Source organism: Schistocerca piceifrons, chromosome 3 (assembly GCF_021461385.2).
Source record: "Schistocerca piceifrons isolate TAMUIC-IGC-003096 chromosome 3, iqSchPice1.1, whole genome shotgun sequence".
Taxonomy (NCBI): Eukaryota; Metazoa; Arthropoda; class Insecta; order Orthoptera; family Acrididae; genus Schistocerca; species Schistocerca piceifrons.
Genome location: NC_060140.1, coordinates 901,277,146 through 901,421,324, shown reverse-complemented (window position 1 = coordinate 901,421,324; position 144,179 = coordinate 901,277,146). Strand labels below are relative to the sequence as shown.

The 144,179-nt window shown below is 38.6% G+C and overlaps 1 protein-coding gene across 1 annotated transcript; it reads left to right on the top strand.

The window, feature by feature from the left end:
* Positions 1–22,837: 22,837 nt before the first annotated feature.
* LOC124789176 (zinc finger protein 16-like) lies at positions 22,838–123,819 on the top strand. The gene is made up of 4 exons (XM_047256469.1): positions 22,838–22,858; positions 23,677–23,775; positions 23,873–23,927; positions 122,850–123,819. The coding sequence occupies exons 1-4, from the start codon at positions 22,838–22,840 to the stop codon at positions 123,227–123,229; spliced, it is 555 nt and encodes a 184-aa protein (XP_047112425.1). The 3' UTR covers positions 123,230–123,819.
* The last annotated feature ends 20,360 nt before the right edge of the window (positions 123,820–144,179 follow it).

Here is a 144,179-nt window from a genome sequence, read left to right as displayed (position 1 = left end):
ATAATAAGTTACATTTGATGCCATTACATAGGGTAGAGTTACTAGTTCTTTTAAGACCACTACGTTAGTAAACCTCAATGTGTGCTCACGTTGTAGCTCGGAGAATGTCAAGGCGGTATTCTATTTCCCACCAGGTGTTTTGTAAAGTGTTCTGTCACAGTACCCACACAGCTTGTATCCTATCCTTCAGTTCATTGATGTCAGCAACTGGTGTGACGAAGATTCTGTCCTTGATATAGCCCCAGAAAAAAATGTCAAGGGGCATAATGTCTGGAGAACGGGGTGGCCAGGGTGTTGGACCGTTCCTTCCAATCCACCAACCTGGACATTACTCCCCTCTCCAATTGTTACATCCCTAGACTTTTTTTTCTGGGGCTATATCAAGGATAGAATCTTCGTCACACCATTTGCTGACATTGACGAACTGAAGGCTAGGATACAAGCTGCTGTGGGTACTGTGACAGAAGACATGTTACGAAACACCTGGTGGGAACTGGAGTATCGTCTCGACATTCTCCAAGCTACCAAGTGAGCACACGTTGAGGTTTACTAACGTAAGTTGTCTTAAAAGAACTAGTAACTCTAACCTATGTAACGGCATCAAATGTAAATTATTATGTCAAACGGTTATTCTGTAATAAATTGTTATAATTAGGGCAAGACTTTGTGCTCACCCTGTATTATAGTTAATATATAAAGGACTACACTATAAGTGAATAGTGCTTTAAATAACAATGAAGTGGAACACCATCATTGCAGGCTTAGGGGTACAATTACTCACTGGATCTGAAAGATATAAAATAACGGTAATGAAGTGATAGCTTCATAACTGTTTTAAAATAGATAGGGTACCTTGAAACCTGGATTGATCATTAATAAATTGTAATTCGCAAATGAGACATTATATTATGTATCGTTTTAACTTTATCTCAGCTGGACCCTAAGCAATTGTATCCAAGGTGTTTCTTTACTAACAGATCATTTTTTCTTGTTTAAAATTGCATAATATGACTGTTTATCAGATTAAGACTTAAAAAATATCAGTTGTGTACCATTTGTAAACCTGTTTAGTTATCACCTGAGTGGTGTTTGAATTGTCCTAATAACTTCATCTCAGTCGCTGAAATGATGTCAAATAGAAAGACTTAAGCACATGGGTGAACAACCCTAAAAGGGATCTCCTGGCCAGTAAGGCCATACAGTCATTTTATTTTAAGTCATTGAAAGATTGTTTATTTGGGTTAAAAACAAGAGTGACCCTTGTGCAACCCCACATGTTATGATCCTCCATCCTTAGCTTCATGTTTGTGACACAGTCTGTCAATGAGACCTTCTGCTCTATGTTCTGAAGAAAGGAATAAAGCTCTGTATAGGGAAAGTATAATCATCGTTTTCCCTTCCACTTGCTGCTGTCTATTGTTTTTGATTGGCTAAAGTTGCATCACATGACATTTACAGTCACATTGGGCCCTTCTGCTACACGTGTGTTGTAGCTGTGCTTTTGGCTGCACTTTACAAAGGCAGAAGGGAAGGAATCTTTATAGCGTTCCTGCTGAATTGAGAGATGCAACAATAAAAATGTTTGTGCATTAACATAACCATCTTAAGATTTAAGATACGAGGGCAGTTCAATAAGTAATGCAACACATTTTTTTTCTCGGCCAATTTTGGTTGAAAAAACCGGGAATTTCTTGTGGAATATTTTCAAACATTCCCGCTTCATCTCGTATAGTTTCATTGACTTCTGACAGGTGGCAGCACTGTACGGAGCTGTTAAAATGGTGTCTGTAACAGATGTGCGTTGCAAACAACGGGCAGTGATCAAGTTTCTTTTGGCGGAAAACCAGGGCATCTCAGATATTCATAGGCGCTTGCAGAATGTCTACGGTGATCTGGCAGTGGACAAAAGCACGGTGAGTCGTTGGGCAAAGCGTGTGTCATCATCGCCGCAAGGTCAAGCAAGACTGTCTGATCTCCCGCGTGTGGGCCGGCCGTGCACAGCTGTGACTCCTGCAATGGCGGAGCGTGCGAACACACTCGTTTGAGATGATCGACGGATCACCATCAAACAACTCAGTGCTCAACTTGACATCTCTGTTGGTAGTGCTGTCACAATTGTTCACCAATTGGGATATTCAAAGGTTTGTTCCCGCTGGGTCCCTCGTTGTCTAACCGAACACCATAAAGAGCAAAGGAGAACCATCTGTGCGGAATTGCTTGCTCGTCATGAGGCTGAGGGTGACAATTTCTTGTCAAAGATTGTTACAGGCGATGAAACATGGGTTCATCACTTCGAACCTGAAACAAAACGGCAATCAATGGAGTGGCGCCACACCCACTCCCCTACCAAGAAAAAGTTTAAAGCCATACCCTCAGCCGGTAAAGTCATGGTTACAGTCTTCTGGGGCGCTGAAGGGGTTATTCTGTTCGATGTCCTTCCCCATGGTCAAACGATCAACTCTGAAGTGTATTGTGCTACTCTTCAGAAATTGAAGAAACGACTTCAGTGTGTTCGTAGGCACAAAAATCAGAACGAACTTCTCCTTCTTCATGACAACGCAAGACCTCACACAAGTCTTCGCACCCGAGAGGAGCTCACAAAACTTCAGTGGACTGTTCTTCCTCATGCACCCTACAGCCCCGATCTCGCACCGTCGGATTTTCATATGTTTGGCCCAATGAAGGACGCAATCCGTGGGACGCACTACGTGGATGATGAAGAAGTTATTGATGCAGTACGACGTTGGCTCCGACATCGACCAGTGGAATGGTACCGTGCAGGCATACAGGCCCTCACTTCAAGGTGGCGTAAGGCCGTAGCATTGAATGGAGATTACGTTGAAAAATAGTGTTGTGTAGCTAAAAGATTGGGGAATAACCTGGTGTATTTCAAGGCTGAATAAAACAACCCCTGTTTCAGAAAAAAAATGTGTTGCATTACTTATTGAACTGCCCTCGTATATCAGCAAGTGTATCATGCTAGAAAGAGCTGCAGTGTTTTTACTTGCACAAACTTCTTGACCAGAATTGCTGCATAATGATGTGAGCTTAGATTATAGGTGCAGTGCTGCTGATGGTTGAAATACTCAAGTAAAGAAGATTATATATAACTAGGTAACATATCCGATTATTGTTTCATTTCAAAATAAATTTAAATTGTTGAAGAGTGTTTGATGCTTTTCTCATTTGTTTACTTGTGTTTAGTGAACTGTTACAGCAAACAGTGAAATGAAACAAGCTACAATGAACAATTTCAAATGCAAACAGTATGAAGCAGTGTTTGTGAAACTAATGAAAATTAAATGTTACTATGTTCAAGTAGGTGCGTCCTTTGTGAACAGTACGTTTTCTGACATTATAAATGTGATGGTAATTTCTGTGAAAAAATATGGATCTTTTGCAACATAAATGGTTCAATTAAAATTTAACTGGAATAATGTAGATGGTTGAAATCAACAATACAGACAGTCTGCAAAAATCAGCAGAGTCCTCTTACTGGGGAGATAATAAAGAATGGTGTTCCACATGGTTCAGTCTTGTGTCCCTTATTGTTCTTAATATGTATTAATGACATGCCACTCAAAATTCATGAAGAAATCACTTCCAACAGACAAGAATTAGCTGAGGAAATTGTAAATAATGTCTTTCAGAAAATTATTAACTGGTTCTCTGCAAATGGACTGTCACCAAATTGTGAGGAAACCCAATATATGCAGTTGTGTACAGTAAATTGCATAATACCATTGATAAATATAGACTTTAAATAGAAGTCTGTTGCTAAGGCATAATATTCAAAATTTCTGGGTGTGTGTATTGATGAGAAACTGAATTGGAAGAAACACGTTGATGACCTGCTGAAACGTTCGAGTTTAGCTACTTATGCTATTGGGGTTATTGCAAATTTTGGCAATAAAGATATCAGTAAATTAGCCCACTGTTTTCATTCACTGCTTTCATATGGTATCATATTTTGAGATTACTCATCATTAAGAGAAAAAGTATTCATTGCACAAAAGCATGTAATCAGAATAATGGCTGGAGCTCGCCCAAGATCACTTTGCAGACATTTAAATAAGGAACTAGGGATTTTACAGTACCTTCAGAATATGTAATTTCACTTATGATATTTGTTATTAATAACCCATCCCAGTTAAAAAAATAATATCAAAGTGCATAGCTAGAACACCTGAAGAAAGGATGATCTTCACTATTCTGGGTTAAATCCGCCTTTGGCACAGAAACAGGTGAATTATGTCAGCGCAAAAACCTCTGGTTACTTACCAAATAACATTAACAAGTCTGGCAGATAGCCAATCTGCATCTAAAAACAAATTAAAAGAATTTCTGAAGGACAACTCCTCCTACTCAGTAGATGAATTTAAATATGAAGGAGTAATTTAAAAAATGAAGAATAAGAAGAAAGGAAGATAATTGCACCACGTAAAGAAAGCTTATGTTAAACTGACACTTACCACATCATTACGAAATTGAACCATGGACCTTGCCGTTGGTGGGGAGGCTTGCGTGCCTCAACAATACAGATAACCGTACCGTAGGTGCAACCACAACGGAGGGGTATCTGTTGAGAGGCCAGACAAACGTGTGGTTTCTGAAGAGGGGCAGCAGCCTTTTCAGTAGTTGCAGGGGCAACAGTCTGGATGATTGACTGATCTGGCCCTGTAACACTAACCAAAACGGCCTTGCTGTTTTGGTACTGCGAACGGCTGAAAGCAAGGGGAAACTACAACCGTAATTTTTCCCGAGGGCATGCAGCTTTACTGTATGGTTAAATGATGATGGCGTCCTCTTAGGTAAAATATTCCGGAGGTAAAATAGTCCCCAATCGGATCTCCGGGCGGGGACTACTCAAGAGGACGTCGTCATCAGGAGAAAGAAAACTGGCGTTCTACGGATTGGAGCGTGGAATGTCAGATCCCTCAATCGGGCAGGTAGGTTAGAAAATTTAAAAAGGGAAATGGATAGGTTAAAGTTAGATATAGTGGGAATTAGTGAAGTTCGGTGGCAGCAGGAACAAGACTTTTGGTCAGGCGAATACAGGGTCATAAATACAAAATCAAATAGGGGTAATGCAGGAGTAGCTTTAATAATGAATAGGAAAATAGGAGTGCGAGTAAGCTACTACAAACAGCATAGTGAACGCATTGTTGTGGCCAAGATAGACACGAAGCCCACGCCTACTACAGTAGTGCAAGTTTATATGCCAACTAGCTCTGCAGATGATGATGAAATTGAGGAAATGTATGATGAGATATCAGAAATTATTCAGGTAGTAAAGGGAGACGAAAATTTAATACTCATGGGTGACTGGAATTCGACAGTAGGAAAAGGAAGAGAAGGAAACATAGTAGGTGAATATGGATTGGGGCTAAGAAATGAAAGAGAAAGCCGCCTGGTAGAATTTTGCACAGAGCATAACTTAATCATATCTAACACTTGGTTCAAGAATCATGAAAGAAGGTTGTATACATGGAAGAACCCTGGAGATTCTAAAAGGTTTCAGATAGATTATATAATGGTCAGACAGAGATTTAGGAACCAGATTTTAAATTGTAAGACATTTCCAGGGGCAGATGTGGACTCTGACCACAATCTATTGGTTATGAACTGTAGATTAAAACTAAAGAAACTGCAAAAAGGTGGGAATTTAAGGAGATGGGACCTGGATAAACTGAAAGAACCACAGGTTGTACAGAGTTTCAGGAAGAGCATAAGGGAACAATTGACTGGAATGAGGGAAAGAAATACAGTAGAAGAAGAATGGGTAGCTTTGAGGAATGAAATAGTGAAGGCAGCAGAGGATCAAGTAGGTAAAAAGACAAGGGCTAGTAGAAATCCTTGGGTAACAGAAGAGATACTGAATTTACTTGATGAAAGGAGAAAATACAAAAATGCAGTAAGTGAAGCAGGCAAAAAGGAATACAAACGTCACAAAAATGAGATCGACAGGAAGTGCAAAATGGCTAAGCAGGCATGGCTAGAGGACAAATGTAAGGATGTAGAGGCTTATCTCACTAGGGGTAAGATAGATACAGCCTACAAGAGACCTTTGGAGAAAAGAGAGCCACTTGTATGAATATCAAGAGCTCAGATGGAAACCCAGTTCTAAGCAAAGAGGGGAAAGCAGAAAGGTGGAAGGAGTATATAGAGAGTCTATACAAGGGTGATGTACTTGAAGACAATATTATGGAAATGGAAGAGGATGTAGATGAAGATGAAATGGGAGATACGATACTGCATGAATTGTTGGACAGAGCACCGAAAGACCTGAGTCGAAACAAGGCTCCGGGAGTAGACAACATTTCATTATAACTACTGACGGCCTTGGGAGAGCCAGTCCTGACATAACTCTACCATCTGGTGAGCAAGATGTACAAGACAGGCGAAATGCCCTCAGACTTCAAGAAGAATATAATAATTCCAATCCCAAAGAAAGCAGGCGTTGACCGATGTGAAAATTACCGAACTATCAGTTTAATAAGTCACGGCTGCAAAATACTAACGCGAATTCTTTACAGATGAATGGAAAAACTGGTAGAAGCAGACTTCGGGGAAGATCAGTTTGGATTCCGTAGAAATGTTGGAACACGTGAGGCCATACTGACCTTACGACTTACCTTAGAAGAAAGATTAAGGAAAGGCAAACCTACGTTTCTAGCATTTGTAGACTTAGAGAAAGCTTTTGACAGAGTTGACTGGAATACTCTCTTTCAAATTCTGAACGTGGCAGGGGTAAGATACAGGGAGCGAAAGGCTATTTGCAATTTGTACAAAAACCAGATGGCAGTTATAAGAGTCGAGGGACATGAAAGGGAAGCAGTGGTTGGGAAGGGAGTGAGACAGGGTTGTAGCCTCTCCCCCATGCTATTCAATCTGTATATTGAGCAAGCAGTAAAGGAAACAAAATAAAAGTTCGGAGTAGGTATTAAAATCCATGGAGAAGAAATAAAAACTTTGAGGTTTGCCGATGACATTGTAATTCTGTCAGAGACAGCAAAGGACTTGGAAGAACAGTTGAATGGAATGGACAGTATCCTGAAAGGTGGGTATAAGATGAACATCAACAATAGCAAAATGAGGATAATGGCATGTAGTCGAATTAAGTCGGGTGATGCTGAGGGAATTAGATTAGGAAATGAGACACTAAAGTAGTAAAGGAGTTTTGCTATTTGGGGAGCAAAATAACTGATGATGGTCGAAGTAGAGAGGATATAAAATGTAGACTGGCAATGGCAAGGCAAGCGTTTCTGAAGAAGAGAAATTTGTTAACATCGAGTATTGATTTAAGTGTCAGGAAATCGTTTCTGAAAGTATTTGTATGGAGTGTAGCCATGTATGGAAGTGAAGCATGGACAATAAATAGTTTAGACAAGAAGAGAATAGGAGCTTTCGTAATGTGGTGCTACAGAAGAATGCTGAAGATTACCAGATGGGTAGATCACATAACTAATGAGGAGGTATTGAATAGAATTGGGGAGAAGAGGAGTTTGTGGCACAACTTGACTAGAAGAAGGGATCGGTTGGTAGGACATGTTCTGAGACATCAAGGAATCACCAATTTGGTACTGGAGGGCAGCGTGGAGGGTAAAAATCGTAGAGGGAGACCAAGAGGTGAATACACTAAGCAGATTCAGAAGGATGTAGGCTGCAGTAGGTACTGGGAGATGAAGAAACTTGCACAGGATAGAGTAGCATGGAGAGCTGCATCAAACCAGTCTCAGGACTGAAGACCACAACAACAACAACAACAACAACAATGATGCGTTATACTCAAGCGACAAAGAACAAAATTTACATGCTTTATGGACAGTTTTGTCACTACTTTCTTTCCTACCCTCCTCTTTAATTTATCTGTTGCAACATTTTCTTCAAAAATTTCAGAACCTAAGTACAGTGATCTGAACATGACATAATGTCTTAGTTACACTGTACTTGAGATATGCATATGTGAAATGTCAGACAGTAGGTAAGAATGGTGTGAATGCTTGGGTGATACATCTGTATGTTACTGGTCATTGTATGCCCATTATCCTTAAGATATTTATATTTTTCACAGTAATTCTTTCAGTAAAAATCCCTTGACAAAAATACAATATTACTGTACACTCAGTATATAATGTGCTGTGATTCTGTCTCTGCAGTAAATGAGAGCTTATAAAAGCAGTATAATAAGAAACTTTACAGGAGAAATACTTTTAATCTGGTCTCTTTGTATAAGTGTGGCTGCAGAAGAACTATGGTTTCTGTACCAGTAAAAGGTTTGACAGAAGTAATTTATTTTAATATTTATTAAAGAAAAGTGCTGTAGAACTCTGATGTTAGTCCTTCCACCTCTGATTTTCCCTCATAAAAAGATGTTGAGGATTTTAGATTATCAGTTTGAAATTATTTAAAGCACCACTTGGTCTATGAGTGTGCTGCTGTAACAGGCCTTCTGAATCTATCACCGTCACTGTTAATAGGTGGCAACAGCATGGAAATGGGTGCGTCCCCTCCAGTAAACACATTGTGCTACATGTTCTGCTTACATTTTTTGTTGGTGAGTATTTGAGATGTTCTTTTGAAGCTTGTACTTTACCTTAGCAACACATGAGATTGTGGAGCATGCTGCTCTAGTAAAGATGACTAAACATACTGTAGCAACCAGTGCATGAGCAGCAGCACATTGGTCTCAAAATGTTGGCCACTGGAAGGTTGGCCATATTTTCCCTATACAGAGCCTTAGCTAAGACTCCATCCATGCAAAACAAAAGGAAGGCCATTAATTCTGTAACATTTTGTTTGGCATATAGAATTTTGTGATCCACACAACTGAAGGCTTTAGTAAGTTCAAAAAATATAATTTTCATTGTTTAACTGTGCCACGACTTTATCTGTGAAGTAATGAAATGAGTGTATGGCATTGTTGGCCAGGAGGCCCCATTCGGGGAAGTTCGGCCTCTGAGTGCGAGTCTTATTTCAGTTGACGCCATATTGGGTGACTGTGTGCCGGTGATGAGGATGAAATGATATCTTTTATTGCTTTCTCTTGGTATAATTCTTCACAAAAGCTAAAGTGATAGTTAACAATGTCTGCTCGGTTAAGTGAGTTAGTATTTTATTGTAGGTTACTTTCTCAAACACTTTTAAAAGATTTGGAAGGAGTGAAATACATCTGTGACTAGAATTGGTTTGTTTATCTCTAGTTCTATATATGGACGTTACTATAACATATTTAAGTCTGTTGGGAAATATACCCAGAGTCATTGACTATTGACTGGTTACAGAGATAATTTGAGGGTAATCCTATCAAAATCTTAGTATTCATTGCCAGAAGAATTACTACATTTTAGTGACCTGGTGAATTTTGTAATCGGCTTTGGGGTCGCATTTTTGAAACTAATGTATCTTGGTCGTGCATCAAGTGTCTGCACCAGTAAATATAATGCATCTGCGTTTGATTGTTTGTTAAAGTGTGTAACATTTGCTGCCACTGTTAAGAAGTAATCATTGAATTTTATGGCCAATGATATGGAAGTGTCACTATTATTGCGAGAGAGATTTTCTGGGGACTCCATTTCATCTGGATCACTATTTAATTTTATTTCTTGTTTAATGTTCCAAATTATTCCTTCCTTATTCTGGGAGTGTCTTACTTTTTAGCATGTACATTAGTTTCATTTTTATAATAACAGAATGGATGATTGAACAAGTCTGGTGACAGTGGAGTTTCAACTGTAGGCTGTAGCTTGTCCTCTGAACTAGGTAGAGCTCCCTCCCTCCCTCTCTCTCTCTCTCTCTCTCTCTCTCTCTCTCTCTCTCTCTCTCTCTCTCTTCTCTTTGTAGCCTAAAATACTACAATCCTGAGAGCTTTGCATCTCTCATCTTTGTATCCATTCAATTTTACCATTGTTTATTTTAGAAGAAAACAAGATTCAGAGTGCTGTAGGAATATGTATAAGAAGAGTTCAATTTATGTCTGTTTCATAAAACTATCCTCAGCTTATTCTCTTAAATGCTCTTGTGATCGAGTCATTGCTTGAAACTACGTAATACAATTCTTTTATTTTGTGATCTGTACCTATGTGCTTAGTATATTCTAAGTGTGATTTTAGCATATATCCATCAAGATTAATCTGTTCAGTTTTAATTATTTCCATGTCAAGTCCTCATATCAAAGCATTCAGATGGAAACTATGCCTTGTATGATCAACCGAGCAAGGGGGCAATCCATCAATCACACCCATTCATCGGCATCATTCTTGCCTGTGTGATTTTCAAAGCTCTTCATTAAAATGTTCCACAGAACACTTTGTTCACAACTTGCCCTGCCCGATGAGTGATATAATCCTCACACTAGTGTGTCTTTTATAGGTTTTACTTTTGCTGTCTCCCAACTTGTATGCTAAAGGTAATTGAAAACAACGGCTCACATGATCTAGCCTCTCCTTGTTAATTGTCGTGTACTCATATGTTATTGGTGTACATTTCAGCATAATACCAATGTTTCAGGTGGAACTGTCAAGTGATCTGATGTGCTCCTTGTATGTTGAGACTTAGACTGTTTGCTGTGCTGCATAAGACTTCTAGTGTTGTGAAACAATATGGCTCCCAAGCAGACAAAAAGTACTTGAGGATGAGGATGTGTTGCACAAGTGTCCTGTTAACTTTGCCCTTTTTTTATATTGGAACCCTCTTAATGAATCCCAGTGAGGTATTTACCTTTCTCACTAATTCAGTTTTACATAACCAGAAACAATCTTACCGAGATGTTTAAGTAATGACACTGACCTAGTCATTTTTCCCTTTTGCCATACTGAGATTCTTTAGATGCCTTTCATGTATTTATATGCACTGCCTTAAATTTACTCATGTTTAAATAGTGTTACCAGTTCTCATATGACATGCTGAAGTTTTACAAATCTTCTTTAATGCTGTAACAGATCTTAAGAGATTACCTATCTATAAATGAAAGTACACTCTACAAACTATCTTAGAAACATGTCAGCAAAATTGACGTGAGCCTACTATGAATGGTCAAGTACACTCAGTGTTCAGTGTGGTTCCAGTAATCAGTTCCTTTCTAGAACTATATATTAAATTGTTCTGTAGAGTAATTGCTCAGTCTATTGATTTCCCACATCAATTATTCTGAAAGTGCATAACATACTGTTTAACAAGTAGTACGAAAATGTATCAGAAAAAGGCTTGGAAAACTCAAGAAATGCGACATCTGCTTGACTACCCTTACATATAAAATATATAGTTGCATCATATTTTATGATATCTGAAACACGTATGTCCATGTTTGATAGCAATGTCATTAGTCAGTAATTTCTCTACCACATGTGTGGTTTCTCAGTCTCTCTGATCACAAGTTAATTCTTATCTTGTATGCCAGTGTATCTGTTGTTTCCCTGTAATCCCCACTGTGCAGTTTTCTGCTGGTAAATTTTTTCTTTTGGTTGGCACATATTTATCCAATATCCTTACATGTACTGCTTTCTTGTATCTCCATTTTTTGCACTACTGTTATTTAAATATGTCTCTTGTGTGTTTGTTGCCATTTTCCAAGGTTTTTCCCCTCTGTTGTTGTTGGTGATGTCTCCACCCCGACCACCCACTCTTGCTCCTAATAGACCATCAGCTGGTTACTACCCAGCAGTGTTGAATGTCATGTAAACCTCTCAGGTATTTGAATCTCATATGTTTTATTTCCTTTTATGCTTTATGTCCTGTCTTAAGGATCTTATGTTATTCTTAATTATCTGTACTTTCTGTACCACTGCTGTCTTCATTCTTATTTTACAATTTTTCCTTTCTTACTAAAGGATCATTCATTTCACATACTTCATATTATACATCTACAACTACGTAGATACTCTGTAAGCAACTGTACAGTGCATGTGGAGGGCACTCAATACCACTAATTATCATTTCCTTTCCTGTTCCATTCCCAAATAGAGCGAAGGAAGAATGACTGTCTGTATGATCCGTACGAGGTCTAATTTCTCACATTATATCTTTGTGGTGCTTACGCACAGTGTAAATTGGCGTCAGTATAATCATTCAGCAGTCAGCTTCAGCATGCTGATTCTCTAAATTTTCTCAATAGTATTCCTTGAAGAGAACATTGCATTCCCTCCAGAGATTTCTGTTTGAGTTTACAAGCATTTCCGTAACACATATGTGCTGCTTGAAACTACCTGTAAGAAGTCTAGCAGCCTGCTTGTGAATTGTTTCGATGTCTTCCATTAATCTGACCTAGTATGGATCTCAAACACTCAAGCAATACTCTAGAACAGATCGCACCAGCATCCTATATGTGTCTCCTTTGACACACTTTCCTAAAATTCTCCCAATAAACTGAAGTTGACCATTCGCCTTTCCTTTCGCAGTCCTCACCTGCTCATTCCGTTTCACATGGCTTTGCAATGCTAGGTCCAGATATTTAAACGATGTGGCTGTGTCAAGCAGAGCACTACTAATGCCATATCTGAATATTATGGATTTGTTTTTCTTACTCATCCATATTTACTTATATTTTTCTACATTTAGAGCTAGCTGCCATTCAAAACACCAACTAAAAATTTTATCAAAGCCATCTTGTATCCTCCTACAGTCACTGAACATCGACACCTTACTATACCCCATAGCATCGTCAGCAAACAACTACAGATTGCCACCCACCCTGTCTGCCTAATAATTTATGTATATAGGGAACATCAGCAGTCCTATCACACTTCCTTGGGGCACTGCTGACAATACCTTTTTCTCTGATGAACACACACCATCAAGGACAACATACTGGTTACCATAACTTAAAAAGTCTTCAAGCCACTCACATTTATGTGAACTTATTCCATACACTTGTACCGTCATTAACAGCCTGCAATCGGGCACTGTTTCAAATGCTTTTCGAAAATCTAGAAATGTGGAATCTGCCTGGTGCCCTTCATACATAGTTCGCAGTATATCATGTCAGAAAAGGGCAAGCTGAGTTTAACACAAGCAATGCTTTCTAAAACCATGTTGATTTGTGGACATAACCATGTTATAACTTGTGTATAATGTTAGACGACTGTTCATCAACTACAAGAGATAGAGTACAGTGGTCAGTCATTTAAGCAGGTCTACAATTTGCTTAGTTTCTGGACAAAGTCGTTCCTCAGAATTAATAAATCCACAAACAAGTTGTTGTGCTGTAGCTCAGTAGGACCTTGTTTGATAGCTTCTCAGTTTCCAGAATGAATCTTTAGTTCTGTAGCAGTGTGTATGGTGTTTTCCAAACTTCCTGGCAGATTAAAACTATGCGCTGGACCCGGACTTGAACCCAAAATCAATCCTTTTGTGAGCAGGCTCTTAGCAACTGACCTATAAAGGCACAAATTGTGTCCTACCCTCACAACTTCATTTCTTATGGTGCCTCTCTTCTGCTCTCCAATTATAACAGAGGCTCCACTGAGAGTCAAATATGCATTCTGGAGGCAACCCTTGGGCTGCGGCTTAGCTGTTTCAAGACATATCCTTCCTTCTAGGAGTGCTAGTCCAACAAGGTACACAAGCAATCTGCTAAATTTGAAAAATAGGCGAGGGTCACTGGTAGACTGTAGCTGTGATGGTAGGTTGACAGTCATGGCTAGATGGCTCAGTTGATCACAGCATCACCTGCAAGGTTCTGAGTTCAAGTTCCAGCCTAGCAAACAGTTTTTATTCTTCTAGGAAGTTTTCCTTAGTCGTTTGTTTGTACATCCTATGTTCCTGTTCATTGCTCAGCACCTTTTATATTTTGCAAGCTGTAATCTGTCCTCATACACTAATTATATTCCATCCTTAATTTTCCATTGCTGATACTTTAATTTTTTTGGTTGCTATTAGTCCTCCTGTGTCACATACATTTGTTTCAAATTTTCATCCCATCATAATGTTGTAGATAGCTTTCAGCTTTCACAGTTTTCGATTTCTTGTTTAATGAGCGTTTGTGTTATAGATTTGTTGTGAACATCCTGAAGATAGCAACAATTGCTTTGTTCAGCAGAGAGAGTCCTGCCAGTAAGTAATTTTTAACAACATGTTTGCCTCCTAACAGTTAAGAAGCATCACGCGGTGGACAGAGTCTGTGTAGCTAAATCTGTTACAATTTAACAGATAAAATACATCCCAGCTTTTGTTCCACAATGACTAAGAGACTGTGAGATTATATGTGACAAGTGATTCATGGAACTAACTATTGTAACTGATTATCAAAAATAAATGGAATGCTTTAAAAACTACAATGGGAATTCTTTTGTATGTTGTTCCCTACAACCCAGATATTATCAACCAATGCTTTAGGTTAGAGGGAGTAACTTGTCACTACATGCTAGGAATATGTCGTAGAAAAAAGAACCTATGACAAAGGCGTCATAAGTAATGAGAGGAAAAGTGAAGGAACTTATAAGAGAGAAATACACTATGTGATCAAAAGTATCTGGACATCCCCAAAACCATATGTTTTTCATATTAGGTGCATTGTGCTGCCACCTACCGCCAGGTACTCCATATCAGTGACCTCAGCAGTCATTGGACATCATGAGAGAGCAGAATGGGGCACTCCGTGGAACTCACGGACTTCGAATGTGGTCAGGTGATTGGGTGTCACTTGTGTCATATGTCTGTACATGAGATTTCTACACTCCTAAACATACCTGGGTCCACTGTTTCCGATGTGATAGTGAAGTGGAAATGTGAAGAGACTCATACAGCGCAAAAGCATACAGGCTAACCTTGCCTCTTGACTGAGAGAGACCGCCGACATTTGAAGATGGTCATAATGTGTAATAGGCAGACATCTATCCAGACCATCACGCAGGAATTCCAAACTGCATCAGGGTCCACTGCAAGTACTATGACAGTTAGGCAGGAGGTGAGAAAACTTGGATTTCGTGGTCAGCTGCTGCTCATAAGCCACACATCAGACCGGTAAATTCCAAATGACACCTCGCTTGCTGTAAGGAGCATAAACATTGGACAATTGAACATTGGAAAAACGTTGTGTGGAGTGGAGAATCATGTTGCACAATGTGGCGATCCAATGGCAGGGTGTGGGTATGGCAAATACCTGATGAACGCCATCTGCCAGCATGTGTAGTGCCAACAGTAAAATTCGGAGGCAGTGGTGTTATGGTGTGGTCATGTTTATCATGGAGGGGCTCGCACACCTTGTTGTATTGTGTGGCACTATCACAGCATAGCCCTACATTGATGTTTTAAGCATCTTCTTGCCTCCCACTGTTGAAGAGCAATTCGGGGATGGCAACTGCATTTTTCAACACGATCGAGCAGGTGCTCTGTTTGTAATGCACGACCTGTTTCCAGCACCTGATTGAACGTATGCCTATGAGAGTGAAAGCTGTCATCAAGGCTGAGGGTGGACCAGCACCATATTGAATTCCAGCATTACTGATGGAGGGTGCCATGAACATGTAAGTCATTTTCAGCCAGGTGTTCAGATACTTTTGATAACATAGTGTATGATGCACTGTTGATAATACATATATTCAGTTTCAGAAGGATGATGGTGGTGTTGATAAATAAATGGTAGAGATCTCACAACTAAAGTACTGCCATTGAACAAAGAATGACATAAGCCCATGTGAACATACACTACACACTATGAGAGTGGCACTGACTTTTTTGAAACGTGTTACTTATGAAAACTTTGTAACATTCAGAATGCAGATGATAGTGATTTGAGTTGCAGATGATAGTGATTGAGTATTGAGAAGTATTTTTCAGTGCAAACAGTTGTTAAAATTATGGTGATAACTGAACTGATCACCTGTGTCTAATTCTTATGAATGAAATTCATGTTGCATTGCTCTAAGATTTCCTGGATCCATTAAATCAACACATAGTGGAAAAGTTAAAAAGTGACATGTATATCTTTAACTGTTCTTCATAGCTGCATTACATTATAATAATTATTACCCTTAAACACTTGTGATGTTGACGTTTCATTCCATTTTTGTGTTAAAACAGTGTGTTTGATACATTTGTGCCAGATGTCTCATCTTAGTTGCATAATTGAGCATTTGATGCATGAAGACATTTCTGGCAATAACTTGATCTTTTGACATAATGAATTGTACCATCTTATACTAAATATTTGCGACAGACAAATATTGACTTTTGATTGTTTATTTTTATTTGTTCTCATAAACTGAATTTTTCTAACTTAAAAAAAAAAAAAAAAAAAAAAAAAAAACTAAAAATGTACTCAATGTCACTACAGTAAACGAACTGATAATTTAGAAAAATTGTACAACTGTTTTATTTTTCTGTTGTAAGTCTGAAATCATTATACCAAAGACTGACTACAGAGCTCGTTAAAAAAAATTAATAATAATAATGCTGTTTGTTTTAGTTCCTAAGCATTTGAAAATACTGATTAATGAAAAGTTTTACACTTACCTTCTTTTTTTTACAAATTATTCTTATCCAATTTTGACTATCCCCATGCCTAGAGGTTTTCTGATATTACAAACTTTTTTTAAGTTGTAAATCTAGTTAAGACTGTGTAAGATTTACTTCTCTAAATTTGGAATGGGAGTACAAAGATAGCAACACGAATAGGAAGGTTGTTGTAGAATGCTTGAAATTGAATGCTGCTTTTGTGACAACTAAATGGAAATGGTGAAACACGAAAATATGTTTTTTTAACTGGATAAGTAGCATTTCCGGGTTAAGGAGCATGAGAATTACCATCTTTTTTTCAAGTTCCTGACATTTAACTGTGAGGTTCTGAGCTTTACTGTTTACCGTTTTTCATCTCTTGTGGGCATAATGTTATATTGATTACATACAGTTGAGAACCACAGGCTCAATAAATTCTCAGAAACATAACAACATGTCCCCAAAGGCTTTTCAGTGAGAGTAAATATTTTTATTTTAGGCTGCACCGCCAAACAGTTTCATTTGTGCCATTGACAAGCAAACACAAATTAGAATATTCTTACATTAGTTTCAATCAAAAATAAGAGCACAAACTGTTTCTGCATGGTCTGCATGAGTAAAAAGCATTTTTACAGACATGCTAATATTTGAGTGACATATATTTATCACCACTGTGCACAGGAATGTGATGATAAACACATCACTCAAGATTACTGTCTGATGATAAATTAAATTGAGAGACGATACCACAGAACTGATGAAGTACCTAAAGAAATCCTTATTTCCAATGCAAATCTTATTAGATGCAGATGATACAAAAACACAAAGGTTACCAAACTTTATTAACTTGCATTCCATAATGGCACAAGTGATCATTTTTTGGAATAATTAATCAAGTCATGCTAAAGTTTCCAAGCCTGTAATACGAATTATATGAATTATTTGTGATGTTGTCTTAAGAATATCATGTAGAAACCAGTCCAAGGAACTGTGGTATATCACCTGCTTTCCTATATATTAATTCCTTAATAAAATTTGTTGTAAGTAGTACGAGTGCTTTACATTTATCAAACCAACAACTCAGTTCATGGAATGTATACTAAAACTTAATACTTAACTCGAAGTGAAGTTCTAAACTGAACACATAAAGCTGCTCAGTATTACAGTCAGGTAAAGTGCCTCCTTTGGGACAGCCATATACCAAACAAGATAAAATTAACTATCTTCAGTGCCTAAATAGATAAATAAGAACAATCTACATAAACATTTAAAGTCAGTTTATTTGGTTTAAAAAAGTGCCCCTTGTTCAACAACACACATTTTCATTGAATTGCCAGCAGCCATAAAAGGTTTAGCTACTTACAGAGTTCAGTTTAAGGGGAACCTAAAAGTTTTATTGTTGGGCAACCACTTCTACTGCATTGATGGATTTCTTCATAGAACCAATTGATGTATTCGTTAATTTTATCAGTATACGGAACAGTTTGGTCTCAAAGTCAGTGAATCAAGAACTGTAGCCATAAAGGTAAGCAGACAAGGAAGACAAACTAAGCTACACCTGAATGAAACACCCCTGGAGAATGTGTAACATTTCCCATGTTGGACAGTTTGATAGACTGTAAAAACTTAACTCAAAGTGAAGTTCTAAACCGAACATGTAAAGCTGCCCAGTATTACAGTCAGCTAAAGTGTTTTCTTTGGGACAGCCACATACCAAGCAAGGTAAAATTAACTATCGTCAGTGCCCGCTATATTCCCAGTTCGTCCTACTCACCGAGACCTGTGCTCTGACAGAGAGAGAGAGAGAGAGAAGCTTGTTAGATCTATACTGAGATGAACAAGAAAGGAACAAGTGTAAAACTCAGTATACCAGAAAAACTACAGCAATCTACATTAAGATGATGTGATGTGTGAAACGGGTAGAAAAAAAAACAGGATATGAGTGGGAAAAGTCAAGTTGGGTAGTGAAGGAGAAGATGGATCAACATAGGAAGGAGGTCGTTGCTGAAAGAGGTCTTCTTTGAGGAAAGATCTTCTTTGAGGTAGGGTCCATGAGAAAGAGCTGTACAAGGATAGAAAAAGTTGGAAGAGGCTCATTGCCCGCCTCTGAGAAACTGGAGTTGCGACCTGAGGATGATGATGACGATGAAATAATGTGTGGTTTAAAATCTCACTTCTGAAAATCTTCAGTGTAGTAATGCAATATAATCAATGTAAGTAAGTGTTGTAAACAGATTTTCAGATCTATGGTGTGTGGATACAATAGCCTAAGAATGATGTTATACAGCTTAATTTAGTGTATGTTTATATGTATTCTTGTGTGAAACAAGTTTGACATTATCTCTTATATGAAAATATCTTTTAAGTTGTTTTTCCACATCAATCATGACCATTTTACTTGTAATCTATGAAAGAAACATCAACATTCCTCTTTTATGTACATAGGTGATGCATCCTGACACAATAAGGTGTAGTCAGTTTGGTTATGGGGTAAAAACTATAGAGGGAGTTCAAGGGTTGACTATAAATAGTAGTTTCAGAGGGATGGAGAGCTACATGACAGAAATCTTCAGACTAAAATTCATAGCAAGAACATTCTTGTTTTTCTGACTTGGTCTCTGTCCTTAAGGATCTCTCGCAATGGGTCTGTGGAACAAAAAATTTATGTGACCCACGAGCACATATACACTACCTGATCAAAAGTATCTGGACATCTATCAGTGACCATTAATATGGTGTGTATCGTGCCTTTGCTTTTGTGACTACTTGAACTCTGCTAGGGACATTCTCAGTGAGGTGTCTGGATGTCTGTAGAGGAATTGCAGCCCATATTCCTTCTAGTGTTGAAACCAGAGAAGATAGTGAAGCTGGGATCTGGAACTAAATCAGCATTCTAACTCATCCCAGAGGTGTTTCATTTGGTTCTGGCCAGGATTCTGAGCAGGCCAGTCCATTTCAGGAACGTTAGTATCCATAAACCATTGCCTCATAGACGTTGCTTTATGACAGAGTACATTGTCGTGCTGATACATACAGTAGTCTCCGAACTGTTGCTCTACTGTACGCAGTGCACAACGCTGTAAAATATGTTCGTGTCATTCCACATTTAGCATTTTCATAAGCACAATAAGGAAATTCATTCTAACAATGAAAAACACCACCACACTGTTGCACCACCACCTCCATACTTCACCGCTGGCAGTACGCATAAAGACTGGTAATGCTCTGTAGGCATTCGCCAAGCCCAAACTCTTCCATTGGATTGTCGTAGGGTATAACATGATCCATCATTCCGAATCACTCATTTCCGGTCTTCACTGCTCCAGTGGCATTGCTTTTACTACCACCTGAGGCGTCCCTTAGCATTGACTACAGAAATTTGTGGCTTATGAAGAGTTTCTCTATCATTGTACCGTATTCTTTTATATTTCATATGCACAGTCGTTGTACTAGCTGGACTGCTGGTAGCACTTCATAATTCGAAAGTGATTCTTTCCATTGATTTCATGCGGTTTTTTAAAACCACGCTGTGCAATGCTCGGTGGTCCCTGTCCATCAGTATGTTACATCTATCTGGTCCTAATCACATTACCAACAGTCAACTTGGGCAGCATTAGAAGGGTTGAAAAGTCAGTGATGGCTTTATACTCAGGTGACATCTAATGACTAGTCCATGTTTGAAGTCACAGAGCTTTCCTGACCCATCCATTCTGTTGTTACTACTTCTCTACTAACAACACAATATTTCCCATTCATTTTACATTGTTAGGTCTGCCTTTCAAGACATCTAGTGGTCAATTCTGCACTACATAGTGATACCGGGATACTTCGGATTACATAGTGTATATACATACGTTTCATTGGTCAAGCAGACTTATGTACAACAATTTAAGATTTTATTTTTTATGTGCACCTTGTGTAAGGATGTTTCAAACCATGTGACAATAATGCCAATGCCAATATCAGTCAGTAGTGAATTATAAAATAAAAATGTTTGTTCGTACTCAACAGCCTTTGCTGAAAGTGACTTGTTTCAGCTACTACCATCATTGTATCTGTAGTTGTGAAGAATCAGAGGTTTAGTGTATACATTAGCCGTTTACAAAAGTAAAAATTCACCCAACAATACATAGAAATCATCTAACACAGTTCAGTGGTATTTGCAGTAAGCTGCCACACTGCTCAAATGTTTACGGAAAGAAAAGTACTAGCTGAGAGTTGACACTGATGAGGAATATGTTGCCTCTGCTTTTTAGGTCATATGCATGTGAAATGACGGATAGCATTTAAAATGGCGAAGTTAAATTATAGAATATGTATCAGAGGATACAATCCCAATTGGGCAGATGATCTTTAGATCTTGTTTTGAACGTGTTTTTCACAGTCTTATGAATGAGCCTCATAGTGTGTTGACAGTGAGATAAGTGAAAGCATGGAAGTGTTGTACAGAATGCCAGCAGAATATATGTAAAACATACTGGAAACTTTGAAATTGTTTCCTGTAGAAACAAAGATCCTGAAATAGTGTTAAATGAACAGAGTGATTTTGGTCTAACTTGCTGTTTAAATTTTTCTGGTTTTGCTAGTTGGATGGCATCTTCTGTTGTCTGAGACACTTAAAGTTATTAAACAGGAACAATTTTTTATAATCACAGCAGAAAATTAACCCAAATTGTGTTAAAAAAGTTTTATGCGAATGATGGACCCATGATTTAAAATACATTATGAGTACTTGCTGTTGTTGTAGCTATTGTTGTTATATTTAGGTATGTATTGGTGCCAACTGAAATGCTAATTTTATGGTTGTGGAATCACACTCATTGGAATCATGTTTCATAATTTAACTCGTAATGTTTGTAGTTTCAAATGTTTGCTGTCATTTTATATGTGTATAACATGAAAAACAAAAGCAGCATATTCACTGCTAGCACCACCTTTTGCCTTGCACTTGTATTTCTGAAACCTTTTGGGCAAAGTTGGCAGTTGACCCCCACTTTGGTATAGTTTTTTTGTGAGTTTTAAATATTAATAGGTTAGTTTTTCGTTCTGTCTCATGGTATTGTATATGTAACACTTCCCATTCTTATGTTACTTTGATCTTAATAATGTGACGGTAGTAGCAGAAACGTATCACTAATGCAGTAAATAAAAAAATACCTGAAGCAATCAGCATTGAATTTAAATAAAAAAAAAAAAAAAAAAAAAAAAAAAAAAACCAGTCGTGATGCCCACAGACTTGGGGTTAAGCCAGGGAACTTGTCTTCATAAGGAGTTGAGGGTATCAGTCATGTTTGACAATGCTGATTAGAAAACCACAACTGATGCCATTATCTTTCTCAGATAGATTTATTACTTACAGTCTAATAGCCTTTATGCCATCAAGATATTCATTTGAGCTTTAAAATGTCCAATATATGTTATTTCTGTCTAGCATCTGCAGAGTTGTTAATTATACTAGGCTGAATGGAAGCAATTTGTACCACCTTTCAGAGTTTTTTGATTTGATACTATAGAACACCAGGAAAGGTGGGATTGATCATTGTCGGTGCTTTTATTTCATGAGCAGCAAGTGAACGTGCTGTAGACTGAACGTAAAACTGTCGCAAGACTGTGAAAGAGGTGAATGAGAAAAATATTTGTCAAAAGCTATGTTTAAAGCACAGGTCTCAATGAGTGCATAATATGGACATTGGAAAAGACAGAAATGAAGCCATTAGAGGCTTTTGAAATTTGGAGCTACAAGAAACTATTCAAGAGAATGTGGATTGATCGAGTAAGAACTGAAGAATTCTTGTCACTAGTCAATGTGGGGGATGGGGGCAAGGGGTCGGGGGCACAACACAACATGGTGCAGGACATAATGAATGAAAGAAAGAGAATGGTTAGACATTTATTATGGCATATTGATATGTGACTCGTGGAGAGCAGTTTTAAAACACTGCCCTCTTCATAAGAGTCCACCTTTTTGTTACTGCATCACTAATAAACATTGAGATAGCAATTGGGAAAAAAGGAAATCAAGTTAACAAAGTCAAATGTCTACAAGTAAAAGTTCCCTAGCTCACCAGAAAAGAAGCTGGAAATAGAGAATATAGGTGTTTACTTTTGGGTTAGATTTCCTCAATAACCTGTGGCTTAAAAACATTATATTACAGAATACATTAACTTTAAGAGAAAGTGTTTAGCTATTATTATAATTTTTATAATTTGTCTGCACTTTTTTTCTTTGTTTTTGACTGTCTTGTATCCAAACTATAAACACTTCTATCCATGTGGTCTCATTGAATGGTTGTAAGTAACCTTCCAATGTTTTCTTCTTGATTTTTCATCTCTTCTGGAACAACATACAACTTTCGATGATTTGTAATACTGCAGCTGCTTTTCAGTTCAGTCTGGTTTCGAGCTAATGGGTTCTTGCTTAATGCGAGTAAAACTCAAAAGATTGTATTTAGTTTAAGAGATCTGCCTGTAGCAGACTTCATGGATAGTGTTAAGTTCTTAGGTATTGTTAGAAATAGTAAATTGACTTGGGAGCCACATATTAAATACATTAGCGCAAGGCTGTCTAGAGTGGTGTATTTGTTAAGGAATTTAAAAAACCATGTACCTGCAGCCTATGTAACATCAGCCTACTTCACTTTTTTACAAAGCATTATAACTTATGGGCTTTTAATATGGGGCAATAGCTCATACCTTCAGGACATTTTGGTACTTCAGAAGAAAGTAATTCGAGTTATAACAAACAGTGATAAACTGGCCCACTGCAAACCACTGTTTATCAACTTAAAAATATTAACTGTTATAAACATGTATATTTACACTGCCCTACTGCATATAAAGAGCAACTTATCAGAATACCAGTGTAGAAGAGATGTACACTCTCATGGAACCAGAAATAGTAGCCATCTTGACGTACCTTACTACAGATTATCCAAGTCACTGAACAGCTATGAAGCGGTGGGCTGCCACTAGAATGGGAAGACAAATTATTCAGTTGGTTAGCTGCAAATCCTTGCCACTCACTTCAGGAATTTTGTAACTGTAAAATATCATAGGGGTACCGGTTTAGAGAGTTCAACATAATTTCTTTAACTGAGTAATTTATAATGCAATGCTTTTCATATTATTTGATTTTAAATATTGTATTATATGGAAAACCAATGGTGATATATTGATCTTCAACCCATGCATATATGCTGTATAACTTGTTTTTATGTAACTTGACTTTGTCAATTGCTGTAATAGCTAAATGACAATAAAATTTCATTCAATTCAGTAAATTGTAGCTTACTAATTGGTGAAATGTATTTTGAAGGAAATTTCGTGTGTTTGTCAGCACTTGTTGTATGATATTTTCAATGATTAACATGCATTTCAATTTGTACTAGATGTGATATAATGCAATTATCTCACAGAAACTTATGTTCTAATTTCATTTTAGGTGCATGGTTCAGTAACACAGGAAGCACAGCAGTGTGGCACAGTTCTGCATCAAGGTCAGCCGTCACAATTAATAGTGCTATAACAGATAACAGAAATCAAGGCTTTTCTTGTTTAATTTGTGGTAAAAACTATGTTTGGAGGGCCAATATGCAACGCCATATGCGTCACGAATGTGGAAAGCAGCCAACTTTACCGTGTCCTATGTGTCCATACCAATCCAAGTACAAGTACCACCTCTTGCGTCACATAAACCTCCGGCACAAGGACACAAATGTATTTCCATATAACCTTTTTGATTCCTCTCTTATGAATGGCCTTAAACGTGAATAAAGCATTAAATTGTATTTCATGATTCCAATCTATAAGTGGAATAAATGAAGGAAAATTACATTATTTTAATTGTTTAGGTACATTATCATTCAGATTATTAGTATTTTGATTGACCTGCTATCTTACAATACATCCTTGTTCTGCACTGTAAAAAACCACTAGAAAATAACTTTTCTCACTGTTTTCGTAGTGTAGCTCTGTTTAAAGTCTCTGTTTGTAGTTTGCAAATTTTTCTAATTTAGAATACCTACATCTTACATTTGATTTATGTATCCTTAAATGCGAACATTTAAAGAGTTACCAAACTCCTTCATATGTTGCGTAACATGAAAATATCTCGTGGATTTTTAAATGAAACTAAGCAATGAAAATATTGTTGGATTTTCTACACTTTTGTGTTTTAAAACATACATTTTTATTAATCATACCCTGAAAACAATTAAAATAATTGTTCGGATTTGGTGGTATAGTGAGAGAGTGGAGTTTATTTCATTTAGATATTAATATGCCTTAAAATGGGTAGCTGAAAAAGTTTTACACTTGTAGGCATTATCATAAATAGTAAGTGCCTGGAATTGTTACTAAAAATGCTTTTGAATGTGTTTGGTAATACCAGGCTCCGTTTACTATTTTGAATGGCACTACCTCTTTCACTTGCCAAAGTTGTTTGTTCCTGTATGAATAGAAAGTAAATGAGAAGTAAATTTTATCAGAAATATCAGTGTGTCTAATTTTTTTAATGTGATAGTTTTGTTTCATTCTTGTGTAAGAAATGTGGATGGAATGTGATCACAAAGGAGTATTTGTAAATATTGGTGTTAAAACTATATTGATTGTGAACTTGTTTACATGTCCCTAAAAACGTTTCCCCCAGAAATGCTATTATCATTGAATCATGGAAAGAACTGATATAATAACTAAAGAAGATTATTGATGATGGTTCTTTATAGCTTTATCGGGACAGTGTCAGTGACAAGTGAATCTGACTGTCTATAATATAGATGTCTTGAAGAACCTTCAAGTTTTTGCAGATGTTTCAGTAGTCTCATTTGCTGTTATATTCTTAGAGAACTGACATTTATATGTTGTCTTGTGCGCATTTTATTCACAATTTTTTAATGTCTGGCAGCTTGTGTCTCAAAATGTTTCTGAAATGTAACTTTCTCCAATAAAGAACCATTCATGTTCATGCAGTTTGTCCTTTGTGAATTATCTTATTCCCATTACATTACATCAAACTATTGCAGCTGAAAGTGTTACGGTTGGATGTTCTTTCTTTCTAATATTTGTACATTCACAGTTGCTGAGCATGATACTGCAATTGTTGTAAGAAAGCCAAATCAATTTCTAAGAAAAGTAAATTTTTTTACAAGGAAACTGAAAGAATATTGGAATATAGATGAAAACAACTTTTTTATGTTAATAGAAGCGAATGTACTTAAAGATAGATATTGAATCTTCATATTTTTCGTTCACTATGCCTGCTTGACGTTTGCATCTGTTTTCAGCTTCTGCTTCCTTGATGGCTCTTTGATTGCTTAGTTATAGATTGTTAGACAATGACTTACTATTATTATTTGAATAGTTAGGTAACTAATAGTAATTGTGTTATTAAAAAAAGAATAAAGATGTTTTGTTTGACTTTTTTAAAATTAATTTATATGTTTTTCATGATCATTAATAATATGCACATTTTTAAATGTTTTATACAGCTGCCCATGACATATATTGAAATGTATTTGCAATGTTGATTTTCAATTTTTGACCTTTCTGTACTAAAAGTTTAACTTACTGCATTACTCATTATGAAATTTAATCATGTACTATAGTGAAATAGACTTGTGTGGAGCAGTTACACATTCCTAACCATAATTTAAAATATTTCATTGTTTATATGGCATTGGGACAGTTTAATCATTTCCTGTTGTTTCAGATACAGTATAAAGAAGTGTGTCCTCATGTTTCAAATACAGTACAAAGACATTTTAAAAAAACCTCAACGCACCATCAGAATATTTGAAATGTTCAGAAATGCTTTATTGAGCTGTTCCAGTAGAACAAGCAATACACATGAAGGTTTTCTTCTGTGCTTGCTTGCTTTTCAGGAGTTGACTGGATGGGTTCCTAAAATATAAAAAACTGATTTGTTGCTTGTGTGTATGTCTTTGTTGGCTTGGCATGTGCATGTGGAATTTAGGGTTATTTGGTTAGAATCTGTTTTCCTTCTTAAAATTCTTTATTCTTTCATTTATTGTCTTCACTATGCTATTTTTTCTCAGTATGCTTGCTTTTTAGGTATTGTATTGAATGTTCACAGGTTAGTTATATGTGACATGCATGATAATGTCCTGTAATACTTTTCACTTAAATTGTGCCCTCTGTTAGAAATTCATTTTCCTGTTATATATTCACATGACTTGAATTGTATGAAAATTTGATTTTAACTGGGTGTGCCAATGTGAAACTAGCATCAATTTATATAACCAAAGAAAAATAAGTACTATCCATAAAATCCCAATAATTCAGAAATGACTTGGTTATACATAACTGCAAGAAACAGATGTGTTTATTCATGCAACTACTTTGAATATGGAGTAATTATTGTGAGCATTTTTGATTACAACTTCAATCATTACACAGGATTTGTAAATGCTTGCTTGTGTACTATGTGATGACGAAGGGTCGGGTTTCTAACTGCCTGCAGCTACTGTAATTTCATGAAAATGAGGTCCTTGCTGTAAAAGAAAGTAATCTCATTGCATTTCTCATCTCTCAACTTAAAATTAGTTGAAATTATTTTTCTGTAATGAACATAAAATAATTTTGTTCCACTGCTTGTTTTCATAAAGAGATTCAGTTGTCAACTGACTAAGACAAAGGCCACTACTAGGTAAACAAAGAAAATGTAGCAGCAACGAAATCAGCTGACTTAGGTGACCCACGTTTCGTTGATATTCTCCTCCACTCCACCTCCCCTTCCACTCCTCCCTTTGATGTGTACAAGAGAAGATGAAGCACTGGACAGATTTTTTAGGGATTTAAGTGTGAAATCATTGCTGATGTTGTGTTCATTGTTTCACAGTATGATAATAGCAAATTGAATGCATTGTGTGTGTGTCGTGTACATCATGGTACTAGTAAGCCACTTTTTCATTTTTGTGCACTTTTTCTCATTATCCTTTTCTTGCTAGACTGCTTATTGTACTGCAGCTGTGACTTGGATCATAATCTCTTTTGCTCTTGCCATGACCTTGGACATGACGGTATTTTTTTCCTATTTTAGCTCACGTTCAGTTTCTTCAATCACTCTTTCTATGTCAATCCCTTCTCACCTGCATTAGTTATTTCTCACATAGCTATCAAGGACATAAACAAGTATATTCTCACAACTTCTTCTTCCAACTGCCCTATTGTCCCTTCGATAGTTTCATCTTCTCTTATCCCCTTTGAATTTTTTTAATTTTATATTTAAAGAGGGAAGACTACCTTTGTCATCTCTCTGTTAATTCTTGACAAGACAGTAAAGGAAAGTTATTTACTAGTATAGAATCTTGCCCTCTATTATTATATAACATTCTTTTCTTCTTCTTCTTCTCAGATGGATCGCGTAGGACCACACGCAATCAACATTTGTTGGCCTTCATTTTCGCCCAGTATTCCTTCATAAGCAACGGATGGGCTAGCTTTCATTGCATAGACCACATATGTCGGTTAGTTTGTCTCTCTTCTTCCTCAAAACCCCGTGTGTTTGTGATTTTTCTGATTTTATTTCTGTCATGTAGATTTGGGGACCCTAATTCTCTCAGGTCTTTTTCCGTCTGTTTGTACCAGTTCAGTCTTGTAGTTTTGTTCTTTAAAAATGTATGGATTTTGTGTGTTAACCTGTTTGAGTCCATTCTTTCTAAATGCCCCATGAATTGGATTCTTCTCGTGCGGATTGTGTCTGTTATTTTGGAGATATTTTTATATATTTCTGCATTGGGTTTTGGATAATGCACACCATCTTTAGTTCTTGGTCCTAGGATTTTCCTCATTATTTTACGTTCTTTCACTTCTAATTACCCTTTTGGTGTTCTGTGTTGAGGGTTTAGTGTCTCAGATGCATAGAGAGCTTCGGGTTTAATTACTGTTGTGTAGTGTCGTATTTTGCAGTTCCACGAGAGACTCTTTTGGTTGTACATGTTTTTTGTTAACTGAGACGCCGTCTCCATTTTCTGGACTCTTGATCTGACAGATTTCTTTTCATTACAATTTTATGCAATCCATTCACCTAAATATTTAAATTCTTTTACTCCAGAGATGTAGTTATTACCAATTTTGAGATCAGAAGGTGCATCTTTGATGTCAGTCATAAATTTTGTTTTTTCAAATGAAATTTTTAATCCTATTTTTGCTGCCTGCTCTTGTAATAATTCTAGCTGTTTCTGTGCATCGGTAATGTCTTGTGCGATCAGTGCCATGTCATCAGCAAATGCTAAACAGTCTGAATTATATGCCCTTACGTCTTGGGCACAGTCTGTGTGCTGGTGCACCTGCACCTGCTTTTCTCCATTCTCCAACAACTTTTTCAAGAGCACAATTGAAGAGCACTGGGTACAGTACATCTCCTTGACGTACTCCTGTGTCTATTTCAAATTCTGTGCTCAATTCTCCCGTAAATTTTACTTTGGATTTGGTCTCCGTGAGTGTTTCTTTTATGATATTTGTTGTCTTTTGATCTAGTCCAAATTCTGCTAATACCTTAAAAAGCAATTCTCGGTCTATAACATTCTTTTATTCCTTTTCATTTTCAATATATTTTGGTTTTGTGGGCTTTTGGGGTCGAATGCACACTTCTCTTTCTTACGTTTGCATTTTCATTTTAGAGGTCGCTCTCTCATGTTTTTTCTGTAATACTCTCTTCTGTTTTTCATAATACTCTTTTCTGTTTTTGCATTAGCACTAGGTTCAATATTTGAGATACTTGCTTCACATGCAGGATGATAGAAAGTTCAAATCCCTGTTAGGCCTTCCAATATTCAGGCTTTCTGTGATATCCCCAAAATCAGTTAACATGAATGTCAGAGCAATTACCAAAATGCCAAAGCCTATGTCCTCACTCGTTTTGTCCTGTACAACTTTGTGCTCCATTTCTAAAAATAAGAAAATAAAACTTTTTTCCTGGCAATATGTATTTGGTACAAATAATTAAGTTTTGACTTCATATTAGCTACATAACTACAACAACAAACAGAGAGAGAGAGAGACTGAAAATATTGTTAAGCTTTCAGATGTTGTGGTTCAGACATGTTTGCTGCATTAGTTAGGTAAAAAAAAGGACATTGTCCAAAAGCTTGATTACATTTTATGTAAATCACAACCACTCAAGGTCTCTACTATGTTGTGACTTGTTATATTTACTCCTATAATTATTCTTAATGATGTATTATTAAATACAAGTGCTTATTTATTGTTGCTTTTTGCTTTACTCAGAAATGGACAAAATTTTATTTTTTGGTAGAATTTGTGCATTAAACGTGAGGCTGTATTCTTTACACGGAACTGTTGTTTTATGAACATTAGTTGCATATTGTCCAGTAATCACTTACTGAAATTAAATGCATTATTTTTAGCAAATTTGTGATCACCACAGATGTTAATAATCAAGCCATTAATGTAGTGGAAAACTAACCAGGTGCTTAATGTTCTTGAGCTTGCTTACCAACTAACGTAGCATAGTGCATTCTACCTGTCAAGAAATCTTTTTGTTAGTTGTACTGTACCAAAGAAATGCTTTTGTATAAGACTTATATGCAATACTAACTGTGTTGAGCTGAAAAACAGCTACTCTCCTTTAGCACAATATGGTGAATGGCTAAATTATATGCAAATGGTAGAGGTGAATGCTTAGGTTTCTGACGTCTCCATGGTATAGATAGTAGAAAGTTTGAACATGTAAATATAAACAGGTTTCTCATGCTGTGGGTTTCCAGTACTGAGTTTTCATCATTTCTTATTTTCATGCTTATCCTACTTTTCCGTCCTTAATATCGAAGGTGAGTGACAGTCTGTCCACTGAATTATGAATTTTATGTGAAGTATGAGATGGAAAACTAGTCAGAGAAACAGTTTTTGTCATATGGGTAACTCGCTTTTTACAAACTGTTTTTTATAAATGTGTGGGGTACAGCAAGAGCACTTATCTTTACTCAAGTATGTAAACAAAAAAGTTGTGAATTTCAGAAAAAAAAATTATGTGTAATAGTGTATTGAAGGTCATACAGGAAATGCCTATTTTGTTGTTAACAGATATTGTTTATCAATACCACTACTACCATTTCTGAGGAACCTGGTGAAATGCAAAATCATTGATAGTGAGTGAACAACATGAAATCCTTTAATTAACATTAAATAATTACCATTTTTATGACTAATGTAAATATCCAGTTGTGTAACATCTGTTTCCACTTTAAATTTTGATGTTCTGTATTTTTTTATTTTTGATAAGTGGTAGAATGAGTTGTATTTTTATGCTATTATTTCTTTTTCTCTTCCTTTTTTCACATACAGCTTACACACTTCCATCATCTACTGGCAGCTACAGCTTTTTCAGAGACAGAAGTGTGCCTGCAAATACTTTCGTCCCTGGCCAGCTAGAAGCATTTGAGTGTCCCAAGTGCAAGAAACTATACAAATACAGAAGAAATATGCAGTCACATTTGAAGATGGAGTGTGGAAAAGACCCACAGTTTCAGTGTCCATTGTGCTTTAAATTATATCGACAGAAATCTAAATTGAATATCCATTTTCGAATTAAGCATAGTGATATGCAGCTATGAAAATATGTTCTTTCTGATTTCTTTTCCCCCTTTGTGTACTAACTGCTTCATATAGTGTTAGTGAAATGAAGATGAAATCATTCATACTCTGAAACTTGAAATGGTTGACTTTCACTTTCAGCAGAACATTTGATGGTCAGATGCTCTTTTATTTAAGCTTTGAAGCTTCTAGAAAATAGGGTCCTTTTGCCTTCCCCTGGCTTAATATTTTTACTTCTGCACTTCCTTTAATTAAATATTGTTCATTACCCTTACATATAATAATATTATTCTCGATACCTAGAAACTACTGGATGTTTCTTTACTTCCAGCGCTACATGTTTTTAATCTATTCAATTACTTGTATAATAACCTCTGCCAATTATAGCTTTCCGATATTTCAGCTAAGCTCCTTCTAAATATTAGGAGAAAATATTGAGTGCATCTCAGTTGTCACATATGATGCAGTATTGTGAATACAGGATAAACAGAAATATGAGTAAAAACATACAGACTGAATGTCATACTACATTAAGTTCCATATAAAGGTACAACCTATTTCCCTATTTTGATTCCCTTCTTCGTATGCCTGATTTTATGTTCTACATCATTCCAACACATTCTTCTTATTCCTAACCCTGAAAAATGAAATGCATGCTGTCAAAGTTTGAGTTTTTCCCCACTGGTCATGCTATAGAATTTAGTTCAGCATCTTGTTTTGGTCAATAATAAGTTTGATATAGTCTTGCAGTGCGTGAAGTTGCAGTTTTTATCATCGTTTCTGAATCTGTATTCTCATCCCTCAAGAGAAATATTTGTAAGGTTGCAGTGCTGAACAAATATGGTAACTTAAATCTACAGTATAGATTGTAGCAGATTGTAAAATAACATCATGGACAGTGCTAGCAGCTTATGATACAGTCTTTAATGTGCTTGAGACTCACCGGAGATTTTATCTTGAGGCATAGTCATTCCGACAACATAATTTAGTGAATCAGAGAAGATTTTGATGTAGTTCTCTTTACATATTTCCAATATCTTTGTTGATAAATAACATTACAGAGATCACAATTACATAGCACAGATTATAAAAACAAACTGGAAGCAACATTTTCATTCCATTCATTTGTTGTCAGTTGAATTTGTATGAGGTTTCCTTTTACGCATTTGGTTTTTTATTATCACAGCAAAAAGTAGCCTGCGATTTAGCTAATAATAAGAATTATTGTTAATGATACTCACCTCCACAGCTTGTGCTTGTGTGGAGCCAGTAACTCAAGAGGTAGCCATTTTGTTCCTGTTCATCACCAGCCTTTGGCTGACGAGGATATACCAGTGAACACTGCCATATGACTGTGTCTTTTACTGTTACTGAACTGGTCATCTAAAACTTACATTTCTGTAAGATCTCAAATTTCTTTACTGAATGCTTGTTACAAAAGTAACCAAAAAATCAGGAACCCTGAGCTTCTCAATTACTGGACCATTTTTGATGTAGTAGTTGTTGTTAGTTCTGTGCAGATTGAGGAAGTATTAAATACGAAGCATGTACTCTTCTACATTAGAAGTCACTGTCACCGTAGAAGCTGCATTGCAATGTGACAGTCAACAATGCCATCATTTCTTATAGTGTCAGTGTAGCTACTCTTTCCTTTCTTTGTAGCTATGGTACTAAACATCTTTTCAAATCAGTGGTGACAAGGTTATAACCTAGACAAATACAGTTTTAGGCACTTCTTCACACACTTTTAATATTTATGAACAGCACTATGAGAACCATTGTATGTCAATTATCTTTGTACACATCACATTGCATTTTTACTCTATTTAGTTATAGATGATGGTGCTATTATGGTTTGTTTTTGGTTTTCCCACTGATGATTCCATTTACACACAGTATTTCAATAGTGATACTACTCTTTTCAGTTTTATTATAAGAATGTGTTTTATTACTTGGCACTGACAGAACATTGTATGCTAGGTACGTTCCTTTGCCCGATATTCCATTGATTGCAGGCCATAAGTGAGAGGGCAAGAGCTTAGATTTAATATGAATGAGAAATGAAACTTTGTCAAAATCTTGGTTTAAATTGCCCATAAAAATGAATGTATGCTTTATTCCCCATGTGAGCCACAGCAGAGAAAGAGAGAGAACTGCACGCATTTAATGACAGTGACTGACAATTACATGAAAATATATGTTTGTAAATAACTAACAATACTAGAAAATTGAAATCTGAAAACCACAGTGAGAGAGAGAGAAAGAGAGATTCTAATCCTCCTGTAAAGAGAAACAATGTGGCGATATAGTATGCAAATAAAAGTGAATACAGTTAGTTGGTTGAAGCTGTTGAGTGAGATACACTTACCAGAAACTAACAGATGGGTGTGCCTTGTGAAATTAACCTAAAGAATACATGGAGATTTGTCCAGCCGGTAAGTTGAGTGTCAAAAGGGCAGTCAAATGTTGTCTGCAACAGTGCTAGCTATTATCTAAGGGGCATTTAAAAAGAAACGAGCTGGAGGCATAATTACAGAAAGCAGTGTCTGTATGTTAGAAGTATTGACCCTGGCTGTTGAGACACCTGTCCCACTGTGACACAAGGTGGTGAATGACTGTCTCATAAAATTCCTGGGGCTGCGATGTTAACCAGTTCCGCACGTACAGCTGGATGCCATGTCGGAGGTGAATCGTTTGCCCCTCAGAGCCTTTTTAAGGGGACCAAAAATGGTGTGATCACAGGGAGAGAAGTCTGGACTGTATGGAGGGTAGCTGAGAACCTCCCATTTGCATTTCTGCAGGAGTGCCGTGACTGTGTTGTCTGAGTGAGACTTTGCATTGTCGTGGAGCAGAATGATCCCGTGGGTGAGACTGCCTGGTCGTTTTGATTTGATCGCTCGGTGAAGGGTGGTCTAGGCTTGTGAGTAACGCTTGGGCATTCACTATTGTCCTGTGCTGGAGGAATTGAATCAGAAGGGGCCATCTACATCAAAGAAGAACGTCAGCACAACCTTTCCTGCGCTGGTGTGGATGGCCTTGGCTTTTTTTTGGTGGTAGTGACCCTGGATGCTTCCACTGGAGACTTTATCATTTTGATTCTGGTTCGAAGTGATGACACCGTGACTCATCTCCAGCCACCATTCGTCCCAGGAACGCATTCCCTTCCTGAGCATAGTGCTGCACATGAGCAAGACAGTGGGCCATTCGACACGCTTCTGGTGTGTTTGAAGACTGTGGGGCACACACTTTGCGCATATGCAGTCGTTCCTTCATGATGGTGTGAAGACTTTCCAATGCTCAATCCGACCACAGCGGCTAAGGCTTTCACTGTCACTCTGTGGTCCTGGGTAATGAGTGCATCTACCAGCTGGACGATGTCATCAGTAATGCAGTGTAGTGCTCCAGACTGTGCATCATCGGCTAATGACACTCGTCCTTCCCTGAAGCGCTTGTGTCACGCCTTGACTCTTGCAAGGGACATGCAGTGTTCATCGTACACTTGTGACATTCTTCGATGGATATCTGTTCCTCCTACTCCTTCTGCTGCCAGAAAACAAACGACACCTCTTTGCTCTTCTTTTGACTCCTCCATGTCACTGTTTGTGGTGTGACAGGCAGTATTGGACAATTGATGCATGCTGCTGCTAGCTCTGAATAGTCACGTGACATGCACGCATGCCCTCTAGCAACGGGCTGTGAACTTCCACGCTCTGGTCAGAACTACACCTTGTTGCACATGCCACAATATTACCCTCTTGTCACCAGTTTGTGCATTCCAGATTCTGGTTTGTTTCTTTTTGAATGCCCCTTATACTTACAAAAGTTAGAAAAATACGAAACAAGTGGTCTAGGTAATCAGCTGGTATGGAATTAAAGTTTTGGAAACTGCCGTTTCTGACGTGAAGTATGCACAAGGAGGAGGAGAAAGACGATGAGGATGAGAATGAGGTGATGCACAGTAGCAAGGAGCAGTGTACTACATGAAGTTCCTGCCAATAGTATCATTCTGCTCCATCTGTCTGTAGTTTGCACTTAAGACAGAGCACAGAATTGTTAGTGTTGATTTTCGTGTTAGCAAGGGAATGCTGAGACTGTTCAAGCTATTGTAGTTTTCATTAGTAGTAATGCGAAACAATTGCAACAAGTTTTACATTTGTAATCAATGGCAGCAGTTTTCAGAGTATACAAATTTTTTGAGAGAGAGTCAGAAGCAGAACATTTTCCACATGTTGTCCATGCCCCATTGATGCCAGTTGCCAGAGGAGAAAACAGATCGGTGTGTATGTTGTGCGACAGTGACACAGTGCAGACGGGATATGGCACAAAGTATTCTCTCTCTCTCTCTCTCTCTCTCTCTCTCTCTCTCTCTCTCTCTCTCCCCCTCCCTCCCTCCCTCTGTCATCCTTCCTTCCTCCACTCTCTTTCGCTCTGCAGAACATATCATTCCCCCGACTTTTAACTTGCACACCACTCTAGCTGAGAGACATGCCTAGTGACTAGATCTGTCATATCAATTAATCATGTGCCTCCTGCATTTTCGTGAATTGACAGGAACAGGCACAGTGAGAAACTTGCCCAGCTCAAGTGTGTACACCATTCCATGTATTGTGTACTTAAGACCATTAGTGACATTACAATCAAAGCAGATAGTTACATACACTTTTAAAGCAATGATCTGACAACTGTATGATGAAGGAAGACTCATAATTACTACGAGTGAAGTCAGGAATATTTCCTGTTTAAATCCTTAGATTCTTTTGGTTGTGTTGCCTATCTTTGGATGTATCTCCTTTCCTGCAAAAACGTTGGAAAGGCCACATATAAATATTCAGATCATTGATCTTTGAACTGAAGTATGCAATACCATAGTTTACCCGTAACCATGTGAACAATAATGTGATTGAAACTTGTGCAGATATCGCTCCTCATAAAATAATTGTTTATTCTCATTTGGTTTTTGTATTCATGCACGCACCAAGAGAATCTAGTTTTCATGCTAGGTTTGCCAAAGATTCCCTCATCGTGAATGTTTGTAAGAACTTCCCAAAATTTGTAAAATCATTTCTCCATTTTTATTAACGGATTTGCATTAATTGTAATGCTTAAAATTAACAGCAGATATTGGATGATTATGTCGTCTCTTTTTTTAAGAATTTACATAAGTTAATGGCATTCATAACGGACAAGATCGTTTATTTTGAGATATGTCTACACTCCCATAATAGAAGTGCGAAACCAGTGGATTGTCAATACAGACAAGTTACCTACATGACCTAGATGTTGAAAATGCAGTCTTAATATGTAGCATAAATCATTATTTACAGCCAGTAAGCATCTGATTTTGAAATAGCGTTACTTGTAGCAATACTGATTTCGTTGTAGCTTAACATGCCTTACGGCTGGTAGTTTGGCCCAGTTTGCAAGCCTAAAACCTGAGTACAGAGCAGCATCCAGCAGTACTACTATTTTTAACTCCTCCCACATCCTTTACATGGGACGTTCATTTCATTTATCATTATCATGTGCATAAGCCATTTTAAATCTACTATTCCATGCACTACAGCCTTCAGTTATATTAATCAGTGTTGCTCCTGCATGTCATTTACTCACTGTTTATTCATGTCAGTCTCTTCTCATCTCTTGGAATCCAGCAAACTACTTTGTTGGTCCATCTACAATCCATTCACAAAGCTACATGTCCGGCCCAACTCCATTTGATTTTCATCACAGTCATAATTATGACTTCCATTCCCATTTGCTTCCATATGCTGCAATAATTATTTACACTGCTGCCAGTTTCCCAAATCATTTTTATTCCTACTCTTGCTCTACTGTTACTTGACCTAATACGTTTAATTCTATTATGCCCATATTGTTTTCTGGTTTCATATGCTATGTTAGTGTCCTGACAATCCACATGCCCACCCTAATTAGCATTCTCTTTTTCTGTGATATCTGCTTCCAAGGACACCAGCAGTTCAGAAATTTTGCACCTTAAGACCATAATTGTCATCACGATAGCTCCTCCCAAGTAATCCTTACCTGGAGATCCAAATGAAGGTCTATTTTCATATGAAATATTTCACCCAGGAGGAAGCCATTATTACAGTTACAGCAGAAAACGAATCTAGCAGAGGTGGATAATCTGGTTGTTTTTCATTGCCTTCAGCACCAAAGTACTCCAGCCATTAAAGCAAGCTAAGTCACACTTACTGATAGTGTTACAGTGCCATAGCAATCCTGTTGATTTCTGTAAACTGGAGAAACTGTCACTTTCCTCTAGGGTGAAGCCCCTCTGTGTACCTTCCTCAACCTGCTTGGATATGTTTGTGTGTAAATCTGAAAATGATGGTCAAGAAATGTCTTGATGTATTTACAGTTTGTGCATTTTACATATACAGTTATTTATGCCCACTGCTATGCCACTCTGTGATCATCCCCACTCATTGTCTTGCATAACTACCTTGCATTATCCTACTGTTGACAACTAACCATGGACTACAGTCATTGACAACCTGTCAAAAGCAAACCTAAATATCTTTATGTTATTCCTAGACCTTGCATGATGTTTCTTCGAAAGATATGACCAACAATCCCAAAAAGGCTCAAGCAAGGGAGAAGTCGAATTCCTGGTAACCCGAAGTAACAAAACAGTAATTGATGACCTGGGTCATAGTCTGAATGCTTATTGTTTCACTAGGTACATTCAGTTTTCAGTTTATTAGCGTCCTTGTAGTACATCATCAAAATGACGTAGGACTTGTCAATAAACATTACAATTTAAACTACATGTACATGAAAATTTATAATTGAATTTACTTGTCACTTAAACATTACAATTTTAATAGAACTATAAGAACATTAACATAAAAATATACAAGTAGGATAACAACATACAAAAAAATAAAAGCTAGTGATTCTCACATCAAAGATTACTTCCATTCTTACATTAACACTGTTTCACACTTTCATAGAAACAGCAAGTATTTAAATGTGAGCAATTACACATATTTACTATGTCAGGGAAATATTAACTGCGCTTTTATTGTCAATGATTCATAAACTCTTCAGTACTGTAAAAACTATTGCTCAATAACATGTTTTTTAATTTTCTTTTAAATATGTGCAGTTTTGGTATTATTTTTAGTTCTTTGGGGAGAGCACTGTAGAGGATTTTGGGTTGGTATAGTACACATTTGTGATACATAGCTGTTTTATGAATTTCTCTGTGGAAATCATTTCTATTCTTCATTTCGTAGTTGTGAAATTCACTGTTTAATGTAGAAAATTCCTCATTATCTTTTAAGAAACATGTGCTTACATATATGTATAAGGATGGTAGTGTCATGATTTTTAATTCTTTGAATGCATGCCTACAAGAGTCTCTACATCCTATACCTCTTATAATTCTGACTGCCTTCTTTTGTAGCCTAAATGAATGTTTTGTTAGACTGTTGTTCCCCCAAAACTGTACACCATATCTTAATAAACTTAGAGGAAAAAGTGACATTAGCAAGAGACGAAGCAGACAGCAGATGAAAACAGACTCATTGTGAATGCCAAAAAAACAACATGGATCAACTTCAGACCACAAAGGTGCAGATCAAAGTTACCTGCAGGTGTTCGATATATACGTAATATTATGAAGGATTTTTTGTGAAATTCTACTTCCATATGCTGCTCTAGGCAAAATTTATGAATGTCTATGCTCTTAACACCTCCCAACTGCCCCCCCCCCCCCCCCCGCCCCCCCATGAACCATGGACCTTGCTGTTGGTAGGGAGGCTTGTGTGCCTCAGCGATACAGACAGCCGTACAGCAGGTGCAACCACAACGGAGGTGTATCTGTTGAGATGCCAAACGTGTGGTTCCTAATAGCATTTGTGAGACCACAACTGAAAAAAGTTTAATATTGTAAATAATATACAATTAGATAATTGCAAGATCAAATACAAATATTTTGTCATGCAATAGTGTCAATGTCAGTTGTGTAAATCTAAATGTACACATTCAAATATGTAACACAAGGACAATTCAATTTAAGGACTGTAAAATTACTAAGAGACACAATGTATATCCCATACCTACCTTCAGGCACATTTAAAAGTGAAAATCAAGTGGCATTGTTATGATGGATTGATGATTTATTGCACATTTTGATCTAATACCTGCTGCAGGAAGTTAAAATTTTGAAAGGAGATCTGTGACAAATTTTTTTTCCCGTTGTAATTGTGTATTTTGTTTTATATTTATGAAATTTATGAAATCATGTATTGTACTAGTAAACTCATGATCATCTTGAATAGTGGTGGCCATTTTTGTATTCAAAACTGAAGGCAATGGCATACCCAGGATCTGAACTGGAGGGGGGGGGGGGGGGGGGGGGCAGTTCATACTAGTCTCAGGAAACAAGGACTTGAGACAACATACAGCACTTCTTATTAAATAAAACAGTAAACCAGTGAAAAACTGCTTTTAATAAACATTTTAAATACAGGAATGCACTTTTACAATCTGAGAAAACATGCAGCATTTCTTATTAAATAAAACAGTAAACTAGTGAAAAACTGCGAATATCTTGAAGATGCAAAATTTAATTAAGGCTGTAACTGTTCGGTCGGTAGACAGAAGGCAGACATTTATTTTTATTAGTTGACTGTGGAATGGCAGTATGTGTACAGCGTGTATTACAGGTAGTCTATGACACAGACTGCAAAGTCATAGTGAATACAAGACCCAACAGAATCAGATCCCTCACACCAGTCACACTGAGAATCGCGACTTTTGACACTAGAGAAGAATTATGTCATCATCTCTTAACATCCATTTGATCATGGTAGCTACATTATCTGCCACTTTTGGGTACTTGTTTTTCATACTCGCATTGTTTAATACATTTTCTGTCAGTCCTTAGTCACCAACTAGATAATTTCTATCACCTTAGTAAATACTGCAACTAAATAAAAGATAGTTTGTCTGCCATAATTACTTTACTCCTTTTATTCTTTAAACATTTTCATTGGTGATTTTGTGTGGTGCTTTCTTCCTGTCAGTGGTGTGGTAGAATTGTATGTTGCTATCTTATACAGTCGTTCAAGCTCCATTATTGACATTTTCATGTACTTTTCACGGTATTGCCCATATGTCCTAAAGAACATGCTGTTTCCATATGCTAAAATTACTGTTCAGGATAATTGAATGTTGTGTTATCTCAGGTTGTCTTGGTGTGATTGATTAATGGTGTGCTTCCGTGTTTTCTGATGAGTTATTATTTCCAGTTTCTGCACAATATTTTGATGACTGACCCAACCATCTTCTTCAAGTGCTACAAGTTTTGCTGTTACATGTACCCACTATCTGGACTCGAACCAGACTATGAATCGTTGTTGGTCTCATGCTGCTATTTATAGCAGAGTTGGGTTCCTGAAGCCTAGTATGCCCTTTGTTACTCTTTTATTTTTTGGAGCTCACACTGATACTGTGGGAAACACCTAATTCTCTTAGGATTTCCCAACTGTGGTTGATGTGATGGTTGGCGATGTTTTAATAAATTGAGTGCCATACCCCAAGTGTATTTAAATTGAAACATCTGCCCCTGTTTATGAGGTTTTCTGAAAGTTTTGTTTTGATAGACTCCTTAATTATCCTGGATCAGAAACTTGCTGTTTGGAGCACGATACTTGTCTCACCATATTTCATTTCATGATTATAGTAGAGGCAGTTCTCAGTGACAGCTGAAATGCTTGGTTTTTTAATCAAGTGTGTTGCTGATGTTCTTTGCATCTCTCCTTGACTGCTCTGACAGTCTGCCCCACATAAGACATGCTACATTCACATGGAATGCTGTACTCACTTGGCTTTCAGAGAGCTGGGCCTTCTTTAACATTACAAAACATACTTTTTATCTTAGTTGGAGGGAGCAAAATACATTGAGTGCCAAGTTTCCATAGGAGTCTACTGATCTTTTCGGATATTGGGATAGCATAAGATAGATGGGAAAACCTATGCACATTGACTCAGTCTCCATGCCTCTAGCCATCACCATCTGTCACAAAGAAATTCAGTGCTGAAGACTGCTCCATATAGCTCAATCAATTTCAGACAATTGCAGTCTTGCAGAAAAATTAAAACACCAACGAATAGCGTTCCGAAGGAATGGATACTTAGATCATCAAATTGAATGGGCGATACAGTGAAAATCAAGAGAGAAAAAGATTCAGACTGAGACTGGGCAAGATAAGCTAAAAATCACGTGATATATTTATGCTGTCTCAATATCTGGAAAGATCGGTAGACTCCTACAGAAATGTGGGATCCAGTGTATTTCATTCTCTCCAACTGAGATTAAAATTATTCTTTGTCATGTTAAAGAGAATATAGGTCCCCGAAAACTGAGTGTGTGTCACATTCCATGCAGCATGTCTTGTATGGTGCAGATTTTGATCAATCAAGGAGGAATGCAAGGAACATCAGCGACACACATGACTCAAACAACCAAGCAAATCAGCTGTCGCTGAGCACTGTCTTGAAATGACATCTGATGGACCAGTATTGAGGTGCAGATACTAATTTTTTGGGACAGTGCAATTAAGGAGTATATCACAACAAAGAGGTCAGAAAACCTCATATACTAGGATGGAGGTTTCATTTTAAATAATTCTTGGGACCTGGCACTCAGTTAATTGAAGTCTCATGGCTATCACATCCACCAGCATTGGAAAACACTAAGAGAACTTGCATTTCACAGAATATTGGTATGAGCTCTGAGAAACAAAAGGGTATCAAAGAGCATAGAGGGCATCAAGAGTCAATCAAATCTATGAATAGCAGCTTGAAAACAGTAGTATTTCACCATCTGGCTGGAGCCCAGATAGCAAGTACATATAACAAAAGAGCAAAAGTTGTCCAGACAGCAAGTACACGTAACAGCAAAAATTGCAGCACCTAAAGAGAACAGCTGGGTCAGTGTTAAAAATATTATGCAGAAGATATTAACAACAACTGAGCAGAACACCCAGAAGTGCACTATTAACTGAATATTGTTTCACCATAGCACAGATGGGAAGAAAGTACCATATAAAATTGGCACTGGGGATGCTTCAAAAATAAAAGAAGTGAAACATTTATGGCTAACAAACTGCCGTTTATTTATTTGCAGAGACAGACATTATATACCAAGAAAATATTAATTAAAAAAGCGTACATTGCATGGGAGGGAGGGGTTAGGGACGTAATGGAAGTCATGGTAAACCTGGACAGATGTGGCTGTCAACAGAATAAGGAAAATGAGGTCACAGTATTTGAGGAAGGAGTTGAAAGTACAAGATCTGAAGAGGAAAATTGAGAGAGAGACTCAGATGATGGGGAGGAGACTAATTGTGGTTTATGCCAGGTGGAATGGAGAGATGGATGCTATGCAGGGTAGACAGGTACCACCTATTTAGTACAGAGGAACCTCAATTTCTTGGGTGTCATTCATGGTGGTAGATGGCGTGTTAATAAGTCTCTCTGACCTCTGCACAGCTAGTATATAACCCAGCAACTTTCCAATATATGGCTGTTTTTCACAGGACGGGAAATATGAGTGACTGGATAACAGAAGTACACTAGACACTCACTAATCTGGCCATTTCTTGCATGTATGTGTGCCAGATTATTGAGTGTATCTGAAATTTGTTTTAAAAACATAAGGGATATAATTTATTAAACCTAAAGACCTGCTTAAGGTTTAGCATAAAGAGTTTCCTGTTAGAAGACATGATACTGAACTGCAAAGAATGCCACAGTACTGGATATTTATAACATTGTTTAACATTGTAATTCACTAACAAGATTGTTGCACATGATAGTTCATTGTTGTGCACCATTTGGATATGGGCTGGATTACTGATAGCCGGATTAGCGAGAGTTTAGTGTAGTTAATAAGCAAGTGTGCAGGATAGATCTTGCATTTCGAATATCAACAGGGGAATGACCCTTTTGGAGCAAAGGTAACTGAGTTGCAGTAGGGCTGGACCAGAATATTTGGATGTTTGTATAAGCAATGAAGTACTGCTTTGGGTAAGGAGGATAAGATTTTGAGTACATCTTATCCCTCACCACATATCAATCAGTCATATAGGTATGATTGCTTCATTTTTGTTTATTGTTTTACATTTATCTTTGCCATTGAAGCCTATACTGCACTTTCCCCCCCCCCCCCCTCCCCCCCAACCAGATCTTGCTATCTGCCGTTTAAGATTAACTGCAGTACTACTGTTGATAACAGGAAGTTTGTTTCAAGTTTTGAACTTATATAGAATGAGAAGCCAATCACACAGGACACATGGCTGCATTCAGATGAACTCACCAAATGTTTTTAGACAATTTACAAAAATTTTCTCTCAGTTTCACCCTGCTTTCTCAATTTTATCCAGTTACAGCATGTAGTATAGTTTGCACACTGCTTAGCTTAAACTTGACTCACAAAATCATGAATGTCATTACAGTACCATATTTTTGTGAATTATATCATTGTTGAAATTTCCTCGTGGTTCAAATCTGTGTGCTGGACTGAGACCCAAAATCGGTATATTTGCGTTTTGCAAGCAACTGCTCTACCAACTGTGGTACTCGAGCACAACTCACAACCAGTCCTCATGAATTTACTTCTGCCAGTACCTCATCTCCTGCCTTCATTCAGGAAACATCTCCCAGGTTGTGGCTAAGCCTGTCTCCACAGTGTCCTTTCTTCTAGGAGTGCTAGACATACAAGTTTCACAGAACTTCTATGAAGTTTCGAGGGTAGTAGATCCAGAAATACAGCTTTGAGTACATGTTGAGTCGTGCTTTGGTAACTCAGTCAGTAGAGTTAGTTTCTTAGTTAGTTAGTTACATGTTCCATAGTCAACTGAACGAGTCTTTTATTGGGAAGATGTGGAACAAATCAGTTAACAAGATATGTATTGATGATTGGTGTTAATGTTAATCAACACATAATTTAGTCCATCCACTCATGCAACTACATTTAAAAATAAGTTATTTCATATTTATTTACAACTGGCTACCAGTTTTTAAGTAGAATTTTGTTAACAGAATAGAGGCAGTTGTCCAGGGGAAATGATTTTAAGGTAGATATAAAACTTGCATTGCAGCCTGGCAAACATTTTATGTTATTGGGAAAAGATCAAAATCTTTTGCTGCTGCTTATTAAACTCCTTTTTGAGCCATTGATGGCATTAATAATAGGCAATAAATGTCATTTTTCCCTCTGTTTTTGTAGGTAAGGACATCACTGTTTGTCTCAATCTGTGATGAATTATTTATGATGAATTTCATTAGTGAATATATGTATTGTGATGGTGCAGTTAAAATGCTCAGCTCCTTGATGAGGTACCTACATGACTTCTGTAGGTAAACACCGTATATTATGCTTATTGCTCACTTTTCTGCAATCAATACTTTTTTTCGAAGTGATGAGTCACTCCAGAAAATTATTCCGTAAGACATTGTTGAGTGGAAATAAGCAAAATATTTAGGAGGTTGATTCTTTTGTCTCCAAGATTAGCAATTATCTGAAGATCAAAAGTAGCTGAAAGTAACTGTTTGAGAAGCTCAGTAATATGCTTCTTCCCGGTTCAAGTTTTCGTCAATATGTACACGCAAAAATTTGGAGCATTCTACCCTATTTATTGACTCCTGCTTATATGCTACTTCAGTTGTTGGTATTATTCTGTTTGTTGTACGGAACTGAATATAGGTGTTTTTGTTTCAATATTTAGGGAGAGTCCATGTTATGAGAACCACTTTATAATCCTTAAGAAAATATTATTTACCATCTCTTCTTGTTACTTTTTCTAATGGGATTTATTATAACACTAGTATTGTCAGGGAAAAGCAACAATTCTGCTTGTCGAATGTTGAGTGGAACTCATTCACATATACAGGGTGGTCCATTGATAGTGACCCGGCCAAATATCTCACGAAATAAGCGTCAAACAAAAAACTACAAAGAATGAAACTTATTACATATTCATGTAGTATGTAATGAAATATGAATGTTTTAGTTGAACCACTTTTTTCGCTTTGTGATAGATGGCGCTCTAATAATCAGAAACGTATAAATATGTGGTATCATGTAACATTCCACCAGTGCGGGTGGTATTTGCTTCATGATGCATTACCCATGTTAAAATAGACCGTTTACCAATTTCAGGAAAGGTCGATATCATGTTGATTTATGGCTATTGTGATCAAAATGCCCAACGGGCGTGTGCTATGTATGCTGCTCGGTATCCTGGACAACATCATCCAAGTGTCCTGACCGTTTGCCGAATAGTTACGTTATTTAAGGAAACAGGAAGTGTTCAGCCACATGTGAAACATCAGCCACAACCTGCAACGATGCCCAAGTAGGTGTTTTAGCTGTTGTCGCGGCTAATCTGCACATCAGTTGCAGAAAAATAGGGTGAGAATCAGGGATCTCAAAAACGTCGGTGTTGAGAATGCTACATCAACATCGATTGCACCCATACCATATTTCTATGCACCAGAAATTGCATGGCAACGACTTTGAATGTCATGTACAGTTCTGCCACTGGGCACAAGAGAAATTACGAGACGATGACAGATTTTTTGCATACGTTCTATTTAGCGACGAAGCGTCATTCAACAACAGCGGTAACATAAACCGGCATAATATGCACTATTGGGCAACAGAAAATCAATGATGGTTGTGACAAGTGGAACATCAGCGACCTTGGCGGGTTAATGTATGGTGCGGCATTATGGAAGGAAGGATAATTGGCCCCCATTTTATTTATGGCAATCTAAATGGTGCAATGTATGCTGATTTCCTACATAATGTTCTACCGATGTTACTACAAGATGTTTCACTGCATGACAGAATGGCGATGTACTTCCAACATGATGGATGTCCAGCACATAGCTCGCATGCATTTGAAGCAGTATTGAATGGCATATTTCATGACAGGTGGATTGGTCATCGAAGCACCATACCATGGCCCGCATGTTCACCGGATCTGACACCCCTGGATTTCTTCCTGTGTGGAAAGTTGAAGGATTTGCTATTGTGATCCACCGACAACGCCTGACAACATGCGTCAGCGCATTGTCAGTGCATGTGCGAACATTACGGAAGGGGAAATACTCGCTGTTGAGTGGAATGTCGTTACACATATTGCCAAATGCATTGAGGTTGACGTACATAATTTTGAGCATTTATTGCATTAATGTGGTATTTACAGGTAATCATGCTGTAACAGCATGTGTTCTCAGAAATGCTAAGTTCACAGAGGTACATGTATCACATTGGAACAACCGAAATAAAATGTTCAAACGTACCTACGTTCTGTATTTTAATTTAAAAAACCTACCTGTTACCAACTGTTTGTCTAAAATTGTGAGCCATATGTTTTTGACTATTACAGCGCCATCTATCACAAGGCGAAAAAAGTGGTCCAACTAAAACAGTCATATTTCTTTACATACTACACAAATGTGTAATAAAAAATTGGGGTTCCTATTTAAAAAAAAACACAGTTGATATCCGTTTGACCTATGGCAGCATCATCTAGCGGGCCAACCATAGTGCCATCTGGTTTCCCCCTTCAAGCTAGACAAATTTCGTTCTTTGTAGTTTTTTCATTTGACGCTTATTTCGTGAGATATTTGGCCCGGTCACGATCAATGGACCACCCTGTGTAAGGAATAGGAATGAACCCAAAATTAAACCCTTGGTACTCCCTTTGTGATTTCTCCCCAGTCACTAAAATTTTGTATCCTTGTTTGAATTCCATTTCTTGATGAAGAAATGCATCCAAATTGTTTGAATTATTCTGCACTACCTTCCGCATTCTGTCTGTTAAGTATGCTTCAAACCAGCTGTGCATCAGTTCCATAAAACTTCATTTTTCCTAAGAAAGTAATACAGCCTGCATAATCAAAAGCCTTGAAAGGTAAAAAAAAATACCAACTGATGACCTTTTAGTATTTAAAGCTTGCACTCTTTTATGAGTGAATTAACAAATAGCATTCTCAGTCGCGCAACTCTTCTGTAATCTGAACTTTGATATTTGAAGTAAATTGTTTCCACTTAAGTGTGCAACTACTCTTGAGTACATTATTGTTTTGAATATCTTGGAAAAACTTGTCATTAAGGAAATTGGATGATAATTGTTTGTGTGTGTCTTGCCACATTTCTCATGAAGTGATTTAACAATTGCACATTTATACCTGTCTGGAAAAAATTTGTGGGCCAGTGATGCATTACATATGTTACGAAGGACATTACTTATTAAGCTGGAACAAGTTTTTGGGGTTCTGTAATTGCTTAAAGTTCTGTGGACTGACATTTTTAATATACTCTATTGATTTTTCAACTGAGCCATTTAATCCTATTTTTGCTGCTGCATTTAGAAGGTGACTGTTAAAACTACTTCCTGCTTGTGAATTATCAGTCACAACATTATCATTTAGTTTAATTGTTATAGTGTCTTGTACACTGACTGGCTGTCCTTTGTCCGTTTTGACAACATCCCAAGTTGTTTTAATTATATTATGTGCATTATTTATTTCTGCCAGGGCATGCATATGTCTGGACATTTTAATGGCTTTCCTTAAAATACTAAAGTGTTTTATGTAGTACGCAAGTAAAGTCAGATCCTGACTTAGTATGGCCTTCATTTAAACTTCCATCTTCCTCTTAAATGAGATTTTAATTTCCATTGTTATCTACGGCTTATTTGATATTTAAATGGATCTTCTGAAATGACTTTCTGATATTGACACAAATAGACTACAGAATTAATTTATTTCGACATTTTCATCTCATAAGTCTCATCCCATACTACCCCTTTTAGCCATTAACTGTGCATAGTCCATTTGTGATTGGGTACACATTAATTGTTTCAATCTGAGTACTGTACATAAAAATATTATCACTCTATGACCTGCTATTTTGCTGCACAAGAACTGGAAAATTGACTACTGAAATTAGATTGATGCACCCCAATAATAATTCTAGTTTATTTTTCCTATTCGTATCTTTTAAGGCCTCTACATTGTAATCTCCAGAAAGTGCTGTTTCTTCTTGTCTGACAAGTATCTCAATAATGCATCTAGATTCCTCATAACTGAAGGCTTCCTAGAGGGCACAGGTAGACTGTTACAATTATCATAAAAGGATTCTGCAGTAACAAGCACATGCTTCTAGGTTCTGATTAAGACAAAAACTATTTGTCTCAATATTTTTGACTTTGTGTCCAACTTTTACATATTTTGTAGCTCCTCCCTTTTCCGTGTTAACTCTAGACGAAAATGTCTGTAATCCCTGATATTTAGCTTCTTCGTCCCTGTGGTTATATTGCATTCAGACAGGCACAGAATATCTGTCACTTCAGAATTTTCCACATCTTCTAGGGATGCAATAAACTCATCTACCTTAGTTTTCAACCCTCCAATGTTCTGATGAAACAAATTATTTTTATTTTTCTGGTAATTGTCACAGGTATTATGGTCTTCCAATGCTCCAATTTCTCTTGGTACTCCCTGTCTGCAACCCGACTCTAACCTAAAAATGTGCTCCTTTGATTCCAGTTGTCACAGGGATTTTGTCTTGTGTACTTGTGGCTCCCATTACACTTTCTGCAAGGTGCTCGGCTAATTTTCACTTCCCCTGTTATTCAGTTGCATGATTATTGTATTCCCATCTCCCGATCACAGGAACAGGCAGGGCACAGACATGAGACTTTGTTTCAGTGTAAAGCAATTTACTCAGCTCTTTGTTCAATGGCTAACAGCTATGTTAGCCAAGTACTGGTCATTTCACTGCAAAATGACTACAGACACTATACAAGTGTTCGCTGTTGTTGCTCCTATTTCCTCCAGGTCACCTTTAATATGTATTCTAAATTGCTAGCCAGGCAGATTCCTGCTCCTCCTACTATAAGTACCTTACCCTCTCTATTGAAATCACTGCACAATGCCCCTATGTTCATCATCACCTAGCTAAGCTTGGCACTAGGTGTTAAGATGCTTATGATCTCTGTACAATGCCCCTATATTCATCATCACCTAGCTAAGCTTGGCACTAGGTGTTAAGATGCTTGTGACCTGGTATTCTACTCCTAGCCTGTAACAGTTGACCTACAACTCTCCCATGACTACTCCCAAGCAGCAAGACTCTTTTCTTTCTATGTGTCTATTCTACTGACTTAGCCTTTATGTCATTCCTTCAAACCTGTTGCACCTAACTAAGCACAAGAACTGGTTGAGGCTGTTCTCCTATTTCAGGTAACAAGTCAAAATGATTGCTAACTGGAATTTGAAATGTGATTTCCAGGGTTTACTCCATTTACCTGTTACTTATCACCATCTCCCATTGTCTTTTTTTGCCTTCAACCTGTATAATCCAAAATATGCCATTTCTAATCCTATCTAGAGGGCACAAATATTTATTCCCTGTTCCACTATTTTCTTGTCTCAACTTGTAACCTACAATTTCTTGGAAGAGCCTCGTCTGACACTTCCTTAGCTGCATTCTTCCCAGTGAAACACCAACCCACAATCCTGACATGTTCCCCCATACCAATTAAGTGACTACAAAACCCTATTTGTCACACATAATATCTTGCAGTGAATTATGCAACTGACTTCTAGACATCAGGAAGACACAGAATTACTTGACAGATGTTCATTGAACATGGGTAGTACAAGACACAAAATGAATGAAAATTAAAAAGCACAATATTTTCTAACAATAACCTTAGACCAACACTACCAGGATATTATGTAAAGTACTGTAATGAACCCAAAACAACATTTAAAAATTAAACAGCAGTCAGACGTTAACACTAGCTCATAAACACGCCACCTATATTCACTGAACATAGGTTTCAAATCACGAAAGAAGTGAAATGAATGAAAACTCTAAAAAGCAGCTGCCCGAGTAAGGCAAAGATCCTGAATTCAAATCTTGATCTGGTACACATTTTCAATCTGGCAGGAAGTTTCATATCAGGGCACACTCTGCTGCAGAATCAAAATTTCATTTTGAGAACATCCCCCAGGCTATGTCTAAGCAAGGTCTCTGCAGTATTGTTTCTTCCAGGAATGCTAGTTCCCTAAGTTTTGCAAGAGAACATCTGCCAAATCTGTGAGGACATGTTATGAGTTGTGTTTGGATAGCTCAGTTGGTACAGCATTTGCCTAAGAATGGCAAAAGTCGTGAGTTTGAGTCCCAGTCTGACACACAATTTTAATCTGCCAGGATGTTTCATATCAGTACATGTTCTACTGCAGAGTGAAAAAATCCATTTTAATGGTTGTTTTTCAAATCAATTGCTTTGAAAAACTATTCATAATATGTCCAAACTTTAGTAGAGTGCAGTCAAGAAAATGGGCACCATTTCAATATAAAATATTGCATTTTCAATGAAAATATATCATTAATGTTAAATAAGATTCTTCAAATAACAATCACATCACTATATTAGATAGTAGTTAATTGTCACATTTTAGTTTCTTCCTTTGTTACTGATTGTGGACATATTTAATAAGTCTGCATAGGGACTGAGGTTTTAAACAAGATCTCATGCTGTTATTAATGAACTCAATACATCTAGTGACAGATGCATCATGTAAGAAATGACTGCAAAGAAAATTTCCATAATTGCTATCAAAGAACAGAACAGTTTGTGCTTACCAAGCAGACACACAGACAATCATCAAAGAATCTAGGTTTCTGTCCAAGATGTTTCCAAGCTAGCCCAAGCTGTTGTCAGGGATGTGATTATCTGTTCCTTCGGTGTCAGCTTTTTTTATAAGAACGATATAATTTTATTTCTGTTTCTATCTGGGAAGATATCCTCCTGTTTCCCTGGGAAGCTAGATCGTGTTCTCTTTTTGTTATAATGTTTGTCAGTCCTTTTCACTATGTGAAATATAAATGATTGCAAAAACATACTTGACCTCTTAACAACAAATAACCATGATCAAATAAGGAACATCATGACAGATCAGGGATTGGTGACCATAAGGTTGTTGTAGCTAGACTGAATTCTGTAACATTCAAAACCACCAAAAATAAATGCAGAATATGTCTATTAAAAAAAGCCGATCTAAGTTCGCTTGGCACCTTCCTAAGAAACAGTGTCCACCCCTTCCAATCTGGCTATGTAAGTGTAGATCAGATGTAGTTTAAATTCAAAGAAACAGCATTGCCATCAGTTGAGAGAGATATACCAAATAAATTAATAAGAGGTGGTACTGATCCCTCATGGTACAAAAAACAGGTCAGAAAACTACTGCAGAAGTAACGAAGAAAGCATGCCAAATTTAAAAGAATGCAAAATCCCCAAGATTGGCAAAGTTTTACAAAAGCTAAAAATTTAGCTTGAACTTCAGTGTGAGACGCTTTTAATAGTTTCCACAATGAATCTCTGCCTCAAAATCTGGCAGCAAATGGAGAGAGATTCTGGTTGTATGTAAAGTACACCTGTTTCAAGATGCAATCAATACCTTTACTGCATGATAGCAGTGGTGATGTTATTGATGACACCACCACTGAAGCAGAGTTACAAACACAGTGTTCCAAAATTCCTTCACAAAAGAAAATGAAGTAAATATTCCAGATTCGAATCAAGAACTACTGCCAACATGAGGAACTTAGATATTTTTGGTTTAGCAAAGCAGCTTAAAACTTTTAAGAAATACGAGGCTTCCGGTCCAGATTTATGTCAGTCAGGTTCCTTTTAGAGTATGCTGACCCAATAGCTCCGTACTTAGGAATCGTATTCAAACGCTCGCTTGTAGAAAGATGTGTACCCAAAGACTGGAAAGTTGCACAAGTCACACCAATACCCAAGAAAGGAAAATGGTGTAATCTGCTGAATTACAGTCTCATGTCACTAATGTTGATTTGCAGCAGGGTTTCGGAACATATACCATGCTCAAACATTATGAACTGCCTTGAAGAAAATGATTTATTGACAAATAGCTAACACAGATTCAGAAAATATCATTCTTGTGAATCACAACTAGCTCTTTATTCTCATGAAGTAATGACTGCTAGTGGGTTGTCAAATTGGTCTCATATTTTTAGATTTCCAGAAGGCTTTTGGTATCGTTGCTCAAAAGTGACTTCTGCTTAAATTGCATGCCTATAGAGTATCATATCAGTTATGTGACTGTATTCGTGTTTTCCTTTCAGAAAGGTCACAATTCATAATAATTGATGTAAAGTCGTCAAGTAAAACATAAGTAATAGCGGGCATTCGTCGTGACCTATATAAACAATTAAGAGACAATCTGAGCATTCCCTAAGAGTATTTGCAAATGATAATGTCATTTACTATCATGTAAAGTCATCAGGTGATCAAAATGAATTGAAAAATGATTTAGACAAGACATCTACATGGTAAAAAAAGTGGAAATTAACTCTAAATCATGAGAAGTGTGAAGTCATCCACATGAGGACTAAAAAGAACACCCTAATTTTCAATTACACGATAAATCACACAAATCTAAAGGCTGTAAACTCAACTAAATACTTAGGGTTTACAGTTTTTTGAATGGTCACATAGGTAATGTTGTGGGGAAAGCAAACCAAAGACTGTGATTTATTAGCAGAACATGTAGAAGATGTAACATGTTTACTAAAGGAACTGCTTACACCACATTTGTCTGCCCTCATCTGGAGTACTGCTGTATGGTGTGGGATCTGCAGCACATGGGATTGATGGAGAACATAGAAAAAGTTCAAAGAAGGGCAGCTCTTTTTGTAGTATCACGAAATAGGGGAGAGAGTGTGACAGGTATGATATATGATTTGGGGTGGCAGTGAATAAAACAAAGATGTTTTTGCTGAGGCAGGACCTTGTCATGAAATTTCAATCACTAACTTTCTCCTCAGAGTGTCAAAACATTTTGTTGAGGTCCACTTACAAAGGGTGAAATGATCATCATAAGAAAATAAGAGAAATCAGAACTTGAGTGGAAAGATTTAAGTGTTCATTTGACCTGTGAGCTGTTCGAGAGGGGAACGGAAGAGAATTAGCTTAAAGATGGTTCAATGAACCCTCTGCCAGGCACTTAATTTCAGAGTAATCTTGTAGAGCTAGATGTAGAATTACAGTAGATAGTTGATTTTATTCCATTTGAAGACTAATGGTGACCTTTCCTCTACTTTCTACAACACTGAGTAACATTGTCCTCTGGAAGCAGACATTATTAATTACTCATCATTTCTTTAGTTCCCCCTGTGAATCAAAGGAAGTAATGACGAATCACAGGCCTTCTTTACAACTCTTTTATATCCTTGGCAAATCTTGAATACTCTACACAGGATCAATGCTGCACCCTGCAAGACAGCTCCTTTCACTTGGTAACATTAATACAACTTATATTTTGAATGATGTAGCACATTGGTCTTGGATTGTGGTCACTGTAATTTAGATTTTCTGTACATTCCCTAAATGACTTCACTTGATTATTGGCATGGTTCCTGAATCAAACCCTCAGGCATTTATCATCATCATCCTCGTCCAATTTGAGCTTCTGCTATGCTATAGTGATCTCAGCAGTGATACAATAAATAACCTGTTGCTTTGTGTTTTGTTGTCTTTTGTTTGAAAGATCGATATTTCAGTGACAATGGAGACTTCTGTGATAGATAAAATTCTTTTTGAAATGCTTTGTTATCTGGTAATAATCACATAAAATTTAACTCTTGAGCAGGTCCCCATTTTCGTAATACAAGCGGGTACACGGTGTACTTTGTTCACATGTAAATAATAGCTGTCTTTATGTTACCAAGATAAACACGTATGAGCAAAATCATAGTTTAATCTTAGTTTGAGTCCACAGCCATAAAATAAACTTACGTATATGAGCTAATGCACTGTTTAAACAAACATTAACGAAATAAACTCTCATTTTATCATTCCGTTGCCACGGACAGGTGTTATTCCACAATAATGATCCACATGAAGCATTAAACAGTGCAGTTGCATCAGACACCAGCCATATAGTTATTCAATTATTAGCTGGAAATTTGACAACCAGATTTGTCACCGTGTTAGCTGAAGCAATAATGAAGGCATAGGTATGGGCTTGCAATTGTGAAACAACAATGGAACAGTGCAAAACAATTTCATTTGTGGTTGGCGCACTTTATACAAGGCATACTTTTTCTAGGATTACAGTGGATATTACATTTTGCTCTCATCTTTCATCTTTAGATCATGAAAAGAAAGCATAGTTCACTCACAGGCATATCGAGAAAACCACATGTAAGAGCTCTATATTTGCATAAATTTCTAAGTGTGATGCTCCCTACTTATCTCCATTGACAATCTGATGCTTATAAATTGACGATTGCTTTCTCTTATGGTCTGAAGATGGCGTTGATAGCCAGAACTCTGCCTGAAACTTTATGTGTTTGTGCCAGACCATAAAAACTTTTAAAAAGAGTACTGATATCTGATTTCTTTTGTATTTGTGTTTTAATGAAGTGTTGTTTTGAGTTCCTAATTGTGGCTAGTTACCATTCTTGAAGAGTCTTTGTTATTTTGTAACAAGTAATCATCTAAATAGTGGCATGAAAGAACTATTTCTTAGCACAATGATACTTCTTTGCAGGTCACATTTTCTCATTGAACATTCCATGCTGTGATTCTGTGGCACCATTGAGAGCAATATCCTACCAGCAGAGCTCACAGTGGAAAAACACGTGGAAAACAGTTCCAAAGTCTAGGCAGCCAGGGGAATTTGTGTGTCGTATGTGTGGCAAAGTGTACAGGTATCAGCGGAATTTGGCAAGTCACATCAAACATGAATGTGGAAAGGAACCTCAATTTCGCTGTCCATATTGTACATTACGTTACACTCAGAATGGTGCATTAAGGAGTCACATTAGAAGATACCATCAAGCAGATTGCAACATAAGATGATAGTGTACTGCTGGACGTGATGGTTGCAATGCCATGGACAGATGCTGATATACTGCAACACACCATTTTACTCTTTGCAAACCAAATCTAGTATCTTTGTCATCTAATTTGTGTGCCACATTTTGTTCAGAGACTTCTTAGTACTCTCATATCTTCTTTCTGTGTACTCATAAATGTTGTGAGCAATAAATTCTTTTCTTGCCGTGTGGCTTATTAGACGTCCAACAATTTTCACATTCAGTGCTGACATTCACAATTTTTTTGTTACCTGTTCTAGCCAGTGTCAAGTGATAGAGCCTAATCAACATTAAATCTATATTTCACTAATTTTTCTATTTCCAATACATAATGGATATCTTTTGCAAGGATGCTTCATTTGGCTGCACCTAACTTTTATGAATTTAGAACCAGTTCGGTTACATTTTTTTTTGTATTTCTTCTGTTGTTTTTCTCTGTCAGATGCATTATCTTATTCTAAATTATCATTTTTTTTGTATGATGTTCACTTAGATCCTTATAAGTAATTTATGTTGGGGAAACTTCACTTTATTTGAAGCAATTTGTTCTAATTCTGTTAAGTGGCTCATCACTTCAGGTTTCCACTTTCTTATTGATATTCTATGTGCTATGTTGTGATCTTATTCCCTGTGTACCTTAATCATTCTGAGCTCTCAATTACGTTTCTAAATTAGTTATCAGGTGGCATTTAAAGTATCTTCATAATGTTTTAAAATTTTGCATGTTGTTCAGTAATTAAGTGAGACTAAATGAAATTTCAGAAATTTGAAGCATGTACTGAAAGAGCAATTCAATAATGTCCAATATTTTTTTATATCCCATTCTACAATACAATATTTTGAGTGAACAATTCTTATCTGCTTCTTTTCTATTATCTTATAATTGTGATGTCTGCATGAAAGAACAATTAACAATGGTAGTAGTATGTCCACCCCTTGTACCTGTTGTCATTTTGTGTTACGTACATTGGCAGCATTCTGTCACGTTATATGTAGTTTATGTTGTATGTAAATAAATACTGCTGTGCCTATAACTAAGTGCCATACTTTTCTTCTGATATACCAATCTGATCACTGACGTCACACAACGTAATTGCCCATCATCCATATTTTGCACTTTGTTGGTATTTTTACCTGTATGCGCAGTCTTGCAGCCATGTTCACTTTGCAGAAATTTAGAGAAGTGTGGCTGTATTTGGAATTAGCTACCCAATTCCTAAGTGTTGCAAATGAGGGTGCAATTTCTTATAAATCTTCAACAAGCTTGAATTCATTTATTTTTGCAGTATACCACCCAACCAAAGATTTTTCTGAATGGACAGTATTGTGCTTTATCAATTTGAACAACACACACACACACACACACACACACACACACACACACACACAACTCAACTACTGTAAAATGCTGTACTTATTATAATATTTCATAGATCAATTTGACATTTCAATTACATTACTGTGCAGTGTCTATCATACAACTAAAACAAATCTTAATTCATTTCAATGCTGTCCCTGTGCCAGACGAAGACTGTACCTATTGCACTCGTGTATCTTAAGTAAAATGTCATATCACACAATGCCTGCTCACATACTTCTAACTTGATTTGTTGTTCAAGTGTCCATAGTTGATGTAAGTTACTGATCATCAACAGAAATAGAAATATAACTAATATTACTACACAGGAGATGATAATTCTGCTGTGTCCATGAGCTACTATCATTGAGATCCTTTCATAAATTCTGAACTAATCTTCACTAAATTTGACATATTTACTTTTTTAACTGTGTGAAAATAAGTTCTACAACTTGTAGAATGTGTATTTTGGCAGAGGTGCTGTAAAAACAGGTAAATTGTGAGATAAATTTTATCTAAGAAGTTACACCAGTTTTCATACACTTGGATCCACAGCCATCCAACAGATTAAAATAATTCATGGTTTTACTGACATTTTATATTATCTGAACAACATACTATATGCTTGACTATTGGCTAATTTTAACTTATGGTCATTTTGAAGTGTAAATTTTTATATATGAGTCTGCAAGGCCTTCATGGCCACTGTCATTAACGACAGAATCTTTCAAGGTGTTAGGCCACGTCACACCCATCTTCAGCTTCTTCACTACTTGATGTTTGGATTCCTCTGCTGCAATCTTCTTCCAGATTTCAGTGATGTCCCTGGATGGCTGAACACTCAGTAGAGGGATCACAACATGGAGTAGTGAAGTCAAGGAGGATTGACGAAGCCTAATGACTCAGAAGATTTTTATCATCAGTAAATGTTAATGTTTTTGTTGTTTGTTGTTGTGGACTTCAGTTCAGTGACTAGTATGATGTAATTCTACTTGCTAGTCTATCCTGTGCAAACCTCTTCATTTCTGCATGACTACTATAACCTACATGCCATTTGACCCTGCTTACTGTATTCAAATCTTGGTCTCCCTGAACTATTTTTACCCCCACATTTCCCTTCTTTACCAAAAGGACAATTTTTTTTCATGTCTCAGAATGTGTCCTACCAATCATTTTCTTCTTTTATTTAGGTTGTGCCATAAATTTCGTTTTTCCCTCTTTCTTTGTAGTATTTCCTCATTATTTATTTAGTCTCCCCTTGTAATCTTCAGCATTCTTCTGTAGAACCTCATTTCAAAAGTTTATAGTCTCTTCTTATCTGAACTGTTGATCACCCACATTTCACTTCCGCACAAGACTATATTCCAGACAGATAATTTCAGAAAATACTTCCTAACACTTAAATTTATTTGTATGGGCTCCACTCTAAACTGATGAAGATGTGAGAAGGGAGACTTGCAGGGTCCTCGATAGAGCCACAATGATGAAGAAAAATGCCTCGATGGCAGAATGCAGGGCTATATATGCCCTGATTAGGACAATGATAGTCGTCCTAGCAGTAGAAAAACTTCTAGTGTCAGAGGATTTAGATGCTACTACAATACCAAAACATAAAACGAACTGAAGAAGGATGCTATGCCAGCTGTGACAAGGAAGATCATCTCACTCCTCGTCAACTCAAGATAGGTCAGAGATATGGTCAGAATACTGTTCCCAATAATACTGGTACCACTATGACCTTATAGCCATCTGAAAATACACAAAGAGGGAATTTCACAACATCTGATAGTGAAAACTATAAATTCGCTATTGTATGGCATAGCCAAACACCTGGCACAGGTATTAAAACCTCTCATGGGCCACTATCTACACTGTCTACACCATATCAAGAACTCAGTGGAGTACGTGATAGTGTTTCAAGAGAGACGTCAGAGGAAGGTGATCTCCTAGGCAGCTTCAACATCACATTTCTCTTCAGATGGGTATTATTAGAACATTCCGAGGTATTATAGTTGATAATATGTAGGAAGAGCTGTGAGCTGCATGTCAGGGGAAGGCAACAGCTGTGTGTAGGAAGCCACTTGCAGGAATGACAGTGCACGCTACTGCTACTATCCATCAGATGATAGGTATCTCCAATGTAGGCCTACAGTGGCCAGATTCAGCTTATGTTTGTGTCACTGCTACTGCTGGCTGCAGTGTCAGTTTTGTCTCTGTCACCTCTTTCACTGTTGCTGGTACCATTTTCAGTGTTATTACTACTATTATCATGTAAATTAATACCAAATTGTTCTGTCATCTTGTCAAGAATTGAGACCACCCTTCATATTTACATGTGTGAGTGCAATGTGAAGTCCAGAAAAAGTCTACTGTAGCCCATTTGAATTCAAATGCATTTAAGTCTGGGTGCTAAAGAGGTAATCTAATCACTGAATGTCCATGTTTGGTGAGCAGAGTATCAGTTTTAAACATTTGAAATCTTTCATGTTCTGATTAGTACATATCATCATGAAATGGAAAACTTCTTCATGAAATCCAATTAATCATCTCCTCTTTCCATAAAGAAGAGGTTTGAGATGGATTTAGTTGAATATCATAATAAGAAGCAGTATCAATCACCAACACAAAGTTTGGTGAGAGATTGCGGATTAATGTGCTTCTGATCCATTTAGCAAAATTTTTGAAATTCAATTATTGTGATAATCAGATGAACTTAATTAATTAATTGTTTTTGGTAAGAATACTTTATCGCCACCAGCATGCACAATGATATCTCACATTCCCTTGGAAGCTGTAAACCTTCATTTTTATCATCAATCCAAGGGTGGTGTAAGTAAGCTTTTGTTTTATCATCACTCTAAGAACGATGATTATTATGTGATGATTGTATTCAAGTCTCATCCACATTTACTATATAGTAATTGCTCCACTGTTTTTTAAATTCTTTATAGCCTGTAAATACTGTAATAATTTTTGTGAATGTCTAACTTTTCAGTTAATAATTTTCACTTATTTGATGTTTTTTTTTTTTTCATCTAAATCCTAAACCAGTGACAATCTTTTGTGGGTTTGAGTTACTGCCCGAGTAATTTACATTACACAACTGCACAGCTCTGACTATGTAGGATTTTTCTACCACTGTTATTTTTCATCACCAAATAATGCACTGAATCACTGAATAAAATGTACACTACTGACTCATTTTTTTCTGAATGGAGTGCAACATGTGATGTGAACGGTACATCAGTCACTACATTGCTGAACCTGCTCCGTCTCCCACCACACAAAACCAGCATGTGGCTACTGCACAATCTGATATCAAAGCTCATGCTGCATTTCACCAACTATACTCAAGTGTCACTGACAGCAACACGATGAAACTGTTTAGACATGTGTCACCACCACCTGCTTCCAGTGTGGTGGAAAATTCAATGAAAAGCAGCAGTCATCACTTATCTATATATGGAACACTTCAAGGAAACAGCTCTCAAACTGTGCACTTGGTACCAAAGGCATTAAGATATACGTGGACAACACACTTGTAGTTTGACGTCATAGTAAGAAAATCATACAAAAATTCCTGTGCCACTATAACAACATAGACAACTGTGTCAGGGGGAAGAAAATGGATGCCTGCTGTTCCTAGACCCTAGACTGCCTGATAGAAAGGAACCCTGATGACACGCTGGTACATTTTGCCCCCCCCCCCCCCCCCCCCCCCCACACACACACACACACACATAGACCTGTAGACAACCACCAATAGCTGCCACCATTCAGCAGAATACAAATTTGTGCTCACCACTCTGGTAAACACAGCACGCTGTTCTGGCACGCAGGGCATAAACTGTATGCAACAAGGAAGGTTTGCATATCAAGTTACGGCATTTGCATGAAACCTTTCACACAAATGGCTATTCAGAGACACACATAAGTGTGTTGTCCACCTAAGCAAGAAGAAGAAAGAAAATAATCCAGTACAAGAAACCAAGCACTTTATTCCTTCTGTATACAGGCCTGCCTCAGCCAAGATTCCCAGCGTAATGGAGAAGCACAACATAAAAACCATTTTCTGCTGAACAGTTAAACTCAATAATATTCTTGAGTCAATCAAAGACCAGATAGGGCATTTATGAGTGTGGCATACAGTACAACAGCCAGACACAGCGTGGCATTTTGCAGTGCTGTATAGAGCATTTGAGGAGCATTCATCTCAGTCAAACTGACAAGTTCGCAGTGGCAGAGCACAGCATCAATGAATGCCATACGTTTGTTTTTGAACATTAAAGGTATTGTGCCACTCCAAATGGGTTCCAGGATTCAGTCATCAAAGGGGCAGTAGAAATAAGTGTACTTCACAATCTTGTTAATTGGAATGGCGGTTTCCAACTGAGCTCTGCATAAGATATGGTGTTAGTAAAAGCATATCAGGAATGCTCTGATATGAAATCAGCAGAGGCAGCAGGCAGAATAGACAAGGAGCACCAGAATTCTATGCCCAGGCATCCCTTCATCCTGCTTGGAGCCCCATTGTGTTCAGCTGTGACATCCCTTCCAGAGGCCAGTGACTGGCCCACCCGTCAGGCCGTCAGCAAAGGAGTCTGTCATCCAGCAGCTGTAAAGGAATGAAGTGCACTTTAACCTAGCACTTTGGCTGAAGATGATGAATAAGAAACTCCCCGCAACTTGACTGATAACCTGACAATATTTCATCTGTGAAATTTGCCAAGAATGCCTGGATTTCCGTTTATATTCTATGTTAACAAATTTTGGTTTTTCGGAAATGGTTTTCTTCCTGTTGACAGTCTGCATTTTATATCCTCTCTAATTCAGCCATAATCATTTATTTTGCTACCCAAATATCAAATACTCATCTACTGATTTTAATATCTTATTTTCTAATCTAATTCCCTTACCATAGCCTGATTTAATTTGACTACATTCTGTTACACATGTTGTACATTTGTTGATGTTCATGTTCTAACCTCTTTTCAAGGCACTGTCCATTCCATTCAGGTGTTCTTCCAAATCCTTTTCCATCCCTGGATGAATTACCATGTCATTGGAAAGCCTCAAAGTTTATATTTCTTCTCTCTGATCTTTCATCCCCTTTTCAAATTTTTCATTGGTTTCCTTTACTGTATGCTCAGTGTTGAGATGAATAACACCGGGAAAAAGCTGCAACCCTATCTTACTCCCTTCTCAACTACTGCATCTCTTTCATGTCCTTCAGCTCTTGTAACTGAAACTAGGTTACTGTACAAATTCTAGATAGCCTTTTGCTCCCCATATTTTATTCCTGCTACCTTCATAATTTCAAAGAATGAGTTAAAGTCTACAATGTGTAAGGCTTTTCCTGGCTCTACAAATTCTATAAAGAGATGTATGTCATAGAGTTGCTATTGCCTCGCATGTTCCTAAATTTTACAAAAGTGAATATTACTTACCAAAATACTGTGTAGGTACTGTGGAGGACAGAATAATGGTGGGACAGATTACTTATCCATTCTACAAGAGGTGTTCAAGAAGTCTTCCACGTATCTTAAAGCACTTCTCAGTGTGTTGGAGTCTGTGTTGTTCTGCACGTTGTTGTTGTTGTTGTTGTTGTGGTCTTCAGTCCTGAGACTGGTTTGATGCAGCTCTCCATGCTACTTTATCCTGTGCAAGCTTCCTCATCTCCCAGTACCTACAGCAACCTACATCCTTCTGAATCTGCTTAGTGTATACATCTCTTGGTCTCACTCTACGATTTTTACCCTCCTTGCCCACCAATAATAAATTGGTGATCCTTTGATGCCTCAGAATATGTCCTACCAACCGATCCTTTCTTCTAGTCAAGTTGTGCCACAAACTCCACTTCTCCCCAATTCTAATCAGCAGCTCCTCATTAGTTATGTGATCTACCCATTTAATCTTCAGCATTCTTCTGTAACTCCATGTTTCGAAAGCTCCTATTCTCTTCTTGTCTAAACTATTTACTGTCCGTGCTTCACTTCCATACATGGCTACACTCCATACAGATACTTTCAGAAATGACTTCGTGACACTTAAATCTGTACTCAATATTAACAAATTTCTCTTCCTCAGAAACGCTTTCCTTGCCATTGCCAGTCTACATTTTATAACCTCTCTACGTCAACCATCATCAGTTATTTTGCTCCCCAAATAGCAAAACTCCTTTACTACTTTAAGTGTCTCATTTCCTAATCTAATTCCCTCAGCATCACCCGACTTAATTCGACTACATTCCGTTATCCTCGTTTTGCTTTTGTTGATGTTCATCTTATAACCTCCTTTCAAGACACTGACCGTTCCGTTCAACTGCTCTTCCAAGTCTTTGCTGTCTCTGACAGAATTACGATGTCATCAGCGAACCTCAAAGTTTTTATTTCTTCTCCGTGGAACTTAATACCTACTCAGAATTTTTCTTTTGTTTCCTTTACTGTTTGCTCAATATGCAGATTGAATAACATCGGGGAGAGGCTACAACCCTGTCTCCCTCCCTTTCCAATCACTACTTCCCTTTCATGCCCCTCGACTCTTATAACTGCAATCTGGTTTCTGTACGAATTGTAAATAGCCTTTTGCTCCCTGTATTTTACTCCTGCCACCTTTAGAATTTGAAAGAAAGTATTCCAGTCAACATTGTCGAAAGCTTTCTCTGAATCTACAAATGCTAGAAACGTAGGTTTGCCTTTCCTTAGTCTTTCTTCTAAGATAAGTCGTAAGGTCAGTATTGCCTCACGTGTTTCAACATTTCTACGCAATCCAAACTGATCCTCCCCCAGGTCGGCTTCTACCAGTTTTTCCATTCGTCTGTAAAAAATTCACGTTAGAATTTTGCAGCTGTGACTTATTAAACTGGTAGCTCGTGTTTTGCACATTGGACATCATCTTGGCGGGCTTTAATGCTGGCAACAGCATCGGTAATGTGAGCGGCACGTTCTTCACATGAGTCCACATCCGTAGAATATGCATCCTTCTTTAACCAGCCCCACAAACAGAAATCTAATGTGGTTGGATCAGGTGAAGTAGCAGGCCAGTTAATGGGTCTGCCATGACCAGTGCATCATTGAGGAAATGTCTTGTTGAGATACTTATCTGGTCAGTGAATCGGTGGTCCATCACGTTGTAGGTACATTTGCCATCATTGCTCTAATGTCATGTCATCCAGAAGCGCAGGTAGGTCTTCCGTCAGAAAATGTGCCTATGCTGCGGCTGTCATGCGATTTGGTAGGAACACAGACCCTAACACCAGTTCATGAGTCATACCACACCAGACATTCACTGAGAACCTAGCTTGGAATCTTATTTCCCTATGCCATATGGGCTCTCCATCACCCTTTTATGATAAATATGGTTGTTCATGATATCACTGCATGTAAATGTAGCCTCATCTGTAAATAAAATATTTACACTATGTCTCTGCCAACCAATCACAAAATTGTTGTCTACTTACTGAGTCACCTGTATGGAGATGTTGCATATCCTGCACGTGGATTGAGTACAAGTCCTCAGAATGTAATGTACGCCACACTCGCGTTTGTGGAGTATTGAGGTGATGGCTAATGTGCCGTGTACTGGTGGTGAGACTCCATTGTACCATTGCAATAATGTCGTCCCTTTCCTCAACTGACAGGACAGCCTCATTTTTTGATGTTACATGTACACTGGGTCGTGTTCCAGATTCACCTAATGTTTGAAAAACCCTGGGAACTTCCCTGGCACAGGGGTTTGTTGATCAGAGAAATGTGTCTGCCATTCTGTCACAGGCGCAGGGACACTGCTGTTACAGTACCTGTACACAAACAACATTTCTCTGTATTGTGCATGGATGAACGTAAGAGGTATGTTGGTATTCATGGACACAATGGACTCACTCAATTAAACTACACCCAAGCGCGATACACACATGACTCTATGACTGCTAACTAGTATGACTGCTAACTAGTCCATCCAATGATTGCACACTGGGTATGCTTGCAGCAGTTGCCTCAGTGCGACATCACACTGTTGCCATCTGTTGGACAACCCTTACACCACTCTTAGGGTGGATCAGTCATCTGTCACACCAATCTGTACACCATAGTGTTTACACAGCATTTTAGTAGGTGATATTCACAATTGTCTTCATAATCATTCTTAGATGGTGTAGTCTCCAACCCACTCCACTTCCGTAATGATTGAAAATTGGACACATGTTCACAGGATTTTCTTGATTTATTGTCACATGTAGTATCACCTCACAAATTATGTGACATTCCTCCTGAATCACATTGTGTATATACTACATATACAGTGTGAGTCACATAAGGTGTAACACCCCTTTTACACTGAAGTGCCAGAGAAACTGGTATAGGCACACTTATTCAAATACAGAGATATGTAAACAGACAGAATATGGTGCTGCAGTCAGCGATGCCGATATAAGACAACAAGTGTCTGGTGCAGTAGTTAGATCAGTTACTGCTGCTAGAATGGCAGGTTATCAATATTTAAGTGAGTTTGAACGTGGTGTTATAGTCAGCGCACGAGTGATGGTTGGTTGGTTTGGGGGATTCAAGGGACCAGACTGTGACGGTCATCGGTCCCTACGAGTGATGGGACACAGCATTTGTGAGGTAGCGATGAAGTGGGGATTTTCCCATATGACCATTTCATGAGTGTACCGTGAATATCAGGAATCTGATAAAACATCAAATCTCTGACATCGCTGCAGCTGGAAAAAGATCCTGCAAGCGCGGGAACAACGATGACTGAAGAAAATTGTTCAACATGACAGAAATGCATCCCTTCTGCAAATTGCTGTGGATTTCAATGGTGGGCCATCAACAAATGTCAGCGTGCAAACCGTTCAACGAAATATCCTCAATATGGGCTTTTGGAGCCTAGGGGCCATTCATATACCCTTGATGACAGCATGACACAAAGCTTTACATCTCATCTGGGCCCGTCAACACCAACATTGGACTGTTGATGACTGGAAACATGTTTCCTGGTTGGACAAGTCTCGTTTCTAATTGTATCGAGCGGATGGGTGTGTACGGGTATGGAGACAACCTCAAGAGTCCATGGATGCTGCATGTCAACAAAGGACTGTTCAAGCTGGTGGAGGCTCTGTAAAGGTGTGGGGCATGTGCAGCTGGAGTGACGTGGAACCCATGATAAGTCTAGATACCACTCTGACAGTTGACACTTATGTAAGCATTCTTTCTGATCACCTGCATCCATTCATATCCATTGTGCAGTCCGACAGACTTGAGCAATTCCAGCAGGACAATGCGACACCCCACACATCCAGAATTGCTACAGAGTGGCTCCACGTACAGTCTTCTGAGTTTAAACACTTCCGCTGGCTACCAAATTCCCCGGACATGAACATTATTGAGCATATCTGGGATGCCTTGCAACGTGCTGTTCACAAGATATCTCCACCCACACATACTCTTACTGATTTGTGGACAGACCTGCAGAATTCATGGTGTCAATTCCCTCCAGCACTACTTCAGACATTAGTTGAGTCCACGCCATGTCATTAGGCAGGTGTATCAGTTTCTGTGGCTCTTCCATGTGCTTCTTTAATGGTTGCACATATTGAATTGGCAATTTTCAGCAAATGTTGGAGTGTCGAGGGTCATGTATTTTGTTTTGTTAATATTTTTATTGCTGGTATCAATGGCGATATTGAAGCAAGTACTTTTCTTAAATGGAACCGTATACTTTTTATAACTATATTCAACAGATTTTGAGAAGACAATGACAATGATGTAGCATTTATTAATATTGATGTTGAAACCTGTCGTAAAAATTTCAAGAACTGTTGTTGAATTAGAGAGTATGGTGGCCAGAGTCAACATTATCAATGCAAACACCACCAAGCAGAGCTCTTGTGCTACGCTGTGTCAGAATGTCAACACATTAGCCTGTTTACTTGTCTACACTGCAGGCTGCTCATTTCTCCTTCAGCATACACTGCTTGCGCTCATGTACACCAGTGAGGATAAGTCATATACTACTTTTTTATGGTGAATGTAAAATAAATGCTGTAGGAAAGTACAGCGGTGTAGTGCTATCTATCAGTATCACTAGTGTCCGATGCACCAGACAACTGCACAAACTATTAAGACACTAGTGTTGTCAGCCTGTTTGAATTTCAAAAAGAGAACAAGAAAGAAGAGTGCAACAGACAGAGAACACGAAGAAGATGTTCTGGCTACGAAGCTAACGAGTCCGCACAGTGGTATGAGATATATTGCCAAGGAATGTGGAATCAGCCAGGTGACTGTCATTCACATCCTGCATCAACAGAATTTACCTCCCTATCATCTGTCACCACATCAGGCACTCAACAACCATGATTCTGAATGTCCTACAGAATTTTGTCAGTTTGCCCTTCAGAAACTGAGAGATGACCCTGTGTTTTTCCAACACTTGAGCTTTACCAACAAAATAACATTTACTAACCATGTTCAATGTAAATTTGCATAACATTCACTACTGAGCAGCCGAAAATCCACACTGACTTTGTCAGATGCAACATCACCAGCAGTAAATGTATGGTGTGGCATAGTAGGAAATTACATTGTGGGACATTACTTCATCTCAGACATTCTAAATGGACATATGTACACACAATTTCTGACTAACATTCTGCCAATTCTTCTAGAAGAGGCAGCACCAGATATTCAGCAGTGTATGTGAGTGTAACAGGACTGTTGTCCAGCTAACTAGTCCCATGTTGCATCGCAAATACTGAATGGTAACTTCCATGGACATTGCATAGGACAAAATTCTGTTGTCAAACGGCCTGCGATGTCCCCCGATTTGACTCCTCTTGATTTCTTTCTTTGGAGAGCAGTCTTTTATGAATTCCAACTACACCAGTGCGTGCTCTACCATATCATCCACTGTAATTGCATCTGTTCATCATTCTTTCGAATGGTGATTGCAAATGTGCCTTTCAGTCCATGGTCAACAGTTTGAACACATGCTTAAATAAAGGATAAAGTTATTTTTTTGGGAGACAAAATTTGTGTTATGTGATTTGGATGGTTACCAAATCATTATTAGTAAACGGTTTATTTCATTTAGATGTGTATGAAATTGCATTACAATGTCAAATAAGTTGACAGCATTTGTTGCCCGTAGCTGGTAACACTCTCATTGCATGCTTATGTTTAGCACGAATTGACATTTCATTAAGAATATTATTTATTTTGCAGTGTACAGGTGCTCACAAAAGTATTTTTAATAAAATGTGTAGTTCAACGAATGTATCCCATGTGATATGATTTAGAGCATTGTTGGTAGAGACAGTGTCTGACAGCATGTATTTTAATTCCAAGAAGCGCACGGCCTCGTACAGGAAAAGAGAGGTCAAATCTTGCTTCTAACTGTTGGATATTTAATACAGTAGTTGCTTTTTGCAACGTATAAGACCACTTTATTTTTGAAGAATGAACAATTGATTTCTCTGTCTGAGGCCATGTAAATCTGGGATACACAAATGTGAAATAGTTTTCCTAAGCTCTTTGTGATATGCTAGATTCTAGCCTATGTTATATTTCCAAATACAACATTCGCAGGTGAACCTGGATCTAGGTTGTAAGTTGGTTCAAGGGGAAGTAAAGCTTTATTCTTATATCACAGGCTTACCTTATGGTATACAATTACGCAGTCTGGTCCAAGATGCCTACTTGACAGTGTTTGCACTGCAAATGCTGTTTCCAGCCACCATACTCTCACATTCTAGGATTTTTCGATTTTCTTGTGACAGGTTTCAACATCAACATTAACAAATGCTATATCACTGTAATTGCACTCTCAGGAGCTATCGAATGCAGTTATAAAAAGTATGCAGTTCCATTAAAAACAAATATGCTTATTTTCACATCTCAGTTCATACCAGCATTAAAAACATAAACCAAACAAAAACATATGTGTCCCTCAATGCTCTAACATCTGCCGAAAACTGTGTTTCAGTATGTGTAACCGTTCATGAAATAAAAGGGGTGTTAGTCTTGTGTGTGTGTGTGTGGGGGGGGGGGGGGGGGGTGTTATTAGCAGATTGTATCTGAGTATGATCTACTAATACCATGTTCAACATGTTTTGTCATTTCTGTTAAATTTTATGCTTTTTGGACAATCATATGATCATATGTACATTTACTTTTGTTAATGACCATTAGTTTTAATTGGCCTGTAGTTATGAAAAAAGCATCTTTTTCAAATAATATACTGCCTCAGCAGACCCATAATGTCTTTAGAGTTTATACTGTACACTGAAGCAAGATTTGAAACTAGATACATGCCCTTCACAAGCAATATCCATCAATTGAGCCTTTCCCGCACACTTTACAGAATATCTGAATTCCACACAGGCTGTTATGCAGTAGTGAGGCTGCAGTGATACTTGATTAGCCGGTAGTTGTCATACATGCTCATCAGAATGTATATTCCAAAGGGAGCAGAAGATGTCAGCCTCATTAGCAACACTGAACACTCCGCTGTATCCTTTCTCTAAGTGGTTCTTGTTTTCTGAGAGAGTTCATTGATGTTTGAAGGAAATGGGGAGAAGCAGGTGGCAAGTTCAACCTTTGAGTGAGACAACATGGCATACTCACATAAAGTGCGTGCAAATACCAGATATCTGAGTACAAGTACCAATATGGCACATATTGTTAAGCTGTCACATGTAATTACCACAATATGACTCCTCATAATTCATTACAGAGATGCTCTAAATTGGTTACACGAACTATTGTATTCATAAAAATCGTGTTAACTTGAAGGCTGATATTACTGTGAATTAAAAGAAGCCAACTGAAATGAGTTGATGCATTGTCATAATACTTGTAAACTGGTATTCTGTATCATTCAGGTGTCAGACTGTTACATTGCAGAAATTACACTCACATATTTTGCAAGTTTAGCTTCTTTACTGCTTCGTGTAGCCCTAATTATTAAACTTTTTCAAAATAACTTCAACTCACTTCATAAATCCCTCCTACTTTAAAACCATTCAGAAACATAATTTGCAAGTTTTCCTTGAGTGAGGGGGAGGAGACATTTCAGGATTTATTCATCCAGAAAAATTTCTCACCATCCCATATCACACACCTTTAAAAAAAGTGATTACTAGTTTTGCGCCATTCATCTCATATTTGGAGCCACTAAAAACTACGTGAGACAGTAAAACTACTGAAGTCATCTGTAGAGGAACTATCAACTTGCTCTGACTCCCAACGGGCAGCACTAAGTATCTACAGCTGGACGATTTGTCTGGCATAGTGGTAACTTTGTTTACAGACCACTATGTAGAATTATGAGTAAAATTCAGATATAAATGTTAAGTGAGTGAAATGTTGTCCCTTTCATACAACTTAAACTGTTAAAAAGCACACACCAGGGAAGTTCTCAGGAGGCACGAATGTTATCTGTATCATATTTAATTGGTATTTAGAGTAATGATCGAGCTGCGAGCTACTGTGCTGCCCATTCCACCTGACTGTAGTGCCAGTTTAGCGCAAGCTGCAGCCAGTTGCTTCCTCAAACATTATCTCTATACCAAAAAATGTGTTCATATCAGCACAATATCAGATACATCCAGCTTTGCAGGTCATTAGGAAGTCGGTGGTAGTGTGCACCATCCCTCCTGGTAGCAACTGATTGTACTGGCCTTCCAGTAGCAGTGGCCCATGCTGTCTCCTGTTAGCAGTAACATGTGCCAGCCTCCTGGTAGCTGTAGCTCCCACTGGCCTCTCGGCAACAGTAGCTTGCCTTGGCCTGGCTTTGCAAGCAGGTAGCCTAATTCCTATCACTGGTGGATGGCAGTGGCGTGGTTTTTACAGTGGTGAAAGACTTTAATTCATCCACAAAATATTTATACATTATATATACAAACCTTAAGGCTGACTTACAACTCTCCACCCATCGACTGCCTACTACCATACTCCTGAAATTCGGTGAACTATTTCGGTACATAATAGACATGTAGACAGTGTTCTCCAACCCATGAAAACAATTCCTTAAGTACTGACCCACTACCCACCCTTGAGCTGTACTGAATGGTTAAAATGCTGGACACATAATTACAGGAATTGGGTTTTGAATCCTCGTACAATCAACCTGATTAAGGTTTTCCGTGTCCAGTCTGTATCTCTTCAGGTAGATTCCAATATAGTTATTCTTTAAGAAGGTTGTAGTCAAGTTTGTGTTCACTATGGTCCATAAGAATTACTAAGACATCTGTAATAAGTTGTAATGATACAATACTGACTCATAACCAAGTGTTTTATTATGTCATTGTGTATATACACAAATATTTGGTTTGATTCACAGCAGGTTGCAAACATAAATAATATAATTGAGAAACATATGTAGTGTTAGAAATTGCAATTAATCTTAATTTGCAGCCAACAGTAGAAGTTTATCTAATCAATCTCTGAAAATAGATCTGTCGTCATTTAAAAATTCTGTAACTGAAGGACATCATTTTTGTACAAGGAGGGCATGTAAGTTCTTTTTAAGGAATCTAGTTTCATGTTGTCGAAGTTATACCGTTTTAATCTGTTAGAAATTTTCATGGGCTCTTATTATGGAGTTTCAATCCATGAGAAGAAAACATGAAATTTTGATAATAATTCAGGGTGAAGGAGACCACTCACCGAATAGCAGAAGCTTTGAGTCATCAACAGCAACACAAAAAAGAGAGAGAAAAGTTGTCAACTTCCAGAATAAATCCTTTGGCGAGCTAGAACCTTTTGTCGAGCTAGAATACAAAAGAATACACGTGAGCGCATGCACACACACACACACACACACACTCACACAGAAACATTCCTCTCACATAGTACTGACTGAACACACAATCAGGACACACTCTGATTGTGTGTCTAGCCAGCATAATGCAAGGGCACAGATGTGTGTGCTTGTGTAAGTGTGTGTGTGTGTGTGTGTGTGTGTGTGTGTGTGCGCATGCGCGTGCATGCATGCATGTGTGTGGGTGCGTGGGTACATGAGTGCGTGCGTGCGTGGGCACATGCGTGCACATCCCCTATGCGTACGCACCCTACCTCAACAAAGTATTTATCCCAATAGCTAGCAAGTTTTCTTTCTCTTTTGTGCGTGCCTGTCGATGACTCTGCTTCTGATATTTGTTGAGAGGTCTTCTTTACTCCTAAATTATTTACATTCTGCCAGAACTTTCGATCTATATTTGAACATGAATTTTTCTTTGTTTCTAGTCTCATAACCATGTTAAAAGTGGTTTCCTATAAATAATTCTGGACCGTTATATATGAAATTATATAGTTCATACATGTAAATGCAGGAGATAGTTTAAGTATTTGGATCCCTAACTAGTGGCTGGCGTGAGTGCTTTGACTTCATGTTACACATATTTCAGGTAACAGTTTTTTGTAGTATGAATATTCTGTTTAAACTACTTGGCTTCTACCAAACAGTAAGTCTATATCTTACAGCATACCCAACATAAAAGTGTTAAACAACTTTAATTGTGGCCAATGCAGACTGTTTACTTATTAGCAAATTAGGTTATGTGTGAAGACTAGAATAATTTTTTTTTTTTTTTCCAGGGATTTCATGAATTTTCCTCCCAAAGATCCTGATTTATATGTGTAATTTGAAAATTATTTGATTTTGGCTGTGTGGTTTTAAACTTTGTTGCGTCTTTTTCAAGTTTAATTTTAATTTATTGAAATTAAACCAGTGCTGTAAGTTGTTTAGAGTATTGGTGAATTTTTGTGGAATTTGTTCTGTGGTTTCATTTTCAGTGAGTGCAGATGTGACATCTGCCAATAAAATTGAATGGGAAGTTATATTTAGGAGTGAATCATGTACATGATATAAAACAGGATTAGATCTAAAGTGGAACTTTCTGGCCTGTGAAATAATTGTCTGGTCCGAGAAATAATTCCCTGTACCTCTGTACCTGGTGTTACAACTTTCCCATTGTTAAAAACAGATTGAACAGTTTCAAAGCATTTCATATCTGCCTAATTTACAGAGCAGTGGGAAGTGATTTAAACAACCAAATGGCTTCTTAAAGGCATGGGTAATTGCTGTGACATTTTGGGATTTGCCCAAAGGTAGTAAATTTTTCTCTAAAGAAATTGTTATTGACATATGTTGTACTAATCGATGATGAAACTAGCGTTGCCGAGTATTCATTTTGCTTTTATATTAGAAAAAAGTAATAATAAAAAAACTATGGAAAATCCAGGATCAAATGTAACAATATTATGAAAAAGATAGTAGCTACTCATCAGATAGCGGAGATGCTGAGTCGCACATAGCCACAACAGAAAGACTGTCAGAAAATGAGAGATTTTTTTTTTCATTTTATGCTCAGTTTTATAATGCTTGTTTCATTTGTTTTTGGCAGTTAGAATAACAATGCGGGATTGTCATAAATTCCTAAAATCAAAGCAAAATGTTCTTGTATTGTCAAATGCAAAGTTGTAAGCCCTGGGTAGAATACAAGAAAAGGAAGGAGTAAAAGTGACAGTCCACTGTACTGTTTAGACATCGAGTGGTTGAGAGACATGTAAAAAAGACTAAGCTTTTAGTCTTCGTCTGTTCTCAAAGCTAACTATCAAAAAAACAAATATGTATGTACACATGACAGCACAAGAAATGGTTGTTGCTGAAATATAAATTACGCGCCATGTTACACAGAAGACAGTCACATTATCAGGTATTTAGATCTGATCGTAAAAGTAAAGAACACTTGTAGTCATGGGTACAGTAAAAGGGTTAACACCTTTTTTTGACACTAGCATGAGGACACAACCTCTAAGATCATGCAAGAAAACTGTGCCATGTCATTCACAGCATTGTAGATCTAGTAAGGGCACTTCATTTCATGATGTGGAGTCAAAAGCTCTAAGACGTATCTAAATATCGGCAGCTGTTGCGTAATGCATTCGTAGCTCAATGGCACAGTCAATGGTCCAGGAGGCAACTGCCTGGTGACATGTTGTGGTTCATATCTGGCTTAGTGCAAATTTTTTTGTTACTCCTTTAATTTGTTTCATAAGTAGAAATCATTACATTAATCGAACAAACAGTTCACTGTTCTTATTAAGGTAGTTTCAGCCCTCAAAAGGGCACAGCATGTAGCTTCTTTATTATGTAATAGCTAATCTGACTGCCTTCAACATCAGTAACCGTCTACAATCTGCAAGGGAGTTTATGAGGTTGGCAATAAATCTCTCATTTTCTTCCACCTCCTCCCAGGTGCCTATGATGACTTTCCAAAGTTCATTATAGCTTCTTGGTGCAGGGTCAGGTCAGTTTTCTCACATGGTCTGTTTTGTCTCTGCTTGTATTGGGGGGTTTTCAATAGGGTTTAGGTCGGTGCAGAAGGAAGCCTGTCAGAAAATCTCACTCTTTTCTGCAAACCACTCCTGCACCATCACTGATCTGTATGTATAGGAGACTGGTGCTGCTGGAAACATTACTCCCTCATGATATTGTCGTTGCACTGATGAGACCATAATATTACTCATAGTATGGGTATATTAGGCAGCATCAAGTCGACCATCTATTCTGAAAAGTATTCCAAGTCCATGGTAACGTCCAGGCCCAAACTGCCAGAGACCCAGGGCCACTGTGGGATACCCCATGGATGTATTTGGGGTCAAAACAAGCACATTGTGACCTGTATGCTTTTATGCACCATCATTTGTTCAAGACAGTATAATTAGTCAGAAAATATTGCATTCTGCCAATCTTAATGGATATTGTCCTTGGCAGATGCTAATCATTAGGGGTGATGATCATCACAGTCTCTCCTTGATGGTCACATATTTTCTAAAATAGACCAGCCTCCTGAAACCAGTGCCGAACTGTATGCACCAACCTGGGAAATTCAATACTATGTTTGAACTGCACAGCATTTAAAAAAAGATTTCCATGATGTGTTGACAAGCTAATTATCTTGGACAGATGTTACATACCAAAGTCTAGGTCCGACAAATCTTCTGGATCCTTCAGTATCGTCTTCTTCAGTAACATCTTATGCAGGGCACTCAGAAATGCCATACCGCAGCCCAGCCTCTAACACCATCGAATTCCCTTCCTCCACAAGAGCGAAGACATTTCCACAAATAGCTTTTTAACAAAGAAGCATGTGCATTAATAAGATGACTTGATGGAATGCAATGTGGTGCAGATATCTGATCTTTCTTGTATACTGTCATTGGCTATTATAGAGTGAATCATGCACTTGCAGATCTGACTCACCACAACAGACTGTCAGTCTATTACTGTCTAATATCAATTCTCATATACAATGCCAAATAGAATAATAAACTTAATTTTCTGGCTTCAGGGAGGTCATTCTCCAACAGAGGTGACTGTCATTGATAAATAGCCAAAAGTCTGTCTAGTCTTCTGTGGGAAAGTAGCTGCACATCATCAAAATGTATTTTGTGCGATACAATGGATTATTTTGTAGACAACAGATTGTTGAACCAAAATAATGTGTCTCTTATGGCAGGAGGAAAAAAATTCATATGGATTAAAAAATGAAGCACTTTAAATACAAAGTCTGCACATTGTTTATTCAGCTGCAGTGACCATTAATGAACTTATATATATTCAGTTAATGTGCACTATAGATATAGGTAATACTAGCATATTCTATATGCAGAAAAGCTTTTTGTCCCTTCTTGTAACAGATCTGGAATAGTGGCAAGGTCAGCTTCCTGTGATTTTGTAAGTAATATTTCCTCATGTGTGTTCCCAAGATTAACAGAAAATTATTGCATGTCAGTACTTTATCAGACTTTAACTCTGGCTGCAATTTCTACTCTCCAATTTTTGTGCTGTCAACATGTGTACATGAAGACACAGCTATTCATGCCTCCCTCCCTTGCCTGCGTGCACACACACACACACACACACACACACACACACACACACAGTCCTGGCAGCCTCTCCCTCCCAGGCCTCAGCCATTCTTCCCTTCACTGTCTACTTCCTCATCTCAGCTGTCTGTGTCTGGTGTGTGTGTGTGTGTGTGTGTGTGTGTGTGTGTGTGTGTGTGTGTGTGGGCGCGCGCGCGGCGCAGGGTGGGAATAAGCAAACACGCCCGCCCATGGTATGGTATTCCATCTTTTCTGAAGTAGCTATGAACTGAAATAAAAGCTGCTGTAAACCGTTACTGTGAACCAGTTACTTGACACATTTCTGAAGTTTTGCCTTAATGGTTGTTTGACAAAGCCCACAAGTCATTGGTACTAGCTGGTAGTGATAATGCCTCATTTACCAAGTCACTGTAAGCCACATGTCTTCAGTAAATGGATAGTGCTGTGAGGAAGGAAGCAAGGTCATGGTTTGGTGTCCAGTCAATATTGTGGTTCTAAAGTATCAATAAGTGAAGAGATACGTCCAATTTTCATTGGGGTGTAGTGTTGTGGTGTATTGATAGAGAGATATGTCTTTGTTCTGCTGTGACACCCTCTAAAGTAGTGGTTCCTATTAGCAATGTACACAATTCATATTTATCTTTTATGTAAGTATTTTTATTTAACTGGATCCCTCTGTCTGTGACACAAGATCATGGAACATATCATAAAAGATAATAACTTTTAGAGAGCCTAAAATATAGATGGAGTTTACTGTGAATTGCAATTTGCAGTGGCGAAACCTTTGTTTCCCAGCATAAGCCTGTAATCTTGCTTTAATACACTTCGAAATGCCTGCTAAATTATGACCATTAACCTTTGATGCCTCATGCTATGATATGTTCAGGAGAACAGGCGATAATGTACATTTACACGATGGAGTGTGCTCTTACTTTTGCTTCCCTATACTATTCGAGACATGAGTGTTGCACTGGGAGGACAGCTGCCTCTAGGCAAATGGATAACCCCAAATACTGAGGTTAGGTCCCTCACTTTTCTTCAGTGTGGTGTGCGTGTCAAGAATAAATTTTTGTAGTGTAAATAACTATGATGAGTACATGTGTAATGTATTGTTGATTTCTGTTGTCATGAATAATTGTGGAAGTGAAATGATAGGAAGGCAGTGGCTGTGATTGATTGTTGAGAGTTTGCAGTTTTAACCCACAACATCTGAAGAAAAAGAAGTTGTTCTAGTCTCTTAGATAAAATAATGAACAATAGTTGCAGTGTTTTTAGAACGTTCTATTGAGACATATGGATTAATATGTAACTAGTTAATGAATTGTTTCTCTTGTAGTTCCATGCCTCTTCTTCAGTGTTCCACGGATCATTGTCATTGTCAACCATTTCATATAGGTAAAGGCCACCCTTAGACTTCTCAGTCTATTATTTCTTCATTTATGTGTATTGAAATTGCTCCTGCATCTGTCTAAAGACATTTATCCATCTTCTATTAGCTCATCTTTTCGTCTTTATTTGAATCCAGTAAAGTATTTCCTTAGTTCATCAACCACACACTTGCCGAGCTACACGTCCCCCCCCCCACCTCCATTTCATTTACTACAATGAAAATTAAATAGAGGTTCCTTTAAATAACTGTCAATATATGCAGCCCCAACTCATCAGTTTCATAATAATTATTAGTAAATTGCCATTTCAAAATTTGTTTTCTGTTGTCTTCTGCATTTTTTCATATACCACAAAGAAGTAAGTAAAGTGTTTTCTAATTTGTCTTCACATTGTGGATTTGATATCCTGGCTTGTGTTTAAATGACCACACCAAAGATCAGGAGGATGCAATGGAAACTAGAAAAAATATTTTAGGACTGATTTTCATTGTGAGTTTAAGACATTATAGGTTTTAATATATGAAGGATGACAGTTGAACATCTAAGGAATGACAGTAAAATTTAGAACTCATGTTTGTTCATTACCACACTCCGTACCAGAGACTGTCATATTTAGATCATAATCAAACAAAACGAGCTGTGACTCAAACACTGAATTGTTTGTATCAGATTTCAAGATGTGTTCCACAGTACATTATCATGCTGCCGTAGAAGTAAAAGAAATGCACATCGTTTAAGAGAAGCATTGGGATAATTGTGCTTGTGTGTATACCTTATTAAGGCCCTTGTATGATAGATCAGTAGTTTCAGGGAAATGAGTTACTGCAACGAAGAGGAGAGGATGTAATAATACGAGATTCAGCGAAGAGTGTAAGATTTCAATTACCAAAATAATGTTGAACACAAGATATTTTTGCTTATGTTCAACATTATTAAGCTCTGTACTGAGTAAGTCAGAACCAGAAGGTTATGATCACTCCTGATGATCATCACTAGGAAAAGAAATAAAGAAATAAGCTGACACATTCAGTGAGAACAGGCAGTACAATTAAGAGTGGCTTAGAAGGAACTGTGATTGCCAAAAGAGCCGTTATAGAGGACATCAGGAGCAAAAATAAATATTTTTAATCTGTCTCATTTCATTTTTCCATTCATCTGTTTTTATTGGTGTCAAATTTACATGCAGTGAAACCTGGCTTTTACACTTATTAAGGGAATTTTTAAAAAATGGTATTAAAGCTAGGAAAATGTAAAATGTAGGAAATCACTTTTTAAGCAATAAGTTGTGCATATACAACCCCCCCCCCCCCCCCCTCCAATTACACACAAACACACACACACACACACACACACACACACACACGCATTTTCATTGTTTATATAGGATGTATATACATAATATGCATCAAAATACCTGTTAGAGTTTTGTTTATTATCTAATAAAGATTTCTGTTGAATGGGCCATAATAAATATGGAGACAAACTGCTTCAGTTGTAAAAGGCTTTCATTTTTCAAATATCACAACCAGTTCTGATTAGCAAATGCTCATCATTAGGTGTAATGTAACTGAAAATGAGCAAGAGTTAATGCTATGGAAAAATCGTTTACAAATGCTTGGAAGCAAAAGGCAATGGGTAATATGAAGGGCTGTTAGTTAAATTATACTTGCAGCTTGGACTAGTTGCAGTGAAAAGTATAAAAAATGTTGCAGAACAGCGGTGACTGGGAAACCAAGAGCAGAAACGGTCTATACAAGGTGACAAGCATAACACAGTATAACAGGTTGAAACTTACATCACGTGTTGCGACACTGGGTGCTACAGCAGAGGTTACCACCACAAGAACAGCAGGGCATGGATTACCACACATGGAGAAGGAAAACAAATAGGTAAGCTACTAAATAGGTGGGGTGGTGCTATAAACATCTATTAGGGTGCCAAGAAAGTGTCGCGAAAGTGACTACACTGGCCGTTCACATCAAACTGACAATCTTAGGTATAAGCTGAGAAACTATACTATTAAATGATGTAAAATCAAACAATGGAATAATGACAATTTTAAAAAAGGGATAGGTTGCAACTCACCGTATAACGGAAATGTTGAATCACAGATGGGCACAACAAAAAGAGTTTGAAACAAGTAAGCTTTTGGCCATAAAGGCCTTATCTGATTAGACACTTCACTCATGCCGACACAACTCAACAACTCATATGCACATGATCACAGTCTCTGGCTGCCAAGGCTTGACTGTCGTCATATGTATGTGATTTGTGTTTGCGTGTGTGTGTGTGTGTGTGTGTGTGTGTGTGTGTGTGTGTGTGTGTGTGTGTGTGTGGGTGTGTGGGTGTGTGTCGTCTGACTCAGATGAAGGCCTGTTTAGCTAAAAGCTTACTTGCTGGAGTCTTTTTGTTGTGCCTATCTGCTACACAACAGCTCTGCTGGATGGCAAGTAGCAATCTATCATTTTCATTATATTGTCACAAAATGATGTAACTAACACCAAGGCACATAAAATGTAAAAAGTTATGATTAAACAAATAATGAAATGACCATTTAAAAAAAAATACAAAGTTGAAAAAGTATACTTTAAAGTAACATGAATGATGTTGAAGACACATAAAATGTAGAAGTTGTTATGTAATTGGATAGATAAAAAATCTACTCACCAAGCAGTGGCAGAACACACACATAAAAGAACATTATAATTAGGCAAGCTTTCAGAGCCAGTTGCTCCTTCTTCACACAGAAGGGTTGAAGGGGTGGGAAGATGGGTGGAGGAAAAGGACATGAGAGATCTAGGAAAAAGGGTAGATTTTTGGAAAGTCACCAAGAACCACAGGTCAGGGGAGGCTTACCAGACAGGATGAGAAGGAAGGACTAGTTGTTGGGGACTGCACTGGATGAGATTTGAAAACCTGAGAGCTTAAAGGTGGAATACAGGGTAATATGCAAGATAGAGATTACTGCTCAAACATCATGCACGAGTTAATAAGAGTGAAAAGCTAAGTGCATTGTATGTAACAGAGGTGAGAGGGGAGCAGCGAAAAATGAAAGATAAGGAAAACTAAAATGAGTGGTGAGAGTAATAGTTACCGTGAAGAAATGCTGAGACAGAAGAAAGTAACGTATATTAAGGCCAGGTTGGTGGTGAGAACCAAGGACCCTAACTCACAAGACGTATACTGTAAAAGGGAGAGCCACCTCTGAAACGACATGTTATATACAAGCTGTTATGTAAACACTGTTTGGCCTTTTACACCAGCATGACTACTCCCAAATTATCAGTTAGGATGAATGGGCATAGACAGAGGGTGTATATTGACAACAAGCAATATCCTGTTGCAGAGCATACTCTGCAACATGACAATCATGACTATGGTGCCTGTTTCACCACACGCACCATCTGGGTTCTTCATTCAGACACCAGTTTTCTCAGAACTCCACAGATGGGAACATTGTTGTTGTTGTTGTGGTCTTCAGTCCTGAGACTGGTTTGATGCAGCTCTCCAAGCTACTCTACCCTGTGCAAGCTTTTTCATCTCCCAGTACCTACTGCAACCTACATCCTTCTGTATCTGTTTAGTGTATTCATCTCTTGGTCTCCCTCTACAATTTTTACCCTCCACGCTGCCCTCCAATACTAAATTGGTGATCCCTTGATGCCTCAGAACATGTCCTACCAACCGATCCCTTCTTCTGGTCAAGTTGTGCCACAAACTTCTCTTCTCCCCAATCCTATTCAATACTTCCTCATTAGTTATGTGATCTACCCATCTAATCTTCAGCATTCTTCTGTAGCACCACATTTCGAAAGCTTCTATTATCTTCTTGTCCAAACTATTTATCGTCCATGTTTCACTTCCATACATGGATACACTCCATACAAATACTTTCAGAAATGACTTCCTGACACTTAAATCAATACTGGATGTTAACAAATTTCTCTTCTTCAGAAACGCTTTCCTTGCCATTGCCAGCCTACATTTTATATCCTCTCTACTTCGACCATCATCAATTATTTTGCTCCCCAAATAGCAAAACTCCTTTACTACTTTAAGTGCCTCATTTCCTAATCTAATTCCCTCAGCATCACCCGACTTAATTAGACTACATTCCATTATCCTTGTTTTGCTTTTGTTGATGTTCATCTTATATCCTCCTTTCAAGACACTGTCCATTCCATTCAACTGCTCTTCCAAGTCCTTTGCTGTCTCTGACAGAATTACAATGTCATCGGTGAACCTCAAAGTTTTTATTTCTTCTCCATGAATTTTAATACCTACTCCGAATTTTTCTTTTGTTTCTTTTACTGCTTGCTCAATATACAGATTGAACAACATCGGGGAGAGGCTACAACCCTGTCTTACTCCCTTCCCAACCACTGCTTCCCTTTCATGTCCCTCGACTCTTATAACTGCCATCTGGTTTCTGTACAAATTCTAAATAGCCTTTCGCTCCCTGTATTTTACCCCTGCCACCTTTAGAATTTGAAAGAGAGTATTCCAGTCAACATTGTCAATAGCTTTCTCTAAGTCTACAAATGCTAGAAACGTAGGTTTGCCTTTCCTTAATCTTTCTTCTAAGATAAGTCGTAAGGTCAGTATTGCCTCACGTGTTCCAGTGTTTCTACGGAATCCAAACTGATCTTCCCCAAGGTTGGCTTCTACTAGTTTTTCCATTCGTCTGTAAAGAATTCGTGTTAGTATTTTGCAGCTGTGACTTATTAAGCTGATAGTTCGGTAATTTTCACATCTGTCAACACCTGCTTTCTTTGGGATTGGAATTATTATATTCTTCTTGAAGTCTGAGGGTATTTCGCCTGTTTCATACATCTTGCTCACCAGATGGTAGAGTTTTGTCAGGACTGGCTCTCCCACGGCCGTCAGTAGTTCCAATGGAATATTGTCTACTCCGGGGGCCTTGTTTCGACTCAGGTCTTTCAGTGCTCTGTCAAATTCTTCACGCAGTATCATATCTCCCATTTCATCTTCATCTACATCCTCTTCAATTTCCATAACATTGTCCTCAAGTACATCGCCCTTGTATAGACCCTCTATATACTCCTTCCACCTTTCTGCTTTCCCTTCTTTGCTTAGAACTGGGTTTCCATCTGAGCTCTTGATATTCATACAAGTCGTTCTCTTATCTCCAAAGGTCTCTTTAATTTTCCTGTAGGCGGTATCTATCTTACCCCTAGTGAGATAGGCCTCTACATCCTTACATTTGTCCTCTAGCCATCCCTGCTTAGCCATTTTGCACTTCCTGTCGATCTCATTTTTGAGACGTTTGTATTCCTTTTTGCCTGTTTCACTTACTGCATTTTTATATTTTCTCCTTTCATCAATTAAATTCAATATTTCTTCTGTTACCCAAGGATTTCTACTAGCCCTCGTCTTTTTACCTACTTGATCCTCTGCTGCCTTCACTACTTCATCCCTCAAAGCTACCCATTCTTCTTCTACTGTATTTATTTCCCCCATTCCTGTCAATTGCTCCCTTATGCTCTCCCTGAATCTCTGTACAACCTCTGGTTCTTTTAGTTTATCCAGGTCCCATCTCCTTAAATTCCCACCTTTTTGCAGTTTCTTCAGTTTTAATCTACAGGTCATAACCAATAGATTGTGGTCAGAGTCCACATCTGCCCCTGGAAATGTCTTACAATTTAAAACCTGGTTCCTAAATCTCTGTCTTACCATTATATAATCTATCTGATACCTTTTAGTATCTCCAGGGTTCTTCCATGTATACAACCTTCTTTCATGATTCTTAAACCAAGTGTTAGTTATGATTATGTTGTGCTCTGTGCAAAATTCTACCAGGCGGCTTCCTCTTTCATTTCTGTCCCCCAATCCATATTCACCTACTATGTTTCCTTCTCTCCCTTTTCCTACACTCGAATTCCAGTCACCCATGACTATTAAATTTTCGTCACCCTTCACAATCTGAATAATTTCTTTTATTTCATCATACATTTCTTGAATTTCTTCGTCATCTGCAGAGCTAGTTGGCATATAAACTTGTACTACTGTAGTAGGTGTGGGCTTCGTATCTATCTTGGCCACAATAATGCATTCACTATGCTGTTTGTAGTAGCTTACCCGCATTCCTATTTTCCTATTCATTATTAAACCTACTCCTGCATTACCCCTATTTGATTTTGTGTTTATAACCCTGTAGTCACTTGACCAGAAGTCTTGTTCCTCCTGCCACCGAACTTCACTAATTCCCACTATATCTAACTTCAACCTATCCATTTCCCTTTTTAAATTTTCTAACCTATCTGCCCGATTAAGGGATCTGACATTCCACGCTCCGATCCGTAGAACGCCAGTTTTCTTTCTCCTGATAACGACATCCTCCTGAGTAGTCCCCGCCCGGAGATCCGAATGGGGGACTATTTTACCTCCGGAATATTTTACCCAAGAGGACGCCATCATCATGTAATCATACAGTAAAGCTGCATGCCCTCGGGAAAAATTACGGCTGTAGTTTCCCCTTGCTTTCAGCCGTTCGCAGTACCAGCACAGCAAGGCCGTTTTGGTTATTGTTACAAGGCCAGATCAGTCAATCATCCAGACTGTTGCCCTTGCAACTACTGAAAAGGCTGCTGCCCCTCTTCAGGAACCACACGTTTGTCTGGCCTCTCAACAGATACCCCTCCGTTGTGGTTGCACCTACGGTACGACTATCTGTATCGCTGAGGCACGCAATGGGAACATTGTTACACCAATTCTTGATTCTCACCACCCACCTTTCCTGAATTTACGTTAATTTCTTCCATCTCAGCATTTCTTCACAGTTACAACAATTTTTCCAGGGGCAAATGTGGACTATGACCACAATTTATTGGTTATGAACTTTTGATTAAAACTGAAGAAAGTGCAAAACAGGTAGAAATTTAATAAGATGGATAAACTGAAAAAACCATAGATTGTAGATATTTTCAGAGATAGCGTTAGGGAAGGATTGACAAGAACATGGGAAAGAAATACAATAGAAGAAGATTGGGTAGCTTTGACAGATGTAATAGTGAAGGCAGCAGAGGATCATGTAGGTAAAAAGACGAGGGATAGTAGAAATCCTCGGGTAACTGAAGAGATACTGAATTTAACTGATGAATGGAGAAAATATAAAAATGCAGTAGATGAAGCAAGTGAAAAGGAATACAAATGTCTCAAAAACGAGATTGACAGAAAGTGCAAAATGGCTAAGCAAGGATGGCCAGAGGACAAATGTAAGGATGTAGAAGCATATATCACTAGAGGTAAGATAGAAGCTGCCTACAGGAAAATTAGAGAGACCTTTTGGGAAAATAGAACCAACTGTATGAACATCAAGAGCTCAGATGGAAAACCAGTCCTAAGCAAAGAAGGCAAAGCAGACAGGTGGAAGGAGTATATAGAGGGTCTATACAAGGGTGTTGTACTTGAGGACAATATTATGGAAATTGAAGAGGCTGTAGATGAAGATGAAGTGGCAGACATGATACTGCATGAAGAGTTAGACAGAGCACTGAAAGGCCTAAGTCGAAACAATGCCCCGGGAATAGACAACATTCCGTCAGAACTAATGATAGCCGTGGGTGAGCCAGCCATGACAAAACTGTTTCATTTGGTGAGCAAGATCTCACTGTTTCATTTGGTGAGCAAGATCTGTGAGAGAGGCGAAATACTCTCAGACTTCAAGAAGAATATAATAATTCCAATCCCAAAGAAAGCAGGTGGTGACAGATGTGAAAATTACCGAACTATCACTTTAATAAGTCACAGTTGCAAAATACTAACACAAATTCTCACAGACAAATGGAAAAGCTGGTAGAAGCCAACCTTGGGGAAGATCAATTTGGATTTGTAAGAGATCTTGGAACGCATGAGGCAATACTGACCTTACGACTTATCTTAGAAGATAGATTAAGGAAAGGCAAACCTCGTTTCTGGCATTTGTAGACTTAGAGAAACCTTTTGACATTGTTGACTAGAATACTCTCTTTCAAATTCTGAAAAAGGGAAGTAGTGGTTGAGAAAGGTGTGAGACAGGGTTGTAGGCTGTTCCTGATGTTATTCAATCGGTATATTGATAACTGATGATTGTCAAAGTAGAGAGGATATGAAATGTAGACTGGCTATGGCAAGGAAAGTGTTTCCAAAGAAGAAAGATTTGTTAACATCGAGGATAGAATTAAGTGTCAGGAAGTCCATTATGAAAGTATTTGTGTGGAGTGTAGCCATGTATGGAAGTGAAACATGGACAGTAAATAGTTTAGACAAGAAGAGACTAGGAGCTTTCGAAACATGGAGTTACAGAAGAATGCTGAAGTTTATATGGGTACATCCTGTAAATAATGATGAGGTACTGAAAATAGTATTAGGGTGAAGAGGAATTTGTGGCACAACTTGACTAGAAGAAGGGATCGGTTAATACGACACGTTCTGAGGCATAAAGGGATCACCAGTTTAAGTTGGAGGATAGCGCAGAGGGTAAAAATCATAGAGGGAGATCAAGAGGTGAATAGACTAAACAGCTTCATTAGGATGTAGGTTGCAGCAGTTGCTCAGATATGAAGGGTCTAGCACAGGATAGAGTAGCATGGAGAGCTGCATCAAACCAGTCTCTGGACTGGACTACTCCTTCCTTCACTCCATTTTAGTTTTCTACATCTTTCATTTTCTTACCCATCTAATTTTTGCCGTCCCCTTCCCATATCTGTTACATACAATGCACTTAGCTTTTCACTCTTATTAACTTGTGCACTATGTTTAAGGAGTAATCTCTGTCCTGCATATTACCTTGTCTTCCACCTTTAAGCTCTCAGGTTTTCAAATCTCATCCAGTGCAATCCCCAATAATCAGTCTTTCCTTCTCATCCCATGTGGTAAGTCTGCACCTACCTGTGGTTCCGGGTGCTTTTCCCAAAATGTACCTCTTTTCCTAGACCTCTCCAGTCCTTTACCTTCACCCATCTTCCTTCCCCTTCATCCCGCTTGCATAATTATAATCTTCTTTTATGTTAGTGTTCTACTGCTGCTTGGTGAGTAGATTTTTGTATGTGTCCAAATACATAATTTTTTTGTCAAAAATTGGTTGTTTTTGTTGTTACATAAGTTACAATAAGGTAGACTAATTGATTACAAAACACATTGTAATAAGAAAACCACTTTTTTTCAAGTCTGTAAATAAAAACACAGTGGACATTCTTAAAAACTTTCCTAAGTGCTAAGAATGTGTCATTTAGTAAACAAACATTTAGTTGAGATCCAGTAAGACTACAACCAAACATAATGGAACAATTATCTGAAGCCAGAAATGGGGAATTGTGAAGCAAGATGCTGTTTCAAAAAATAAAAATTTCTCCCTATGGCCATCGGTTTACGTGATGTTTGTTCATTCAAAGTATGCACTGCGTCATTGCTTTTATTTATAGATGTGAAAAAAATGGTTTTCTAATTATAATGCATTTTATGTAATCCCTTAGTATACCTTCTACATTTTATGTGCCTTCAACATCATTCCATTACTTTATAGTATATTTTTTTACCTTTGCATTTTTTAGTTTGTCTAATGATACCTATTTACATTTTATTTGAGTTTGGCATCATTTACTTTTTCAGCTTGTATCTAAGATTGTCAGTCTGATGTTAATGGCCAAGCTAGTCATTTTCATCATGCTTCCTAATCATCCTAATAGATGGCTGTAGCATCAGCTTCCTTCATCAGCGCCATTAGATGCCTTCCCTTGCTGCCTGAAAAATGACTTTCTCAACAGAAGACACCCCACTGATTTGGCAGCTTACCTATTTACTTCCCTTCTCCATGTGTCCTGCTCCATGCACTGGTCTTGCTTGTGGTGGCCACCTCTGCTCTACCCAGTCCCCTAGCGTTGGGGGTTGCAACATGCAGTATAAGTTTCAACCAATCATTCTGTATTGTGGCTGTCCCCATATACAGGCTGTTTCTATTCTTGGTTCCCCTGTCATCACTCTTCTGCAATGTTTCTTATATTTTTCACTGCAACTAGCCCAACCACAGGTAGAATTTTAGCTAATGTAGCTCTTAATAGCATCCATTGCCTAATACTTACAAGCATGTGGAAACAGTTTTTCCTTATTGTTATCTCTTGGCCTTTTTCTGTAACATCATACATGGTACTGGTCATACGTTAGCCCAAAACCGGTTGTGATATTGGAGAAATGAAAGTTGTTTACAAATGAAGCAGTTTACCTTCATATTTGGTAATAAAGATTTTCTGAATTTGGTGCTGTGTTTAGCTGCCAATGTGTCATGTCCCAACATTTTAGTGCAACAAAGCACACCAAAAATAACATGTTTTGGTGAGAGGTAGATAGCAGATAACTGAGCAGCCACCATCTCAATTTAATGATTTATTAAGTTAATTCTACGTTTACCTGTCTTTTATTTATATTTGTATACTACAAAAATACGCAGTTTAAATGTTTCACCACATTACAGACCTCTCCAAAACACATCGTGTTCAATGCAATTTGTTCTGCAAAAGTGTTGGGAAAATGTGACATTGACAAATGAACATTGTATTGTGAACTTATCCTGCCATTCTAAATTGTGTTATGAAAAAAGCATGAAATATTGCAGAGTGCGTTGTCGTTGTCGTGGTTTTCAGTCCGGAGACTGGCTAGATGCAGCTGTCCATGCTACTCTATCCTGTGCAAGCTTATTCATCTCCAAGTAACTGCTGCAACCTACATCCTTCTGAATCTGCTTAGTGTATTCGTCTCTTGGGAGAGAGAGTGTGTTAAATATCTGAATATGAATATAGAGGTCAGGATATGCTACATAACAATCTCTCACCACAAACTTTATTTCACATTCATTGAGTGGCTTCACATTTTCACAGCCAAATTGTCACCTTGGAACTCAACCTAGACTTTGGGCTATGCTACAAATCAGTCTTGTCACCACAATCCAGAGGGAGAGAGTACCATATGGGAGCGTATCATCCCATTTTATCAGGGCCCTTAATATTTGTGCCCAGCGTTAATGTAAGGCAAACTTTATGGTGGTTTCCACCATGGAACTTTATGGTGGCTTCCACCATGGCAACTTTTGTCTTTGAAGGCAAGCATTTTATTTGGAAGGGCACTGAAAAAAGACTACTTTCATCACCATTGAAGATGTTGCTCAGTTTGTACTGCTTTACAAGTTCTTGTAATTTACAACTTTGGTATTGACTAACTGTTTTTATGTTTACACTGTTTCCTCCACAACATACAGTTTTGTACAATACATTATACTGCCTTTTGAACCTCTTGACCCGCATGTTAGATGTGGAGAAGTTCTTGATTTCAAGCATACTGGCCTTGTTCAGCACCTTGTTGTGTAACATCAAGCCGCTTATGGGGTTGTTGGAAATATATGCTGTCTGAAACCAGTTCTTCATAATTTCTTTGACGGTTGCTGTGGCTGAGCGGTTCTAGGAGCTTCAGTCTGGAACCGTGCTGCTGCTATGGTTGAAGGTTCGAATCCTGCCTCGGGCATGGATGTGTGTGCTGTCCTTAGGTTAGTTAGGTTTAAGTAGTTCTATGTCTAGGTGACTTGAGGTGGGAGCGTACACCTGAACAATCTGTATTTTGTACCTATTTGACACCTTCAGGACCATTCGAGCTGTCCTGCTGGAAGTTCCTTCTAAGACAGATACTCTATCAGCAATATTCTTGTTGATTAAGAACCCAACTCCATTGAGTTTTCCTTCTGGGTTGCCACAAAAGTAAAACAAGTTGCCAGACTGCAAACGGAGACAGCCTTCCCCTTTTCGGCGTACTTCGTTTAAACCAACAATACTCCAGTTGATTTTTGTAAGCTCTTTCTCGATCTCTTCTAGTCTGTCGTTGCCTATTAGAGAGCGACAGTTATATGTACAGACTTGAAGAGTCCGTATCTTCTTCTCAGCACCACTTGGTGTTTGGGACATCAAAGTTGCTCCCACCCGGAGATCCGACTGTGGGGCTATTATTCCAGAAAATTTAACATTAATGTCACACAACATAGCTCGAAGGTGAGAAGCATAATCACCACACTTGCTTCAGAACGGATTGGCGATATAATTTCCAGGCCGCCCCTGACGTGGGGTACAGACGACTTTGGTAGGCTGCATTGCCTTTGTTGACTTTGAAAAGGCATTTGACTCCGTTAGCCATGTAGCTGTCCTCCAAGCTTTGAGTGAGCAAGGAGTGGGAGCAGCATACACTGAAGTGCTCAGGAAAATCTACAAGAATTCTTCAGCTTATGTTAACATCGGCGAATCAACTAAAGAATTCTGCATCATGAGGGGTGTCAAGCAAGGCAATCCCATCTCCCCAAAACTGTTCTCTGCTGTATTGGAAATGGCTATGTCAAAGCTGAGCTGGGAAGGTAAGGGAATTAGAGTTAATGGAAGAAGGCTTACCAACTTGAGATTTGCTGATGATATTGCCTTATTGGCCAAAAACTTCGCAGAGCTCCAAAACTTAGTTACAGATCTTGCATCGGAATGTCAGCTGGTTGGCTTGAACATGAACCTTTCCAAAACAAAAGTAATGTCCAACAAATGGGTCCCAGCTGGAGATGTGAAAGTCAAGGACAGTCTACTAGAAGAGGTCAGTGAATATGTCTACCTTGGCCAGATTATAAATATGAAGGGAGACATAAGGCCAGAAATCTGTCGACGCATCAAGCTTGGCTGGCAAGCATTTGGGAAGAATTCAAAAGTATTCAGATAAAAATGCCAGTAAATTTGAAGAAAGCAGTATTTGATCAATGCATTCTTCCTGTGATGACGTATGGCTGCGAGACATAGACACTGAACTCATTTACAAAAGGGAAACTTAGGACAGCACAGAGAGCCATGGAGAGATCAATGCTGGGCTATACAAGAAAGGACAAGAAAAGGGCAGATGACATCCAGTCTGTGACGAAGGTTAATGACATCTTAGAGTCAGTTGGTTCCTTGAAATGGCAGCGGGTTGGCCAAGTCGCAAGAAGAAAAGACAACAGATGGACGAAGCTAGTACTGGAGTGGAGTCCGAGAGAGCACCGGAGGCCTAGAGGAAGACCACCAGACAGATAGGACAAAGACATCAAGAAGATCGCTGGTAACACCTGGCAGAGAACTGCCCAAGACCATCCCACTTGGAGAAGACTGCTGAAACTCTACCTGAATCCACGACTCAAAGAGGCCACATCATTTAATGATTGAATTGGCTGATGATGATGATGATGATGATGATGTCTAGGTGACTGATGACCTCAGATGTTAAATCCCATAGTGCTTAGAGCCATTTGAATCATAATTTCTTCCATCTCCACATAGTTATTGTAATTGGCATATTTAATCTTTTGGCCCTCTGTCACTTGCACTTTTCAAAACAGAGTCTTTGTTTCTTACAATGTTATTCAGCATAGACTAAAGTATCCCTACAATCTCTGCTAATACAAGGCATATTGCATGATGAACTACAATCCTTTCAAGAATTTTTACTTTCTCTTGTACCAAAAGGGGTTTCTTATCTAGTTTTGTAATATTTTCCATCTAAGAACTGCCACAGAAAGCTCTAAACTTCTACTTGAAAGAAGCAACTAAAAACATACCACTTCAGTCACTTACGCAATGTTGTGAACAGTGCTACAAGGTACACACAATTAACCTTTGACATTGTGGTTGATACGAGCAGCTTTGTCAATTGAAATCAACTCACCTCAGTCTAGAGTGACAGCCATGTCAGCACGGCGAACATAGTCAGCCTGAGTGAGCAGATGTCACTGTGTTCAGTGCATATATAAACCATGAACAAAACTGTATTATTAGTTACAAATACTTGGAACTAACCACATAACATTTGCAAACAATACTTGAAGGCCAACACCATGGCAGCATCATTCACATAAATTTGTTCTGCATAAATGCTGTTTCATAAAGCATAAATCACGGGAAAATTCTGAATATGTTAGCACAAAAACAGTTGCAAATGAACATTGTGAACATACAAAATTTGATAAGAAGCGATAAAAATGTTATAAACAATGAGAAAATGTTAATCCTAGGAATGTAACAGTGAGGCTATACAGTGGTATGTATTTTGGAAGCAAATAGTTCCTTTTCGGGCACCTTGTTGAATGCAGGAATCAATCTAAACCCACAGTCTGTGCTGTCTCCAGATAGAGGACATGACTAAACTGTTTTAATTTAATACAAATGCAAAAGTACCTTAGTTTATCCATACAGACCAACCATTTTTATTGGCTGAAACTATAAAATTTGATAAATTTGTCTTACAGGGAACTGAAAGAATGGGGGAGTCCAGTGGTAGACGTGCTGTTAAGCAAGAATACATGATGGTAATGATCATGATTATGGTGATGTTGTTGTTGATGATGATGATGACGATGCCATGCTTGTAGGTAATTTAACACAGAACCGTACTTAGTCAATTTCTATTGGAGAAACCTAGTACTGCCTGAAGAATATCTCTCTGAAGATGTGTGTAACTTGGCAAACTATTGTCTAGAGTCGAGTTATTTTGAGTGGAGGGAAACTTTCTTGAAAAGGTAGATAATGTTCAGATAGATTTATATTATTTGTCTATAGCCATAGAATTGTTCTTAGAAGTTTTTGAGGAGGCCCTTGAAGGAATATCTTGTACGCTTTTCCACAGGGAATGCTATGTGAATGAAATTTTTCATTGGGTACTTGTGTGAGAAGTACTAACTATGAAGAATTCATAGGTACTTGAATAAAATTCTTTGTAATATCCACTTCATCACTGAATATTACCAAATGTGGGACTATGTTTCCTTGATATGTTTCTATAGCCTACAGGAAGACAACAAACACTGGAAAGCAGATAAATGGTCATCCCATGTATGACCTGCTGCGAAAGAAAACATTTTGACCATAACAGCTCAGAGACAAAGATACTCTGTGAAAGGAATTTGGCTTGTTAAAGAAAATTTTTGTGGCTAGTGAACCACGGCAAATTGGTGCCCTAGTGTCAGAACTTGAAATGACGACAGGAAACAAGCCATGGGCAACTAGTGTTCTTTACATCTGTAAGAAACATTAGTGACACCATAGGTAAATTACTATGCAACCCAAAGATCGTCTGGAAAATCAGGAAGTTTAAGGGAAATAGAATTCATTGTTAAGTCAGGGAATTCTGAAAGAATCTGGGGGGAAGGTGAACCATTTGTTAATGGAAAGAAATGTAATGAGTCATTTTGTTATGAATTTTTCTTAGATTTTGCTTTGGAAATAGTTGTGGAGTCACATAAGGAAAGGTGAAGTCCACTGACTTCTTGTAATGTTTGTTGCTACCTCTAATCACTTGTTTTTCTTCAAGAATCCTTGTTTTTGTCCATGGGTTCTCAGGCTCCCATTTCCCTTACTATGACTGTGAGTGTGACAGAATGTAATGTGCACTTGAAAATCTGTCAAAAAGCTGTGAATTTGTTATTCAGACAGAAGTAAAGTAGTTTACAGTTTGAAGCACATTCTTGTGAGGATTTCTCATATACCCCAGGATACCACTCAATGTTGGCAAACTATGCAGTTCCACAGATGCCTCCCAACATAATTTTCCAGCAGGATGGTGCTTCCCCCCTCCCCCCTCCCTCTCTACTATCATGGGTACGGGGGGAGTTGTTACCACATTTTTCATTAGAAGTTTTCTGAGCGTTGGATCAGAAGGGAGGGGGTCCCATTGCCTGGCCCCCTCGGTCTCCGAGTCTCACTCTATAGTGCGTGGGGGTTTGTCAAGGACGGAGTATCATTTTTATATTCATTGAGCTATAAACAGAGCTTGTATTGAACTCTGCCAACATGCATAAAAATGTTTGAGGTCCTTTGTAAAATGTTTGACAGATAAAGTTATAAACCTTAATATGTATTGAAATACAAACAAATTTTTTTGTATACCTGTAGCCCGGAGACTGTATTATGAGTACCTCAAAGTATAAGTTCCAATTTGTGATAACAGAGTTATGAATATCATAACATTATGCATATTATCCTGTAATGACTTTACACTACCTCCATCAATCATTAATGACAAAATAATGGAGACTATGTATCTAGTATGAATGTTTTCATTGCTGTTTAACTTAACAGTAAAATTTTTTAATTGACCTGCAGAAACTGTGTCATTATATTGTGATTAAATGTTATTTCGTGAACAACACAGAAATCTCGGTTTCATATACACAAAAAGCTCCCTATTATATGCATTTTTTCATTGGTTGACTTAGAACGCTTGCACCACTGGAGTGATAGTGTTCCATGGATTTTTGGGTCCTGTTTGAGTTTATTTGTTGCAGATGTCACATCCAGTTGTTTTAGTAGTTACATATTTAATTTGTGATGGGTTCCATTTTATGTTACTTCATCACAACTTCATTCTTTTCGTGATCCTATTTGGCGTTAGCATCTGTTTGTCTCAAATATTTCATTTCTCAGGCCATTAGTCTTTGTTGTCAATGCTTCACAGTCATAGCACAGCACAGTTTTTTGAAGGTCTTATAAAGGCATCTTCTGATTTGCGTCTGGACTAGGGAAGTTTTCATTGCATTATTAATGACTCCCTTTGTTTCTGTGTATCTGATGACTTTTTCAACTAGGTCTGCTTCTTCCAGGAAGGGTAGTTTACAGCCTAAATATGTGAATGTGTTCACACCTATAGAAGCTAATGGTTGTACTTTCAAAACCATTGGTTGAGCTAATTAACAGATACATAATGCAGCATACATTAAAATGTGACATGTAGCGTCTTTTGTAAATACAGTATATACATAGCACTTTCTGGTGAAAACAAGCATATTTTTGTTTATGCATGATTTTTCATTACCCATGTAGTTTTGGGTAATGGTTGCTTGCTATATTTTGTATTCAGTTCTACTTGAAGTTAGAATAGTCACTAAAAAGTTACCTGACAAAATAAAAAGTTTTACGTGTTGCTGCACAATATTACAATAACTAACCCAGCTGTCTTCTTTAGATGCTACATATTTTACTGTTATGTGTACTCACTGCCTGGACTCAAACCATACTGAAAATTGTTGTTGGCCTCACACCACTATTTATAACTGAGTTCAATTCCTGATGAACGCTGCCCCGTTTGATGTTCTGTTGTTTTTCAGAGTTTGCACTGATATTCCATGAAATGCAAATTCTCTCTCTATTTTTCAACCTTGCTGGATGTGATGGTCAGCGTAGTGCAAACACAAACTTTCTGGGACAGCATAATTAAGGAGTCTTATTGAAATAAATATACAAGAAAACCTAATAAACAAGAACAGAAGTTTCAATTTAAGTAACGGTTGGGTGCCGCAGTTTATTAAAATCTCACCACCCAAGACATACAACAGCGTTGAAAAACACTGAGATATTTTGCATTTCACAGAATATCAGTGCAAGCTCTGAAAAAGAGAAGAGCATCAAAGGATGTACTGGTTATTGGGAATTGATCTCTACTATACATAGTGGCATGAGACCAACAATAGTTCACAGTCTGGATGGAGTCCAGCCAGTGAGTACATATAAAACCAAAACTCACAGCACCTGAAGAAGACAGGCAAAATACCAAAGCAAACTATTAATTTTGACTGTTCTATTACTGTTGCTTCCAGCCTTCTTCTCAATCTAAACCCAAAGATAGATGTAAAGCAGTTATCAGTTACTTCAGTAGTCACCACAATTCAGTAGGCACAAATTAATGTAAAACAAATGATAGGAAAAACATGACAGTCTGAAGCTGTACTTCAGTTGCCGTGATTTCCCAAAAGACCAAATGTGAAGTTCTGTTGTTACATGGAAGAAGTTCTCAAAAGCAGAAGCCTTTAACTCTGAGAAAATCCATTTATGTCCCTTCTGTCATTAAAGATTACTCAAACATTGCAGCAGATATTAATGCTAATGTTTGTTAAACTGCACAGTGTATAGTTTATTTTGATAACAACTACACCCCTGTTTCCCAACAAAAAATCAAAGCAGAGTGTGGAGATTGATGTAAGGAGCATAGTACAAAGACTGAACTCATTTTCAAACTATTGCTCTTTTATAGCATAAGCACATACTATTGCACCCAAAAGCACATGCCCAAGACCTTATTATTATTTTTCCATCCCGGAAATGTATTATTGCAGTAAAATAGAATCTGCATAGGTTAATTTTTTAATCAGTGTTTGTAGCTTGCTGCTTTGTTAAGTTTTTTGCTGTTTATACCATTCAGTAATGAAAACTTGTGGAATGACAATGCGACTTTACTTAACATAGTTTCCAGTCATTTTCAAGAGCATCTCACTGCTTCAAATCACTCCTTACACTTCCTTTGCATGCAGCCTTTGCATAAACTTTTATTCATTTTGCTAGATAAGACTTCTGATAAGATTGCACCACATATGTTCACCATATATAAATATGCTTGCCTGCTGTCACTCATGAGTTAGATTTTGTAGTTTTACCATGAATCCAAAGTGCTCTGACCTTTTTTTAAGTAACCCTCTTTGAACCACTACAATTATCTACTGCTGATTTCTGTGAAGTTAATTATTTATTGACACAAAAATTAATACAAATGTTGAATGTATTGTAAGCATGTATCCAAGTGTAATCACTGAAACTGACAATGATATTCAAAGAGATGTAATAGTACTTCATGGGCTTACTTTGTGTTTTTTCATGACTGATATCCTTTACATTTGTTACAATAGTATGTCATGTATTTTTAATAATTAGGAAAATAAATAATATGGTAAAAGTGAACAAGAACAACTAAGGTGCGTGTTAGGCGTAACACCTCAACCCTGCTTCATAGATATCATGTTTTGCATGCCAGAATTAAGTAAGGCTTCAACAGATTCCAGTTTAGTTCTTGCACATTCTTTCTTTCAGACTCAATTAGATACAAGGGACTTCTTGATTGTGATTTATAATTTGAGTAGGTTATTAGATTAGATTAGATTAGATTAAATTAATACTAGTTCCATGGATCATGAATACAATATTTCGTAATGATATGGAACGAGTCAAATTTTCCATTACATGACATAATTAAGTTAATTTAACAACATACTTAAGTTAATATAACAACTTTTTTATTTTTTGTGGTTTTTTTCTTAATTTATATCTAAAAATTCCTCTATGGAGTAGAAGGAGTTGTCATTCAGAAATTCTTTTAATTTCTTCGTAAATACTTGTTGGTTATCTGTCAGACTTTTGATACTATTTGGTAAGTGACCAAAGACTTTAGTGCCAGTATAATTCACCCCTTTCTGTGCCAAAGTTAGATTTAATCTTGAATAGTGAAGATCATCCTTTCTCCTAGTATTGTGGTTATGCACACTGCTATTACTTTTGAATTGGGTTTGGTTGTTAATAACAAATTTCATAAGAGAATATATATACTGAGAAGCTACTGTGAATATCCCTAGATCTTTAAATAAATGTCTGCAGGATGATCTTGGGTGGACTCCAGCTATTATTCTGATTACACGCTTTTGTGCAATAAATACTTTATTCCTCAGTGATGAATTACCCCAAAATATGATGCCATACGAAAGCAATGAGTGAAAATAGGTGTAGTAAGCTAATTTACTAAGATGTTTATCACCAAAATTTGCAATGACCCTTATTGCATAAGTAGCTGAACTCAAACGTTTCAGCAGATCATCAGTGTGTTTCTTCCTATTTAATCGCTCATCAATGGACACGCCTAAAAATTTGGAATATTCTGCCTTAGCTATATGCTTCTGATTAAGGTCTATATTTATTAATGACGTCATACCATTCACTGTACAGAACTGTATGTACTGTGTCTTATCAAAATTCAGTGAGAGTCCGTTTACAGGGAACCACTTAGTAATTTTCTGAAAGACAGTATTTGACAATTTCATCAGTTAATTCTTGTTTGTCAGGTGTGATTACTATACTTGTATCATCAGCAAATTTGCCTCTTCATGAATATAGAATGGCAAGTCATTAATACACTCCTGGAAATTGAAATAAGAACACCGTGAATTCATTGTCCCAGGAAGGGGAAACTTTATTGACACATTCCTGGGGTCAGATACATCACATGATCACACTGACAGAACCACAGGCACATAGACACAGGCAACAGAGCATGCACAATGTCGGCACTAGTACAGTGTATATCCACCTTTCGCAGCAATGCAGGCTGCTATTCTCCCATGGAGACGATCGTAGAGATGCTGGATGTAGTCCTGTGGAACGGCTTGCCATGCCATTTCCACCTGGCGCCTCAGTTGGACCAGCGTTCGTGCTGGACGTGCAGACCGCGTGAGACGCCGCTTCATTCAGTCCCAAACATGCTCAATGGGTGACAGATCCGGAGATCTTGCTGGCCAGGGTAGTTGACTTACACCTCCTAGAGCACGTTGGGTGGCACGGGATACATGCAGACGTGCATTGTCCTGTTGGAACAGCAAGTTCCCTTGCCGGTCTAGGAATGGTAGAATGATGGGTTCGATGACGGTTTGGATGTACCGTGCACTATTCAGTGTCCCCTCGACGATCACCAGTGGTGTACGGCCAGTGTAGGAGATCGCTCCCCACACAATGATGCCGGGTGTTGGCCCTTTGTGCCTCGGTCGTATGCAGTCCTGATTGTGGCGCTCACCTGCACGGCGCCAAACACGCATACGACCATCATTGGCACCAAGGCAGAAGCGACTGTCATCGCTGAAGACGACACATCTCCATTCGTCCCTCCATTCACGCCTGTCGCGACACCACTGGAGGCGGGCTGCACGATGTTGGGGCGTGAGCGGAAGACGGCCTAACGGTGTGCGGGACCGTAGCCCAGCTTCATGGAGACGGTTGCGAGTGGTCCTCGCCGATACCCCAGGAGCAACAGTGTCCCTAATTTGCTGGGAAGTGGCAGTGCGGTCCCTTACGGCACTGTGTAGGATCCTACGATCTTGGCGTGCATCTGTGCGTCGCTGCGGATCGGTCCCAGGTCGACGGGCACGTGCACCTTCCGCCGACCACTGGCGACAACATCGATGTACTGTGGAGACCTCACGCCCCACGTGTTGAGCAATTCGGCGGTACGTCTTTTGACCTCCCGCATGCCCACTATACGCCCTCGCTCAAAGTCCGTCAACTGCACATACGGTTCACGTCCACGCTGTCGCGGCATGCTACCAGTGTTAAAGACTGCGATGGAGCTCCGTATGCCACGGCAAACTGGCTGACACTGACGGCGGCGGTGCACAAATGCTGCGCAGCTAGCACCATTCGACGGCCAACACCGCGGTTCCTGGTGTGTCCGCTGTGCCGTGCGTGTGACCATTGCTTGTACAGCCCTCTCGCAGTGTCCGGAGCAAGTATGGTGGGTCTGACACACCGGTGTCAATGTGTTCTTTTTTCCATTTCCAGGAATGTATATATTAAGAACAACAAAGGACCCAAGACTGACCCTTGTGGAACCCCATTCTTGATAGTTCCCCAGTTTGAGGAATGTGCTGATCTTTGCATATTATGAGAACTACTTATTTCAACTTTCTGCACTCTTCCAGTTAGGTACGAATTAAACCATTTGTGCACTGTCCCACGCATGCCACAATACTTGAGCTTGTCTAGCAGAATTTCATGATTTACACAATCAAAAGCCTTTGAGAGATCACAAAAAAATCCCAATGGGTGGTGTTCGGTTATTCAGATCATTCAAAATTTGATTGGTGAAAGCATATATGGCATTTTCTGTTGAAAAACCTTTCTGGAAACCAAACTGACATTTTGTTAGTACTTCATTTTTACAGATATGTGAAGCTACTCTCGAATACATTACTTTCTCAAAAATTTTGGATAATGCTGTTAGAAGGGAGATTGGATGGTAATTGTTGGCTTCAGATCTATCCCCCTTTTTATGCAAAGGTATAACAATAGCATATTTCAGTCTATCAGGGAAAATGCCCTGCTCCAGAGAGCTATTACACAGGTGGCTGAGAATCTTACTTATCTGTTGAGAACAAGCTTTTAATATTTTGCTGGAAATGCCATCAATTCCATGTGAGTTTTTGCTTTTAAGCAAGTTTATTATTTTCGTAATTTCAGAGGGAGAAGTGGGTGAGAATTCAATTGTATCAAATTGCATAGGTATGGCCTCTTCCATTAACAGCCTAGCATCTTCTAATGAACACCTGGATCCTACTATATCCACAACATTTAGAAAATGATTATTAAAAATATTTTCAACTTCTGACTTTTTGTTCGTAAAGTTTTCATTCAATTTGATGGTAATACTGTCTTCCTGTGCTCTTGGTTGACCTGTTTCTCTTTTAATAATATTCCAAATTGTTTTAATTTTAATATCAGAGTTGCTGATTTCAGATATTATACACATACTTCTGGATTTTTTTAATAACTTTTCTTAATATAACACAGTAGTTTTTATAATGTTTGATAGTTTCTGGGTCACTACTCTTCCTTGCTGTCAGATACATTTCCCTTTTCCGGTTACAAGATATTTTTATACCCTTAGTAAGCCATGGTTTGTTACAAGGTTTCTTATGAGTATATTTAACTATTTTCTTGGGGAAGCAGTTTTCAAATGCATTTACAAAAATGTCATGAAATAAATTATGTTTTAAATTGGCATCAGGTTCACGGTACACCTCATCCCAGTATAACTGCTGTAGGCTTTCCCTGAAATTTGCAATTGTTAAATCATTGACTGAACGTACTACTTTGGAGGACTGTTTAGTATTGCTGAATGGAGCTATGTAATATATTGTAACTAGCTGTGCACCATGATCAGGAAGACCATTCTCAACAGGCTGAGCATTTATGTGGTTAAACTTATCTTAGTTATCTATCAGTGAGCTGCTATCCTTTACCACCCGAGTAGGAAAATCAATAACAGGTGTCAAATTGAAAGAACCGAGTAATACTTCAAGGTCATTTTTCCTATTACCCTCTTTCAGAGAATCTACATTGAAGTCCCCACAAATAATAATTTGCTTCCCCCTGTCTGACAGATAGCACAACAAGGAGTCCAAATTTTTCAGAAATAGATGAAAATTTCCTGATGGGGACATATACAGGGTGTTACAAAAAGGTACGGCCAAACTTTCAGGAAACATTCCTCACACACAAATAAAGGAAAGATGTTATGTGGACATGTGTCTGGAAACGCTCAATTAACATGTTAGAGCTCATTTTAGTTTCGTCAGTGTGTACTGTAGTTCCTCGATTCACCACCAGTTGGCCCAATTGAAGGAAGGTAATGTTGACTTCGGTGCTTGTGTTGACATGCGACTCATTGCTCTACAGTACCACCATCAAGCACATCAGTACGTAGCATCAACAGGTTAGTGTTCATCACGAACGTGGTTTTGCAGTCAGTGCAATGTTTACAAATGCGGAGTTGGCAGATGCCCATTTGATGTATGGATTAGTACGGGGCAATAGCCGTGGCGCGGTACGTTTGTATCGAGACAGATTTCCAGAATGAATGTGTCCCGACAGGAAGACGTTCGAAGCAATTGATCGGCGTCTTAGGGAGCACAGAACATTCCAGCCTATGAATCGCGACTGGGGAAGACCTAGAACGACGAGGACACCTGCAATTGATGAGGTAATTCTTCGTGCAGTTGACGATAACACTAATGCCAGCATCAGAGAAGTTGCTGCTGTACAAGGTAACGTTGACCATGTCACTGTATGGAGAGTGCTATGAGAGAACCAGTTGTTTCCGTACCATGTACAGCGTGTGCAGGCAATATCAGCAGCTGATTGGCCTCCACGGGTACACTTCTGCGACTGGTTCATCCAACAATGTGTCAATCCTCATTTCGGTGCAAATGTTCTCTTTAATGATGAGGCTTCATTCTAACGTGATCAAATTGTAAATTTTCACAATCAACATGTGTGGGCTGACGAGAATCCGCGCGCAATTGTGCAATCACGTCATCAACACAGATTTTCTGTGAACGTTTGGGGAGGCATTGTTAGTGATGTCTTGATTGGACCCCATGTTCTTCCACCTACGCGCAATGGAGCACGTTATCATGATTTCATATGGGATACTCTACCTGTGCTGCTAGAACATGTGCCTTTACAAGTACGACACAACATGTGGTTCATGCACGATGGAGCTCCTGCACATTTCAGTCGAAGTGTTCGTACACTTCTCAACAACAGATTCGGTGACCGATGGATTGGTAGAGGCGGACCAATTCCATGGCCTCTACGCTCTCCTGACCTCAACCCTCTTGACGTTCATTTATGGGGGCATTTGAAAGCTCTTGTCTACACAACCCCGGTACCAAATGTAGAGACTCTTCATGCTCGTATTGTGGATGGCTGTGATACAATATGCCATTCTCCAGGGCTGCATCAGCGCATCAGGGATTCCATGCGACGGAGGGTGGATGCATGTATCCTCGCTAACGGAGGACATTTTGAACATTTCCTGTAACAAAGTGTTTGAAGTCACGCTGGTACGTTCAGTTGCTATGTGTTTCCATTCCATGATTAATGTAATTTGAAGAGAAGTAATAAAATGAGCTCTAACATGGAAAGTAAGCGTTTCCGGACACATGTCCACATAACATATTTTCTTTCTTTGTGTGTGAGGAATGTTTCCTGTAAGTTTGGCCATACCTTTTTGTAACACCCTGTATACAGTTACAATTATAAATGTGTCTTTATTTAATTTAAGCTCACAGGCACATGCTTCTATATGTTTCTCTACACAAAACTTTTTTGTTTCTATACTTTTTGTACAATGATAACTTTTGACATATATGGCAACTCCTCCTTTCTCCATATTTTCTCTCATTACATGTGCAGAGAGCTTATATCCACTTACATTTACCTTATCCATATCAGTAACAATGTGATGCTGAGACAGGCATAGTATATCTATTTCATCCTCAGCTTCTAAATCTTCTAAACAAACCAGAAGCTCATCTATTTTATCCTTTAAACTCCCAATATTTTGATGAAATATACTTACATTATTTTTAAATATACTTTTATGAGAACCTTTCCTTATTCTAACATTTGCAGTACTCTCCTGTCTGAGTTTCTCATTGTGCTTAGGCCTAGTTCCTATACCAGTGGTCACATGGTGTTCAGAGAGGCAGATTATGTCAACTGGGTTGGGTGACTTTAATTCATCAATGCAATTACCTAGGACTGAGATACAACTTGGTGGAGATAAAATTTCTGGTGATTGGTGAAAATTTATAATTGACAGGTGTGTTTGGTGATCCAATGTGCTAGAATTGTGCTGTTTAATTTCTTTCCTAAACTGAAGATTTGTTTCAATCCTGACCTCTCATAGAACTTGACATCTTTCTTTCTTACCTATCCTAAAAAAGGTGCTGCTCCAACACCTGTAACCACTGGTATTTTACCATTCATGGCAGTGCCTCCCCCCCCTTAAATTTCCTGCTATTACCCCAGCCTGTTTCCCCTTCCCTTTCCTGTTGAGATGTAGGCCATGCCTGGTATAGTCCCACCTACTGAGAGAATCAACAGGAACCACACCAATATGAGCCCCCGCACCCGACCCAAGCAGCCATTCCAACTCCAAATTAACTCTCCCAGCAGAAGAGTTCAAATGAGGCCGGTCATGGCATCTCAGGACAGATACAAACTCAACATTGGTGTGTCTCGATGCCGACGCAATCTTTACCAGGTCACACTCTATACTGTACCCAGGATCTCTGTCGATGCTGTTCCCTGGCCCTCCCACAATAACCACGGTGTCTTCCCTGGTAAATCCTTTACAGAGTGAACCTAAATCCTCTGTCACCTGATCCAGACTAGCACTTGGTTTGAAAATATTTGTGACCTGGTATTCTGGTCCCAATTCCTCCTCCAGAAGTTGGCCTACACCTCTGGCATGAGAACTGCCTAACAAAAAAGCTTTCTTCCTTTTCGATGACTTTCCTACATTCTTTTTCAAATTACTATTGAAAGTTTGTTGTGTCCTGTCTACACCTACCTCTGCTTGAGGCTCATCAGTTTCTAACTGAAGCAACAGGTCAAACTTATTTTTGACATTCACCACAAAACTGTCAGACTTAGTTCTAAGCCTGTTCCTTCTGCTACCTGTTGCCACTTCCCACCTCCTTTCCTTACAGTAATGCCTACAGATCTGTCACTTCTGATTCGAATGAAGAGAAACACACACACACACTATATTCATCAAGTTTATTTAAAACACACAATTAAATTCAAAACTGGAACATTTAAAAAGATTCAGAATTAAGATGAAGTTGGACTCATCAGAAGCAGTTTTCAAAGTAGTGCCAAAATCAGTCTAATGTTCAAGATGTAACAAACCTAAACAATGCAATATACTTTTTGCCATTTTCCAAACCACCTGGAACGCGAGAGCATATTCTGAAATGCTTTGTATTTCTTTCTAAGAACTGATGAATTATAATTGTAGTTCCTCCTGACTTCTGTGTTAATGTTGCCTAATACTTATGCAAGTTAAGTGCCTGCATATGTGAGTTGACCTGTAGCCAAGTACCAGTGCCATCAGTGTATTACATATTCTGTTATTTTTTGCCTATATTTTTGTATGAGTCTTCTTCTAACATATGTATTGGCTAAATAGCAAGATGTGTGATTCAAAACATGCAATTTACAGAGAGCAACTCTAAGATTGAATCCTGCAGTGATAAACTAACAATTGAAATTTTTATCAGGTTATCTGTTTTGACTGTTATTCACAAGGAGCTGTGGAACAAAGCACAGTGTCATAAAATGTTTTATGTATTGCAAATCTCAGATAATACATAGGTTATTATTCTTTTGCATTTCAGAGGTTTTTGTGTAGATAGTAGTAGACAGTAGTTTTCTTTCTTCTTAGAAGGGTAAAATACGAGGGCCGTTCAGAAAGTAACCTCCGGTTGATTTAAAAAAATACACCAAGTTAAATAAAAATATTTTAATATATACATCTTACAACTACATCTTTGCACTATTTTTCTACATAGTCTCCATAGCGATTGAGGCACCTATCGTATTTCTTCACAAGCTTTGAAATTCCTTCTGCATAAAAATCACCCGCTTGTGCCTGGAGCCAGCCTGTGACCGCATCTTTGAGCTCTTCGTCGTCATCAAACCGCTGTGACCCGAGCCATTTCTTCAAATGCATGAAGAGGTGATAATCACTTGGCGCCAGGTCTGGTCTGTAAGGTGGATGGTTGATAACGTCCCACTTGAAGGACTCAAGAAGGGCCGTTGTTCTGCGAGCAGAGTGAGGACGGGCGTTATCGTGCAAAAAAACGATACCGGAAGTCAGCATATCACGGCTTTTGTTCTGTATAGCCCGTCGTAACATTTTTATTGTTTCACAGTACACGTCTTGATTAATGGTCGTACCACGTTCCATGAATTCAACCAACAACACCCCTTTGGCATCCCAAAACACCGTTGCCATCAGTTTTCTGGCAGAAAAATCTTGCGAGTCTTTTCTTGGTTTGGTAGACGAATTTGAATGTGCCCACATCTTTGATTGTTCTTTTGTCTCAGGGTTCACGTACTTAATCCAGGTTTTGTCACTGGTCACGATTCTGTTTAACAGTGGTTCTCCTTCGTCCTCATAACGTGACAGAAAGACTAATGCAGAGGCCATTCTTTGAGTTTTGTAGTGGTCGGTAAGAATTTTGGGCACCCATCGTGCACAGAACTTACGGTAACCCAATCTTGCTGTCACTATCTCGTACAAGAGAGTCTTAGAAATCTGTGGAAAACCAGTAGACAACTCCGACATTGAGAAACGTCGATTTTCACGAACTTTTGCATCAACTGTCTGAATGAGTTCGTCAGTCACCAATGATGGTCTACCACTCCTCTCTTCATCATGAACGTTTTCTCGTCCACTTTTAAATAAACGTACCCATTCAAGGACAACTCCTTCACTCATAACTCTTGGTCCGTACACGGCACAAAGCTCGCGATGAATAGCTGCTGCAGAATATCCTTTGGCTGTAAAAAACCTTATGACAGCACGCACTTCACATTTGGCGGGGTTTTCTATTGCAGCACACATTTCAAACTGCCACAAAAACTAAACTAGCGCAGGTACGACGTTCACTCGACCACGGCTTGATGCCGACTGACCTGTTGAGTGCGTGAACGCACAGATGGCGTCGCTACTCCCCCCACAACCCGCACTGTGACCAATCGGAGGTTACTTTCTGAACCGCCCTCGTATGTTCGTCATTGTCAATGTAGGGCAGTAAAGTAGACACATATAGAAACATGTTCACAGTTTTTCTGATACATATATACTTTTGTCAAACTGATAAGTTAAAGATCATAAAAACACATTTATAAATAAGAAACAACCATTGTCAATAAATAATTTTTTTTTTTTTTTTTTTTTAATTTAGACTTGCTGATGCTTTAAACTTAATGTATTTCATGGAGCCTGTCATTGAAATAGTGAGGTATGTCTGCAACTTCAAGACAACCAATATGTATAAATGAAAAAAACAACAACATATATATCAGTTGATTATGCAAATATAACATTCTTCAAATTTTAGTTCATTTTACTCATTATGCCAAAGAGAGAGATGAGGTGATTTTTTTATATATATCATTGCTGTTGCCTTACTATTAGAACTTTCCTCATACAAGTACATGTTATGTATAATCCACAGTCACATCTCACACATTTTGTTACAAATATGTTGGGATCTTTGTGCTGTTTCTCTGTTATATTCCACTTCAGACTGTAATCTTTCTGTTACATTGTTTTAAGGAAAGAAGAAAAAGTGTTTTGTCATCATATGCTAGATATGTAACTGGAGGCTATTTTCATATAAAATGTTAAATTAAAATATCATTTGATATTACTTGTGACCATGTTCATCATTATGCTACTGTTTTGTTTTTAATCACAAGTTAGAATCCATTCAGTGTTAAAATTAATATAAGTGCATTAATAAATTATTGCTAAAACTGTGATAACCACTCAAAGAAGAATGATGACACACATTCTAGAGGTAAGAAAGAAGCAGAAAATGGTAATTGAAATGATTCATTTTGCTTGCAGATCAGAGCATCAGTTCCAGTCGTAGTTATATGATTTTGCTTTTAACAAGTTCATGCAATGATAGTTATTCTCAGATGGCCTCTTCAGTTTCAAATTTTAATTTACAGATGAATTCAGTAGTTATCAGCCAGACCTTGTACCACTCTTCCTGTGTGACTGAATGATTGTATTTACTGTATCATTCGGTACTCATTTTTTATTGAATAATTTCTCTTGACATACACTTTTCAAATGACATGAGAGAGACCAGGGAATGTGAGGAATAAAAGCTGCTACTTGAGAAGAGCAAAGAAAACAGTTGTTACAATGTGACTACATTTTTAATACGGATTTGAGAGAAGAGTACTTTGATTACTATTATATTCTGAAAACTGTTTTTGAATTTGTACAATAAAAGTCCCTATGTGTCTACAAAGCTCATCAAGTCCAAATACTGTGAAATGAGATATGATGAAGTGTTGTGGAAGGGAGGTATTTATCAGTGTGGTGTATCAAAGCTTTAGCTGTATTTTGTGAGCCTCTGTGACGAATGATTCTTGTGTTTCTCATTATGGATGAGTACAGAATTAAAGTAACAGCACTTGGGTGCCTGCTAAACTAAGTGTCTTTGTCCAATTGCCGAACATCAGTTATTGCATGCCACCAACTCATTTTCTTCAGTAGTCAAAAATCTATAATGAAAATTTTTCTGTGCTCAGGATTTGAACAAGCGACCTCCAGGTTTAGTGATTTTTCCACTAGAACATGTTAACAGCCTCAACTATGTAGGTGGGTGCATCTATAAAAAAAAAAATACAATGAATTGAGGGATGATAAATCAACTATAAGATGCGGTAGTGCCAAGTCAGTCATGGATTACATGCAGACATTTGTCTTTTTCCTGCAACTTCTATATTATTTTTAATGTTCACCTGTAGCAATTCTATTTATTCTGAAACTGTCATTTTATTTGTGTTGATCAAGTAATGTTTTTATTTCCCAACTTTAAGAGATTCCATAGTCATAGCCCATTCTCTATCTGGTTCATTAGACAACCCACACTGAAAACCCCAGCTATTTTGTAATAGGTCATCTGTGCATTTATTTTTCCTTATCTATTGACTGAAAAAAATAATGGTTAGGTTTTGATCTAGTGTATGAGATTTTGTGCTTGGTATGTAACACGTCATATAACAAATGACCTGTTTCCATGAAAATACGGGGTGTCCCAGAAGGAAACATCAATGTTCAGGGATATGACAGAAATGATTGTTTGAAACAAAAGTCTTCATATTGATGTATGCTCTGTTTCAAATGCTTTCCAAGATGGAACACGTTTAATGTACATTGTTATTTATTTTCTGTGTTATTCAGTACACTGTCAAGTCTACACATGTTCAACAGTTCGTAAACATTGCAACATGCATTTTACAAAGTGTCATTTGAAAAGACATATTTTAAACCATTCACCTCTAGACATTGTCACACATGTCACATTACAGCTGTTGTAAATTAACAATAAGTGTTCAAATATCCCACTGTCAATTTGTGTCCATATGTGCACTCTTGGGAGAACATATTGTATTATTTTTCTGAGTATGTGTGCGCATTCTCTAATAAAGCCAGTAGCACCCATGATGCGAACAAGCAGTTCATCTTGCATAATCACATTTCGTTTGTATACCTCAGACTTCAACCAACCTCACAAACAAAAATCTGATTGTTGAAAGCAATGAGGTAAGCCGGATTAGAATAAAATATCATGGGTAAATCTCATATGTATGCATCACAAGCTCAAAAACAAATATGCATTAAATGTGTTCTATCCCAGGAGCCTTTTGGAATAGAGCCTATGTTTGTGTGAAGTTTTTCGCTTCAAACGAGTGTCACTGTCATATCTGTGGATACTGACACACTGTATGATTCAAGTGAATATGCAAAGTACCTTATTTTCATATTTTTATGTTTTATTTAAATTTTATTTTTATTGTTTCCAAACATATGCTATTATATGAGATTAAGGGGCTTAATATATATATTTTTAATTTATTCATTTTTTTGAGTCAGTAATCCAGATTTGTCATTTATTTGTCCATCATCTTCTGTACATTGCAATATGAAGAAGTATCTTTGTGAATAGGAAATGTGAATTTGCTTTTCAAAACCACTTTCATTATAAATATCTGTCTTTAATGATCGACGATTTATTAGGCATCAGTCAACAGCATTTGGTTTCCTCTTATAGTCCTTAGTCATTAGAAGAGTGAACATATTGTTTTTATTTTTAAAAAAATAATTTAAACATTTTCATTTGCAGGATAATCTATTTTTATTTAATACTCTGGGCCTGAGATTTGTCCCAGCAAAAAAAGAAAAAAAAGGGGGTTGGGGACACTATCTTCTGTCACTGCCTTCTTCTCAAACACCTTTAATTGTTCAAAACAACTGATTTTAGCCAGAGAAGTGTGTAATGTATCTTTTTTTGCCATAATAATATTTGATTCTGTTTACAGAGCATAATGTAGTGCTAAACAGGTGCATGCAGTTTAGAATTTTTTTTTTTTTTCATTCATCCTTTGATCACTGTTTAGAGAGAAATTGAATACTTCAATACACATGTATAATTACAGTTACAGAGTAAATTATAATTTAAGCACATTTATTATTGTACAATATTTTGAAAAATAATCAAAACAAAAGTTTTATTTTTAATTTAATTTACTAGGTATCAGCACCCAGTTTCACTTTGAAACATAAGAAAAATTTCATGTGTACTTTTTATTGACACAGTATAAGCAGCACATTTCTCAAGTTGTTGCCATAGTACTGTAATTTCCTCGTAACACATTTGAACTAGTCTTCAGATATTTCTTAACACTGTGCAAACATGTTGTTTTCAAGTGCTCTTTTAATTTTTCTTTTAAATTTGATAGTGGTTTTATATTTTTTAAACTACATTGTATTTTGTTGTATAATAAGCATCCAGATTTAGTAGAATCTTATCAACCTGTTGTAGTCAAATACTGTTCTTGTGGTAATCATCTTTAACTCTTGTGTTGTAATTGTGTAGTTCTCTGTGTACCATTGGTGTATAATTTAATTTGAGATAAAGAGTTTTTAATTGCATACGTAGAGGGGACTGTCAAAATTTTAAATTCTTTGAGTTTGATTTTACATGTCTCACTTGGTGGTAGCCTTTCACTATGTTTCATTGCCCCACACCCCCCTTCCCTGCCATGTGCACATTTGCTGTCATATCCTGTATTGTTATGCAGTGGGAATGAATTAGTCTAATGTACATCTTTAATGGTGTGTCTGCCTCTACTGTGTGGGACTTTTCTTCATTTTTTAAAATACAGTGCTGCTTATTTTTGAGCAGATATTTTCTATATGTGGGTGAGATACTCTGCCTTTTGCGAGACACTGTTGGTTTGTTTTACTTTTCCCAGACATGTTTTAACACTGTTCATGCTATCATCAGTAGTTATATTTATTTTCCAGCCAGACTTACATGTGGCATTTTGGTAGATCTGTAATTACCACAGATCTTTTCCGTAAGATGTTTCCACATCATAAATCAGCCTGTAGTCAATTTCAGGAACTTGCTACAATCAACTTCTGATCATTGTCCCCCTTGGTCTTAGGTGGCTACAATCAACTTCTGATCATTGTGCCCCTTGGTCTTAGGTGTGGTTCCTCTTCATTTGTTGTTCTCTTTGGAAGTACTTCCTTGTAGATTGTTTTCTTTCCATTTATAAATATGTAGATTGTTTTCATCTAAATATTCATTTGCTCCTTCTATGTCCATGTTAGTTCTTGTTTCTAAATCATTTACTGAGCTACAGCTTTTAATGTGGGATTCACCATCTGCAAGCATGATTACATTTTCTTTTACTGGTGCTGACTTATCACTCACGTACACTATAAACGTTTGCGGACAGACTATCAAGCTTTGTGCTACTCCATGCTCTGCCATTGATAATCTCAGTAAAAAGTTTCCACCACATTGTTTAACATCTATCTTAATGCTACACTTTTTTCTCTGTTTTCTACAAATGAATCTATTTGACTGGCTTCATTCCTGTTGATAGTATATCTTGGCAGTTTTTCTAACAAAGCAGTGTTGCATACACAGTCAAAGGTTTTGAGAGGTTCAGGAGTATGCTAAAAACTTTCTTCTGTTCTCCTGATTCCCTAATTATGTATTGTATTTTATTGTATCCTTGTTGATCCACTCAACCATTCAGTGTACAGAAGTGTGGAACACAATATAGGACAAGTTAAGCAGATGATATGAGAACATATGCAGACACAGCATTGTTCCTTATAGTGTACATCTCACTGAAGATTTATTGTATATGTATTCATAACAATATAAGAATAAGTTCAAATACTAACACTGATCATAATCACACAGCAAAAATTCATTAATGGATAATAGGCTATATTTCTATTAAAATGGTTTAATTTTGAAAGATAATCAAAATATATAATATAATTTGTGATAGAACACATTCAACTAAATCTTGTATGCTGTAGAAGCAATGTTTTGTTAGAAGTCCTCTAAATGTTTTTTAAAATTTTTGTTGGTTCTCGAACACCTTCTATTTCTTTTGGAAGATGCTTGTACAGTTTGATTCCCATTCATTTATTATGATGATTTTGCAGTTTAGTGTAAAGGGAAAGTATATATACACTCCTGGAAATGGAAAAAAGAACACATTGACACCGGTGTGGCAGACCCACCATACTTGCTCCGGACACTGCGAGAGGGCTGTACAAGCAATGATCACACGCACGGCACAGCGGACACACCAGGAACCGCGGTGTTGGCCGTCGAATGGCGCTAGCTGCGCAGCATTTGTGCACCGCCGCCGTCAGTGTCAGCCAGTTTGCCGTGGCATACGGAGCTCCATCGCAGTCTTTAACACTGGTAGCATGCCGCGACAGCGTGGACGTGAACCGTATGTGCAGTTGACGGACTTTGAGCGAGGGCGTATAGTGGGCATGCGGGAGGCCGGGTGGACGTACCGCCGAATTGCTCAACACGTGGGGCGTGAGGTCTCCACAGTACATCGATGTTTTCGCCAGTGGTCGGCGGAAGGTGCACGTGCCCGTCGACCTGGGACCGGACCGCAGCGACGCACGGATGCACGCCAAGACCGTAGGATCCTACGCAGTGCCGTAGGGGACCGCACCGCCACTTCCCAGCAAATTAGGGACACTGTTGCTCCTGGGGTATCGGCGAGGACCATTCGCAACCGTCTCCATGAAGCTGGGCTACGGTCCCGCACACCGTTAGGCCGTCTTCCGCTCACGCCCCAACATCGTGCAGCCCGCCTCCAGTGGTGTCGCGACAGGCGTGAATGGAGGGACGAATGGAGATGTGTCGTCTTCAGCGATGACAGTCGCTTCTGCCTTGGTGCCAATGATGGTCGTATGCGTGTTTGGCGCCGTGCAGGTGAGCGCCACAATCAGGACTGCATACGACCGAGGCACACAGGGCCAACACCCGGCATCATGATGTGGGGAGCGATCTCCTACACTGGCCGTACACCACTGGTGATCGTCGAGGGGACACTGAATAGTGCACGGTACATCCAAACCGTCATTGAACCCATCGTTCTACCATTCCTAGACCGGAAAGGGAACTTGCTGTTCCAACAGGACAATGCACGTCCGCATGTATCCCGTGCCACCCAACGTGCTCTAGAAGGTGTAAGTCAACTACCCTGGCCAGCAAGATCTCCGGATCTGTCCCCCATTGAGCATGTTTGGGACTGGATGAAGCGTCGTCTCACGCGGTCTGCACGTCCAGCACGAACGCTGGTCCAACTGAGGCGCCAGGTGGAAATGGCATGGCAAACCGTTCCACAGGACTACATCCAGCATCTCTACGATCGTCTCCATGGGAGAATAGCAGCCTGCATTGCTGCGAAAGGTGGATATACACTGTACTAGTGCCGACATTGTGCATGCTCTGTTGCCTGTGTCTATGTGCCTGTGGTTCTGTCAGTGTGATCATGTGATGTATCTGACCCCAGGAATGTGTCAATAAAGTTTCCCCTTCCTGGGACAATGAATTCACGGTGTTCTTATTTCAATTTCCAGGAGTGTATATAATGGCCTGATGCTTCCTGTCCGAAGATTCAAGGGGCATCCTGGAGACATTTTCGCTGATGGCTCAGAAATCCGATACGAGAGTCAACTTGGCGCCCACAAGTGAGGCATATATGAGTCGCTCCAGCAGCAGGGTTAGTCATAAGCTCATGTCTGCACAATCGTTTTGCAGCTAAGTTGTTAAGCCATATTTGGTCGTGCATCTTGCTTCCATCTGCAGCCAGTTTCCTCCATTTGCTGCAATCATCAGTGAGTTGCTCCCTCTTGTCTCTATCAATATTAAATGCGCACGTATCATGTTTGACACAATCCATAAAGCATAGTGAAGGTCTTCCACGAGATCTCTTTGATCTTGCTATTTCACTGACTAATGTGTGCTGGGGCAGATGTAAGTGATCCATACGATGCAGATGTCCTGACCATGGCAGGTGATGTTGCTTGAGCGTAGCAGTGATACTCTTGTTTTGCAGTTTTCAGTGCCGTCTCATTTGTCACATGATCCTTCTGTGATACTCCCAAGATGCTTCATAAGCACTGCAAGTGAGAGGCGTTGAGCTTTCGTTCCTGTTTGGCATACGATGTGCAAGTCTCAGCTCCATACAGGAGATTACTCAGCACACATGATTGATACACAAGAATTTTTGTCGACAATGTAAGATGTTTGTTGTCCCATACTCATGTGTGGAACTTTTCAAAACTGCTGGCAGCCTTTCCTATTCTTGCATTTATCTCATCATCCAGGGAGAGATCTTCTGACATTATTGAACCAAGATACCAGATTTTATCGACTACCCTTTACAAAGAGCCGTCCTGTTTGATGACAGGCAGATCTGTGGATCCTTGTGCCATGATAACCATCTTCCATATGTTTATAGACATGGAGAAGAGCTTGCATGCAGTAGAGAATTTATCCATAAGCACTTGCAGATCATCTTGAGTGTGCACTACAAATGCAGCATTATCAGCAAATAAAAGGCTGTTTACAAGCAAATCTTCTCGGAAGTGCTTGGATCTGACTAGAGGAATGTTGTAGAACTTTCCATCAGCTCAGGTATACAGATGAATGCTCTGGTTAGTTTCACCAAAAGCAACTTTGAGGAGTGCTGAGAAAAAAATATTGTACAGAGTGGTAGCCAATAAGCAGCCTTGACAAGCACCTCTTTTCACAGAAAACTCGTCAGATGTGATTCCGTCGAAGACCACAGCACCTTCCATATCTTCGTGAAAAGCCTTGGTCATCTTTAAGAGCTTTGGAGGACACCCTATCTTCAAAAGTACTGCATACAGTCCTTCTCTGCTGACTGTGTCAAAAGCCTTATTTAGGTTGATAAAGGCAATGAACAGAGGCATTTTCTGTTCATGGTACATTTCCTGAATTTGCCAAAGTATGAAACCCACATTGTTCCTCAGGGTGTATGTGCTTTGCAAGCTTCTGAAGTCTAGCCAACACCACATGGGCAAATGTTTTTCCAGGTATATTCAGAAGTGAGATTCCATGGTGACAGTTACAATTGCTGCAATCACCTTTACCTTTGTATAAAGTAACAATAGTGGCATTGCGCATGTCATGCGGCACAGTATCCTCGGCCAACATTTCAGCAAGAGGTTGAAAAGCAGTGGGAAAAGCTGGCTGAAGTTTTACAATTTCTGTGGAGATGTTGTCTTGCCCAGGGTACTTCACACATTTGAGCTGTGCAGTCGCTCTTTGAAGCTCCTCCATAGTAGGTGTAGCATCCAAATCATGGTAAGGTGTCATCTGAGGAATTTCATCCATTGCAGTTCGATTAATGTTGATGGGATGTGAGTAGAGGCTGGAGTAATGTTCTACCCAACAGTACAAGTGACAATTTCGATCTGAGATGACTTTTCCATCTATTTCCTTGAGTGGTACACTCTTTTTTTGGGATGGGTCCATTGGCCCGTTTGATGCCCGAGTACACACCACCAATGTTGCCAGCATTGAAACACTCCTGTAGGCCAGGGTAAAGTTACACCCAATAGGAGTTGATGCAGTTGCGGACAGTGTGTTCAACAGCCGCCTTTGCTTTGCTTAGCTCCCTGCATGTAGAATTGCATGGGTTTTTATGCCAGATGACAGTGGCCTGATGCTTAACCTCAAGGAGAGGTTTCAGGACATCTACCTTCTCGATGAACCAATCCTGAGATTTTGCTTCCAGATTACCAAACACTTTTCCAGCCGTAATGCTAAGAAGTGATTTTATCTTCTGCCAGTCTTCATAAATAGGAGCGGCTTGGTCCCAGGGATCCACCTCTTTTCATATCTCATCACTAAATACGCCTACTGCAGCAGTGTTTCTTGTTTGGCAAAGATTAATTTTTGTTTTGGAAGATGTTCTGGCAGAGTGAAACTTTTTAGTCACAAAGTGCACTTTTGTCACTACTAGTGCATGATGTTGTGAAACGCAGAGTCATAATGCATTTTTAGATTTCATTCGGGTTTTCGGTACAATGCAGCAAGTCATTGTGGACAGTCTGGGGCTAGTAACATCTTTGCCCTTCCAGAAAAAAAAAATGTAATTTTTTTCCCATATTGAGCCTTCTTCTGGTAGCCTGGTTTCCTGCAGTGCTTTTATAGCGATATTGAGTCTGACTAGCTCTAAGTCGATAGCAACCATTTTGCGTCACTCTTGTCAGCTTCCACAGGTGTCTTGGAAGCCTAGCAGAATAGTGTGGATGTTCCATGTACCGATGCGTAATGAAATATCTTTACTTTTATTTTATGTTTATTTTTTGTAGCAGTGGGTGTCGATATTATGGTGACGACTTCTAGCAGTGCTAGTCTTCCATACACCCAGTGGAACAATTGACACCAGGATGGGCCAGTACCTAACTGATTGGGGGCTGCCCAGCTTGAATTGGGCTGTGACTGGCCAGTGGACCTACGATGGGCCCTCCCACTGTTAATAGCAGCCCCTGGCACCCACTCCTACACCCATTGGAGTGAGCTTATGACCGGTAACTGATGCTATCAGTGTTGTTTTCACATGGATGGAGTGTCCTCTCCATGGATGCTACTGCACCTGGGACGCAGATTTTAGGTGACGGCGAGCTTACCCACTACTCGTGCCACCCTCTCGGCCTAGCTGACTGGTTCCACAGGAGCAAAAATATGCGACATACGGAGTCAGGTTGGCTGCAGGCAATTGCCGTGCATTTCCTGTTAGACCGTACTTGCTCCTGCTGGAAGTGCTGATTCCAGGTTTCAGTTTGGAGTTGTCCCTCTCCTATAGGGATGGCGTGCCGTTGCCAATGAAGTCCGTATCTCCAAAGACAAGAGATGGGAAACAGGATAGGTTAAGAGGAAAGAAAGGGTGTTGTGAGACACACTTTGTCTGGCTTGTCTGGAGAGGCCTGTCCGGCTTGGGAGGCCCTACCGGTAGCTATGCTACAGCCGACATGGCCCTCTGCTTCCCTGGAGCACGCAAACCTCTCACCCACACAGAGTCTCTAAGGCAGTGTCTCCTGAGAGGGAAAGGGGAAGTAGTCTTACAGTTTTTTGATCTTGTGTTGTTGTGATGACTGTCCAGATTCCCATAGTCTATTGATGATTTGATCAATAGAACATAAGAGTTCAAATATATACTGACTAGGGAGAGGTAGTATGTATAATTTTTTAATTTTCAGGTTTCTCTTTGCTGCGTATACAGGATAATTCTAATTTTGTGTCATGAAGCTTGCCACTGCTTCTGTTGTGGACTTTCCTTTCCTTAATCCATTCTGTGCTTCATCCAGAATATTTTGTTGTTCTCTGAATTTTATAACGCTCTGTGTGATAGCTGTTTCTACAATTTTTGATATGGTCAGTGTAATTGTTATATGTCTGTAGTTTCCAGGATCCCTCTTGTCACCAACTTTATAAATTGGCACTATTTCATTCTTTTTCAGACATATTGGGAACAGAACATTCTCTGTTACCAAGTTTACCAGGAATGTCAGAGGCTTTGCTTGGTACTGTGAGCAGTGGTGATTACTTTTGCAAATATTCCATCTGTGTCCACTGTATCTTTGTTTTTCATTGAACTGATTATGTTTGTAACTTCGGTATCATCTGTTCGCAGAACGAATAAGCATTTTGTTATTTCCGGTGGAACTATACTCTTGCTAGCCACTGCATCATTTTGCTTTATTAGGTTTGGAACTGTGTTTACATACAGTAATAATGATTTAAAGTGGAACACACTTAATGTTAGCCTGTCTGTTCTTTCCCTTGTGCTTTAAGCACTCTTTTATTTTATACATATCTCTCATTTTACGCATTCCTCTTTGTTATTGTGAATGACCAGACTGATGAGGTCCCAATTTGAGGTTTATAATATCTTGATTTTAGTTGCCTCATCAACCTGCTGTATTCTTTCTTCTCATGACTGTAGATTTCATAGTCTGCTTGACTATTACATTTCCTGTCTTTCATATTAATATTTTAAATCTTCTCTGGCATTCATGACTTGTCTGGTGATAAATTTCTTACTGTGTGTTACATTTATCTTTCTGCAGACCTTTGGACAATCTGTGTTTATGTGGTGGCTTAAGGTTGAAATTATACCTTTCTAGTTTTCTTTGACATCTTTGTTATATGAAGCCTTCCAATCTTCTGATCTGAGTACCATTTCCAGTATATTGACGTTTACAGCATTTGCAAGTGTTCACTCTACAACTAGATTTCCAGTTTTGATTTTCGTATTCTGTAGCTTAATTACTGACCTTTTTGAACTGAAATGAGTGGGTTAATTGTGTGTACTTTGAGTTTATTTTAATATATGTTTATAAAAACATGATCTAGTATTGTGGCTGATAATTCAGCACTCTGTGTTGGGTTATTTACATGCAACTTCATATGATACGCGTGTACATCACATTGGAAAGATTTAGTACTGTTGCTCTGCTTCAGTGTATTTACATTTAAGTCACAGTTGATATTAAGTATGGAAATTCTTTAAAGGCTTTTTCAGCTAGTGCCTGAAGTTCATTTAGGAAGTTTTTTTATCCTAGATCTTGGAGACTGATGTAGGGTAAGGTGGGGTAAATCTGACCTAGTAATTTCTAGTGGCTGTAAAGCGCTTATCCAAGGTCAGATCTTGACGTTATATACGTTAAATTATAGGTAATATAAAGGAGCAACTGTTTGCAAAGTATTTTTGTTATACCATCAATAATTTTTGAGGTATCCACATTTTAAGAAATGTCCATTTTTGAAATTTGCAAAAATGGTGGGGGTATATCTGACCCTCTATTTATTTGGCTGATTTTGCACAGAAATAGTTATAAATGAATGGTTTTTTGGGAAATAATTATAAGCAATTATGTTTTTTACATAAATGAACAAAATGTATACAAAAAATAACAATGTTTAGAGTACTAAATGTACTGAAAGTTAAATGAATGTAACTTTTAATTGAAAAAAGATGATTTCATTGCACAGCGGTGCAACAGCAATGTCGATCTCAGAATGTTAAAATCACAAGTGACAGCTGGTAAAGACATTCCCATTTGCATTGCAGCAACTGCTCAGTGAATATCGTTTTGATTGCATTTTGTCATTTTTCGCTTGTAATTTCATACCATTTTCCTAAAAATAAACAAAAATCCATGTTGTTTCCATAAATAAGTAATTCCATACACATAAACGATAAAAAATATGCAGTCGGATTTACCCCTCCATTTAGCGGTCGGATTTACCCCACCATGCCATTTTTCATTTAACACGCATAAAAACAATTTACACGAAATTTCCAACACAAAACAATACATACACTGAATAGGTCACTAAATGCACTACAAAATCACTTACCATTTGTTTTGCAATCATTTTATTTAATAACGTAAATCTAGTGATGGAATTTGCACAAAACTTAAATTGAAATAATGAAAAACACACTTGTTGTCTTTTGAGTGTCTAAATGTCACATGCAGCAAAGCTGTCAAGGTGACATTTTTGTTATTTTGAATGCTCTGTATGGTAACACTAATGCGAAATCGCTCCTGCTTTGCCATTTCTCACAAATAGAGGGCAGTCGGGTTTACCCATCCGGTTGGATTTATCCCACCTTACCCTATATCTACCACTAGACATTTGTCCTCTTGAAAATTTGTTGGAATTGCTGCTGCTTCAAAACACAATTCTCTAGCATTTGTAATTAGTCTTAAAACACATTCACTTATACTACTGTCCTCATATGATGCTATCCCACAACTTTTATGTTCAGTTCCACAAAAATATAGCACTTCTTATAATCCTGTAAATTTTACATTTTTTTTAATTTTCAGCCAGTCCATGCTCAGTCAGTATGAAAATATTTAGCACTTCAAAACAAGGAAAACTTCTGTCTCCACTGTTCTTTTGGAAGTGTACTGAACATTTTGATGAAATTTTCAGAAATCAAGATTAGTTTCAATTTCTTTTCTATGTTCTATATCATTTTCTGTTTTGTTTGTAGATATCAGAATTCCCGGTCTTTCAGTTGTGCAGCTTCCATATTCCTTAGGTCTTTCCGTCTTGTGACTTTGTAACTGATACTTTGGCAATAAATAATCTTTCAGATGACTTGGTTACCTCATGTTTCTTCTAACTTTGGCATGTTGAATTTCATTCTGCTGCTGAGGTGGTTGGTACTGATGCTGAAGTGATTGCAATTGCTGTTGATGAAATTGGTACTGATCCTGGTGAGGTTGTCGCAGATGCTGTTTTTCTGCTGTGGGAGTGATTAGTGCTGATGCTTGAGTTGTTTTTGCCATGGAGGTTGCAGGTTTTGCAACAGTGTGATTCTGCACTCGCTGAGACAACATTATTGACAAATGTAACACCTTCATTGTTGCACTGATTGCCATCTTGACATCCTCTTTGTAATTTTCATGATGCAGATCGCTGTCAATTTCTCAAATAATGTCTTTCTTGTTTTCTGTTACTCTGCACCAGTGGTCAATTGAACATGTTCATACAATGTGTGAAGTTGTGATCTACCAAACTGCTATGTAATATGCTCCAGTAACTCTTGTTTCTGCAGTAACTTGATGCATATAACTGTGGCAATAAAAAAAGAATTCAGCATTAAGTTTTCAAGAGACCTAACAGTCTTTAGTTTCTTTCAGTTTGGCTAACTGAGTAATTTTCACACTGTGCTTCCTAATATTATCGAAGCCAACTTTCATTACCAGCATAGTGGAAGAGAGATATGCATTTCTGCACTGTACTTCAAGCCACTGAAGTTCCTGGGATTGTTCCATGCCACTTATTTGTTGGAATTTTGCCTCCTATAATTTACAAAGCCATCTCGTTTTTAAGAGATGTCCAGTGACTTTGCCATTATTTCTGCAATAATCATCATCATCATCACCACCCATTTACAGTATTGGATATTTCCTGTTCTGCAACTGCAGAATACTCTTCAGTCCATCAATGATGTGGTCTTCCTAATTCTTTCATTCCTTGGGATTGATACTAAAGCACTTTACATGCCAGCTATAGATCAGAATAACATGTTGCTTTCTGTTTGATTGGTATGTTAGTACATCATGTACTATTTCATCAATATTGATATCACTTTGTTAAAACCTGATTTCTGCTTGTTTCCTCATGTGTTTATCAAAGTTTCTTTTTACTATCCTGTTACAACAAATGGAATAATAAAAAGAAACTTTGTTATGTTCTTCTATACATCTCCACTTTACACAGTTACATAAAGACAGAAGGAAGTTCTATTTGTTAGATGACACATTTCATCATAGCCCCCCCCCCCCCTACCCCACACAGGAAGAAGAGAGATAAAAGTTGGCTCCATCATGTTTTTCTCTTCAAGCTGTTACCCAGTATGTTGTTAGGGAAATAATATTATCATCATATGTTGCTTATTTCCTGTCTCTGTTGGATAATACTGTAGATAAATTCTGAAATAATTGTAAAAGTTTTTATACTGCCAAAACTGGGAGACTATTATCTTAAATTATAACACGACATCCTGTAGGGTTTTACGAATACTCGTGTTAGTATTTTTATTATGTATATCCAGGAAATTCTCTAATAGTAGCAAAATAGTGTCTGAATAGATTTATTTTTTCAGTCAATTTGTGCAACTTCCTATTTGATTAAATTTTATACTTCATATACAACTCATTAATGAGACATTGTGTACTCACCAAAAAGTTTTCAACCATCAGGAAGCCACATTACCTTACATATTTTGCAGTCATCTGTTATATTTTGTAGCAGTATTGTTCATTATCTTCCCACCAGTTCATCTCATCCCTTAAACTGATGGTGTCGCCATGGCATCTTGGATGGGTGTGCGTGGATATCTTGTTCATTGTGTATGTGGGAGTGTTTGTTTAGGCTAAGAAAAAAGTGGTAGAGTGAAAGCTAGTGGTATTTCGAGCTCCTTACTATACATCAGTCAGATACGTTTTGGTGATTGCCTTCTGTCAGTTTTGTTTGCACATTATGTTCTGGTGGACTGAAACATGTGCAACGACCATTTCCATCAAGGCACCCGACATGGAGTGCCACATAATATCTGAGTTCAGTCTCTGAACTTCCCACATTATAGCTACAGATACTATTTTATTTTTTATGATTAGATAGTGACTGCAAAATTCTGCTTGGTTTGTGTGAGTACTCTTTAGATTATGTAGTGAACACTTTGTGAGAGTTATCATTTTTGGGATGCAGTCTTTCATTTAAGTCTGTTATGTGCATTGCAGTGACTGCCACTGTGAATGGAAACCCTCTGAGAGGTTTTGCCTGATCAGAAATATTGAATATAACCTTTGCTGTGCATATGTGCAATGTTCCAACCCATGGATTCGCTTATGTCACCCGCTGGTCATGGTATATGTTTCAGATTTAATATTACAGAATTACTTTTTTATTGTTTTACCATGCTGTGGAGACACATGTTTAAAACATCTGCAGCTTTACTGTGGTGCGTGAGGTCAATAGTGCAAAGCTTAACAGATTAGTGAGACTCCTACAAGAGTGACTGCAACAGAGAGTCCCTCATTGGGTAGGTTGCAGATAATTATTGTGAGATGACACATATTGCTTCTATTGTTTCATTTACATGCCTGGCATATGTTGAAAGTATCATACTGCTTATCATTGTGAGCTACAGTAGTGTCCCTGGTAAATTTACCCAAGGAGAGAAAGCAATGTCTTCTCATCACAAAAGAATATGCACAGCGTGACCCGAGAGAGCTTACAACAAAGAATTTCATATTTTCTGTGCACAGTCTTTATTGACTTCACTGTTGGCAAAATATTCAAGTCCTGCTGCAAATTGAAGGAAAATAATTAATAATATGAGAATAGAGTAGAAAACATCTCCTCAACCAAAGATTGGTTTGAGCACTACGGTGCTTTACTAAGCATATTTCTTTTGTAGGTGGTATGCCGATACATTGCTCGTAGTTTTGAATTGACTCAACCAGTCAGTTACAGAAGGCCTATAGTTTAATATGGACTCTGAATTGCAATGCAACTTGGCATTTTCACATTGATGAGCCCATGCCAGCTGTGACAGAAATGATAAGTGACAAAAAAAAAAAAAAAAAAAAGCCTTGGACTGACTGAGGATCCAATCCTGGATTTTTAGATTTGTAGTCAGCCACACATTCAATTAGCACTGAAAGATTATTACTCACTAAATAGAAGAAATGCTTGAAATGTGATAGTCACATAGAAAAGGGCAGTAACATGCTAAGATTCATTTTTCAGAGCTAACACAACTCTTAACTTTCCTTCATTTGGACAATTTGCAGTCTGTTGGTTTGAGTAGTGAAGATATGCCATCTGGAGATTTTAATGGCCAGTGTGTGACTAGCTTCGTTATTTTGGTCTGGAATTATTTTACAATAACAAAAAAGGTGATACAACTGTGAAAATTTGGATGGCTAAATGGAGGCTAGGAATATCTGCTAGGTTTTGCCTTAGTTTCCTAATTCACATCATTTTAACTCCACAAATTCACATGATTTGCCCATCAAGAGATGCTGTTATGTAATACGAGCATAGACAGTAACTTTCTTCAGCTGTGCCATGGTTAATCAGCAACTGCACTCTAGTTTGTGCTATATCTAAACATCAGGCTACTTGTAGTGGAGACAGTTGTTGCGGTCTTGATATGTCTCCTGCGTAGTGTATTGTGCACGTGATCATAATCAGTGAACAATAGATGCAGTCAAGTGTGTAAATTATGCCCAATGTAAAAACTTGGAATTTTTATATCGTTATTCATTTTAAATCAGTAATTATGAAATAATATGTACAGTAGATACACTGATAAAGTGATGTGTGTGTGTGTGTGTGTGTGTGTGTGTGTGTGTGTGTGTAAGAGAGAGAGAGAGAGAGAATATTTGTACTGTCATAAAACATAACTTATGATATGCAAAATTGTAGACATGAGAACTTAAATTAAATCTAATGACAAAATATTGTATCTGATAAAATTCCGTTCCTCCATTTTGATGAATGCACTATGTTAATTTATTTAAATTCAAACACTCATGAAGTAAACAGGTTGATTTTACAAAGGGATTTATTTTGATTGTCTCTTAATGTGTTAGCGTGTATATTGCTACTGGCAAGATTAGAGGGTCAATAGCCTCAGTATTGCCATGAGCTTTACAAATAATGCTTGGTATTGTCAGATACTTCATACCAAAGTAACAGTTAAAAATTAAGATATGAGACCAGAATATTAAGACATATTTGCTGTTCAGGAACTGTATTCACTGGGTCATTTAGATTAACGGTCATTGATATAAATTCACCTCTCAACTTATCTGAGGCTCTGCATGACATTATCAGTATGACGTATTTATGCCAGCCATTCCGGTAGTCTACTATTATTGTGGCACATTGCAGTAATATTTATACACAGGACCACAAGCAGATCTATGTCATCAACATCTTGTAGAATTCTAATTTGTAAGACTTTGATGTTAACACTATTTTAAAGAACCTCTCATTTCTAATTTTCATTTAAAAATACAAGGGGTATTTTCCATCACTAATTGTTTTCTCTCATTTCTCTCATAAATGTTATATTAATTCTAATAATGTGTTTCTTCTTCAATATTTATAGGTTCTACACACGCACATCTGAATGACAGGAGTTTACGTACACATCCAGGAAGATGGTCATCTGCTTTTGTAGACATCAGTGGAAGACGGAAACGATCAGTTTTGTTGAAAGATCTGAGCTTTGAAGCAGCAGAACTTCTTCACCAAAGTAGCAGTCCAAAAGGAAAAGGAATATATCCTTGTAGAGGTTGTGGAAAAGTCTATCGCTGGTACCAAAATCTTGTAGTACATCAAAGAATTGAATGTGGTAAGGAGCCTCAGTTCCAGTGTCCGTATTGTCCAAGCCGGACTACTCAGAAAAGCAGCTTGATCACTCATATCAAACGAAGACACCCAGACAATCAGTACCAAGTGACTAGTAGTGACATGGAGGTATTCTAAAAGCATTTGCTTCATTTATGTTTTAAATATAATGATTTCAAATTTTTGTGAAAAGTTCTAGTGCTTAAGATTCTCAAATTCAAGTCACAATTAAGGTCATAGGAGGATGAAACATGCTCCTCAACATGTTTGTTTGTTTTGGCAATATAGACTGTTCTCACATAGTGTCCTAGCTTATCTTTTTCCAAAAAAAAGTAATTGATGGCACATAGCTAGCGAGAAAAATTATTGTAGTTATGTGATTGCAGAATTTTTTTGTAAGAATCCCAAGAAGGTTTTTCCAAGCTTAGCCACATTTTCATGACATGTTAGATAACGGAATGAAAACATAGAATTTTCTTGAACATTATGAGAAGCACGTACTCAGACAGTTAGAGAAAAAAAGAAAAATTTCAGCGGAACCATTTATGTGAGAGGTATGTAATCATTTTAGGTAAGGGAGCAAAAGATGACTGTTCATGAAATAAGCATGAAATCATTCATTGATTCCAGTACTCAGAATTTACTTAGAGTGTTTCGCCTCAGGTAATGAAGGCCCCTGTTGACTGTCCAAAAAGTTACTGTAAGATGAACTCTATACATAATGTTTTTTTAAAAAAAAAAAACATGTTCTCAGTGGCAGTGGAATTTTTAATTGATGATATCTTATTGCACAACATTAAAAAGATTGGTAATAAATTCACTTAGAATATTAAGGTAGATTGATCAGATACAATGCAGTAACAACGTTGTTGTCTGGAGCGTGAAAGTCATTAATGGACCCAAGGAAATGAATTCTGTTTTGTGGTAGTAATTCCCTCTTTTTGTACTGAGGTGTTGTGAATGTACACCAGAAGTACAAACAATTAGTAAAGAGTATACTCAAATGTACCCCCTTGTATTGTGGTTTACTTTGTTTTATGAAAATGAAATTCTGGAACTAATCTTACTGACATCTGATCGATTTGCTAGTGAACAGAAAGTACATTTTTTAGTCTGGTGGAAAGATGTTGCTTGAGAATATAAGCAACATATCCCAAAACAAATATTCCACAAGCGTTTCAACGATCATAACCTAACACAAAGAAGTTTCTTCAGAGCAAATTAGGTACCAAATACACAAGGTATGTAATTCCTTTTTGTTGCTTCCATTCTGCAATTTCCATTATTGAAATAATTTCTTTCTTTTTTTTTTTTTTTTTTTTTTTTTTTTTTTTTTTTTTTTTTTTTTTTTTTTTTTTTTTTTTTTTTTTGTATATTTTAAGGTGATGGATAGTATGTAACACACTTCCTACAGAAATAATCATCTATGGAACTGCATATTTGAGATGTTTGTTTATTAAAGACATTTTACCATTTCTGTGGTAATAATATTTATCAATTGTATCAACCTTGTAGCATATGTAGCTGTAATTTTGCAGTCTTTACTGTCGCAAATTTTAAAAGTTTCTGAAATTTGAGTGTAAAATCCAGAAATGGTATTGAAATATCATAAGCTGTGAAATTTCTTGAAAATTTGTTGAACATTGTTCTAATATGAATAATTTTGTATTACATGAAGGCACATTTAAAATAAAAATTGATTACCCTTAGCTAAAATGAATTAATGGAACTAAGTATACAAGTTAAAAAACCACTGTTTCTGCAACTGGTTCTTGATCAAAACATTTATGTACACAGAATACTGTTGTTATTCCTTGTTAACATAATACCTTCTTCCGTGTTTACTTAATACCAGCCATAATGAACACTGCAATGGCAAAACAGTTGCTGCCTTGTATATGGTGCCACAAAATCATTGTTTTATGCTCGACAGGCATTTTGCAGTCCACACTGTGGACAGATGTGGCAGAATGATTCTGTTGGCTAATGCATCACATGGTATACTGTCTCTTGTTATTGCACACTGTTCCACCACCCACATACTTCTATGTTCATATTCATGCTTATGTGCTCATTCTCCAGCAAGATTAGTAATTTTTCAGAAATGAAAATCCATTGTGTGAAATATAATTGATATAAAGCAGTGGTCAATTTGAAAGTTGAGCTAAACTCGACAGTGCCATTTTTATTTTATTTTATTTTTTAAAGGAATGATACTATAGAAGAAGGTAATATGCCCTTGCCTTTTTTCAGCCTGTGATTCAAGCAATTGACACTCATGAACAATCAGATTAGAGATAACTACCCTGTTTATAGATAGCACACCTGCCACCAAGGTGAAAGTTCAGCATGTCACATCACTAGAATGGTGTCAAACTTTATACTGGCCATTGTCATGAAAGTCTTGTGCACCATGAACATGACTTGCAACATCACTGCATTTATCATGGGCAGATCATGAGTGTCCAGCTCATAAGAAACTCTGTTTCAGAGTTCATACAGGTGCTAAACTTTACACAAGGCAGTGTGTTGAGGATGCACTGTGAGTAAGTTTACCTTAATTTGGGGGACAACCTAAATGCCACAGTTCTCTGCTATGAGATATAGTGTGTTGCCAACAGTAGTCACTGTGAATTTTAAAATGTTTCTGGTGAGATGAATGTTTATAGAAATTTCAGACTTGCAGCTGATTTTCTTCTATTTCTTCATCTTCTTTCTGAAACATTATGTAGGTCATTCACAGAACCTCCTCCAAGCTTCTCTTTCCTCCCACACTGTATCATTCAGCATTTCCTCCCATTGCAGTTCTCTGCAGTTCACACCATTCTTCACCTGGTTTCTCCATCTTGTTTGTAGCCTTTCAAATCGTCTCTTACAGATTTGATCTATTCTAGAACTCTTAATTAACTGCACTCCATAATATTTTAACTGTTCACTTTGTCAGTCATAGTCAGAGGAGGCATCAAAGACTTATGAAGACATTCCCACAGTTGCACAGTTTATTAATGGACTGTGAGTATTACATGCATGCATTAAGATCATTATGGCAGATTGACCATGCTACCCAGCGGACAATACCCTGTCCTTGGGATCTGCAGAACTCAGTTGTCTTCAGAGTTGTTGCTCATTGCAGCCATGGATATACTCTGTTGTCTTTAATTAGAGCAAATACAGAGTTAAAACGGTTTCAAACATTATACACCTAGTGGCCACTATCACAGTTAATTATGTTTTCCCCATCCATATTTCCGCAGATTCTTTAATAATGGAGGCCCAAAAAATGTGACTGTGGCCAAAAGTTTTGTTTTATCATACTCCATTGAATGCCCAATGGAGATACAGTGTTCAGCAATAACGGACTTGCTTGACTGAAAAAGGTGAGGTCAGTGTTCTTCTACAGTGCACATGATCTGACATGTATAAGCCATACCAAGCTGGCAAGGAATTTTATAAAGTCCAGCATTCTGCTGTAACAAATTGTCCTTCATTGATCCCAGAAGGTCTGGAATCTTGGATGGTGCATGGAAAAGCATTCTCATCAGAAATATACCTAGGATTCTTGCTACCTTCAACAAAATATTGCCAACAAAGGGGAAAAAAGCTAGAGATTTTGCTGATATGATTTCCTCTGTATCCACATAATGGTTCTTGATTTTAACTAATAGTGTCCTGTTAATCTGCTGAGTAGAATATCCATTTTCCCCAAACATTATCAACTACACAGGCCGTAACAGCCAATAGATGTGCCACATTTTAAAGAATCACTTGCCAGTTCAGTGCTGGTTAACAGACTACTGACTTTATGGTATGGAGGCCACCACCCCACACATGTATCTCTGCTCCCTGCATGTCATGGGGCACAGACATTACCATGTATACAGGAACATTGGATGCTTGATGGATGGGAAATGGTTGCCTGTACTGATGTGCTGCATTTTGATATACACTGATGGAAAATGAATAAAACTACTATTACTACTACTACTACTACTACTACTAGAGTACACCAAAACTTATATGGTACAATTCATCCTGCGTAACAGTAGGTATGTGATCAAGGTATTTTCATGTGGAGAATGCTTATATAGGATGAAATGGGGCCATTGATAAATCTGCCATTGTCTCTCACCAGCAAAAGATACACAGACCTACTAATTGGTCACATGCATCTATTTGTTTGTCCACATCATTCCATAGGCAGTGCCTCACCCCATAACTCCCAAATAATGTCACAGTGGTTTGAGGAACTGTCCAAGACATGAGCTGGTTTTGTGCCCTATCTCCCCCTCCCATATCGAGTCTTCCCACCTCAATGCTGTTAAGCTCATTGCGATGTTCCACTGCTTCTGTACCATTATATTGGGTGGCGAAGTAAAGTCTGATCGAGAGTTAAGACTTCCCATTATTCAATCTTGCTCTCCTTACTATTTCAGCATACTTAACAACCTTTCATTTCTCAAAGTGCTGCAGTTAAAACTGGAAGTTAAGAATACAAATACAACATCTAATTCTCAAAATAAATATGATGCTTCTGATGATCAACATATTATATATTGCACTCTTATGTACAGTGACTATTATTCTGAACATCACAATTATGTTGAAAAGGCTAAGTCCACAAATGGTCTGTCTTATTTAACAGACTCCAACTGATTTATTTAATCGTATGGCTAGGGCGCCCTGTCGGACAGGCCTTTCGCCAGGTGCCGGTCTTTCAATTTGATGCCACTTAGGCGACCTGCAATCGATGAGGATGATAGGATAATGATGAGGACAACACAACACCCAGTCCCTGGGCGGAGAAAATTCCCCGACCCAGCCGGGAATCGAACCCGTGCCCAGAGGATTGACAATCCATCACGCTGACCATGCAGCTACTGGGGATGGACACTCCAACTGAGTAAATGTATAACAAGTTTTTTTTGTCCTTATGATTTCACAAATTGTGTCATGACCACTCTTCCTCAATGGCTTGCACTGTATTTCCTAAGCAGGACTCGATGACAGAGAATAAACCACCCCAACAACACGTGCTGCAAATGTGTTACAATAATTATCATTGTCCTGGCTTACAGATATACCGCGTCCAACCATTTCTTGATACATATGCCTAAATAAAACATATATCCAAACAGTAGATTATTGAATTCATTATGAAAATTATGTGATCATCATTCATCAATTTGAAAATTGCTTGTGTAACCTGTCACTTCAGAAAAGTGATATGTTACTCTACAGATGTGAAGGTGAATGATGTCATCACTACTATGAAATGTTAACCAAACAGTAAGCATTCAGAGTTCAAAACTAGTTTTAACCTTTTCACTAAAAATACACTCCTGGAAATGGAAAAAAGAACACATTGACACCGGTGTGTCAGACCCACCATACTTGCTCCGGACCCTGCGAGAGGGCTGTACAAGCAATGATCACACGCACGGCACAGCGGACACACCAGGAACCGCGGTGTTGGCCGTCGAATGGCGCTAGCTGCGCAGCATTTGTGCACCGCCGCCGTCAGTGTCAGCCAGTTTGCCGTGGCATACGGAGCTCCATCGCAGTCTTTAACACTGGTAGCATGCCGCGACAGCGTGGACGTGAACCGTATGTGCAGTTGACGGACTTTGAGCGAGGGCGTATAGTGGGCATGCGGGAGGCCGGGTGGATGTACCGCCGAATTGCTCAACACGTGGGGCGTGAGGTCTCCACAGTACATCGATGTTGTCGCCAGTGGTCGGCGGAAGGTGCACGTGCCCGTCGACCTGGGACCGGACCGCAGCGACGCACGGATGCACGCCAAGACCGTAGGATCCTACGCAGTGCCGTAGGGGACCGCACCGCCACTTCCCAGCAAATTAGGGACACTGTTGCTCCTGGGGTATCGGCGAGGACCATTCGCAACCGTCTCCATGAAGCTGGGCTACGGTCCCGCACACCGTTAGGCCGTCTTCCGCTCACGCCCCAACATCGTGCAGCCCGCCTCGAGTGGTGTCGCGACAGGCGTGAATGGAGGGACGAATGGAGACGTGTCGTCTTCAGCGATGAGAGTCGCTTCTGCCTTGGTGCCAATGATGGTCGTATGCGTGTTTGGCGCCGTGCAGGTGAGCGCCACAATCAGGACTGCATACGACCGAGGCACACAGGGCCAACACCCGGCATCATGGTGTGGGGAGCGATCTCCTACACTGGCCGTACACCACTGGTGATTGTCGAGGGGACACTGAATAGTGCACGGTACATCCAAACCGTCATCGAACCCTCGTTCTACCATTCCTAGACCGGCAAGGGAACTTGCTGTTCCAACAGGACAATGCACGTCCGCATGTATCCCGTGCCACCCAACGTGCTCTAGAAGGTGTAAGTCAACTACCCTGGCCAGCAAGATCTCCGGATCTGTCCCCCATTGAGCATGTTTGGGACTGGATGAAGCGTCGTCTCACGCGGTCTGCACGTCCAGCACGAACGCTGGTCCAACTGAGGCGCCAGGTGGAAATGGCATGGCAAGCCATTCCACAGGACTACATCCAGCATCTCTACGATCGTCTCCATGGGAGAACAGCAGCCTGCATTGCTGCGAAAGGTGGATATACACTGTACTAGTGCCGACATTGTGCATGCTCTGTTGCCTGTGTCTATGTGCCTGTGGTTCTGTCAGTGTGATCATGTGATGTATCTGACCCCAGGAATGTGTCAATAAAGTTTCCCCTTCCTGGGACAATGAATTCACGGTGTTCTTATTTCAATTTCCAGGAGTGTATTAGCAGCTTGTACATACATAGAGTGGGGTAGTGCAGTGGGTAGCACGCTTGACTCTGATTTGGAAGGATGATGGTTTAAACCTACATCTGATCATCCTGATTTAGGTTTTCTATGATTCCCCAAATTGCTTAAGGCAACTGCTGGGATGGTTCCTTCAAAAGGGATTTCCTTCTCCATCTCTACTGACCTTGTTGTCAATGGGATGTTAAAATACTAATGTTCTCCTCCTCCTCCTCCTCCTCCTCCTCCTCATCTTGTATATATTTGGCGCATAATCAATGTTGCAGCTGTATTTCATTTGTAATAAATATATTTCTTCTTCTTCTTCTTCTTCTTTTTCATAGCATTTATCCTGTGCTAGCAGAACCTGCTTGTTGAGACATCTGCCTTCATTTGGTTCTTTATATGGTCCATTCATCGTGTCTTGCATCTGCCACGAGGTCGTTGGCCATTTACATCAAGGTGCATAGCTGTTCTTGCCACCGAGTCTGCTTTATTGTACATGACAAGTCTGTATGATCTTAACCTGCTTCCCTGTAGATTGTGTGAGATGGGTGCAACTCCAAGTCATCATCAAATGTCTGTGTTTGTTGCATGGTCAAATCGGGTAAGCCCAAGGGACCATCAGAGCATATGCATTTCCATCGCATGGAAGCCTGCTCATGCTCCATTGTCATTGGCCAACACTGCAACCCATGCATGCATGCATGCATGCATGCCCATGCATGTCTTTCTTCACATAGCTGAAGATGTGAAAATCACATGGCGAAAGATCCAGGCTGTGTGGAGGATACTGCATTGTTTCCCAACCACGCCTTTGATTGGCAGTACGGAGGTATCATTGTGCAACAGGACCCTTCCTCCGCTTGTGTTCCTTGAGTGTGGAACTACAATGAATGTGCAGCCTATGAAGAGACTTTGCAGAAATTGTGCTGCGACATAAAGTCAAAATGCCCAGAAATGTTGTCGGAAGGAAACATCCTGTTGCATGACATCCACTGCCCCCACAATGCCAACCAGATGAAGGCTACACTTCAGTGATTTGGTTGCGACACAAAAAGCAATATTTTCCATGTAGCCCAGATCTTCATCATGAGATTTTCACATCTTTGGCAACCTCAAGAAAGATGTGTGTAAGTAGGATGAGGAAGTGCAAGAGTGGGTGTTATTGTGGATTCATTCACAGATGAATGCGTTTTATGAAACAGGAATTTATTGTCTTGTCTCATAGTGGGATAAATGTCTTAATTCCTATAGTGATTACGTTTGAAAGAAATCATTGCATGGTCCCATTGTGACAAAACTGAGTATATGTTAATAAGAGCAAGCAAATTTCCTATGAAAATGCTTGGGTTGTGCAGAAAAGATCAAAGTTTTATTGGCGGATGTAATTCAGATATAAACACAAAAAATGGTTCAAATGGCTCTGAGCACTATGGGACTTAACATCTATGGTCATCATTCCCCTAGAACTTAGAACTACTTAAACCTAACTAACCTAAGGACACCACACACATCCATGCCTGAGGCAGGATTCGAACCTGCGACCGTAGCAGTCACGCAGTTCCGGACCGAGCGCCTAAAACCGCGAGACCACCACGGCCGGCAGATATAAACACATGACTGTGGGAACATGTTATCAATTAATTACACTAAGTGACTAAATAACCTGAGTCATAATTTGAGAAATGATTCTAAATTGTAAGGTTTCCGAGTGGGGGGAGGGGGGTGGGGGGGGGGGGGGCAAAGCAGTGAAGAACACAGCTCAATGTTAGCAAGCTGCTTATGATGTGGTTAATCATAGCTTTACTAAAACTTAAAAATTTAATTGTATGAATACTCTCTCATTCTGAACAGGCCTCAGAAGGCCCAAGGGTATCAACTGACCACCACGTCATTGTCGGCCAATAATTGTCACTGGATGCGGATATGGAGGGTCACGTGTTTAGCACACCACTCTCATGGCCATTGTCAGCTATTATGATTGGAGCTGCTACTTCTCAACAGCTCCTCAATTGGGCTCACAAGGGCTTAGTGCACCCCATTTGCCAACAACACACAGCAGACACAGATGGTAACCCATCCAAGTGCTAGCCAAGCTGCACAGTGCTTAACTTAGGTGATATGAAGGAAACCAGTGTTACCACTGTGGCAAGGCTATTGGCAGTTGTATGCATAGGTAGCTAATTTTAATTTGCATACTATTTTGTTGATATTATGTAACGGTATTACTGTCACCTTATTTTGACCTGCCTTTCAACAGTTATTGATAAACTTAGATTACAAGAATATCTGCCTACTTACTTTCATCCCTTCTTTTGCTCTTACTAAATATAACTGTATCCTCAAAAAACAAAGATGATGAGACTTACCAAACAAAAGCGCTGGCAGGTCGATAGACACACAAACAAGCACAAACATACACACAAAATTCTAGCTTTCGCAACCAACGGTTGCTTCGTCAGGAAAGAGGGAAGGAGAGGGAAAGACGAAAGAATGTGGGTTTTAAGGGAGAGGGTAAGGAGTTATTCCAATCCCGGGAGCGGAAAGACTTACCTTAGGGGGAAAAAAGGACGGGTATACACTCGCACACACACACATATCCATCCGCACATACACAGACACAAATGTCTGTGTATGTGCGGAGAGAGTGGCGGGAGAGGGGCGGTGGGGGGGGGGGGGGGGGGCAGGGGGGGGGGGAGAGTGGGGGGGGAGATGCAAGTGGTTTTGGAACCAGAGTTTGAGGGTGTACTAAAGTGGCGTAGCTAGCCTTGTTACAATATTAAGCTGAGATTAATTAAACATGCCTGTGAAGGGTTACTGGTCCCCCATCATGTGCCTCCCCAGGTGGCGGGTAGGGGAACACTTACCAGGCTCAGGGCGTACCAAACCCAGTAGCTACTGCCTTGCAGAGAGGGAAAACCCTCAAAGGCTAAGGGAGAGAACCCTGACAGAAACCTCCTGTGAGCTTGATTGCAGTCAAGGGAGCAGCCCCACCATTGAGCTAGGGTATATGGATCGATAACCAGTGAACTTGAAATCAGCATATCACAGAAACTGCAACAGAGAATACCAACGATCAGATGGATTTAAAGATGACAACCTCGGAAATGAAAAATGTGACATGAATAGGGCTCTGGAATGTGAAAACAGTGTGGCAAACAGGTAAACAAATGGAAGTGGTACAGTACAAGAAATGGAACGATACAGATTGGAAATTTCAGAATTTAGTGAAACAAGAATAACTGGATTTGGAGAAAGAAGAATAAAGGAAGGACATATCCTCCTCTATTTTGGAAGAAAGCATGAAACCCATAGTGAAGGAGTGATGTTAATACTAGACCAGAGAGCAAACCAGTCTTTGATAGAGTGCCACCCAATTACAGAGAGAATCATAGTTGCTTGCTTTGCAATGAGTATAAGACCAGATACCATGTCACACAACAACAGAAGTGTCAGAGGATGAAGAGAAAGACAAGTTTTATAGCAAACTGCAAGAAACACTGCAAAAGTATCAAAAAAGAGATATTCCCCTGCTGATGGGTGACTTTGATGCAAAAATTGGGAATGACAGCCAAGAGATGGAGCAGATTCCTGGGTGACATTGTCTCATAGATTTGTGCAGTATGTTTAAAATGATCATTGGAGATTCTATTTACACCCATAAATGGTGTCACAAAGTGTCATGCGTTTCACCAGATGGCAGTCCAACAAATAATGGAACAACTCTGGGCCTGGACATCAATCCAGAGTTACTTAAAGTAACTCTATAATAGCAGAAATTTTACATCCATTCCTGACAGCCATATGGATGAATGAAAAAGTACCAAATGATTGGAACCGAGGTATGCTCATCAAGCTCCCCAAGAAAGGAGACTTATCAGTTTGTGGTAATTGAAGAGGCATCGCCCTATGGTCAATCCCAACCAAGATCCTCTTGTGAATAATCCTATATAGGATAAAAGCATATGTAGACAAGAAAATAAGAAGAGAACAAGTGGGATACAGGAAAGGTTGTTCTTGCATTACCAGATAAATACCTTCAGAATAATAGTTTGATTCATATGAATATCAGTCACCGCTTTACATGCTGTTTGTAGACTTTGTAAAGGCGTAGAATAAAAATATGGAGCTCACTGCAAACTTTTGGAGTTTTCAAGAAAATAATTGCTCTTGTCAAGTGCGTGAATGAAAACTACATGTACCAAGTTCAACATCAAGGTCTACTTTCAGATTCAATAGCAGTGAAAACAGGAATTACAAAAGGCTGCATGCTCTCACCATTAGTATTTAACATAGTACTGAATCTGGTAATGGCACAAGCAATGGATAAGGTGAAAGGAATAAAATGGAGCAATGGAACACATGTAGAACACTTAGATTTTACAGATGACATTTGCTTTCTGTCCCACAGCCACAACAACATGGAAGAGAAATTAGAAGATCTGAAATCTGTGACCAAGAAAGTCAGTTTGAAAATTAATGCCCAAAAAACAAAAGACATGCGGGAAAATGATAACAACATCGCAGAGCTTAAACTTGGAAGCCAGATACCTGAAAAGGTGGATAAGTTTTGCTGCCTTGGAAACATGATTACACCATATGGTGGTGCAACAGAGAACATCAATAGCCACATCAACAAAGCCAAAGGCACTTTTACAACTGTTCTCTATCTGGGAATCGAAGGAAATAATAATTAAGGACCAAATTGTGGATATTTGAAAGTAATATAAAATCTGTGCTTCTATGTGGATATGGGACATGGAAAGTCACAAAACAGCTGATCCATCAGCTGCAGACATTCAACAACATATGTCTGAGGAACGTCTTGGGATACGGTGCCCAAATGTTATCTCTAACAAAACACCCTGGAAAAGAACCAACCAGAAGCCAATTGAGCTGCAAATAAGAAGTAGGAAGTGGAAATGGTTAGGACATACACTTAGGAGATGAAATGAACATATTGGGAAGGAAGCAATTTTATTGGATCCCACAGGAACTACAGAGACAAGGCAGGGCCAAAATGACATGGAGATGATCAGTTGGAGCAGAAGGTCAACAGCAAGGAATAGGACGGGTAGAAGTGAAAATACTAGCAGAAGACAGAACAATATGACAATCCTTTGTTGCAGCCCTGTGCTCCACATGAGACAAAAGGAATCAATAAAAAAAAAAATTAAACATGTTCTACTGTAGACTCTGTATGCCTGTGGCAACAAGAAAAATGGGTGTGGAAGTCCTGGGCTAGTACAGATCACTTAGTGAGCAACTGACTAATGTTATAAAAGAGTTAACTGCCACTCTCAGGCAAACAAACACAACACTAGAGCATGGTTTCCTGATCTGTGTTCCACAAAACACCGATGTTCTGCACAGCAATGACATTCTGTGGGAAGTGAGTAAGTGCTCTGTGAAAAGCTATTAACAATGTGGTATTTTTTCTGACATTTTTGAGGATACTAATTACGTTTAAAATTTTTTTATGGTTTCTGTGTTACTGATTAGGATTTAAAATTGAAGTAATAACTTCATAAAACAAATTTTTCTCACTTTTTAAAATCTTATTAATCTTCAAAATAAACAATATGTTCCATCAAAGCACCAGGATTCTCCATCAGAAGAAAAGTCTGGGAACCCTTCCACTAGAGCAGGGCTTCCCAACCTTTTCAGCAGTTGGAGCCCTTCTTCAGTCGAAAATCCATGGCGGACCCCTAGTCAGTCAAGAGCACAGTAACTTTAAATTTCAGAGCGAAACCCATGGGAACTGAAAGCTTCTTAATGCAAGTTCCATGTTACCAATGACTCCCCCCCCCCCCCCCCCCCCCCCCCAAAGTATCAATAGTCTTTGGTGTAGAGATGAATGAAAACAACTTGAAGATCAAAAATCGACTTATGAAATAGGTAGTGCACTGACAAAGCAAGTTTAACATTTAATGATGCCTGGGGCCGCATACGTGCCAGCGAGTGCTGTGACTGGTCGACAAAGCTCGCTCCACGCATGCGTAAAAGTTCAGTGCATCTACCACCGTGAGCCGGCGCACAAATGACCCCCATATTGTTGCGAAACAGTCAACCAGAGAAGCCGCATTCTCCGGCACTAAACTGTGTATGCGTTCTCACTTAGGAACCGCAAAGGCTGCTTGGGAATACGACCTGAAGTAAAAGTACACATGTTTTTCACACGAAAAAAAAAGTGATGAATTTGTTTTTCACATTTTTATTCAATAGTTTTACTCATTATTTTACACGATTTGGTGAAGGGTGGCCGCAGACCCCCTAGAAAGAGCCGGCGGACCCCTAAGGGGTCCGCGGACCACACGTTGGGAAGCCCTGCACTAGAGAATTCTACAACAGAATTAAGAAATGAAATAAAAGATGACAGACATGATGTCAGAGAAATCTAAAACCAAATTTTAAAAAAGAAATAAAAATGACAAAAACCACATTAGAACAGTGTATCAATGAGTCATGTATGGAAAAGCAAGAAATAAAAGATAGTATACTGCAATTGCAAATTTTATTTTCCACCTTACCAGAATAGCTAACTTCAGAAATATTGAAACAGCATGATTTAATTTGAAATGAAGTGAATCAGCAATTTAGAGAAGTGAACAAGGACTTGAAATAATTAAAAGAACTAACTGAGCAGGAATTTAACACAATATACAATCAATTCTCAGGCATATAAGTAAGGCTTAGAATGCTTGAGCAAAAGAAAGATTTGGATGTAGCCACTATTTCACCCACTTCACTTGTTAGTTTGGAGGTACGAGAAAAGAAGTAATCGTCAGTAGATACACCTCATTCTAAGGCTGAAACAGGCAGAACAGACAGATAACTACAGAAAATTTGGGATGAATTAACTAAGACTAAGGAAGCAATCTCTGAGGAGGTACAAAAGCCAAGCATGGATACCATAGCACAGACAGGTAGGTAGAGGAAGGAACAGGAGGAGGTTATTGGTGCCCTGATGATGGAAGTTTCTGAAGTAACAAAATCTTAATGAAGTACGTTTTAAGCAAACATTTACTTTTTCATGGGAGTCTACTAAAGTGTGTGATACTCGGAAATCTAACTTTGAAAGATACTTAAACTGCATTGCGCCTGCTGGCGAAAGCCTTGAGCACAGTTTGTGTCAAGGGAGTTGGTATATGAGTGGATGTACCAAAACATTTTGTGACTTTTATTTTTATTGTTGGAAGTATTTGAAAAGAGATATGTATTTGAGTGGAGCATTATTCTATGAAAGTGTTTTACACAAAGTGTTATGAAATTTATTATCTGTGGAAGAAGTAAGGTTTATTAGTAGTGTATGCTGCATAATTTCAAGTATGCTATTTTATGTAGATGCTTGGTGCCAAACAGCAAGAAGTCTACTGTCCACTGAAAGAGTCAGAAGTCTAGATTTAAGTGAGGACCCCACAGGGCATGTCTTATGTGGTATGCATCCAGAAAACCAATATTTTTATTTTGATGTCCTGATGCATTTGTTCGATGGGTCCAACTGCTGTAGCAAAATGTCTCCAGCAATGTCTGATGTGCAGTGGGAACATTACACCTTTTTTACTATCAATGTCAGAGTACATCAAGGTTCAGTACTTATCCGATTCTGCGTACTGTTGCCATGCAGCTAACAGCAGTGATCCACCTCCTTTCCTTTCCTTTCTCCCCCTCTCTACCTTCAATTTATGTATACGGTTCACCACTGTCACCTCTACCGTTAATCTACTGTATGGAAACTGTGACATATGAGCTACTGTCACCCCATCCTTGATCACTCCTATATGCTGACAATGTTTTACGGGCAAGTGAACACCACGAAGACCTCCAGGAAAAGGCACAGCAATGGAATCAATGATTTGATAAATTTAGCATCCAAATGAATATCAAGAAGACAAGATACATGGAGTGTGGTATACAAGCTGATGGGACCATCAAAGTCAGTGAAGAAGACCTGAAGAAAGTGGAGCAATTCAAATATCTTGGCTCACTCATATACTGTGATGGTAAAAGTCTACTGGATGTCTGTGCCCATGTTAGCCTGGATGAAAGGAGGCCAGGTGACCAGTGTCCTGAGTGATTGACGTATGCCTTTATATCTTAAGTCATAGGTTTACAGGACTGTATATACCCATTTCATCCAGTCCCAAACATGCTCAATGGGGGACAGATCCGGAGATCTTGCTGGCCAGGGTAGTTGACTTACACCTTCTAGAGCACGTTGGGTGGCACTGGATACATGCGGACGTGCATTGTCCTGTTGGAACAGCAAGTTCCCTTGCCGGTCTAGGAATGGTAGAACGATGGGTTCGATGACGGTTTGGATGTACCGTGCACTATTCAGTGTCCCCTCAACGATCACCAGTGGTGTACGGCCAGTGTAGGAGATCGCTCCCCACACCATGATGCCGGGTGTTGGCCCTGTGTGCCTCGGTCGTATGCAGTCCTGATTGTGGCGCTCACCTGCACGGCGCCAAACACGCATACGACCATCATTGGCACCAAGGCAGAAGCGACTCTCATCGCTGAAGACGACATGTCTCCATTCGTCCCTCCATTCACGCCTGTCGCGACACCACTGGAGTCGGGCTGCACGATGTTGGGGCGTGAGTGGAAGACGGCCTAACGGTGTGTGGGACCGTAGCCCAGCTTCATGGAGACGGTTGCGAATGGTTCTCGCCGATACCCCAGGAGCAACAGTGTCCCTAATTTGCAGGGAAGTGGCGGTGCGGTCCCCTACGGCACTGCATAGGATCCTACGGTCTTGGCGTGCATCCGTGCATCGCTGCGGTCCGGTCCCAGGTCGACGGGCACGTGCACCTTCCGCCGACCACTGGCGACAACATCGATGCACTGTGGAGACCTCACGCCCCACGTGTTGAGCAATTCGGCGGTACATCCACCCGGCCTCCCGCATGCCCACTATACGCCCTCGCTCAAAGTCCGTCAACTGCACATACGGTTCACGTCCACGCTGTCGCGGCATACTACCAGTGTTAAAGACTGCGATGGAGCTCCGTATGCCACGGCAAACTGGCTGACACTGACGGCGGTGGTGCACAAATGCTGCGCAGCTAGCGCCATTTGACGGCCAACACCGCGGTTCCTGGTGTGTCCGCTGTGCCGTGTGTGTGATCATTGCTTGTACAGCCCTCTCGCAGTGTCCGGAGCAAGTATGGTGGGTCTGACACACCGGTGTCAATGTGTTCTTTTTTCCATTTCCAGGAGTGTATATTACTCAGCTTCCAGCTGATGGTGGTATTTTGATTCCTCTGCTTCAGTCACTCTTACTGGGTGGCAATTCTTCTGGAAAGCCTGGAATTCTTGGGGAATTATGTTTTACCTGGAAAAATCAGAGAAATCTCAGGGAATTTCAGAAATTTTGTAAAATCTTAGGGAATTCTGTGTTTTTAACCTGACATTGGAGTTCAATTTTATTGAACTTTATAAATCATAAATTTTAAAATAATTAATACATTATGTCCTAGTGTGTTAATTATTTGAACATGAGCCCTTATAAATTATCAGTCTTTAAAAACAGTGGTTAAATTACAGCCGAGAGGAAAGAAAAGTCATTATTGTGAGATGCTCAACAGCCCCCGCACCTGCCCCTCCACCTCCCCCCCCCCCCCCCCCTCTCCCACTTACTATCAATTTCTCAGGAACATCTTCTGACACCATATTCCTCCCCATATCTAGACTTCTCAGGAGTTTTTTCCAAAGTCTGAGTTGCCACCCTGTCATAGATAACTAATCTTTTCTGATCATTGAACAGACTTAGACACATAAAATTCATGTACAATGGAAAAACTTTTTTGTAATAAAGAGGCATATTACTGAAATTCTTATTTTGTTGGTAATACTCTGCTTGACAAAGAAAACTAGGCAAAGAAATACAGGTTGTCTGTAAACCATAAGTTATCTTTACTGTTTAAGACTTTAATACCTTTAAAACTATAGTAGATACTAACAAATGGTTTCCAACATGTGATAAGATAACTCATAACATTTTGTTTCCTCATTCTTACATATTAATTTTTGATAATTTTTAGGCAGAATTTCCTTTCTCTCTATGTACGATTCAAGATCTCCACAGTGACATGTCCTAAGACATTGCAAATGCATGACTACAAATCCTATAGGACTCTAAACTTGATCCAGTACAGCAGTTTCTTTCCAAAACCCCACAGGAAGAAGTCTAGTGGTATGAGCTCAGGGAATCGTGGTGAACTGGACCATCTTGTCCAACCCATCAATCCAGAAACATTTCATCTAGAAATTTCTGGACATTTAGGGACCATTGTGGTGGTGCCCCATCCTCCTGAAACATGACATCAGGTTCTAATTGTTCTATATCATGTTCAAAAAATTTTGTTCACTTGGGTATCGGGCCACATACTAAGCTTTCTCTTTTGAGGTCCACATTTTATCAGGTTTTCAAGATCTGAGTTATTACATGTTGGAAACCATTTTTTAATATCTAATATAGATGTAAATTTATTAAAGCATTAAACTGGGAAGATAATTTATGGACATCCTGTACTTGCAGAGTGTGAATAAATCTTCAGAAGATTTTAAAACTGCTCCCAAGGAAACCAAAAGTGGTACAAGTAAACCTTCCTGAACACTGCAACGAAATCAGCGATACACATATTTAGAGCCGGTACTATGAGTTAAAATAAGAGTTTCTATGTGTAACTACCCCATCAAATCAAGGGGTTGTTCGTGTATTTCTGAGGTATTACCTAGCTAGCTTCTTATATCGAAATCCACAATTCATTCATATGTACTGTCAGGATAGAATGAAGAGCTAAATGCTGACTGAATATAAGCTGTACATAATCAGTTCTTATACTTATCCTTTTACTTGACAACTTCTTGTACTTTTTTAGAAGAATTTCGGAATCTGTAATAATATTTGTTTGCATGTGTGTGTGTGTGTGTGTGTGTGTGTGTGTGTGTGTGTCTGTGTGTGTGTTTGAGAGAGAGAGAGAGAGAGAGAAGAGAGAATTTTATGTATCTAAGTGTACGTATTTTTAAAAGGGTTGTTCAGATAAACGTGTCAGTATACTGCGTATTTTTCACTGAGAAAGTGTAATGTAATCGTAAAACTGTTTTGTTCCGTATTATAGCAGGAGGTCAAAACTATAATCTACAGAACATGCAAATAACTAAATTGAACTGTGTTCACCATGGCTGTGTGCATTTGAGTGCCTATGTGACTGTGCATAAATGTGTGTACTGATACTATAGAAAAAACCATAGCTTGAAAGCTAGTAAAATATTGTTTTTGTTGCATGTTTCTGTGCATCACACATTAGTCAGCTATAGGTGATTGGTTACCTTTTCTTTATTTTATGTATTATCCATCTAGGAATTTCTATTATTATTATGTATCACCAATTCAACTCTATTCTATCCCATTCCTCTTTACCTTTGTTACTGTTATTTTTAATTTATCTACAGCTAATTTGTCCATCCTTTGTTGCTTATATGTCTGCACTTTCTTCTGCCCTGCTGTGTCCCTACTACAAGACAGCTACATGCAAACCTGCAACTCCCACAGTTGGCCATGCTTGAGGCATCTTATGCTGCAGTAGGCACTTGAAGCCAAACAATGACATGCACTTGTCCCACATGTTGGCAGATGTTCTGAAGAACAGTAATGTGGATTCTTTCCCAGCCACTGCAATATAGGCCAAGTCCATTGCCAGCTGAACACGCTTGCATGGCCAGGGACCAGGAATCATTGTCGACACATCTCTGCCCTCCAGGCACAACAAAATTACTTCTCAAGTGCTCCGCACCTTTATGAGCTCACCAGGCGCAATATATTTGCAGCCTAAGGATTATATCCCTGGTGCTCCCACATCTGTCTAAGCACTCCAGGCACAATCACTTTACATCTATATTGTTCCCACAGCTACCTATGCCTTCCAGGCACCATCATTTTATATCCCTAGTGTTCCGTATACCTACCTATGCCGTCCGGCCACAACAGTTTCTTTCCCACTTGCTCCCACACTCATCTGTGTCCTTCAGCCACAATTAGTGTACTTCTCATTAGCTCCTGCGATGTGCCCTGTGGGTGCCACTATCCTATTTTCCAGGTGCTCATGCACTTCTTTCTGCCCTTCGGGTGTGGTTTTCCTATGTTCTTACCATGGTTCTCTGACACCCTTATCAGACATCTGTATGCAGTGTCTCTCTTACTGTGTTTGGTATCCTTGTATATTCACACCTGGGCCGCCAACACTACCCTTGCAATTTGCCCAGGATCCCAATCTCTTCACATGGGTGCTAGACACACCTGACACACCTTCCTCAGAACTAATGATGTAATTGGCCCTCACCCTATGTCTCCCAACAGTATCTCTTTCGTTTTCTGGGGGAGGGGAAGGAGGCCCGATCATCACAAATGAATTCACCATCTCTTTCCTGGGGCAAAGGATACTGCGTCCCTCCTAGAAGACAGCAATCTGCAAACCTCCAACATGCTTGTGTCATGCAAGTGACCATGTTCAGGCATCATTTGCTGCAACATGCACAAGTGTCTGAAACCAAACAATGATCCACACTTGTCCCACATTTTGGTAAATGTTCTGGACAACAACATCAGTAACGACAGCAAAATGGTGATTTATTGTCCACAGTGTCTCTGGTAGCTGCCATGAGGGATGCCAGTTCCTTTGCCAGCAGAGCATTCTTCCACTACCACAGTACTGTGAATGCAGGCACTATCTTCCTACGACATGTCATGTGCTTGCCAGCTGTTTGCGTAGTATCTGCATGCTGCGACCGTATTTAGGCTGGTGCTCAACCACACATCAGCAGTTTGCTCTCAGCAGTTGAACCAATTATTCCTTTGAGCTTTCTGGGCCAGGTACCACCTGCATCCACATTTCATCAGTCAGAGTCTGGCTAAGGAACCATTGTCAGACAGTCATTGTACAGTGTTTATCTTCTAATTCATACTGAACTTAGGTCACACATCAGATTTTGGGTGAGTACCAACTGTTAACTCCAAATCATTCAAGGTGAATGGACTTGAACCTTATTGTGCCTTCATCTGCCCTTGACATACCCTCCTCTACAGTAAATGCCTTCATAACACACACTGTCCATCCTCCATTACACAATTTGAACATGTGCTATTGTAACAAGCCACAATGCTAATAGTGCTTTATTGCAGTTCCCTGATCTTGTTGCGACAGCCTGTTTTTGAACATATCATTCCAGTGCTGTTTTGAACACTTCACTAGCAACTCATGCTGCGCAACTTGACTGTAAGCTGACCATACTTATTTATTTATAATTGCACTGTATGTTTGCAATTGTTTATTTACTGTCTCAATTTGCAATTGAACATGCCTGTTTATGTGCGCCATCTAGCCCTTATAGGATTACTTTGTTGTCCATCTGCCTGTCCAACTGTTAAGAATCCTTTTTCTCAGGAATGGCTAGACATGTCAAGTTCAAATTTATGACTCATACTAAGGTCTATTGTCCTTTAGCAGTGTAAAAATTTTGAGTTCTAAGTAAGTGCAATCAAAAGATATGGCCACTTATGTCACATTTTTTGATACTCAAAAACTCACTTATAAAACCTATGGGGTATTTCCCGTTGACATAGAATGGTGAAATTTGGCAAGATGCAAGGTTTCACAGTACAATTAAAGGAAAAATCTGTAATTATATAACATGAAAAAATATTTTTTTTGTCTTTTTCGTATGTCCATCTTTGTCTGACCATCTGTTATGACACCTTTTTCTTTTGAACAGATTCGCATATTGTACTTAACTGTATGGGCCCGTGGTGTTGTAAAAGTTTTAAGCTTCTGAGCCAGTACAGTCAAAAGATATTAACATTTATGTCACATATTTTGATACTTGCAAACTCAGTAATCAAAACCTATAGGGTGCTTCCAGAGGATGTAAAATCATGATATTTGACAACAAGCAAAGTTTCACATTACAAGTAAAATAAAGAAATCTGAAGATGATTAAATTGCCATTACATAAAAATATTTTTTTACCATTAGAACATACATTGCATTTATCATCTGTCAAAAGCATAATAGGTGAACATTAGCACAAGCAAATATAAAATATAACTTGTAGTCATGTTTTAGTAAATAAACAGTATCTATATCGAAAATGGGCAAAAATCGTTGACATTCTTGATTCCCTAGCTGGATGAACCATATAGAAAACCTGAGTAAACAAGTCCTACTTGCACTTGGCCAACTTTATTTAACCATTTTTTCAGTTACTCCTTGTGGTTGTGTACATGATGAGTATATTGCTACTAGAAAAAGAGCAAGAGCTC

Coding starts and splice junctions, on each gene's coding strand:
- LOC124789176 (XM_047256469.1), top strand. CDS start 22,838: ATGGGTTCTTGCTTAATGCGA. Junction 22,859..23,676: donor TGGGTTCTTGCTTAATGCGA/GTAAAACTCAAA, acceptor TTGCTGTAATAG/CTAAATGACAATAAAATTTC. Junction 23,928..122,849: donor TGGCACAGTTCTGCATCAAG/GTCAGCCGTCAC, acceptor CAATATTTATAG/GTTCTACACACGCACATCTG.